General features: G+C 42.1%; 2 protein-coding genes across 7 annotated transcripts; one reads left to right on the forward strand and one right to left on the reverse strand.

The window, feature by feature from the left end:
• Positions 1-6542: 6542 nt before the first annotated feature.
• LOC109889966 (transcription factor COE3-like) lies at positions 6543-80301 on the forward strand. Of its 6 annotated transcripts, none has more exons than XM_031823578.1 (16): positions 6543-7226; positions 7482-7638; positions 7914-7977; positions 8244-8299; positions 9963-10036; positions 11705-11773; positions 50489-50570; positions 52456-52597; positions 57409-57542; positions 57745-57871; positions 71367-71455; positions 76287-76352; positions 76463-76634; positions 76761-76946; positions 77191-77358; positions 78735-80301. In XM_031823578.1, exons 1-16 carry the CDS (start codon positions 7096-7098, stop codon positions 78764-78766), a joined length of 1749 nt encoding a protein of 582 aa, XP_031679438.1. In that variant the 5' UTR covers positions 6543-7095; the 3' UTR covers positions 78767-80301. The 6 variants fall into 6 exon arrangements, with proteins under 6 accessions (XP_031679438.1, XP_031679439.1, XP_020337423.1 ...); XM_031823579.1 differs by having other exon boundaries at positions 77191-77280; XM_020481834.2 differs by having other exon boundaries at positions 52456-52573; positions 57412-57542.
• Positions 80302-97432: 17131 nt separating this feature from the next.
• LOC109889967 (methylated-DNA--protein-cysteine methyltransferase) lies at positions 97433-117473 on the reverse strand. The gene is made up of 5 exons (XM_020481837.2): positions 116834-117473; positions 115081-115220; positions 107309-107475; positions 102015-102154; positions 97433-99692 (listed from the first exon to the last, which is right to left on the reverse strand). Exons 1-5 carry the CDS (start codon positions 116840-116842, stop codon positions 99564-99566), a joined length of 585 nt encoding a protein of 194 aa, XP_020337426.1. The 5' UTR covers positions 116843-117473; the 3' UTR covers positions 97433-99563.
• Between the last annotated feature and the right edge of the window lie 26706 nt (positions 117474-144179).

Genomic DNA, 144179 nt, shown 5'->3' on the forward strand with positions numbered 1-144179 from the left:
CCCATCTGTGAGTTAGTGCATTATCATTGGGTACGTATAATAAGCCGAGTCAATAGCCCATTTGCAGCCATAGGTGGTAATATCTCTCTAGGAGCTGATTCATTATCAGTATTGTGGAGTATTTATAATGTTAAGGTGAGATTTGAATGGAGGAAGCTGATCTTGAGAGCAGCGCTGCTTTTCTTTCATCTTATCAGCATCAACATGACCCTGGGCCTTGTTTCTCACAGCCATCGTAACGTTAAGATCATCACTCGAACAATTGTAAGATGTATCTTTAGTATCCGATCTGTTTCCCAGAGCCTTAGTTAGTAACGTTGCTCTTAAAAACATTTGAACATTTATGAGTGATCCAGGGTCTCGTTTCCCAATTGCAATTTAACTTAAGCATTTTGATCATGTACCAGTTATATCTTTATTTATGTGCTAACTTTTTAAGAGTGTTTCCCAAACAAGCATGAATAGCATCCTGGACTCAGGGGTAGAGGTAACATAGTGAATGTAAATCCGGGACACTCCAATTAGTATATGTTACGCTTTGTATGGTATGTATTAATTTGTGGCTTCCATCATCCATTTCGTATGATATGTTACGAATTGCAATTCGTACAAAATATGTTACAAATATGTTATGAATTCCAATGTGTTGCGGCTAGCCTTAGCTAGGTGGCTAATGCGAACGTTATCTAGGTGGCTAACGTTAGCTAGGCTAGAGGTTAAGGTTAGGAGTTAGGTTAAAGGGGTTAAGTAACCTACTTTATGTGACATATACTAATTTGAGTGTCCGAGATTTACTTTAAAATACTATCTTAAGTCTAGTCTATAGGGTATGCTTCCCCAAAAGCATCTTAAGGCTAAATGAATCGTTAAAACCTTCATAGGAGCATCTTTAAATCTCTGAGCTGTTCCCCAAAACCTTTGAATTTAGCGTTGGTCTTGAAAACGCTCCTAACGCCTGCCTCATACCACTTGTAGAACAGCCAAGGGCGTTGTTAGACACTTTTTACCCTCCCGCGTCACTTTATACACAGAAACAAATGGTTTATCCATCTCAATGTGACTGCTGATAACTTCAGAACAAAGTTGACTACAAATATACAAAGTTGCCAATGTCTTTGCAATTAAAACAAACAAGCGACTGGTAAAAATAAAAACCGAGATGGCTGCATTAAAATATAAACAGCAGGCCTAGGCTATTGGCCAATTTCAATCATATTGGCCAATTTCAATTTCATGTTCAATCAATGGAGTTCTATTTTGCTTCTTGTAGGCTACTGTCTGTAATTTGTCTCAATATACTTAATGATGTGTGGCCTAACGTGCTCAATGATGTGCCAAATCGGTGATTTAGTGCATTCATTGGGTAAGCGTTATAATAAGCCGCCTGAATATTTCCAGCCATATGTGGTAATATCTCTCTATGAGCTGATCCATCGTCATTGTTGTGAAATAATTAGGATGATATTAAGGTAAAATTTGAGTAGAGGCTGATCCGAGAGCAGCGTTGCTTTTCTTTCGATCCTATCAGTATTGGTACATGGTCTAACAACGCAGATAGCGAACGTTTGGGAAACACTTAAAAAGTTGTCTCGTAAATAACGATGCAACTAGTACAATCATCGTAATGTTTAAGTTACATCGCAACTAGGAAAGGAGGCCCTGGTCTTGTGATAAACAGAGTACCCGAATAGACTCCTATTATGAGCGTTCATAGAGTGCCGTAAGAATCTTCCCTGAAAACTCTCAATTCCTTCCTAAAATCCTTGACAATTTCGCAGACTCCTGTAGGTGGGGCAATATCACCGTCGAACAACTAGTCAATCAAGTGGCTCAATGAGCGAAACAAAGATCTCTAGATTCAGAGGGAACATGGCAGCATATCTTTGGCGTGAGGACTGTAAATTATTTGCTGGCATGCATTTATTTCCATGTTCTCGATTGGCAATGGCAGTTACTATTGCCATGTAAAATGGTTAAGTCTGAGTTTTTCATTGTTTATTGCAGATTATTAAAAATGGATTTGAGGTAGGCTGGTACCTATATCATATTCATTACTCTTTATAAAGAAATCGAAATAACTGAAAGGACAACTTTGTTGTGTGACAATTTCAGATGTAGGGTCTAGGCATATACTTCTAGTGATGGGAATTTTACAATGGATTTTAGAATGGTGTAAATGGGGAATGGTCATGCTGTTTTTTTTTGCCTCAATTTCCAGGGGATATTTTAGATGTTAATAGCCCTGAAGTGGTCTCGGTTTCTTATTTAATTTATCTTGCCGTTTTAAAATGTGAATTGCCCGCAGTCTGCGCCGCGAGGCTCTAACCGCGCAGCAACTCTCATCATTTCCAGCAGAATGGAAATGCAAATTGTGTGCGCGGCCAATGCCCTTGACAGAACTCACCTTTGCATACAATTAACAAGACAACTCTCACTCAAGTTGGTGACGAAAATGTGAACTCGTGGTATCACTGTAAAATGCTATATAATAGTAATAATAATAATAATACTTTTTACACTTAAATCGTCTCAATAAATTGCTCAGATTTGAGATTAAATCAAACTCGCAGTGCACATTTTACGCTCATAAAGCCCATTTTTTCACGTTGTAAAATAAAATTGTCAAATATTTTGGTGTGTTGAAATAATAAACATGTACGGGCAATAGTTTGTAGGCTACTCAAAGAAAGACTATTAGGCCTGTAATCGAATCCATCTTCTTTTGCATACAATTGCCCGGGACCCTTGGTTCAAACTCTTCTCATTCTGTTGGCGTGAAAAAAATAATATTCGATTAATTTCATCACTGAGGAGAACAGATGCCCCCAATCGACAGAATGTCTCTATTTTAACCAACGAGGGGCGCTGTCTATCAACTCCTTTTGCTTCTCCACATGTGACTTCAGATACACTGAGTGTACAAAACATTAGGAACATGACAATGACTGACCAAGTGAATCCAGGTGAAAGCTATGATCATTTATTGAGGTCACTTGTTAAATCCACTTCACTCGGTGTATATGAAGCAGAGGAAACAGATTAAATACGTTTTTTAAGCCATCAGACAATTGAGACATTGATTGTGTGTGCCATGCAGAGGGCCAATGAGCAAGACAAAATATTGAAGTGCCTTTAAAAGGGGTATGGTAGTAGGATTTGATTTGATTTGATTCAGAGGTTTCAGGCGCACTGATTTGAGTGTGTCAAGAACTGCAACGCTGCTGGGTTTTTCAGGCTCAACAGTTTCCCGTGTGTATCAACAATAGTCCAGCACCCAAAGGACATCCAGCAAACTTGAGAAAACTGTGCGAAGCATTGGAGTCAACATGGGCCAGCATCCATGTGGAACCTTGTAGAGTCCATGCCCCGACGAATTGAGGCTGTTCTGAGGGCAACATTGGGTGCAACTCAATATTAGGAAGATGTTCCTAATTTGTTGTACACTCAGTCTATGTTCCTCTAATTTCTCTGTAAAATGCTGCATAGCCAATACTTGTTGTTTTTATGCTAAACTAAGTATTTAAAACATTTGGGGAAACGGCTCAGAATGTGGTTTTCAAATGTCTGAAATGTATGCCTAGAGATGTAAACCCAATGCGTTTTTCGTTATGCCATTCAGTGTATTTTTTATGAATACATTTTTCCTTGTCTATCATAATATTGTACTTATGTTTTTATTATGATATCTGCCTATGTTACTCATTTGTGTCATATCAGATTGACTTTTAAACAGAGGCTACATGAAGTCTACACAATCTAAGGCAAATAATTATGTTACAAGTGACATTTCTATAAGGAGTTTGATTCGTGTGAACTCCTTGCAACTCTGAAACGAATTTTCTATTTCACATTCAGAAACCAGTTGACAAAGACACACATTTGTCGTAAAATAAATGCGTATTATGCATAGACTATATTTCTCTTTCATATCAAATTCATACCTGGGTTGTTTACTATATTTGACACTAGGCTTTTTGATCACAAAATAGTGAATTGTGCATGGCTTTTGTAAATGTGCATTAGGCCTACATTCATTTTTTATAATAAAAACGCTGAAAGTTCACAAAAGTGGCTTATCCGTGAATCAATCAAGTTAAAACATGATGGCTAATCAGTGAATGTGATTATAATAGTTTTCCTAACGTCCATAGTCTTCAGGACAGCTGGGCAGCGGGCGTCTGATTGACTTTGCCTTGACATCTGGGAGGCCCTCTGGCCTGTGGCATGCGCATCGGCTGATGTCGCCATTTACATGCAAATTTACGGAGATCATGAGGGCCTGGCCCCGTATATTCGTACAAAAAAGAAGACGTCACCATCAACTGTGGAGACTCGTTCCTTCGAGACGGGAGGTCTTAGTCACAAGGCACAAAAGAGCCACGCGCCAATGATCTGAAGACATTCAGCCTCATCACCATGTTAGCTTTTTGGTAATCTAATAATATATATTTTTTAATGAGAATTGCAATATGATCAAAAATATAGGCCCTAATGAATATGCTTGGGAGCAAACAACTGATGCACTTCCAGGAATCTTGTTTTCACTTACGTTCAATGTGGTAGGCCCATATATGCTACAATTAACTTTTTTCGATGCAGAAATAGTTGTGGCCTATGTGGCAAGTTGATTAAGACCAATTGATTGATATAAATAATAGATCAATAATAGATATCAGATTCTTCATCCGTAAACGTGTAGTGTTATCAAATGGGAGATCAACAAACAACATAATTTTATTTGGAACGTGTGATTGTAATATTCTCCTAATGATGGCGAGCGCATTTTCCACGCTGTATGCCCACCATGCAGATGATCCCGGAGAATGAGCCGAGACGGATTCAGGCTCCTCGCCTGTGTGTGGAGCAGCTGACTGCCTCTCGCCACGTCCAGATGGCTTCTGAACACAGATTTGCATTCATTTTCCTCTAATATCTTCTGAAATAGCGGGGCAGCTGCATTTGTTGTCAAATACGGTTTAAAGCCTCCTTTCAGGACAGCATCGTTACCTACGTGACGGGTGTGGAGATCCATTTTCCCTCTCAAGTCAACAGTATCAGATCTAAGAGGATTTGTCTCAACGTCTCCTAATTTGATAATCAGATTTAAATCGAATTGGTGCGTGTAATTAGGGGTTAAGTTCTAATAAACGACTGAAGCCATGTAAAAAAAAAAAAACAGTATGGCTAGGCCAAAGTTCTGTAAAGAAAGATAGGTTGGCAATCTCAAATGAACAGACAAATTTGCTCCGTTCTGCTCCCCAGACTGTTTTATATTTGTGTTCATAGAAGAATGACAGTACAAAATTAAAAAATGAACTGGTAAATGGGCATTTACTTGCTTGTCTGATCAAAATATGTACTGTCCATACATTTTAAAACATTTAATTTTAACGCATGTATAAGGATATATATCTTATTATGCGGAGTGGCAATAAGGCAATAGATCTTGAAAGAGGTGAAAGCAACAGCTTATTATTCACTTATCTTTGGCAGCAGCTATTAACCCTCAACACCAGATAGATTGCTGAGGATACATCTCTTCCTCTCTCCTCCCCCCATTCCCTCCACCTCCTTCACATATTCACCCTCAATAAGGTGAAGGGTTTTCTGAAGCTATGGCTCGGACATTGGCTCTCCTCCAATTCATCAAAACATTATATTACTTATGATGCCTACTGTCACGAGATGAAAATAAGACACGATACCTTATTGTCCCCGATAATGTTTAATACAAGGCGATCCGGATCTTGTTTACATTAGAGGTCAGGGAATATAAATGGAATGAAATTGCACTCATTATGTTTTCCTGATTCATAATATAATTTGGAACATACCCTAAACTCATTATCCACTTTCATTATTCTTATCATTTTGTTTGATAAAAACTTTTAATATCTGCGTCGCTGTAGATTAATTAAAACACAGTCAGTTTACCTACTCGGCTTTATTCGAGATTCTTAGTCGATGTCGTTTTCGATTAAATATAGGCTACATTTGAGATTAAACAAAGATATGACACGAATTTCAATATTTAATCTAAAACATGATATATGTAGGCCTAACATATGGGCCTATTAAATATTTTCGTTAGCTTAGCACACATTAGTGAATTCTCTGCCGGCCATGTCAATCGTATGTGTCATAATACTCCCAATTAAATAACCTAATTAAAACATGAAAATGCTTAATTACAAATCTTCAGAAAAATATAATGTACCATAATTTAAGCAAGCGTTCACAATAGACAAATGACCATTACAGGAATAGCTTTTTAATATAGTGAATGGATGTTGTGTGACGGTCACACCTCGTTGGATTCATATCATTGAAAAAAAATCAACTCACCACATTGCAAGAGGAAAGTAGAGCGAGTGTTCTCAGGTTGCTTCTAGGCTATACTCGTATAGTATAGCGCCAAAGCATGACAGGAACAGTCAGAGCTCCATATATGGTAAAAGCTACGCCCCATGAGCGTCATATTCTGACAGAGCCTCTCCCGTGGGTTTAGAGTTTTGGCTCCCGGGAAAGATTTCAGTCCTCGGGGAAAGAGGGCTTAGTTTTGCATGTTCCCATCCATCCTGCACGACGCGAAAGGCCCCTTATCCACCTCTCCTGCGTACCGGGAACACCTCCACGGTGATCAGCTACTGCGTGTGTTTGTCTTTTGGTGAAGCAGCACCTTTCCATTTCAGGAGTGGTTTATTCAACAGTGTCCTGAAGGTTTTGGATGTGGTGCTTCAAGGATGTCGCTACTTTGAGAGCATCATCCACACACAAACAACAACCATCGATTTTTTTTGTCAATAAGCATAACAAAAAGAAGGAACAATAGCCTAAAAAAATCATAGTCTGTTGAACAAGTCACTTTTCCGGTCTGTGGATACCACACCAACTAAGTAGAGTACTTTGAGAATTGTTCACATCGCTGCAACCCAGGACGCACTGAAGAGGGAGGCGAGACCTGAGGACCGGGTTTTTTTCACCTTGCAAGGCTGATACCGCACTTACGACATCCCGTAAACCCTCAAGGATAACACTTTTGGACGTTTATTTACCCAATTTCACAGGAGGCTCATTGCACGTAAATTGTTCTAAATGTTCGGGATTCAGGAAACTATATCACGGGGTGGGACAACGATGAAGGAGGAACCGCTGGGTGGGCTGAATTCAGTCCGCTCATGGATGCACACAGCTGGGGTGGTTGATGCGAACACAGCCGCCCAAAGGTACGCATGCCAAATCATCTGATTTTCTCACGCATTTTTCATATCGACCCTCACTACCCTGTATCAATTACGGTCTCCCAATGCACCTCTTCGACTCTCCTCTCTTTCATTACATCATAGTACCCCTATTGTAACAAATCAAGAAATCTCTCGTACTCTAACGTGCTTCCACGTCTTCACTGTTTTCATCAGCTCCACCATCTATCCCCCGTGTCTGATACTTAACCGATATGGTCTCTTGTTTTCTCCCCGCAGCGGTGTTGGCTTGGCGCGGGCACACTATGAAAAGCAGCCGCCTTCCAACCTCAGAAAATCAAATTTTTTCCATTTCGTCCTGGCACTGTACGACAGACAGGGTCAACCCGTTGAGATTGAAAGGACAGCTTATGTGGACTTTGTGGAGAAAGATAAAGTAAGCGCTGCATGAGAATATAATTTATTGAATTTCATAATCTGTACTTTGAAATTAACTTGATGTATTTAGAGATGTGTGTGGGTCAGTAAGGCAGGTCACGTGCAATATCGACGTTTTTAACCCCATTCGTCGATGACAGGAGAGTGGTTGTCAGAGCTAAATCTTATTTTTGACAAATTATACATTTTAAATGATGAAATATCAGACAGTTAGATATATAGATATATGCTTTATTTTCAACTCACCATCATCTCATTGTTGATTGTTTTCAGGAACCAAACGGTGAAAAAACGAACAATGGGATCATTTACAAAGTACAGTTGTTGTACAGCAATGGTGAGTGAAACAATTATTTTCATCAATTCAGTATAACCCAAAAGATAAAGGCTATAAATAATAATAAGGATAATAATAATTTACAATTAATTTATTTGCTAAATAAGTATTTATATTTACAGGTAAAATTATGTATTGTGTGTTATTATAGTTTTAGAAATTGTCTCGGTTAAAAACAAACAAATATTTTTGGGGGTCATCAAATGTACATCTCATAGCCTTTACAGCCCTACCTCTGTTTTAACTTGGCATATTTGTTCCCCCAGGCGTCAGAACAGAACAGGATATTTTCATACGGTTAATCGATTCCATGACGAAGCAGGTATAAGCTACTGTTACTCATATATTCATACAGCTTGCTTACGCTAGAGACATTGCTTCTAAACTTCACCTGCATTCTTCACGCATGCATACTATAGGCTAGGCCTCTTCACGAGAGCGTTTTCTTTATGCAATCATGCATTGACTGAAATTGCATTATAGACAGCATGTAGACATATAGCATGTTTTTACGCAACTCTTAAGTAAGAATTAATCAAGCACTAAGTTACCATAAGCTTAGCCTGTAATTGTGTGCCTATTCAATATAAATTGATGGTTTGTAATGCTGGTGCTTTCTGCCGATACGGATAAAGTGTTTCAATAGAATAATACATAAACGTTTTTTGTTTACATATGAGATATCATAGGCTATTGTGTAATAAAGTAGGCTATTTTATTGTTTTGGAGTTACAAGTAGGCCCAAATCATGTTTACTTGTTGAGTCCCTTATTCTAATCTGTGACTTTTAGGCATGTTGCTAGGCTTGACCCATATTAGGCTAAACATAACTAGGCCTAATGTTTGGAAAGAGATTCTGAAATAGCTCCTATAGTTAAAGCATTTCCATTCTTATAAGAATTCTCGAAATTACACCCCTAATCTCCTTACATTAAGGTAACTACACATCTGTAAGAGGCCTTATCTGATATTTTTCAACCATGGTGGTTGTTATTACTACTAATTTACCGAGGGTTACAGCAGATCATCTGAATAGAGCCGTTAAAGCTTCCACCACTCAGAGGGAAAATTCCTCTGCGAATGATCCGAATCAATGACGCAGAACAAGCAGTTTATGGATTTCTCTGTTTCTGCAGCTGCAAATAGCGACATAAATCAAATCAATATAGATAATCGCACAGTGCTCAACAAATAAAAACAGAGCCATCAAAAAAGTAAAGTGGGGTTCAATCCCAGTAAGAATATGACGTCAACATTTCAGAGTGTAATTGTGTATTTTTTCCTCCTAATCATATAGGCCCCACTTTTAATTCAAAATGTCTTAATTTAATAAGTAAGTGCTATACTGAAAATATGGCAAGTTACAGTGCCGTATAATATGCCAGGTAGCCTAGTTCACTAAAGGGGAGCAAAGTGCCTCTCTTCAAAATAGAGGGAGGGAGGAACCGAGGGAGCGAGAGCGGCACAACTGATAGCTGCACACCATCTGTTTCAGCCAATGCTTAAAAATTACTCAACCGTACTGCCAGACACCGCTTTTTATCCACGGAAAGATCATTGTTAGCAGCTCAAAATAAACAACAGATTGCCCATTAACACTTTCCCCCAAATATCCACAGATTATAACCATATTGATGACACTTCATTGAAACTTCCCATATAAAGCTTATTCACATAGGCAATGTGTTATTACAAAAATATATTATAATACAATAATAATACATATTATTATCTGCTATTATCATTTGACAGACATTGTAAAATGTTATCATTTTCGTGCCTTTGCAACATTACACTTGTTGTTTTTTTCCACCAATAACAATATAGCCTATTGGTTTTTTGGACTCAAGTGTTTTTGATTATTCGGTTTTATTAAACATAATGCCCTTTATATTTAGGCTACTATAAAGTTGATTATATACAGTGGCTCATGTATTCAGATATTTAATGTAGACTACACATTTGTGTCTTTATTTTTTCCAAAGGCGATTATATATGAGGGTCAAGACAAAAACCCTGAAATGTGCAGATGTCTTCTTACACACGAAATTATGTGCAGGTAAGTGTTGCTTTTTTCACTCCACGAACTCAAAGCTGTTGAAGAAGTATACAGTTATACATTTTCTCCCCATACTTGTTTATTGTATTGGCATATGACACGGAGTAGGCCTACAAGGAGTGGAGTACAAACAGACTGGTACCCGGCTAGTTGTAGCCTACAGGGCCTCTTAGTGAATCTATTAGTCTGATGCCAGCGAGTCTGCGCCTCAAAACATGGAGTCAAGTCTTGGTTGATCCCACATATCATCAGTGACCAGCGTGCTTTTTAAGCGTCATTTAACCACGCAAATCTCAAGGTCTCATGTGTCATGTCCCTCTGCTATTCAACGGTGTCATTGATACTAAAAGGAAACACGTATTTTGTTGTTATTGTTGAGCTCAGCGTGAGCTTTGTGAGCAGTTACTGAATTCGGATACTCTCGGTTAACCTTTCCTTTGTTGCACCGGCGCATTGTTAAAGTTTTTGAGAGCAAGTGCACCGACCGAGAACTGAGAATGATTAGCCTTAAAACATTTTTTTTTAAACTCGTAACTTATACAACATGTTATACATGCATCTATCACTTATTTGTGAGGCGTGGAATTTGGTGCGCTCTAGATATAATCTTACTGTCAGTGTCAAAGAGAAAGTGTATTCTGTAGTGGGAGGCAGGTGGCCTATAGCAAAAACCTAAAGGTCTCTGGTTCCTATCTCAGAGACGACCAGGTGAAACGTCTGTGGATGTGCCCTTGAGCAAGGCACTTAACTCTAATTGCTCCTGAAATTCGCTCTGCATAAGTGTGTCTGTAAAATGTAATCAGACTTACTGAAGGCTAACATCATTAAAGAGGCCATGAGGTTAGAAGTAGCCTATAGGCCTGCTCCATGAGAGTATTCTTCTGATCTTTTTTGCTCTGGTAAAACATTAAGTACATTGTTGCACTAATATGCAGTATTAGAGTAAAATACACTCAACCTATCCCTGTCTATATGTTGTGGAAAATACACATCATGTCATTTGAATGATAGAATGGACTCACAGTAGCTTTTAAAATGCATTATCTTTCTTCCCTTGCCATATGGCTTTAATCAATCTCATTTGGACCTGTGGCCATTATACAAGTATACATTTTCAATTCAAATGGTAAGCAGCAGTATATTTGTGTTTGATTTCAGGTTTAATTAAATCTCCAATCAAAGAACTGGAGGTATACTATAGGTTTAGAGAAAAGATGGTGGAAACATGTGGTGGAGGATAGATTAGTGCTTTTGAGTCCATAATTGATAAATGCCCCGCAGAAATATTGGTTGAGGGTGGCATCTTGCATCTCCCCCAGAAATAGCAGCTTGGCAATTAGAGGTAAACAAAAGCTGAAGCTGTGAAAAGTGACTCCCCTGCCTCCTGGCCCAATCCCCCTTCTACTTTCCTTCCCCTCTTTTCCAGCGCTAAGGCAAACACTGTACCGCAAAATGTGTTTTTTTGCCATTTTAATTATCCATCAGAATCCATGACAGGATAGATTTAGTGTACTCTATTTCTCTATTCTTTTTTGTGTTTGAATGTAACACAATGACGTGTTGCCTTAGAAGGCAGCATACATTTTGAAGGATCTAATATTTACTCTATGGTCTTATAAACAGTAACAGCCACTGTGGTGATCTCAAACACACTCTTTCTTCCCCTAGCCGGTGTTGTGATAAGAAGAGCTGTGGCAACAGGAACGAGACTCCGTCAGACCCTGTGATCATCGACAGGTAGGCCCTGCTCCATGTCTCCTTCATACTGCTGTGATTGTGATCTGTGTTAGATTCAGCTCTGTTGGGAAGTTAGTGAGCACTCCCCAGTGTTTTGGTGCCCAGGTGGGTTGACTCCAACCTTCTGGTCAACTCTACGGGAACTGTGGCTGATTGCTCTGTGAGCAGGTGAGGGAGGTCTTTACTTTGCGCTCAGAGGGGCGGTCACCACCTGGAGAGGGGCGTTCAATCACAGGTGCATCACGCGGGGTATTCTTCTAATTAGCGAGGGGTTTATCATGATTTTTGTATCTCATCAATTTTGTTGTCTATTTAAGTAGTCATTATCCAGTGCTACGGTTGTGAGTAAAGGTGGTTAGGGCTCTGTTGTGATATAATAGGAGTTTGTGGCAGTGATTTTTATCGTAACCTTTAGGTTTACAGTATGTAAAAATATATTACAGTTTTTGGGTTATTCAGATAACACATTCAGTGAACATAAACTGCATTTTGGCTACTTCCATTCCTTCCATTAAGTATTTCTGTTATTCAGACTCCTCTATCTCACGGCTGAAAAAGGAATATGTGTGCGTATGTGTGTGCCCCCGTGTCTGTAGGAGGGACTGTCCTCAGCATTGAGCCCATGTAACTCTCACCATGGAGTACGGAGAGACAGCAATGCTAATGTTTGACTAGCCGGAATCACTGTTTGTTTAGCGGAGAATGCCTGGTATCTGACAGAGGGGACAACTCTCTTATTAGTAATCAAATAGGGCTGAGCAGTTGTTGCCACCACTCCAGAAGCTTCTCATGTATCAGGAAGTAGGAGCTGCCCAGGATGCCTGCCTGGCTGGATTACCACAGCTACTGCTTCTCTAGACACCTCTCTCTCTCTCTCTACTAGGAGAGCTGGTGTTCCTCCATTATGTAGGACTGGATGTAACATTACGTTCCGGCCATTATGTATGTGATTTATATTGAGCAGCTCAAGGCAACACTTATAATTCAAATAAATATATAAAGGGCTCTCATCATGTCCTTTATGAAGCTGATTGTCCAATCTATTAGTATTTATTGGATGAAATGTTCACACAAAAACCTAAAGTATGACAGATAAACATCTCACTTATTTCCACTTCTTTAAAGTTTGCTTTGTAGTACTGCCTTGTCGTCAGGGTTGGGGAGTAACTGATTAGATGAAACCAGTTACATGTAGTCTGATTTTTTAAAAATGTAACTGTAATCAGTTACGTTACCATCAAAAAAAAATTGTAATCAGATTACAGGTACTTTTGAAAAACTAGATTATTACTTCTAGGATTCATTTTAAATTCAGAAAGGATGTTTGCAGAACAAAATACATAAAAACAACTTTTTGTTTTTTTAACGACATTCAATTTAGCGTTGAAACAAGGTACAAGTTTAAGTTTGTTCTACCTGATTGAGTCTGACCACAAGTCAGAGACCACTATGATGACACACCAAATGCGTCTGATGGATCCTTTTTGTCTTCTTCTAATGCCTCTTAAGGAGAATGTAATCCAAAAGTAACTTAAAGTAATCAGATTACGTTACTGAGTTTGGCTTAATCCAAAAGTTATGTTACTCATAAAAAATTTGGACAAGTAACTAGTACCTGTAACAGATTACATTTAGAAAGAAACCCTTCCCAACCCTGCTCGCCACTTTCATTGCGTTGAGTTTCACACTCTATTATTCTTAATTCTGTGCACTAAAACATGTAACATAAGTACAATAGCCAAAATGAAAGCATGGAGAATTACCGTCAAAGAGGAAAAAAGGAGAAGCGGATGGATATTGTAAACTCAACCGGCTCAGAAAAAAGGCTCAGATTTTCATTGTGACAGGAGTGAATGGGAGTAGAGTATCCTTTTCCTCACACAATGAGCCGGTCTGTTGAATCACAAAAGCATATGTTCCTCATTAGACCCTCCCATTGTCTCCATTCCATAACTATGAGCAGATCAGTTCACCCTCCCGGACCCACACTACTTCCCATTGACTTCACACTGACTAAAGGGGGGTGTTCTGGAGTTTTAGGGTTTACACAAAATCACTGAAGTGTACTGTACTGCATGCACATGTCACCCAGTTTACCATCCTGATATAGTAATTTTCAGTGAACATATAAGTGAGATTTTATGACGCCTCATTGTGTTAAACTCTCTTGCTACATCTCTCAGTTTCTCATGCAAATTGTGAGTAGCACCTGTGCTGCAGTTGCTTCTGGCTAAAAGTGATTACTTTCAATTGAAGAGACCTGAGAGTTTAGTATGTGAAAAACAGGAGAGAGGTCTAATTTTAAATCAGTAATGTCTTAGGTATCTGCCTACATTACAGTATAAAACATCTAGTTCAGCTCTGCCACATTTCCTAGAGAAACAGTAGCATTGCCCAACTGTTAAGAAACAGATTTGGAGTGAATCATGGACGGTGTTGCCTCGCTGTTACATTTTCCCAGATGGTAAGAGGGGAAAGCGCACACAGCTAGCTGGCATGTAGCAAGATATTAACTGGCGTTCCCATGGATCTGGCATATCCGACTGAGTTTGGGAAACTTATCATTCCAAATGTGTCCTATTTTCCTGTGGTCAAGCCAGACATCTGTTTACCCCATTTTCTCTCCCAGTTCGATGCAGATTTTCAGTAATTTTTTTGAAAGGAAAGAATTCTTTAAAAAAGTTTGTTAGATTTAAGCCTAACAGCTGTCACAGAGTATTAATGCTGGTGGATCTTTAAAGCTGCAATATGTAACTTTTTGGGCGACCTGACCAAATTCACATAGAAATGTGTGATATAGATCTGTCATTTTCATTGAAAGCAAGTCTAAGGAGCAGTAGATCGGTTCTATGTGCGCTATTTCAATGCTTTCCACTTTTTTGTTTTCAGTTTTGTACACCAGCTTCAAACAGCTGAAAATACAATATTTTTGTTTTTGGAAAATATATTTCACAGCGGTTTAGATGGTACAATGATACTCTACACTATACTTGCTTGTTTTGTCACATAAACTGAAATTAGGCAAACTTTTGGATTTTTTGCAACCAGGAAATGGCAGAGCGAATTCTGCATATTGCATCTTTAAATATTTCATATGACTTTTGATGTCATTACATTATTCATATTTGTTTTATAGGGAAAGAAAGTAACTATTGTGTGTGTTAAGGGAAACTATAAACTGCTGGGTAAAGGCTGGTTGTTTTCTGCATTGACTGTACATTTAAAGTCTATTGTGTTCTGTGTGTCTTTGGCATAATCGTTCCTCTTCTAATCAGGAAATGAGAATGTTGGAAACTATGTTGGCCCTTGCAGAAACAAAAAGACGCCTACTGAATTTGGTCAATAATTGTATCACTATTGCGATGACTACAGTACTTCGCAGTTGGTTATAATCATATCTTCCCGTTAGGAAGTCAGTGGTGCAACGGATGTCACATCTATAAGCTAGTGGCGCCTTAAAGTGAGTGAGGGCGTGGGCTCATCCAGGCAGTAATTTGAGTATCGAGAGTTATAGTGATGAGGTGCCCAATATCTGATTAGCTGGTTTCCCCATTTAAAGTATGTGTAGAGCTGCGTGTGCCAAACATAACTCAATTTGTGATGACTCTCCTGCACTGGTATCGGTCTTCACTCTCCTGCATATTGACTTTGTCTTCTCCTGTGTGAAAGATTATATACATGGTCCAGGCTTACGCATGGATTTTGTAATAAGAAAGAGGAACATGCTGTTGGAAAAAAAGAGAGAAAATGACTCATTCTCTCTGTCAAAGTTCAAAGGTTGTGTATATCTCAGAGGAGATGCAGCAGATTAGGTGAGGATAGCAGAGGAGGGAGTGTGTTTTCAGAGCTCTGGCTGCCCATACATGAATTTTGAATTGAATGTATGTTCACACAGCTTAACATCCGTGTCAATTTACGCTCCCATCCAGAAAGGAGGACTGTGGACCAGACCAAATCATGTCAGCTCCGCTTATTCCAGCTTCAACCGCACTCCCTTTCACTTCCTGTCACAAAGGTCAAAGTGCGCTGACCTCTGGAGGCCGCTCAGCCACTGAATAATTCATGACATTGACTTATTATTTTTTATTCTTTCAGTCATCAGCACACATGGTTGTGCTGTGGAAGGATTTTATTCATTTAGCTCATTTATAAAGGCCTCCACACCTGTTCACATGTTAATGCAATTACTTTTTTGGCCTAATGCAAATTTTGCACTATGTCGCTCATTAGTGCGCTGTATTTTCTAAATTACTGTGCGTTATTGTTTATTTGTGGAACAGCGACGAGGTCATATCCCAGAGTGCAGTGCACTTGTTGTTGAGTTGTTTGTCAGCAACAAAAGACTCCAGGGTTGGACCATCTCATATGTGGTTTCTCTTCTCTCTACCAACAAATTTGAAAATTGGTGTGGTGGTGTGTTCCCATCTGGGTTTTGCAAAACCGTGATTAACTCCCAAGCTGAACAAATGCCAGTATTTATAAGGTCAGCTTTTTGCGTTGGAAATGCTATGTAAATGAGAATCAGCGAAAGGGGACATTAAGCAAAATTAAATTCATTGTCTCCTTTAATGTCATTTACATTTTTGGCTAAGCCCTGGACTGTCAAAGAGGATTTCAGAGACCATTTTAATTACACATGAAAAAATGGGGGGTGTTCTCATGAGAGGCAGTGTTTTGATAACCTGTAAAGAGAGGTCTGTTTATGATTGATTGATGAACCACCTACAGTAAATTTCATGTTTCCACTGCATCTTCCATTGCACCATAAACTGTATGTAGTGTTAATTCACCATCCATCCACAAGTGAGAATTATGCAATGCAGAGGTGCAGAGCAATGCACAGGTTGTGTTGTTGTGTTCAATACTGGAGGTGTTTCTCATGGACTCTTTGTATCATTCAGTAGAGGATTTGGACTTGGTTCGGGGATGGTGAACATACAGTTTAGACGTACTAAACAGTGCAGTCGATTAAAGTAGCTGCCTTTGGGGAAAAACACACACACACACACACACACACACACACACACACACACACACACACACACACACACACACACACACACACACACACACACACACACACACACACACACACACACACACACTCTCAAACTTTTCATGTTCATGCCTCAACAATATTTCCATCTCCGTGTTTTATTTACGTCTGTTTTCAGTGTAACCTATTTGACAGACGTGAGTTTTTTGACACCCTGTGAGAAAGGAGAGAAGAAACTGGCCACTGCACTGGACTGGAGTGATGTTTGAGTGAAAGTGTCTCCTTTTGAGCCAGATTAGGAATAGCAGGAAGTGTTGAGAGTGAAACCTGTACTTGGCAGCTCTCTGTTGGCTTGCACTTGCCGAAAAATGAAACCCAGACCCTCTTTGCAACCTTGGAGCCAGAAACTCCTTCCCACTGTTCCAACATTCAGGATTGGGTAATACTGTTCACTAAGCAAAACATGACCTCAAATTATTCTGTTCTGTTTTTTATTCCCTCCTCCCTCATGTCGGTTTTATCACAGTTTGTAAATGTCAAGACATGTACAAAGACGCACAGTATAAATTATATTTTCCAAATGACGCTCTCATGTTTGGGTTCACATGAGTGGCGTCTGAAGGTAACATGGTGCCTGGTGTACACGGGGGAGACCCACCTCACTTGTGTAGGATTCCCCATGGGCATCAGCTAATGGCAAGACTTGACAACAGCACAGAAGATGGGGGTGTTGTGTTTTACTAGTGCTGAGCAGGGGTGATGACTTTAACATGTGTGCAGAGAGAGCAGGAGATGTGTGTGTTTATTAAAGAGAGAGAGAGAGAGAGGTGTGCTGTACAAGAAATAAGTCTGGACCAACAAAGTGAGGGATTCGGCTCCAGCTTGACTGCACTGAAAGACGAAACATGGTTCCACATGCGTTGAGAAAGAGCAGTCCATCTGTCCATGGAGACAACCCCTCTCCCCCTCTCCTTCTCTCCCCCTCTCCTTCTCTCCCCCTCTCTTCCCCCATTTTACTCCCTTGGTTCACTGCATTGACAGAAAAAGGCCTGAGCTGGGGCGATGGGATGAAGGCATGGGCAAAGAGCAACACTGGACCTCACTCACACACACACACATGCATGTGTACATATGCACCCCTGTGCACACACACACACACACACACACACACATATTTTTGATTTATAAAACGAGTGATATTTCTTTGTTATAATTTTGATAGTTTATATTTTCCAGCTTCGGTTTCACTGTCTCCTATTACATCCAATAACTCTGTGGAGTACCATGGTAACACTGTACATTAAGTTGCTCTAAAAGACGATTACAATCAAGCATAATATTTGGAAATTACTATATATTGTGATGCTGTAGAAATATAATTTATAATAATACAGTACACAATGAAAATTGTACTTGAAAATGAAATCAAACCTAAATAAAATGTCGCTCCAATGCTTAACAGCCGTCCTTTATAATTAGACTCTGTAGCTGTTTAGTCTTCGTTTGGTTTCTTAATGCGTTAATGGTACAAATGCTTTTTCAAACATCCTCGGCTCCTATGAATGAAATTTAGGTCACCCGTCGTACTGTTTTCACATGCTTTTATTCATTTGAAAAAATATTTCCTTTCTTTCTTTTGGCATGTTCTCACTCCCATTAAATCCTTATTAGGTTCCCCCTAATTGTCAAACTAACTGTTGGGTCAACCTCAGTCGTATCTGGCCGTAAAACAGCACATTAGGCCCTGGTGAGGGATATATGTGGTATTTCATCGGAGATGGAGTAATGCTGGGGTTTTATGGTTAAGTACCAGTTCACGCCCACGCCATTTGTTTCGCATTAGGCTGGAGGTTTTGTAAATCAGATCAATATGTTTGCCGTGATGTGATTCCTTGCCGGGATCTCCCGAGTCGTTCTTTCCTCCACTACTTTTCTTATGGGACCGGTTGTCGATGCACACTCACTCCACCCACCCCTCCCATCCATCCATCTCTCTCTCTCTATCTCTATCCCTCCCTCCATCTCCACCTCAATCTATTTCCATTTTCTGAATGTAGCAATTTGTAGTGTGACATGGCTGAGATTAGGATGGGATGCAGTCGGAGGCGGATTGCATTGGACATGGTCCTGCTCCCATGGCGTGGGGTCACATGACAAAGATGGGGAATTGTGGGATGGGGTCATCAGTTACCTCGAGGAAACGAGCGGGTCTTCTGGTCGCTCCGATGGCCCCCAGGGGTGCCTGGGATAGATCCGAGGGAAAGCCCCAGAGAAAGTCCTGAACCAGTGTCATTTATTAAAAGTGACAAGTTATTTCTAAGTATAGCTCCTTTTTCTTTTTTGCCCTCTGTCCACAAATCACGCAGATATGATAACTGTAAGGATGACCCCCTCTTTTTTACATATACACATCTTCCATTCAGTCTGGGAACATTTGTGTTCTGTTTAAGGACCTAGTTATTATTGTTTGAAATCAGGAATTATTAACAGCTCTGAAAATATTTCAATATGCGTTCAAAAGTTAGTTGTAAAACGTTTGTCTTTGTAAATGAAAACCATCTTGTTGCATTTAAAACAATCCACTTCAACATCTATTTTGGTGGCGTAGTCAGATTCTCATAATTCTTATATTACTGTAAAGCGTAATATTAGATTTTCTTAAATGATATTATTGTATTCTACAATGAGCCTCCTTTCCCCTGTGGAGTGGTGTGGTCCTTTTGACCTCCTCCCCCTCCCCCTTTACAGCCGGCCCCAACTGCGTTAATGATATATGACAGAAATTTCCTTGTGCTGGTTCAGTGGCAAGAAAGGTCCTGGCTAGTCTATATCAATCCATCTGTCTTATGTCCCCATGTCTTGAATTACCGCTTGATGGAAACCTGCTGCTGGCTCCTCTTGCCAATTGAAATCAGATCTCCTCTACAGCCCGGTGTAATATTGATCCATATTCAACACCCAAGCTGCCAATCAATCACTATTGATTTACAATAAAAAACACTCCTATGCTTGTTCAGCACCACATTCGATGTGGTGGAAGAAAAAACAGCATTGTGCCTTTACCATGCAGGGACCAGAGCAATATGAATATGTGAGGAAAGGAAAATTTATTCTTGGTTTGAAACCATGACAACATGGTTAGTGTACACCATCAAGTGCTACAACAGAAACAATGTTCCACTCCAGTCATGTGAAACGACGATCCATTCCTGTCATGTGAAACGACAATCCACTCTAGTCATGTGAAACAAACCAATAACAATTGTTTAACGGGACAACATTTCTATTAGGAGTCATGTATTGAAGAAGTCCTGCCCTGTTTCTGAATTAGCATACATCTCTATTGCAGTGGGGAAGTATAACTGTCATGTCAAATCTGTCTGAAATTTAAATGGAAGGCTTTAGGCTTTAAATGTGGGTTCAGCCATGTGCACTTCAGATTGATTTCTACATGTTAATACAATGACAAGACTTCCTGTGGCTTGATATGAATTGGCCTCTCGTTATCCCACACTCATACACAGACATGCTCTCTCCCTCCCACACCCTCACTATTAGAGCCCAGTGTTGAGTATAGAGCAGCCTTAGTAGCTCCTGATCATGTCTTAGTCCTCCCCCCTGACCCTCTGTCAAATAACTGTTCCCATCCAGCCGGTCCGAGTCCCGGCGCAGGCCCATGGACATCTGAAATATATTATCCCCAATCTCTGACATCCAGGAGTTTACAGTTTTATAATGATGGGGAAAACCACATGTCCCTGGAGGGAGCGGACATTTTTGGGATACCTCCCCATCTGTTTGGTTCTAAACTCAGGCTGGACCAACAGGACAGCACGGCACATTTTACCAGCCCTGGTCCAGCCAGTCTGGAACTCATTACATTGTGTGATAAAGCAAATTCAATAGAGTTCCCTCCTTGGTGACTGTGGCACCGTCTCTCGCCTGGTTGTCCCTGTGTATGTACTGGTTGTTTGTTTGTCCTGGAGAGGCTGACTGAGGGTTAATGCAGGGACCGGGCCAGCCAGGTTGGAGGCGACGCTAAACCTGAGCTGCCTGGCATTGCTCTGCTCCCTCACGGCTGGCCTTGTTTGGACTGCAGCTCCGGTTTGCTTTCTTAGAGGGAAGCTGAGCCCTCATAATCACTGGCCCTTCCTTTGGATGGGGAGCGTTGCACAGACAGGAGGGAGTGATGACATAGTCCGAGAGGCCTTGCCAGTCCACCGTCGTGCTCTTAGCATATTTATTTTCTCTGCTCATTGTATGGTTTAAGTCACATCGTATTATGTTCGACCCTTATGCACGTGCAGATCACTCTGATGGGATGAGGTATATGCTATTGACCTGTGGGCTTTGTCTTCACAAATCATTGTGGGGTTTACTGACTGGCTGACCTGAGTGTAATCTTTATCAGTCTAAATGACCATATCCTCTGCTTTTGGCGGCTTCATACGTGAACTTATAGACCCTTGACAGATAGAGGAAACCTGACCATTTTCAGAGGATACTTGTAAGATCTAAACCGTTTCAATATAAGAACAAGTGTTCTTGAGACCTCCCTATTGTTTTAGACTACCGAACGGGGCCGCCGGAAAACGTGTGGCGAGACGGCATTTGCCACAGCACTTTTCAATCAGGTGTGGCAGCGCCACACCACTTTTGATTTAGTTTAATAACATATATCGACACAAAATAAAATATATCGAGACAAAGCATTAAAAAGAGGGGCAAAGTGCTGTTTTTTAGACCAATTTGCCTCATGATTTGTCAAATCACACACACTTTCTCTATGCTTCACATTGGAGTGCTGCTGCAGGCTCTTTGCATGTCTTGACCAATCAGATTAACGGAAATCACAGATCATGCAGGCCGGGCCCCCGCTCTCCACTTACCTCCAGTATTTATTTAGCAAGCGGAATAACACATCACTCCCAACAGACACAAGCAAAAACTCTTCCATAAATGTAGCAGCCTATACATCTAGACATTAGAGATCTGACATGCTGTATTGCATGGAAATGAGACTATTTTTCATTCTGATCAACTGTAGGCTACTATCAACAGCAGCTGCATAGCCTATACATCTAAACATTAGAGATCTGACATGCTGTATTGCATGGAAATGAGACTATTTTTCATTCTGATCAACTGTAGGCTACTATCAACAGCAGCTGCATAGCCTATACATCTAAACATTAGAGATCTGACATGCTGTATTGCATGGAAATGAGACTATTTTTCATTCTGATCAACTGTAGGCTACTATCAACAGCAGCTGCATAGTCTAGCCTACTACATACAGTATGTGCCCTGTCCCTCTGGCCAGGGTAAATGAAGTGGCAACATTGTGTCTTTATAGCCCATTTGTTTGTGAGAATTTGGTTTATATTCAAACTTGGGCTGACTAGGCAACCTAGACTTTTTCAATCCCAAATGATTAACTGGAATTAATCAATAAACACAATAGCTGACAGACTGTGAGGAAATGTTTTATTAGGCCTACAGTTGCATAGGGAAGGACAACACAATGTAAACCTGGATAAAGCAAGCTCAGCCCAGTGAGTTTTATTGTCCAATCATGTTGCTTTCTCTGTGTCTGTGTATAGGAAACCCCCTAATCCTTCTTTATTCAAATATAATTCATATGAATAAGTACAAGGTTGCTGCAGTTTGACAGGTTTTTCATCCTCCCCAAGTTCACAAGTTTTTCCAATATATTTTTTCAAAGGATGTGACCATGATTACAAAAACTCTGGTCCCATCACAGCCCATGTTATAACTTTTTTACAACAGATGAATCACGTAATACTGTATTAGCTACAAAGTTTTACCTGGTTAGGTTACCAGATCAGGAAAAACTACTGTTCTCCGAATTGTTTTCCCGCCACACCACTCTGAGACCTGTTGTGCCACGTCTGCTACCGATAAAGTTTTATTCAAATGCCACTGTGGTGTTTTGTTATTGAAATGGCTTGTCGATTCGAATAGGGTCAACCTGGCCTGACAATACAATCTCATTGTAACCAGTGGAGAGTGAAAGACATAGCAGTAGTGTAGCTTCACCAGAACACACAGTGAGATTGAAGGAGGGGGGCAGAGTGAGTGGCTCCTCCAGATGGAGATCCAGGATAACAACCCTTTTCCAGAGATTCCATAATAGGAATCTACCCAGGCTCGCCTATTAAGTTGTGCAAACAACGAGGAATGAGCAGAGAGAGAGAGAGAGAGAGAGAGAGAGAGAGAGAGAGAGAGAGAGAGAGAGAGAGATAGGGGTAGAGGAGATTATGTGGAGTGAAATGGACAACCCACATGGCTTCACCTCTCTTGTGCAAGTGCCAAATAGACACTGTCAGGAAAGTCTCAGGTCATGTGGTCTACAATAGTCAAAGAACAGCCTTGCAAAAAGGGCTCTTTTTTCAGTCACAGAGGTGCATGACAAGATTTGTTTTTGTTTTCTGTTGGGAAAGGTGAAAGTATGACATGCAGTTCAGGAAGGTCAGTGTTGGGGTTAAGAGGTCGCAACCTCTTTGGTACCTGAGCAACCTCATATGGTTTAGCCTTTTCTCAGGCTCCTCTAAAACGGGGTTGAAAGATATGTGTGTGTGTGTGTGTGTGTTTGTGTGTGTGTTTGGTTGAATGGTAGGTTCCCTAGTGATCTATCATCAGCAGCAGAAACACAGATAGGCTGGCAGCTACTGCAGCTAATCAGCGTAAGACAGATTGGCAGGACTTTCTCAGTTAAGATGCATAACACCAGGAACAGAAGGAGTCAGAAAGACTGAGTACAGTGGTTGTTGAAAGTTGACCTCGCATACAAATAAAGAGTATGTAGAACAACTGTATAATCATCCAATGAAAATGCTTTTTCCTAACCAAAGTGTTTTCTTCTTGTCATACATAACAATTGGCTATTATTTTTCTCGTGTCAGTTCTACCAAACATAACGTAGTCCCCCAATGTCTCTAAAGCTGCATTTTTCTCAAAGATAGTCTATTTGTGTACAGATTGGCCTGTCACTTTGTGAAACAACATTCCTGATGTTTTATTGTTGCTCTGCCATCACCCTCTCTTCCTGTTTACAAAGTGGTTTTTTGTCGTTTGAGGGAAGTAAACTTCATCAGGTCGACACTGAGGTGTGCTTCTCATGTCACTCAGTGGAGCTTTCCCCTAATGAAATGCTGCATACAGATTTTTGCCTGCGGGCTCAGGGGGATAAGACCGTGGAAACAGAATGAAAAGAGCCCCTTTCCACATTCGCACGCACACACACACACACACACACACACACACACACACACACACACACACACACACACACACACTTGCTTGAGTGCATCCATGTGAAGAGATCCAAATCTGCAATTTATTCAAATATTGATATTTCTACTTGTCAGGAGAAAGGTGCCTTGAAATTTCCTCTGAGTACTCCTGTCATAAAAATGGCAAAAAATATGTCAGATCATTCATAAATGGAGTTCAGCACTCTGAAGTCAGTAGGGAACAGCAAAAAATATATATATATGCTTGTCAATGAAGAATAGGAGCAATATTAAAGAGACTAACACTTCCTCTTCCATCATGTCAAGGAATCAGCCATTGCAGGCCCATAGTGTAAACTTGTGTAGCAGTTTGTGTGTGTGTGTGTGTGTGTATGTGCATAATATATTTGAATGTGTACATATGTATGTATATTTATCTTCATGTGAATGAGTGTGTGTGCAGGCCATGTTGTGACTCCTGCTTAGATCTGTTTGTTGTCTCCTCTATTGAGACACACCATTTCCCATCCTGCTTCAGCCAATGGGAGCGTGGCCCCCCTGCAGAGGTCCGTAACCGGACGCTGCCCTCCATGTGGTTTGAATTAGGGCCCCTGAAGCTGTGAAGGACGCCTCGAATGACGTGAGGCACTCACACACAAATTCCAATCTGCTGAACGGTGGTGGAAAATAGTTTTTTCGGGAAACCTCCACAATTTTTTGGGCTCGGGCCCGGAGCGATTAAAACAGGGTGGAAACCAATAACTCAATGAATCATGACCATTTGTCCTATGAAGTCTGCCTCACTCAGTCACACCCACATGCACGTCCGAATCAGCTCTCTCAGATTAGAGCTTTTCAAACTAAACCAGAGAAAAATCTTGTTCAGTATTCCCTTGGCTGAATGGAAGTCTCAACACTGGGAGCAGATGAGGCAGACAAGGTTCAGATAATGCATGGGGCAGCGAGGCTCCATTGTGCGAAGGCGATACAGAAAAGGACCCAGTATCTCTCTCCGTTGGTCATGTGACACTATAGTTCATAGCTGTTGACGAGGAGCGGTTTGGCACAGCTTGGGACCCATCTGGGTGGTGCAGATACCCAGACAGAGGAGCTATTTTACAGCTATGCATCTGTGTGGCTGAAGAGATATTTAGCATATGCTGCTATACCAGAGAATATGCTTCCACATTGCCAGTCATAGATTAGTGCTTATTTCCTAAAGCCCCATGGAAACTCTGATAGATGCAGTACAATCCAAAGTTGGCTATGTGAATAATAATTTTTGTATCTTTGTTGCTTTGGTAGAAAACACATCCTATTCGACTTTGTAATGACTCCATTGATTTAAAAAATATATATATAAAAAAATAAATGAAACTATATCATTTTCATTATTTATTTCACTGTACCCTGCAATCACTTCTGCAACCCTGTACATGTGACTAATCAACACTGAATCTGAATGGCTAATGTTAAGGCTAGGACCGTGGCTGGCAGGTTGAGACAATGCCTGTCAATCTACCTGCATGACACCTTTCATACAGTGTGTCCACAGTGTGGGGGGGGGCATGCTCAGTCGTCTGGGCTGCAACACGGACCAGTGCTCTGCTGACAGGGAGAGGGAAAACGTTTACCGCCTCAGTCCTCCATTAACTCCGTGAAGACACTTGAAAATAATGATATGGATTGGGTTGGTTTTGGCAATGGCTTCCACAAAGGAAGGATTACTTGTTGATACAGTAGTAATATAGTTAGGTGTTATCGGAGTATGTGTGCATTTCCGAGTAGTCAAACTAGTCTGTATAGAAGAACTCTATCTGTTCATATATGTGTATGTGAAATGTGTGTGTCTCATAAGATTACACACCTCTTCCCACAATCAAACAGCGACATCTTCCTCAAACTATTCAAATGAAGGCATACAAAACTGGGAGTAACAACATTGTCTGATAACGACGGCCTTATAGATCCTTTTGTCTTCCATATCTCTTTCTCTCCCTTTCCTCTCTCCACAAGGCTGTCACACATTCACCCCCTAACAGAGTGCTCTTCCACAGAGATCAGGAGCTCCGTTCCTGTCAGCGGTGCTTTGTCACGTAGCAGAGTAGCGTGGAACTCACCCAGAGCTGTTGAACAAACATCAGTCCAGCCTGTCAATAGCACCTCCGCAAACTAATTGCCTGTTAAATTAACCATCCCCGAAGCTGCCCACACACTTTGACTCTAAGCGCACCTTGTTAGAGGACAAGAGATACTCTTCTGTTTGACACCTTGTTTTTATTCCTACAATTTTTGTAGCTGTGCACAGTCCAGTGACCGTGAGATGGCTTTTTTGTAATTCATAAAGAAAACCTAGGGTACAATTAGGTGGGTGTGATTTTACTTCACAAAGCAAGGGTTACAGTATGTATCATTTTATTTTTCTTGTTTCACTCATTGCATGGTCATAGACAGTTCACCTTGGACCATCTGTTATTGTTGTGTTTTTTCCCGTAGTCATTAGACGGTAGTAGTGTAGTAGCCCGTTGGTTTTTCTGTAAGCCTGTATTAACAGTGCTGTGGGATTGACACAGCTGGGGAGAGCAGCTTGAGGCTCTACGCTCAGGTATACACAGCGGGGTTCAAAGCTCCTTCCTGAATCCTGATCAGAGCGCTACCTTGGCCAACCGATGGCCTATTAAATATACATGGGCAGGGGTCAGATCTGCAGGTCCCCGCTTCCTCCCAGTCATGTGCACTTAAGCGGAAGGGCTGGGCAACAATAAAAATCTCCTCTCGCTCCAGTGAGCTCTCCCCTGACACCTCCACCTCCAGTGTGTACGTCAAGGACAGCGCTCACCTAGCGCTGCATTACAACCCTGCCTTTGTGAATAGGCCAAATGGTGGATTTTCTTTACACTTGTCATGATATATTTATATTCAATAACACCCAAGACCACTCTGCCTCTCCATCCTCTAGACGTTGATACAAAGAGAATGAGTTTTAACTGTAGTTTTACTGTGGTGTAATGGTTGGACGTGTGATAAGGTAGGCTAGGAGGCAGAAACAGCGAGGAATGCTGCGGTGGCCCTTCATGCCCAGGCGTGAGTAATATATTCAGAGTGACAGTCACTCTGTGTTGTTCGTTAAGCCTGCTCTGTCGGCCTAATGAAGTGGAGCAGCAGTTTATCAATTCACCCAGAGGTGAGCCACTTGTGTCGGGGGGGAACCCTTTTACCAGGTGTCACAGTGGTCGGGTTGGTGCCCCTTTCACCTCCGGCGAGTGTCCAACGAGACAGCGGCTTTGACAGCGACAGCGGGACACACAAGCTTTCAGCGGGAGATCCACTAAACAGGATCGGTGGGCATTGTTGTCATCCTATAAAAGAAGCAGACAGAGAAGAAGCAGATAGATAGACGAGAAAGGGTGTTGACTGAATCGGAAAGAGGATCGCGAAAGGAGATGTAAAAAACTGCCTATGTGGTTGTTCATCTACAGAATCAGCACACAGCACAGTGTACATCCATGACACACAACTCAGGGGTTTCTCCATCAACAATCCCCACCCGCAACTACGTCCCATCCTCCCCCACTATTCCTTCCTCCATTCCACATTGCTTGTGTTCATTTAGACAGCAGTGACCTGCCTTGTACACACATCAGCCCTTTCTCTCATGAGTAATTGCGATGGTCTCCTGGAGGATAATGTGGTTTAAACTCCACGTCGCCTGTCTATTAGGAGAGACATGATGGCAACCACAAATAATAAAATACATATTTATTCCTCTATATGTGACGCTAACTAGGCAACATATCAAGCGGGTGCTGCTGCTAATGGTCTCTCTCTGTCTGATATGGTACCCTCTATTCCATTTCCCAAGGGCCTCGCCTCCACATATCTTCTGCTTCATTTTCCACGGGAGCCCGGTCATAAATGCACATACACCTCATATATATTTGATAGTTAATATTTATCCTCGCCAGGGAAGTGCACTTTACATGTGGTAACATACGATTACCTGCGATTCGTATGGCAAAGAAACAAAAAAATCGATGTGGATATATAATTCATGACAGAGGGGCTATCAGTTTTTATGGCTCTCTATCCAGGCTCATTAAATTTTTATCATAATTGACTGGAAGCAGGAGTTTTTAAAGCATGTTTCATTCCCTCACTTTCTACCTTTAATAATTAAGTCAAGTTTAATTGGTTGTATTTTGAAGCACCTAGATGATAGCACTTTCCATATTCAGAATCATTAATTATAGATGATGATATGTTATGCATTAGTGTGTGAATTTATTTATTCAGTAAGGCAGAGAAGGTATGTCATTGCCTAAAAATCATAAGAAAAAAACAACTATTATCTCACCCGCTTCAAACACCCCTTTTGGCTGTTTAATGCCATGATATGGCGCTGTCTCTCAAAACTCCCTCAAGAACTATGAACCCTGAATCGACTCCACTGATTGGTGGTCAAGTTGCTCTCTTGACGGCAGATTGACAGAAGAAAAATTGCTCTTTCAAATTTCACCCTTCATTCGCTGCAGTTGTTCTTCCACACATCAACTCTCTCCTCCGTGTCTGAGACAGACAGAGGCTTTATCCATTAGACGGTAGCAGGGCGGACGACTGGACAGATTGAGGTGGGATGGAGGACACAGGGCTGGAAGACAATCCTACATTTGAGCACTCTGAAGGAAAATCAATCATGTCATCATAAGTGAGAAGTATGGATGAATTTCATCAGCTGGTTTCTGTCCCGTTCATGCCACTGGCTCCCTGACTGGTCTGTCCTGCTGACTGGCTGCCTCAGTGACCCCTGGATTTAAGAAGGGGAGGATTCTGAGATCTGTTGTAATAAGAGAGATAGTTCGGTAGTCTCAGTGTAGTTCTCTAGTAGTGTGTTAAGTGCACAACTGCTGGGAACCTCTGATGGTTTCCCATGACAATGTGGTAATGGTTTAACCATCTGATTTTAAACGAAACATATTGAATGATTTCGTAAGAGGATGTTTCGCAACAATCTCCCAATATGAGGAAGTGTTTTAAAGGGCACCAGGACTTTGTCTCTTGACATCTTTACCCCATTGTTTCATGAGGTCACATATGAGCACTAAAAGCACTGTGGGTATAGGGTGTGAAACGATCCAAAATGGATGAAAGTGATGACATGGAAAGCAGCGAGGTGAAATCGACAGCTAGTTTACAGCCTTGTTGTTGATTCAAGCGACAGAGAGAGAGAGAGAGAGTGATCGAGAGAGTGAGAGAGAGAGTGGGAGAGAGAGCGAGAGAGAGCGAGAGGAAGAGCGAGAGAGAGTGTGCGCGTGAGAGACAGAGAGAGAGAGAGAGAAGGGTTTGGTTAAAGTGGTGATAAATTTAATGGAAAAATCAAATACAAAACAAATTCATTCCTCTCCACTTGATGCTTGAGTCGTTCCTTTCTTGGCCTGTCTTAAGCCTTTAAAATAAACTGTCACTCCTTATTGATTGAATCTGAATTGTTACTGAGATTTCTGAAAAGTAGTCTTGACACACACCGTGCAAATGGTAATCTTGGGAGATGAGAACATGCAGACTGAACAGCTAACACTTCAGACTTCAAATAAAAGGGCTTTTCTTCTCGCCTTTCAAATCTAACTTAATGCACTTTGTAGGATTGCACATTTCATTGATTAATGTGTTGTACTACAGGATATACATATAGAGTATATCAACAGCATTGCTAATAAGGTGTCAAGTTTAACCCTTGCTTGCTGTTAGACAGAAGGAAGCCATGCCCTTCATCATTGGAATTGTTCATACACAACAACAATAACAACAACAACAACAGAACATCAAATGGTTGTGTCACAGTGTGTTTACCATTTGCGTCATATCAGTGATGGAGATGCCATGATCAATTTCAACTGATATCATATTAAATGTTCAACGACCAGATAAATGAACATTGTAAGTGACAGATAGTGAAATCAGCATGCCATGGTATGATTCATTTTACAGTATGTGTCGAGTACGGTGTGTTAATTGAAGATAGAGAGGTTTGTGTTCAGCAGTGTAGCTGTGTGCCAGGCAGAACTGGGAGAGACAGAGCTCTGCTTGTATCAACTCATCCACTAGCTGACAGGCCTGCAGCAGGAGAAAAGGATTTCTCCAGATTGAGTGCCATTTTCTCTTCTTTAACAAGGAACTTAGTGTGTAAAGGAGATCTGTCAGGATGAAGTGCAGCTTGACTGCTGCCACCCTCCCTCTCTGTCTCTCTTCCACCCCTCCTCCACTCTGTCTCGCTCCCTCTCTCCGCCCGTACCTCTCTCCCACTCCCTCACTATCTCTCTCTTTCGTGCTCTCTCGCTCTCTCTCTCCACTCAATGGTTCCCTCAGGGGATCTTCCTTGAGCATTAGCAGAACACATCCAATGTCCCAGCTACATGATTCCATGATATGATTTGTACCGGGGATTGACAATAATCCCCAAATAAAGTTGAAAGTGAAAGACTCTCAATAAGAGACACAGACAAGCAAAACCAAACCTTTTACAGATTTTCGTTGTCTTCCAGAGCATGGAAAAGGAATTGGCTTTGCATTAGATAATGGCATTTTAGCAACAAATCCAGCATGATGTTTTGTCTTTTATGCTCATAATTAATTCCTACACAGGAACCTCTTTGATATACATAATGCATCACACGCTCATTTAAATGTTCAGTTCCTCTGTTTTTGTAGTAGTTTATCATTACTCTTTACCTCTGCGTGTTTGGAAGAGTATGTTACTCACTTGTAGACAAAGATATCTGCTGGAGTTGCAGGATGTCATAAATTGACAATGCCATTATAGTTACTTCTAAATCCTTTTGGCTCAGCATTTAGTAAGAGCTAACTTTTTACCTCAAGTGGACAGGGATGAGATTCACCTGCATGTTTGAATCAGTCTGCTAGCTTCAGAAGTTTGGGTTAAAGAAGAAAAACACATCCAGGGCTAATTTAAAATGTACTCTTGCATCCGTGATTGAAAACAGCCTCACAGGTGAGCAAGAGAAAGACAATTAGTGCATTTCCGCCAGAGAAGGAGCTGCATACTAAAACACACTGAGTACTATTTCTCCATCTGGCCCCTAGTGTGCAGGGAGCAGCAGCTGAGGTCTGGTTTCAGCCGTCAATCACTGCAGCCTCGCTGTGGGGTGTGGATCCTGGTGAGATAGCCTAGCGCCAGTCATTAGCCAGCGCTGCCAAACTGTACTGGGAACTGCCCTGCCCCACTCTTCACGGCGGTTTAAATATCCCCAGCACTGTGACAGGATCAGTTTAGCGATGTGTTGGATTGATCTCCTCTTTAAAGTTTGGCCTGAGGCGACTCTAATTGGGAACGAGGCTGACTCCCACTTCCCTCTCTCCCTCAACTGTCAGTCAGTGCTTTGTTTACTGAGGACATGCCCAGACCTATTTACTGAATAAAGAGGAGACGTGGTGAGGATGCTGCTGATCACACCGAGGCCCACAGCGGGATCTCACCACTCTGGGGAGGGAACTCCGTTTTGGACTTTTTCGGCTACTGACAGTTAGCTTCCACAGTAACCATCACATGGAAGAGAGGTTTGTTTTTTCTCTGTTTATCCTATGTACCCTACAAGGCATGGAGTACAGACAAGGTGCTTGTATACCTCAGGGGAATTATTCTGACACCTTCCAACAGTATGCAACATATGAGAGGATGTTTACAAGGAAAAACAGAGGAGGAAATGTGTTTCACTTCCACCATCTTACATATGCTGCTTGTGGAAAATGAAAACCCAATTTGACAATCCTCCTGAGATAGCTGGAGATTTCCTGATACACAGCAGCTTATTGTATTTGTTCAGCTTGCTGTAGGGCAGAAACCCTGAAATCTATAATCCCCTAAAACCTTATAACCAAACCATCTGCAGGTGTCTTGGCTACTGCCTTCCAGTGGACCGTTCTGGAGGAGAGTGCTTTCGCCCAATAGACCACTTCCTAGTTCCTTTGAATGAATGCCTCCTCAGATTAACATTCTCGTTTAGGATGTTTTCAGTGGCGGTGAATGACAGAGCCTTTGGTTGCGCTGAAGAGGCAGGTCCATTGATGCCCATAGGGATTTCTGAATGATGAAGTGCAGGGCCAGCCACTATCAGAGGAACACAACACTGCTCTTAATAGAAAACCATTTAACAGGGAGAGGGGGGGGGGGGGGGGGGGGGGGGCTTTCTGACACTCTACTGATAAGAGGCAGCTCTTCAGAGGTGATGGCGGTTACAATGAAAGACGATGGGGTGATGGGAATACAATGACACACATGTTGCGTCTGACAGCCGGTGATTTAGACGTGGGGGAATAGCTGGGCTGGGAACACAGTTTCTCTACGAGCCCCCATTTAACGCCCTAGCATAGCATCGCCATAGTATCAACTAAGATACGTGTATATGTAGATTCTACAGATATATATTTGGCCACTAAACTCTGGGCTCAAAACAAAAAAATGCTTGTCATATGTACCTACTGTGCTGTACATTGTAGTATGAGCAAGATGAGGAGGAGACGAAGAGGGATAGAGAGGAGTGAGAGCAGTGTCTCAGAGAGAGAGAGAGAGAGTAAGAGAGAGCGAGAGAGAGCTGTCAGTTTGAGGAATGAGTAGGATAAGAGGAAGGGAACGACTTGGCAGATGGGCAGAAGAAACCGGCAGCGCACTTATCAATTAAACATGTAAACAGCGAAAGCAGGCAGGGACAGAGACAGTTAAATAAACATTACACCACACTGGAATTACGGTACACTCTGAAAACGCCACCATTTTAAACCACCATTTCCTCTCCCTCCTTAGTTCCCCATCCTTAACCCAGTCTTAGTTCTCCATCCTTAACCCAGCCTTAGTTCCCCATCCTTAACCCAGCCTTAGTTCTCCATCCTTAACCCAGCCTTAGTTCCCCATCCTTAACCTAGCCTTAGTTCCCCATCCTTAACCCAGCCTTAGTTCCCCATCCTTAACCTAGCCTTAGTTCCCCATCCTTAACCCAGCCTTAGTTCTCCATCCTTAACCCAGCCTTAGTTCTCCATCCTTAACCCAGCCTTAGTTCTCCATCCTTAACCCAGCCATAGTTCTCCATCCTTAACCCAGCCTTAGTTCCTCATCCTTAACCCAGCCATAGTTCTCCATCCTTAACCCAGCCTTAGTTCCCCATCCTTAACCCAGCCTTAGTTCCCCATCCTTAACCCAGCCTTAGTTCCCCATCCTTAACCCAGCCTTAGTTCTCCATCCTTAACCCAGCCTTAGTTCCCCATCCTTAACCCAGCCTTAGTTCTCCATCCTTAACCCAGCCTTAGTTTCCCATCCTTAACCCAGCCTTAGTTCCCCATCCTTAACCCAGCCTTAGTTCCCCATCCTTAACCTAGCCTTAGTTCCCCATCCTTAACCCAGCCTTAGTTCTCCATCCTTAACCCAGCCTTAGTTCCCCATCCTTAACCCAGCCTTAGTTCCCCATCCTTAAGGTAATGAAACAGATTATTGTTTCAGGGCAGAACTAACAGTCTCCTACTGGAACAGACCTCCCTCGATGAAAAACTTTAAATCATGAATGAGAACCCCAATCCTGTTGACATTGTCCTCTTTTTGTTGTTGTTGTTAGGTCTTTGAAACATGACTGGTTAATTATGGACTCCTACTGTGGCAGGTTTGATGCACGCAGAGTTGGAGCTCACCAGGAGATCTGAGATGTATCTGTAGGAGAAGAAATGAGTAAAGGGAAATTGAATTAACATTCTGTCTCTTTTTCTTTCTGTCTTATCTCTCTCTACGTTGAGTGCATTTGTGGTCAAATGGGGGGTGAATATCCCCACTTTGACATTCAGCGCAGATGCTATCACGTAGCCTTAGTATTTAAGAACACAGAGAAGGCAGACAGACATCTGTCAGTTGTTGTGTTTGAAGTGAATGTGAGTCGGCCGCTGAAAAACACACTGGACACCAGCCCATTCAGACCACAACGTCTCAGGTGTTTACAAACGGAAGAGAGAGTGACAGCAGAAACCAGAGATGAATGGATGACTGGGGTTGATCTCCAGTCCTCATCCTGTGTGTTAAGTTATTCCTTAGCTGCTGCCCCAGTGGGGTGCAGGGGATCAGGAAGTGCTATCCAGGCAGCAGACAGCCCCTGATAGACTCCATATGAACACTATAGTATGCACAGAGATTTTGGGCTTGTCCTTGCCTGTACATAACTTCTGACTGTATGTAGCAGAGTAAAGTAATATCATGCAAATGAGTGGATGGCAACATTAAAAGTGATTGCCAGTAATTATGATTCTCTGCAGTTGTTTAGTAGTATAGCAACGGCAGCAATAGTACGGATAAGAGGTACACAGTAGCGGTGGTTGTATAACAGTGTATTTTGATATCATTGTCAGAGGAGTGGCCATAGTCGTGTATCCTCTGTCAGCGCTCCTCAGACCTGTATCTCTTTCAGACCTGTATCTATTTCAGACCTGTATCTCATTCAGACCTGTATCTCTTTCAGACCTGTATCTGTTTCAGACCTGTATCTCTTTCAGACCTGTATCTCTTTCAGACCTGTATCTATTTCAGACCTGTATCTCTTTCAGACCTGTATCTATTTCAGACCTGTATCTCTTTCAGACCTGTATCTATTTCATACCTGTATCTCTTTCAGACCTGTATCTCTTTCAGACCTGTATCTATTTCATACCTGTATCTCTTTCAGACCTGTATCTATTTCATACCTGTATCTCTTTCAGACCTGTATCTCTTTCAGACCTGTATCTATTTCAGATTTGTATCTATTTCAGACGGGTATCTATTTCAGATCTGTATCTATTTCAGATCTGTATCTATTTCAGACCTGTATCTATTTCAGACCTGTATCTATTTCAGGTGGCGTGTCAAGTGAGAGCAGCTATATCTGGCTGGCAATTAAGCAGGCCCTGCCTCCCCTTGATGCTTGATTAGTCCGATTGATGGAGGAGGCCATATGTGGTAGAGTCAAAACTTGGCAGCCAGGCTCCATCCTCCCAAATGAGAGGCTGGCAATAAAGAGGCAGGCTGCCCAGGGACGCTGCATGTATGTGGGCCGGCAGCGCCGTGATGTGGGCCCCCTCTCTTAGGCCTTTCTCTGGAGGCCTAATGGCTGCTGTACTGTCCGGCCAAGTTCCAGTAAGGGCCAGAGGTGGAAACTGGCTGGGGGTGTCACTGTCACTGGACGACCCCTCTGGGGTGCGAGCTGCAGGCTAGAGGGGGGAGTGGGGTTGGTGGTGGAGAAGTGGAGAGAGCCGAAAGCCATGGCCTCCTTCCCAGTCTGGCTCGGAGACAACAAAAAGAGAATGCTTGAGAAGGGGGAAGCAGCGGGAGGAGAGCACAAAGACAAAGGCGCAGGCAAGGTCAGCCCAGCTAATGGGCCTGAGCTGTAGGCTGCCTGGGGCGAGGCACACTTCTGTTCTCTCTCCCACACCACATCAGGCCTTCAAACACCCCCAAGTCTATTTCTCCTCTCCTCTCCTCTCCTCTCCTCTCCTCTCCTCTCCTCTCCTCTCCTCTCCTCTCCTCTCCTCTCCTCTCCTCTCCTCTCCTCTCCTCTCCTCTCCTCTCCTCTCCTCTCCTCTCCTCTCCTCTCCTCTCCTCTCCTCTCTCTCCACATCCTCAGGTGATGCACCCCCCAAAGATCCAATGTTGGTTCCTTTAACACACACCTATTTTAAAATACACACAAACACCTACATGGTATTGCCACGATGATGTGTGGGGGTATTGACGATCACTACTCTCCTTTCCACAACCCCCAACCCCCATAGCATATCCTAGTCTCCCCCCCCCCCACCCCCCCATATAATTCTGTCAATCACTAAGGAGCTGAACTCTTCAGCTTGGTCTGCTATCCCCTATAGGGCATATTCTCAGTGAGCACAGGCAGGCAGAGAGGCAGGCAGGCTGGCAGGGGGTGGACTTGTTCAAGGAGGCACAGTGTTGTCAGGTTGGCTGCCGCTGCTTGGCTCCCCTCACAGACTACTTTAATGTGCAGCGGAGTAGAATAAGTGAGTGGTTGTGGGCACCAGCTGAGCTCAGCCTCCTCTCTGCCTGGTCGCAGTGGGGCGAACTGCTGCCACCTGACACTGGGCACCCCGCTCAGGGCTCCTCTTGGCAACGTGGCACAGCACACATGTCCCCTCATTTGGATGAAGATTCAGACGCACAGCACACAAAAGCTTTGCTCCATCCCCCCCGTTGCCCCCTGCACCCCTCACTCCCTGTCTCCCTCAGTTTCTTTTTCTCTTTCAGTTTTGACAGCATCATAATAATCTGGGTATCTTCTTGATCATGCCCGGTATTTTCTATTCTTTTATCCCCCATCTTCTTGGAGACGAGTTGGAAATTGCCTGCGTCAGGACTTTGCTAATTAAAGTCATACTTTCAAAAATGCCATAATAACTGTTAATTAGCTTGATGCTATTTTCAGCATAATTTGCTAATTAGTGGAAAACCTGTACAGCGTTTCTCTCTAATTACAGTATGGCTCCGCACGGCGCATCTGTGCCTTGACTCCAAATGATACCATTACAAAGTCCCATATTACGCATTCTCTCAAAACAGATAATTGCCTCCACAGATACTGAGAAACTTCAGTCAGCTGATTTGATGGTAATAAATGGACAGACACAGACACAAGCCTCCTCTAGTTCATGTTTACTCAATATGGAAAGGAAAACATCTTCTGGAAGAGATGCAGTGATTTGGGAATATAATCTATCTAACTGGTAGAGTGATTTGGGTTGGGTGGGTAAAGCACATTTGACAGGAAACTGCCAAAATCAGATAATAGTTTCAACATGAAAACAATAGTGAAACAAATTCCCTACCGATCAACCACCTGCCTCGTACAATCTAGCAAGTAGAGAATCACATAGAATCTCTACATGACCGAAGGATGACCCTAGAACATGTATACCAGAGACAAATTAGGACTTGTTACATGTGGGGACTAGCATGATTGGCGTGACCTTTGACCCCTCTCAGCTGTGTCCATCCTCCTCCATGCCCTGTGCCTGACAGCCTCCAGCAGCCTGACAGTGGTAGCATCGGCGTCAGCTAATTAATGCACCACTCCAGAGCCCCTTTCATTTATGGATTCTGAAAGGCATTATTAAATTAATTAAAGTACCAAGAGTTAGTCATTATGAAATCAGGAGGTTTACATGGATGACAGCGTTTTTGAATGAAACATCCCAAAGTTCCTCACAGGAGATACCCGGGGATGAGTGTGGGTACCTAGTGCGACAGATGTTTGCCCCCCCCCCCAAGCTAACCTGTATCACAAGCAATTTAGGTCTCGTTTGGGGGTTTCAAAACTGAGAAGGGGAGAAGGGAAGGTTCAGGGTAGCTAATGAGCAGAGAAAGAGAGGGGAAAAGGAGGTCACAGGCTCTGTTCATCTGTAGATTGTACAGATGGTACTTTTTCATACAATGCAACAATGAAATATATTAATTCTAAATATATTTTCAACACTGACACAAACAACAGTGGTTTCTTGAACCTGATCTTTTGAAAGAGCTACAGCTAGATTGTTGTTAGATCATTATGGCCATGTGATCTTAAAGCTACAAACGCTTTGAGAAATAAGGTCCTTAAACTCTGGCTTAGTTGAAGTGCACAGAGCAGAGTTGAGTGGCTCACTCAAGAGCTTGGACGATACACTTCTTTTCATCTGTCGACTGGAATTCACAGAGAATCTCAAGAGGCTCTCTATCTCTGTCCTCTCTCTCTCCCTTTCTCTTCCCTCCCTCTCTCACCCCTCTATCTCTGTCCTCTCTCTCTCCCTTTCTCTTCCCTCCCTCTCTCACCCCTCTATCTCTGTCCTCTCTCTCTCCCTTTCTCTTCCCTCCCTCTCTCACCCCTCTATCTCTGTCCTCTCTCTCTCCCTTTCTCTTCCCTCCCTCTCTCACCCCTCTATCTCTGTCGTCTCTCTCTCCTTTTCTCTTCCCTCTCTCTCTCACCCCTCTATTCAGGAAGTTTGCCAGCAAGTGTCTTTGTTTACAATGCCAAGGGAAAATGTCAAAGATGTTGAAAAAATATTCTTAGACTCTTTTCTTTTTTCCTTTTTCATCTTCCTAATCTAACAGTTTACTGAATTTGATAAGTGTCCTGTCAACATGCTAATCAAATTACTTCGGAACCAAAATTGACAGTTTTCATTAATTATACAAGATTATTCTAATTGCAATTCAAATTTATTCATTCCGAACAGAAGGTATTCAGTAATATTTTACAAAATTTGCATATTAAATGGAGGGAGTAGTGCATTATGTATGGTAATGTATGCACAGTTTCTTATTTTTAACTTCACGGCCATATGTGGTGTCGTTGTAGGAGCAGGTGAAAAGTCTAAGTGTGTTTAATTTGCTTGACAAACATTGGGCTGGAGCTTGTCAAGGGGATTATTGTGAATGCCAATCTTTATTCCCTCTTTATTGATTACCCCAAACTCTAAACATCTGGATGTAAATGGCACTGAGAGAGATTAATTGAATCTTGGGATTAGTCAACGGCTGTATCACTATAAATTCATCTAATAGCATAATTGAAGTGTGCTGTATAAATAAATAATCTTACCTGGTTTCATCTGGGTTTATTGGCACATTTAAAATGGTTTGTAGAATTAAAACATGGGGATTATAAGTAATGCAACCTATCATGTAACCTTGATTTAAATAATATACCACTATCTCAAAGTTTCTTCCTTTGTCCATTATTTACAGCTTTAGTTGCAATGCTCAAAGCAGGCATTATGTTTGAAAAAAGAATGGGTTCCTGGTGTAAAACAGCCATCTTTACGCAAAACCTCCCAATTTCCTCCTTGTTTTTATTTCCTAGAGTGGCCACTGAAGTGCAACCAGCTCACTGGGACGCTGCTATATAAGGAGGTGTGTGTGTGTGTGTGTCAGCTCCGCAGGCAGAGACTTGTACTGTAATGTAGGCGTAATAATTATCAAACAGCATCGGGGGCTCAGAGTATGGGCTTAACAGTGGGAAAGCATGTTTGATGTGTAGAGGCAGCCCATTGTGCATCCATACAGGGTGACTAAATCTCACGGTTCAGGGAGCACATTAGTATGGCACTACAGTACATCCACCCGCGTTCTAAAGGTGATTTCCATTTAGACGCACATTTCCTCATGAAGATAAATATGACTGGAATTGTAATTTCCCTGAAGTAAATATAATACAAATACAACATAACACAGAGTCAGATCAAGCATCCTAATAGATTACTGGCATTTTCCATTTGCATGGTAAGTGGTGAACCTTGTGGTGGTCTAGCAAGTAACAAATTGAATGTTTAATCCATCTCAAGGCAGATTGAGGATCTCAACAGACTGGTGCGTAGCTGCTGTGAGTTTTCCAGTGACTGCTGGTACATTAGATATTTGTTGGAAATTTCAGCTCTTTAGGGGCTTCTGGAATGTCTTGGCATAGCTAGAAGTGCCATGTGACAGATAAGTGTAATTTCTTATCGTTTCTAATGGCGTCTGTTATTTCTCAAATAGGCATTTGGACTTGACATCATTTCTAGTCATGCATGACTCTATCTCTAAATGCTACTAAACAGCTTCTAAATACACATTTAGTTGTTTAGTCAATACTTGCCCGGGCACTCAGTGTAAGCAAGATTAACTCAAACCCTCTCAACATCTCTTCTAAAGTGTGACAAATGTATATTTCTATATGGCTTAATCTGTTAACTATGATGTTTATATGATACATTATTACAAACTAATTAAAGAAATCACTTCGATATAATTAGTCAGGTTTCAGGAAGCTCATTAGTAGTAATTTGCATGAGAAATAAGCCCTGTATTGGTGCTTCTAGACGGAGGCCAGAACAGTGTTTCAGTTCCACATCAACCCCCATTGTTGGTTGTCTCGGCTGTCTGAAGCGCCCTGAGATGTTTTCAGTCATTGCCCCTAGAAGCAGCAGGGTGTCTTTCAACCGATTCCTCCCCTTAAGCAAGTCAACCTGTATAGGGAAGAAGACTAGTACACAAGCCAGGAAGAGTGAGAGGCAAAACGTGATCTGTTTATCTGTCAGTGTTCCTGACAAAGAACTGAGCTGACAAGTCAGGGTTTCCCTCTGTGGAGAAGGTGGGAGGGGGGCTTCTGCACACTTACATGCCCACTCTATGCCCAGCTTCATGTTATTTGCAAATCACACTCTTTTGAAACTCACACAAACGGGTTAGACATGGAATGCTAGGAGTTTGTCAGCTGCCTTCACAACAGCTAGTGATCGCTAACCGTGTGCGGTTCAGTAGGAAGCAGCTTTCTCTTAGCATTTGCCTCGCTGTCACTTTCCCAACACACACGATGCGTCTTGTTCATGCTGGGCTCAGCAAGCCTACTGCTCTGGGAGGCATCTCTCCCCCCTCAGAGACTTCTCATCCCCCCCTTTGGACTGAAGGAATCAGAATCTTACAATGACATAAACTCCCCCAAGAAATCATACTCCAAATGGGAGCTAAATGAATCATGCAGAAACATCCATGAAAGGAATCCACATTTTATGATTATCCCTCTCACCATGCACTGAGGACAGATGGATGTAAAAAATAAATACATGAAAAAGGTTTGTTTATCCTCTATACTATTTTCCCACCACGGACAAAATCCTCTCCTAAACATCCTGACAGAGAAGCACTTGTGTAGCGCTGATGTCGCAGAGCTAGCTGGCCTCTCTCTCACAAAGGTTAAGGTATCATTAGCTTGCTCCATACAATGGCCATTCAAGCAGCTCACTGCACTCCTCAGGACCCCTGAACAATGTTATTATTTGTCTCAGAATTATAAAGACAGGGTTTTGCAGGAAACCCGACAGGCAAAACCCTTTAGAGGTAAATGCTTCGGGCGGCTTGTGGGGTTTAATCTTGTTCCATTAGCATTAGCTTCTTTCTCTTGGACACAAAGACCATAATACATGTTCAAAGGTAAAGACTTTGGTTCAAAGTAAATGCTTTGTGTCTCAGGAGCCATTGACTATGTGAATTAGTGTGGAGGCTAATTATTTTATTTCTTATTCAAGAGTCAATATTTCCCATAGTTGACTCCTCAATATCCAGATTTTATACTATGAAATGTACACTGGGAGATGTGAAAAGAGGACCATCACAAATGCCTAAAGTACTTTTAATGTTGTTCTAAAGAAGCTTCTATTGTGCAGAATGGTAGAAAACGAGCATATTTCAAGCATGACCTGAATAAGACCCTTAAGACCCTTAATATGGAAACCGCAGTAGGGGGAAACAGCGCCACTGGCCGCCCCACCACCGTTGATATTGCTTTTGTTGTTGAGATGATGAGCTGCATGGTAACAAAGTTGCAGTACATATTGTGCTTTTCTATCGCGCGTGCCATGATGTCCGAGGGGAAAATCTGTGTTGGTTGTTTTCAGTGACTGCTTTGTTGTTGTAATATCGCAAACGGACGTGGCTGTTTCACCATTAAAGATTCCAGATTTAACCAAAGAATATTATAAATCACACATGTAAGTAGGAGCAAATATTTTCCCTTGATTATTTTCTGGGTTTATAGTCATATTGTCAACAGTACAACAGCTGTGTGAAGTGTTCCTATGTACTAACTGTGTGTGTGTGTGTGACTCCATGTGTGTGATTCATTCCAGGGCGGTTTTAGTCCTTATAAAATATTCATTTTGGTTGTGCAGGGCCCTGTAATTGCCATCTCTCACCCTGAATTATTTATACCTCGCACAGACTGACAAAGCTTTGCCATACGGCCCCAGATGAATCAGAAAGCAGTCATCTCTGCTGCCAACAGCACTAGGCTTGCACACAAATATGGCAGCTACGTCTCTCAGCCTGGCCCGTCTTAATTTGACATTTTCTTTCCCCCCTGCTTTTTCCCTCGGAGCACAGAAAGGTTACCTGTTAGCTTTAAGCACACCAACCTCTCTCTCTCTTCCTCCATCTCTCTCTCTCTCTTCCTCCACCTCTCTCTCTCTCTTCCTCCATCTCTCTCTCTCTCTCTTCCTCTCTCCTCTCTCTCTCTCCTCTCTCTCTCTCTCTCTCTCTCTCTCTCTCTCTCTCTCTCTCTCTATCACTCTCTCTCTTCCTCCATCTCTCTATCACTCTCTCTCTTCCTCCACCTCTCTCTCTCTCTCTCTCTCTCTCTCTCTCTCTCTTCCTCCATCTCTCTCTCTCTCTCTCTCTCTCTCTCTCTCTCTCTCTCTCTCTCTCTCTCTATCACGCTCTCTCTTCCTCCATCTCTCTATCACTCTCTCTCTTCCTCCACCTCTCTCTCTCTCTCTCTCTCTCTCTCTCTCTCTCTCTTCCTCCATCCCTCTCTCTTTCCTCATCTCTCTCTCTCTCTATCATTCTCTCTCCATCTCTCTCTCTATCACTCGCTCTCTTCCTCCATCTCTCTATCACTCTCTCTCTTCCTCCACCCTCTCTCTCTCTCTCTTCCTCCATCCCTCTCTCTTCCTCATCTCTCTCTCTCTCTCTCTCTCTCTCTCTCTCTTCCTCCATATCTCTCTCTCTCTCTCTCTCTCTTCTCTCTCTCTCTCTCTCTCTCTCTTCCTCCATCTCTCTCTCTCTCTCTCTCCTCTCTCTCTCTCTCTCTCTCTCTCTCTCTCTCTCTCTCTCTCTCTGTGCCTTGCCTACATGACAGTCCACTGTGGCTGTGTTTTGAGACAGACTTAATGTGGCAGCAGTAGCAGAGTGTCTGCCTCATGCTTTATGATGACTGACCAGTCCTGACAGTCACTTTAGATACATGTATTATACATTAGTAATAATACCATGTAGAAGTATACACACACAAATATGCATACGCACAGAACAAAGGCAATGCGTGCACACCACACACACCACACACACACACACACACACACACACACACACACACACACACACACACACACACACACACACACACACACACACACACACACACACACACACACACACACACACACACACACACACACACACACACACATACACACACACACACAATACACAACTCCACAATCACTATGTAGCTCTGTTGTCAGTGAACGGTCAAAGCTGCCCACGCTTGGCTCCTCTGTACAGCTTCTGGGTTCTACTGTGTCTTTCTGCAGCCTGATCACTCCAAGGTGCCTGTGGAGGAGAGGGCAGGGGGAGCCTTCCAGGCCCTTCCAGGCACCCCAACAGTACGTCCAACACCCTAAATACTGCTATTCACTCCAGCATCTGCTTATCTTCCATCTCACCAGTGCAGGGAGGTGTTGACTGGTATTTCCTCAGGCCCCAAGCCCAGAATGCTAAGCAGTAATCAAAGCACAATATTCCCCCTAGAAATACCCCTTTTCACGCTGCTAGACCAGCTGGCTAGCAGTTTACACATTTAGGATAAATATAAACTCTATTGTTGATGTGCGTGATTATTTTATAATGTCAGCACCCTCCTCACCTGTATTGTGGATAAGGTGTAAGTAACAATAATCTAAAATTCCAGTAAGTGTAGAAATAGTACTGGTTTTATCACTGAAACTAGTTGTTGATTCATTTGGAAAGTAAAGCCACACTTGACAGAAATTATTATTTGTACTTAAAACATTGTACAGATTTCGCAGATTCACTGTAAAACAAAGAGTAGCAGACCCACTATACCGTTTCAATAGCTTGTTGTGTGGTGACGGCAAAGAGCTTTGGGCTAATCATGTAGTATGTGCTGAGTTAAAGAATAGCCAGTGATGGATAGTTAGCAGGGCCACTGAATCTCTATCTAACTTGTAGACCCGGACTGGAACCTGAAGGGAATCAGCTGAAGATGGTTAGGGGGTGTGTTTGATATGAACCATTTGTGAGACAAGCATTTCTCTTTGCTCGAACAAGAAACTGACAGAGTTCAGAGAGGGATAGTCAGGGAGGTAGGAAAGGAGAGGGAGAGCGAGAGAAAGAGAAAGAGTTCTCTTCTGTAATGAGTCCTGCAGCCATGAACTAAATGAAGAGGGATTGACAGATCTGGGGATCCTCAAGTAAAATATTGTCAATGCCAGTCTGGCCATTAGAGAACAGGGGGGTGGTGGAGGAAAGGGTATAGATGATAAAGGGATGAATGGGGTGGTTTTATTGTTTGTGTGTCTCAACAGCCCACCTCCCCAGTTATAGGGAATTGTATATGTTGAACAGGAAAACAATGATAGTGAAATGTTTCAGCAATAGCAGTCTCAGAGCAACAGCCCCGAGAGTGGAAAGGGTTAATTTTCGTCAACCCAATAACATTAGATCGTAAGGAACTTGTTCCATGATAAAGAAGTGATAGGATATGTGGTGCTGGTCCCTGGGCACTTATGGTTGTACAGGGGTAGGGCAAATAGTGTTAATGTGGGGAAGGGGAGGAAAAACAGCTGTAGCTGATGAGAGAAGACAGCAAGCAACCAGCGTACGACAGCAATGTACAGATTACTCAAAATCACTCTGGAATTTGAGTCTCTCTCATCAGCATGGTAAATTAAGATGTGTCAGTACAGAACAACCCACAGGTAGACCAACAAACTTTCTCCCTTTTTATACAGGAATATTTAGTATAATAACAAGCCAGTGTAATGGAGCCTGGCCTGTCAGAACAGGGGCTTGAGTGAGTACACTTCATAGTAGAGTGCCTTACATACTGGAGCTGGAAGGGATGCAGAAGGCTTGACATTAAGACCCTGGCGTTTTGGAAAGCCAATACGTTATTGACCTGTGTACTACCATCTCAGTGAGGAGCTGCTGTCAGCAGATCGTTGTCGGGCATTGTGAGACGCTGGTTCCAGGTCTCCTCCATCCTCACCGAGGCCCATCGCTAGGCTCATACTGGGGTCTGATTGGCTGTGGCTGGGTGGTGGTCGATACGCACCGCCCTGCAACGATGACTTCACTGTCATAGCTGCCGGCTGTGGACACTCCTTGGTAGTCATTATTGCTGGGGTGCCAATCAGGATCTACGGACTGTCAATGCCTGACACTCATGGATGTTTCAGTCTATCTGTCAGTGGTGAACTTCTGAAATGGGTGGCGTATCAAACACTATGAAATAAATGCTGTATGATACCCTGTTAGTATTGTAAAAGTCCAGAAATAATACAATGGAGTCAATACTTCCCATTTTTCCCTGAATCAAAGGCAGAGGTGTCAAGGAGTGGGTGACATCTCCCCCCTCCCAATTAGCTTAGCTCCTTAAATCAGGAAGCGTCTCCTCACTTCGTCTGCTTGTTTTCTCCAATTCTCCTCTATTTGATGGTGGGAGAGGGTCGAGCTAGAATTAGGCCGAATTAGGTCTCCCTTTGAGTGTCATCCTAAAATGATCACAGTAGAGATAAATCAGTCAAAGTAACAAAGTCTGCCCTTTTCTCTTCAATTACCAGGCATGTGAAGCACACGGAGTGGAAACCGCCGAGCCCGCTGCATTACTAAAGAGACAATCTATTTCCTCTTTGACCAGAGGGAGAGAAGCCATTATGGCATGATTAGTAGCTAGCCTCGGCAGAATGGAGAGCATGGAGGTACAGGCTACAGAAGAATACTATTAATTGCCCTAGTCTCTGTTAGAAGGGGATTGTTTTAACATTGATTTGTGGGCTTGTAACTCGGGGTGTTGGAAGATTAAAGCTGATGTCAGGTCGTGGTTATTCTGGTAGAATTCCGAAAGGGAGAGGGTTGTGTCAAAATGAGCATTTCTCTCCAGTCTATCTCTTTAGGCTTTCTTCCCACTTAATAGTTTTCTCCTCCCTTCCTCTCTCCTACTCTTTTCTCTCCCTCTCCGACCACCACTGCCTCTCTTTTCTCTCTCACCCTCTCTCTGATGAACTACAGCCCTTTTCTCTCCCTCTCCCTCCTCCACTCTCTCTCTTTTCTCTCTCACCCTCTCTCTGATGAACTACAGCCCTTTTCTCTCCCTCTCCCTCCTCCACTCTCTCTCTTTTCTCTCTCACCCTCTCTCTGATGAACTACAGCCCTTTTTCTCTCCCTCTCCTCCTCCACTCTCTCTCTTTTCTCTCTCACCCTCTCTCTGATGAACTACAGCCCTTTTCTCTCCCTCTCCCTCCTCCACTCTCTCTCTTTTCTCTCTCACCCTCTCTCTGATGAACTACAGCCCTTTTCTCTCCCTCTCCCTCCTCCACTCTCTCTCTTTTCTCTCTCACCCTCTCTCTGATGAACCTACAGCCCTTTCTCTCCCTCTCCCTCCTCCACTCTCTCTCTTTTCTCTCTCACCCTCTCTCTGATGAACTACAGCCCTTTTCTCTCCCTCTCCCTCCTCCACTCTCTCTCTTTTCTCTCTCACCCTCTCCCTGATGAACTATAGCCCTTTTCTCTCCCTCTCCCTCCTCCACTCTCTCTCTTTTCTCTCTCACCCTCTCTCTGATGAACTACAGCCCTTTTCTCTCCCTCTCCCTCCTCCACTCTCTCTCTTTTCTCTCTCACCCTCTCCCTGATGAACTACAGCCCTTTTCTCTCCTTCTCCCTCCACCACTCTCTCTCTCTTTTCTCTCTCACCCTCTCTCTGATGAACTACAGCCCTTTTCTCTCTCACCCTCTCTCTGATGAACTACAGTCCTTTTCTCTCTCACCCTCTCTCTGATGAACTACAGTCCTTTTCTCTCTCACCCTCTCTCTGATGAACTACAGCCCTTTTCTCTCCCTCTCCCTCCTCCACTCTCTCTCTTTTCTCTCTCACCCTCTCCCTGATGAACTATAGCCCTTTTCTCTCCCTCTCCCTCCTCCACTCTCTCTCTTTTCTCTCTCACCCTCTCTCTGATGAACTACAGCCCTTTTCTCTCCCTCTCCCTCCTCCACTCTCTCTCTTTTCTCTCTCACCCTCTCCCTGATGAACTACAGCCCTTTTCTCTCCTTCTCCCTCCACCACTCTCTCTCTCTTTTCTCTCTCACCCTCTCTCTGATGAACTACAGCCCTTTTCTCTCTCACCCTCTCTCTGATGAACTACAGCCCTTTTCTCTCTCACCCTCTCTCTGATGAACTACAGTCCTTTTCTCTCTCACCCTCTCTCTGATGAACTACAGCCCTTTTCTCTCTCACCCTCTCTCTGATGAACTACAGTCCTTTTCTCTCTCACCCTCTCTCTGATGAACTACAGCCCTTTTCTCTCTCTCTCCCTCCTCCAACTGATAGCTGGCTGGGCCGATCATTTCCTCCATGGCGGTCCGCTGAGAGCCTCGCTCGTCTCCCGGCTTTGGAGGAGTTGCTTTAATTAGCCACGTTAATATCCCCTTCATTGGCCTTAATATCACTCTACACCTTCCTCCATCTCCACGGCCACCAGGGTCCTCCTGTCCTGTCTCTAGCTCAGATTATTGAGAAGGATAGCTTTAATCAAACCTAATTGCAGTTCATTCTTTCTCTCGATCCCCCCTTTGCCCTCCGTTGCCAACATCTAATGGCGTCGTCGCCTTGATTTCCCATTAAAAAACAATTAAACAACCTCGTTTTGGTCTCTGAGCGTGCCAAAACACCAGCACAAAGTTCTGTAGATATTTAAGAAGTAAAAGAGAGAGGCTGATCTTAATTGCTTGCCTTTTCACCAAGGACCAATTTACAGTGTGCTCATGTAGAATGTTAACCAACTCTAATGTAATGATGCTTTACTGTTGCCACTAACATGGACTACTGTTAAAATGAAGCTTATCTGTTAGCTGGGAAATTGTGGTTAATCGTCTTCATAACAGTAAACATAAAAGACGTAGTTCACGATAGTACAGCTGACATCTATTCCCAAGTACCCTTTTCTGTTTATTGCTTACTTTTTGTTTTACTGCAGTTTTACAGTTTGTAATTGTACAACAACACAACAGAAGAAAGTACAGGAAAGCCCCATGTTAAAAATAACATGTGGCTTCAATAACGTCTACGTTTTGGCAAGAAAATGTATATTTATATATTTCTTTTTTTCGCACAAAGGTGCTAAACATTTAAAGCACATCAATCTTGGACAAACACACACGCGCGTGCACGCACGCACGCACGCACGCACACACACACACACACACACACACACACACACACACACACACACACACACACACACACACACACACACACACACACACACACACACACACAGGTGCTTACCCACACACACACTCACACACTCACTAGTCTAACCCAATCTATATGAGAGGCGACAGACAAATAAAAGTCGTATTTCAGGTCTGCTTTCCGCAGATGTCTACTGCTCTACATTACGACTCTTTGGGGAAATAAAAACAGGGTCAGGGAATTAGAGTAGATAATGGTCATTTTGATGATTGGCCAACAGATGCAACCAAAAACACACTGAACACAATCAGGCAAAATGCACTAACGACAAGTCAGGTTTTATTATGGTCTCGCCGCACACCAACAGGCAATCAGCATTTTGGCGTGGCTTAAAACATTTTTTTTTTATTGATGTCGGGGCCAAAGCTCCTTGGATGGCGAGTGAAAATATTTTCTCACCTCTCATGTTCTTTTGGGCTGGCAGTGGTGCTGAGGGTTATTGGAGTCTATTGGAGAACGCTTCTAAATGACCAGTGCATGTATTAATGTGGCCAGGGTTAGGGGGTCGTTTCAAGCCACTGATTTATTGCATTGGCCCAGATCCCACTGTGGAGGGAGAAGGAGGAGGCTAAGTGTTGAGAAAGGACCCTCTTAAGCAGCAAGCTTTACACAAAGCATTCAATACATGATAATGAAATCACTGGCAAAAGTGCCAATTTTGCTTTTCAATGGAAACCATGAAATTGTACATAAAACCAATAAATGGTGGTGACATATTAGCATTACTGTTAACATCAAACTTGGCAGGAGCCCAGTAGCAGGAATCTGTATGATTATGTATATACTGTACATGATGAGGAAGTCAATTACGGTGTGTTGCAGTACATTCTGCTGATATAAGCATTGATCCCACTGTCAGGTTTAGAACATGTTGTTGTCATCACTTGCAGTGGTAATAGGGAAGACATTTGTAGTAGGAGACAGTAAACCAAGTCAGGGACCGTTAAGCGTCCTCCACCTGTCTCCTTTGTCATGTTATCTACTGGAACACGGAAAGGTTATGTTTAAAAGGAGAGCTCACGATAGGAGGCTTTTTCAATAAAATCACAGGGACCTGACGTTCATTTGACGTTCACAGGCAAACACTTGGCAGCTGAAGCGCAGCGAGAGCGAGACAGACAGAGAAAGAGAGAGAGAGAGAGACAGAGACTCAAAGACTAAACAACCCTAGATCTCTCTCTCACACATGACATTTGTTCGGAGACAATTAGCCAGGTTGTAATTTGTGGCATAATTGCCTCACCCACCCATGTGTGCATGTGTGTGCATGTGTGTGTGTGCTTGTGTGTGTGGCGTGAAGCGAAGGTCCCAGGAGTGGCCGCCTAATTGTCTGACAGGACTATAAGTTTTGTGGCACGCTCTCACCTTGTTAGGTCCTTTATCCCTGATGCTCATCAAACAAGACCTGGTCACAGGTGGGCCTCATTTGCCTCCCTATTGAACAGCACAACTTTAATTGCACAGGGGGTGTTCTGGGATTAAATAGGTGGGTGGAATATCAAGTGACTTCCTGTATTCTAGTAGCAGATGGGAGTAGGAGCAGGCTGTGAACTCAGGTGAGAGGATGGTATGACAAAGGGTTGCTGCTAAGGGATATTAGAAGCAACAGAAGATATCTACATTATTTTAAACAAATGAGTAATATCTGGGTTTGATACTGGTGTAGTAGATTTGTAGTTAACAGGTTGAATGGCATGGACCCGTATTGGCTTCAAGTATTATTATTTGTTTTACTATTTTGTAAAACACAAAATCACACCTTTCTACCTCCGCTTGTCATTTGTCGTTACATCTCTCCTGCTTCACTTCCTCTAAATCTTCCTTTTTCTTTCCTCCTTTTCTGTCTATGGTGTTGAATGTACTGTACTGACTGACTGACTGACTGACTGACTGACTGACTGACTGTACTGACTACACTGACTGACTGACTGACTGACTACTGACTACACTGACTGACTGTATTGACTGGCTGACTGACTGACTGTATTGACTGACTGCACTGACTGACTGACTGTATTGACTGACTGACTACTGACTGACTGACTGACTGTATTGACTGACTGACTGACTACACTGACTGACTGACTGACTGACTGACTGACTGACTACACTGACTGACTAACTGATGTACTGAGTGGCTGACTGTACTGACTACACTGACTGACTGACTAACTGACTGACTGTAGTGACTGACTGACTGTACTGACTGACTGACTACACTGACTGACTGACTGACTGTACTGACTGACTGATTGTACTGTCCCCCATGCAAGACTAGCAATACTTCTGTTCCGTTCTATTCTATTTAATTCTATTCCGTTCCATTCTAGTACTGTGTACTTAAATTGGATTTTTATTTTGTGCTCTTTTTCAGATTTTTCCTGAAGTTCTTCCTGAAGTGCAATCAGAACTGTCTGAAGAATGCAGGGAATCCAAGAGACATGCGCAGGTTCCAGGTAACTGAAATTTACACAAAATGACACACGCGCACACACACACACACTCACGGGTTGCATGCACACAGGTTTACACTCACACACCCTTGCAGAGGGTGTCAGTGTGCAGCTGAACACATGTAAGGAATATTTATTGGAGAACACCATCTGACACAAATAAGGATATGGGATTTCAGAGGTGCTATCAATTGTGGTCCTGACAGCTTTCTGAACCACAGCACAGAAGGGAGGATGATCCCACCACATGTAACAACACTGTTAACTCAGGGTTAGCCCACACACACACACATGCACACACACACACACACACACACTAGGGTTGTCACGATACCACGATTATTCACTGTGCAGCCAACGAGAACCATCTGAGAGGTGTTTTCCATTACACTGCGGCCAGTATGAGCAATGAAACGTCTATCTGGAGGTCTGGAATACTCCCATGTCTAAGAGGCTACTAAAGCTAAAATACATGCTCTATTAAATGTGGAGGAGTGCCATTGAAGTTGGTGATCGACATATCCACCAACCACAGACCCATATACCTCAGGAAGGAGGTCAGGCCTGAATAAAGTGGAGGTATCCTATCTGCCTTGCCACAAACTCCAGGGGCCATCAGTCACTGCCAATCATGGGCCTTGACAGACACACCAACCTAGCTTCCTCCAGCAACCCCCAGACATGAAACAGACAGGCTGTTTCTGATGTCACCACTAGACCTCCCTGTTCTCCTTTTCCCTCAGGGGGGTAACTGGACATAACAGAGTCAATGTCTTCACAAACAGCTCAGGTGTTCACTCTACCATTGCATTACTCCTAGATTCACAAGAGACTGGGACATACTGCCCCAGCTATGACAGCTACTGAGCTATCTTTAAAAACCATCTCCCCAAGGCATATGTAACAGGAGGTGTATGAGTTAGTGTTGTATAAAACTTTTACCCCATTTGTATCTTTAAACAAATCTAGATTTACTGTATTTATAGGGAATCAACTAGCAATTATTGTTGGAGTATTTTGGGATGGGAGAGGAGTATTGTAGGCCAAGGCTTACACTATTTTGGCTATCTTTTCTGGTCTCCGTTCTGGTGGCCAGAATGCCGTTTTTCCCAGATAGATTTACCAGATGCTCCACTGTAGGTGTTTCTCCAGCCAAGGTTGTGTATTCTGCCTTTCACTCTTATTACCCCCCCCCTCCCAAAACCAGCTTGAGGCCAGAGAGGGCCACATCCATCATGTGCAGCTTGGCCCAGCTCTGAACCTGTGAGCAAGAATGGAGCTCTTTCACCTCCCTACTCTGCCCCCCTACCTCTTTCCCAACTCCCCCTCTTTCCCCCCAAAACGAACCAAAAAAGCACCCCCCAAATTCCACAGCTACACCGAGGTCACTCACCGGCAAAGAGAACCTGAGAGGGGCTCTCTATTTCCTGCTCGGAAACACTTTCTCCATTCATGGCCTGGTCCACTGTTTGGAGATGTGGTCAAGAGAAAGCAGAACGACAAAAACAAGCGCTATGATATATTGAGGCTTGAAGAGCCGCAATGCCTTCAACCCACAATCGGATTGAATCTCAGCCTGAGTTAGACTTTGATCCAGGGGAAATGTTTGTTGAACAAAGAAGAGGTTCGTTCTTGTTGTTTGTGAGTTCGTCTAGTTTGTCCACCATACGGAACTAGATAGATGAGTCGATCAAAGTGTTCTGTGAATCGATGAAGTCAAGACAACAATCGTCAGAGTGGAGTCAACAAAAGTGATTACAGAGAGTGCTAAATGTTCATGTGGAAATCTGAAAATAGCCAAGTGTGATTACACTGATGTTTTGTACGTGATTGTGCCGCTTTCATACAGATTGCTAAATGACACGCTCTACCTTCACTCTTGTTGCAGGTTGTTGTCTCGACGACCGTCAATGTGGATGGCCACGTCTTGGCTGTCTCAGACAACATGTTTGTCCACAACAACTCCAAGCATGGGCGAAGGGCTCGCAGACTCGACCCTTCAGAAGGTACGCCTCCTTATCTGGAGAATGGTAGGCACCTTTTACATCCTGTTCTTTGTCAGTCCTTCCATTTGCCCTCTGTTCATACACTCTTCTAAGTCTGGGCTGTAAGTCGCTATTTGCCTCCCTCATGCATACTATTTGAAGTGGATTGGAAATTGTATACAATAATCATTCTAAGAATGCTAGTAATTCTGGTAATTTGAATGATTATAAAACCATATACTATTTCCAATCTTGTCCAAGTGTTAAATTGCACATAAAGGTTTTTAACCTATGCGAAACAGGGTAAAATTGGCAAATAAGTCACAGTGAGGTCGATTACCTGTTGCTGGGCACTGCAGTTTCAGCTGAGTGGAGAAATGAGGGGATGAAGAAGAGGGCAGGTGGAGGGAGGGGGGGAGGGGGCGGGGGGACTAGGAGAAAAAAGGAACTTACTGTTTTTCTTCCAACTGATTCCATATGATAGACTGATTGCCTGCTCGGCCAAAAGAGAGGCAAGCAGGACCTCCAAACCATGGGAAATTCAAAAAGTAAAATGCACTGAACATAACCTTCTGACCCCTCCTGGCCTCCTCTCGCAGATGAGAGCACACACAGCTCAGAGATTATGGAAAAAACAGAGCAGACCAATTGTGCAAATTGCTTATCTTCAGATTTCAAGAGGCAATTATGGCTAGGCAAACAGTCTATATACACACACCACTGCCTGAAATGGCCTTCTCTCCACTTTAATAACCATTAATGGTCCTATCACCAAAAGCAAATGTAACGTTTAACACAACAACAGTTCTAAAAAAACAACTGACAAGACAATTAATATATCTTATGTAGTCCAGTCCTAGTGGGGGATAAGCTAATCTATTTGTTTTAGTCTTTATTAATGACTCCTCTACTAGAGGACAAAATCAAATAATTAAAGTCCTGCCTCAAGCATCGAAGTCATTATGCTCAGTGACGTTCTGTTGTGTTGGTGTCTGTGTCTCACGTTTATGACACGGTAGGTGTGGATCGCCTAGCAACCTGCGTCTTAATGAGGAGAGCAATTAAAGAGGTTGAGCCCTCTCCTCCATGTTCCCCCCATCCCATGGGATAGTGTGTGTGTGTGTGTGTGTGCGTGTGCGTGTGTGTGAGTGTGTGTCTGTGTCTGTGTGTGTGTGTGTGTGTGTGTGTGTGTGTGTGTGTGTGTGTGTGTGTGTGTGTGTGTGTGTGTGTGTGTGTGTGTGTGTGTGCATGTCTTTGTGTGTGTGTGTGTGTGTGTGTGTGTGAGTGTGTTATGAGGGTTCCACACAGATTTCCCCTGCCCACCCCTTTCCTCTCCTACTCATTCTTCAAAGCGCAAGAGCAGTAGGCTTGCCTCGCATAACCATCTTCTTTCAATAACACAATCTGTCTTAGTATCTTTTGAGTGCCCAAATCACCAGATAACTTTCATTTATGGAGTTTGAGAAAATGTCACTTAACTATAATACAGAAAATTTAACTTTCCAATATATCTCAATCTATTTTTCATCCCAACATAATATACTTGAGTGTAAAAAACAAACACGTGTGTGTATTAGCATGTACCGTAGCTCTCTAGCTAAAATGTTACTTGTTTGCCTCCCCCACCCCCAACACTCATACACGTGACACATGAGAACAGGATACTCGGTCGTAAAACGTAATCGCATCCATGTCTTCCATAGAGTTCTGACACCAGGCAGGCAGACAGACAGCACCCTTTAAATTAGCAACACATTCTTCAATAAGTGTTCACTGGGTGAGAGCCTCAGACATGGCTTGACTGTCTGTCTGTGTCTGAGAAAGCAAGGCATACTCTCAGTTTATTGTCTCAACGATGGGGTGACAGTGTCAGGCTGCTCAACAGGTGCTGCCCCCTATTGGTGCTGAATGGGAATTTATTTTACTGACACAACTGAACCGTGCATGTTTGAACAGTCAAACATGAATATAAAAAAATCCTTCAATAATACATACACACTTGCAGACTCACACACACCCCCTCATACACACTCACTCCACCTGTTCCTTAGCCACGTTCCACCATAGAGACTTGGAGAATATGGAAGACTCAACATAGAGCCTGCAACGCCCCAGTCATTTGCATGCTGTAAGTGGCTGTAATGCTGTTATGGTTTATGCAATAAAGACAAGTGAATCCAGTCTGCTCCATCTGAAAGATTGCGAGGGAGAGAGTGAGTGTGAAAGAGAGAGAGAGAGAGAGAGAGAGAGAGAGAGAGAGAGAGAGGAGGGGGGAGATAGAGAGAGGGAGAGAGAGAGAGAGAGAGAGAGAGAGGGGGGGGGGGGGGGGGGGGGATAGAGAGAGAGGGGTAACAGATGGCCCAGGGAGAGTTAAAAGGTATAATCCCATCAGCTGCACTATCATCCGACCATCTGGACATCCCACAGCACAATTACAACACATTTCAGCAGGCAGAACAAAGGACGCAACATCGACGGACACATCAGACCTGTTTGAGTGCCTCAGTAGGCCTACTAGAGCTTCAGACGGAAGTTGGCTTTTAGCTCAGATCTAAGATCAGTTTTCTGTACTTTAATGCTAACTTGAACCATTAGGAAGTAAAGGAACCAAAATGTATGTTGAATCTGCACTTAGAGCCATTTGACAACAGTAACATTATTTAAGAGAATGCGCACAGATAAACCAATATTGTTTTAAACTACTTAAAGATGCATTATGTAGAAATCGCTCCACCATTTCCTGATTGCTAAAGTTCTAATAGTTTGCCTAATTTCAGTTTATGTGACAAAACAAGAAAGTATAGTGTAGAGAATTATTGTACCACATAAACCGCTGTGAAATATATTTGCCATAACCAAAAATATTATATTTTTAGCTGTTTGAAAATAGTGTAATAAACCGAAAGTAAAATAAGCAAAAATTTGACTTAAGAACGGGAAGTATCGAAAGTATCGAGTGCACATAGAATAGATCTACCGCTATCTATAACACACATTTCTATGTGAATGTGGTCAGGTGACCTAAAAAGTTACATATTGCAGCTTTAAAAGTACAAAGTTTAGTGATGCACAGACAGGCCTTGTTTTAGCCATCCTCATTCCCTCCCTGCAATGTCTATCATCTGCTGCGGGGAATTGTGAGTGTCTATCATCAGATCGCCTGCGCTGCCTGTGTAATCCACTTGGCCACGGTTCCCATTCAGCACATGCTCCCCTCTCTGTCTGTGCATTGAGACATATGCAAATTTTCAGGCAGAAGGGTGGACGGCTTAGGGCCCCGGTCGCTCCCTCTCCATGGGTCCTTTCTGTGTGTGGGAGGGGGGCGTTGGGATTTCCGAGGTGGTGGTGTGTGTGTGTGTGTGTGTGTATGTATGTGTGTGTGTAGGCTTCTGGCTGCAGCTGCCCCCCAACAACCACCATCAACAATCCCCTCTCTCTCTTTCTCTCTCTCTCTCTCTCTCTCTCTCTCTCTCTCTCTCTCTCTCTCTCTCTCTCTCTCTCTCTCTCTCTCTCTCTCTCTCTCTCGCTCCGTCTCTTTCTGTTTCTCTCTCATTCTCTCGCTCTCTCCCTCTCTCCCGGGTCCAAAGTCAATTTGTGTACAGTCATTTTGAAGGGGGAATTATTTGCCGTAATCGGCAGCACTGATGAAGGTCACCTCCTTTGAGGGGACACGGCGATCCCACAGAGAGATGGTCTTCTTTCAGATTCTCTGCTTAGCAATTAAGCAAAGCAAATGTCACTCGTCCAGACCTCAGAGATGAAATTCTGTAAGGGGTGATTAGCATGAAGTCAACAGCGCCTGTTAAAGTCCGATTTCCCGCAGTGTTTGTGTGTGTGTGTGTGTGTGTGTGTGCACGCTTATGCGTGTGTGTGTGTGCGCGCTTGTGCGCTTATGCGTGTGTGCATGTGCGCTTCATGGGGAGAAAGCAAACATAACCTGCACAGCCCCAACAGCAAAGCAAACAAAGGGAGATGTCTTGTCTGTAGTGATCCATATAACAAAGGCAGATGGGGATTTACTTACTGAACTGGAGTGATAATAGGAGTTCAGCCATGTGCTCATATAAATAGTAGAACACGTTAAAAGTGTGCAGTTCACATTGTATTCACAACATATAGATGTAAAAAGATTGCATGTAATATTGCTGTTTTATGGTTAGCTTTCATGCTATGCCTGATGTAAACGTGGTGTCAGGGTGAGCACCATATTAAGGTAATGCATCAAATGACAGGAAGAGTTTGATTAGATTATAATAACTCACAGCCCTCTGATGAACGGCAAAGCTATGTAGCAAAAGTCATTGCAGATGAAAAGCATTGTAATAAACAATGTGAAATGGATTGAATCGATCACAAAAGGCAAAACTGAGCTTGAATAATTCATGAATTTATTCATGTTGTGAAACTGCATTCTAAACAACATGCTAGAACGGAGGGAACAAAGACAGTGGAATGACATGAAACCAACAACATTGCTTTGGCTTGTCATTTACATTCTACAGCTTTATTCTGGACTCATATGAGATGTGTTTAACTTTCAAACTCTACTGTACGTGCAGGGCTACGCCTAATCAATTTTGATAGCTACATTTGCACTGACACATAATTTGCTACACCAAATCATTTCCCCTCACGAGCCCAGCGCTTAGCCTTTGTGAAGCGGACCGTTTGAAGGGTCTGCTTACATCACTCCAACATGCTGATGAATGATTTTTATTCTCGTGCCTAAAAGGACAAATCCATCATTCTTTCTCTCTCCAGGCTTATTTCCATGATATGTCTTTCTACTGGGATAAAGACATCAGGCTATACAGAAGTGTAGGTACTGAATAGGCTCTTCTTTCCTCTGTGTTAAGCAGCCACCCCTTGCATCAAGGCCATCAGCCCCAGTGAGGGATGGACCACAGGAGGGGCCACTGTCATCATCATTGGGGACAACTTCTTTGACGGCCTGCAGGTCGTCTTCGGGACCATGCTTGTCTGGAGTGAGGTACAGTATTTTTAGTCACGCCATTGATTTGATTGAATTTCAGCCTAGGTTTTAAGTATCTTACTGTTTTTACTAAACATATCCTATTAGAAACTGAAGCCTTTACTATAAAAACTAGTAACAATAGCCATTCTTTTGTATGTTTGTACGAGACCTTAGTAGGTATGGTCAGACTCAATGGTTCCTGTGCCCTGTCATCCAGCTCATCACCCCCCACGCCATCCGTGTCCAGACCCCTCCCAGGCACATCCCTGGTGTGGTGGAGGTCACGCTGTCCTACAAGTCCAAGCAGTTCTGCAAAGGGGCTCCTGGAAGATTTGTCTACACCGGTGAGTCATGATGCTTAATGCTTCTTTCAGTCTCTCCTCCCTGGGTTTAGTGCCCTGACTATGCATCCTCTCTGGATGAAACACAAACTCTGTTCAAATTCCTTAAAGTAGTCACTGATCTGATACATTTGGATAAAGAAAACAAGGGTTCGCTGAAACACATAACTTTTACCCATCCAGTCATTTTGCATCTATGGTTAGGCTGGAAGTAAGGATGCATTTTCACAGTATAGGAACAGGGTCCCAGTGTCAAGGCAGTAATGATGGACTAACCAGGCCCCTGCTTTCTGGGTCTGGAATGTTCAATGTGTGAGAACTGCACCGCTAGCTAAAGGTGTTTGGTGGAAGGACTTCTATGAGTGCAACTTGATCTCTCCCTGAACTGCCATTAGAAGTCAGCGCTGCCAAGCTCTGTTAAATTCAATCTGTCAGGATAATTCACTCTGCCAATTATATTTCTCTCCTCACTTGTCAGATATGCATCTACTAATTTGCAGATTTTTTCAATATATTGTAATTATAATGAAAGTAGTGACTGAACTAGAGAGAAATAGAAGTATGCAGTTAAGGATATTCGTGAGCGTGTGTGTGTGTGTGTATGTGTGTATGTGTGTGTGTGTGTGTGAGTCTTGTGTGAGAGTGTCACACCATAAGTATAGGTGGATTATCTTGGCTAACAGAGGGATGTGGTGGTCTTATCTGTCATCATTGGTGAGGAGGCAGAGGTCATGAGGGTCAGGGGCTGTCTGACCTGGAAGCCTCCGTCTGTTCTAACACCGATGGCTAGAATGAGACGAGGCGCGTCAAAGCACTCTCCCTCAAAAAAGTGGAGGAGTGTGGGTGAAGAGGGGGGGTGGACCCCCTTAAACCCCCCCCAGACCCCTTCCATCCTGGGCAGCTGTTTCTCATCAAGCCCCCCCCTCCCCAAGCCACCCGTTCCCTTCCCCTCCAACCGTGCAGTCTGGCCTAGCACTCCTGCGTTTAACCTCCCTAGCAGAAGCAGAGCAGAGGCCAACAAGGCACTGGGATAATGAAACAAGAGTGCAGTGTGCTGAGTGTGTGAGCGTATGTGCATATGTGTGAAGCCTGGGAAGGTGTATAAGTTAAGAGACATTATTGGCTTCTATAGCACCCCGGTAAATGTGCCAGGTCTCTTAAGAACAGACCCCATTAGTCACACGGGCTAAGCGGATTGGGATGATTACCATCAGGTTTTACTGGGGGAACCTGTCCCCTTCTGGATCTATGTTGATTTCGTTCCTTTTTCCTTCTCTGGTTCCTGCTCTGTTCCAGTTAGTCGAAAGATACAATTAACCTGGGAGGCAATGGAAGTACAATTGATTAGTGTGGTGAATTAAAAGGGAGAGCCACCAATAAGACAAGTCTAGCTCCTCAGCCTACTGCTATTCCCAGATTGGATCACCCTGATTGTACCAGGGTCGACATGAAACTGTTAACGAGCTCCGGGAACTTAACGACAGAATTAACATGGACTCCAGATGTACAGTAATTGCGAGTTGATAGGGGGACATTACCTCTCGGACAGTTAAGTACAACGTGGACTGGCAACAAAAAGAGGCCATTCTCTTGTCATTTCAGTGGCCAGGCAACGTGTGGGAATCAAAGGTCCGTTTATCAAAGCTACCCTTCAAGCGTGACTTTGCGTCATGTCGTTGAGAGAATCGCTTTTAGACCTTTTCATGTTGACTCTTCTCGCCCGACAGGCCCTAATTGTGGAGATTTAACTCGCTCAATGTAATAAATTATCACAAATGACCAAGAGTCAACATAGAGTACATTGCAGTCAATTCTAACGGCAAAGAGTGGTGTCTTGTTGAATTAGTATTCTGGACCACCTCCAAAACTAACAATTCAGTCAGAGGATGTGAGCACCCTGTAATGTACATCAATAATCCAGTATGCATTGAGTATGTTCAATCATGGGAACACCAACTACAGAGACACATAATGCTGCAAAACCTGAGAGTATGCTTTATTAAGCTATGTACTGTAGTTAGCAATGTATATTTCACTGTGGCCACAGGCCTATTATCAGTAATACAACAATTGCTTCATAATCCACACATGCTTACTGTATCAATGTTTCCGAATTGTTCTACTTTAGGGAAAGGACACAGTGCATCCCAAAAACTGGTTTAATCAATGTTGTTTCCACATAATTTCAACCCCCAAAAATCTATGTGATGAGGTTGAATCAACGCGGAAAACTGATTGGATTTGCAAAAAGTCATCAACATAATAGCATTTCGTATTTTCTTTTCACCCAACCTTTAACCTAAATCTAATGACATGGTGACAGTTTTTGTTGATTTCACTTTGAATTCACATTAGTTGCCAACTCAACCAAATGTAAATCAAAACCAGACATTGAAGTGACATCTGTTCCCAGTGGGTTGTTGTGTCCTGTATCTGATCCATGTATTGGTTATCAATTGGTCAGGGGGCCTGGAGGATCAAACTAAGCAAGGTTAGCAAATCAAAAAGAGACAGGTCCAGCTGTCCTCTAGTCAATACTTCACACTTTATTAACTACTGCATAGAGGATCTGTGTTTGCTCTTAAAGGGCTTTTACAAAGGGCCGCATGTGACTTCAATTGGGTGAAACGTATGTGATTGCTTTTTACCATAAAGTTACTATAGGCTGACGCCAGTGCAAAAGAGTAAACTATCAGTAAAAACATTGACTTTGAAACCCTAATTGCATGAGAGCTTTTGGTTTCAAGCTAGACTTGATTTCTATAAGAGCTACCCTCCCAGGACCACTCCCTATGGAGACCCTTAGTAATATGAAGTGCTGGCACTGCTGCTAACACACTCAGCTACTATTTATCCTAATCAGTGACATCCCTATACCCGGGAATTGTGTTCAAATGAACCCCTAGCTCGCCCCAGAAATAGCACATTAACCGGGACCCCATTTGTCATGGGTAAATTGAGGGTCAGTAAACGTCGCCTGTATCCTCTATTGGGGATCCAGGACATGCATCATAACGTTAGGAGAGAATGATAGATGAAGGGTAGCTGTCATACATTTGTCAGCGGGAAAGGAACATTATTTGCTAATTTCCCAAGCTGGGGAATGACAGAGTGCTTCGTTTTCAGACCTTTGGTGAGCAGTTTGGTTTCTGTGTTATTAGCACAAGTCAAGTGTTTTTTTTTTCTTCTCCCTATATAAGGCTGACTGTAACGAGTGCCATTTATCTGATCTCACAGAGGGCTGCTATGTAACACACTGGGTCTGGGTGAAGGGTTTTGGATGATGCTGATGATGCCCCATACAGTGAGCATCTCTTGCCAGGTATGAGTTGAGGCTAGACAGCCTTGAAGGCTGATGAATCACAAAGTTTTCTTGTCAAGGTGACAGTATCGACTCCACTGCACCAGAATCTGACAAAATGGCTATACGGCAGTCATTCATCAACATAAGGACAAAGGGGTCATGGGTGATTCACTGAATACTGTTGGAGATCAAGACATGTCAGTCTGGTAGGGGATGGAAAATAAGGTCGTTAATGCTGTTTGTACCTTCAGAAAGTATTCATACCCCTTGATTTTTTCCACATTTTGTTGTGTTACAGCCTGAAGACAAAAATAATAAAAACATATATAATTCTCACCAACTACACATACAGTGGGAAGAATCTGATCTTCGTCGAGGTCACAACAATAGACAAACACAGTCTGCTTACACTAATAACACACAAACAATTATAATTTTTCATGTCTTTATTGAACACACCATGTAAACATTCACAGTGAAGGTTGGAAAAAGTATGTGTACCCTTGTATTTAATAACAAGTTGACCCTCCTTTGGCAGCAATAACCTCAACCAAACGTTTTCTGTAGTTGCGGATCAAACCTGCACAGCGGTCAGGAGGAATTTTGGACCATTCCTCTATACAAAACAGTTTCAGTTCCACAGTATTCTTGGGATGTCTGGTGTGAAACGCTCTCTTGAGGTCATGCCACAGCATCTCAATCCTGTTGAGGTCAGGACTGGCTGGGCCACTCCAGAAGGTGTGTTTTCTTCTGTTCAAGTCATTCTGTTGTTGATTTACTTCTGTCTTTTGGGTTGTTGTCCTGTTGCATCACCTAACTTCTGTTGAGCTTCAATTGGTGGACAGATAGCCTTACATTCTCCTGCAAAATGTATTGATAAACTTGGGAATTCATTTTTCCGTCGATGATAGCACGCTGTCCAGGCCCGGAGGCAACAAAGCAGCCCCAAACCATGATGCTCCCTCCACCATACTTTACAGTTGGGATGAGGTTTTGATGTTGCTGTGCTGTGCTGTGCCTTTTTTTCTCCAAACATAGTGTTGTATGTTCCTTCCAAACAACACAACTTAAGTTTAATCTGTCCACAGAATATTTTGCCAGTAGCGCTGTGGAACATCCAGGTGCTTTTTTAGAGAACTCCAGATGTGCAGCAATGTTTTTTTGGACAGCAGTGGCTTCTTCCACGATGTCCTCCCATGAACACCATTCTTGTTGAGTGTTTTACGTATTGTAGACTCGTCGACAGAGATGTTAGCATCTTTAGCTGACAGAGGTTTCTTCTTAACCTCATTGAGCATTCTGTGCTGTGCTCTTGCAGTCATCTTTGCAGGATGGCCACTCCTAGGGAGAGTAGCAACAGTGCTGAAATTTCTACATTTATAGACAATTTGTCTTAACGTGGACTGACTTTAGAGATACATTTGTAACCCTTTCCAGCTTTATGCAAGGCAACAATTCTTAATCTTAGGTCTTTCTGATATCTCTTTTGTTCAAGACATGGTTCGCATTAGGCAATGCTTCTTGTGAATAGCAAACTCAAATTTTGTGAGTGTTTTTTTATGGGGCAGGGCAGCTCTAACCAAAATCTCCAATCTCGTCTCATTGATTCGACTCCAGGTTAGTTGACTCCTGACTCCAATTAGCTTTGGTGAAGTCATCAGCCTAGGGGTTCACATACTTTTTCCAACCTACATTGTGAATGTTTAAATGATGTATTCAATATAGACAAGAACAATTTGTATGTTATTAGTTTATGCACACTGTGTTTGTTTATTTTTGTGACTTAGGTGAAGGTCAAATCAAATGTTATGTCAAATGTATGCAGAAATCCAGGTAATTCCAAAGGGTTCACATACTTGTTCTTGCCACTCTAATACCCCATCATGACAATGTGAAAACATGTTTTTAGACATTTTTGCTAATTTATTGAAAATCAAATACAGAAATATCTAATTTACATAAGTATTCACACTCCTGAGTCAATACTTTGCAGAAGCACCTTTGGCAGCAATTACGGCTGAGACTTTCTGGGTACGTCTCTAAGAGCTTTCCACGTCTGGATTGTACAATATTTGCCCGTTATTCTTTTCAAAATTCTTCAAGCTCTGTCAAATTGGTTGATTGGTTGATCATTGCAAGACAACTATTTTCAGGTATTGCCATATTTTTCCAAGTACATCTGTAACTCAGCCACTCAGGAACATTCACTGTTTTCTTGGTGACCAACTCCAGTGTAGGGCCTTGTGCTTTAGGTTATTGTCCTGCTGAAAGGTGAATTAATCTCCCAGTGTCTGGTGGAAAGCAGACTGAACCAGGTTTTCCTCTAGAATTTTGCCTGTGCTTAGCTCCATTCCGTTTATTTTTTATCCTGAAAAACTCCCCAGTCCTTAATGATTTCAAGCATATCCATAACATGATGCAGCCACCACTATGCTTGGAAATATGGAGAATGGTACTCAGTAATGTGTTGTATTGGATTTGTCCCAAACATAACACTTTGTATTCAGGACAAATAGTTAATTGCTTTGCCACATTTGTTGCAGTATTACTTTAGTGCCTTGTTGCAGGATGCATGTTTTGGAATATTGTTATTCTGTAAAGGCTTCTTTCTTTTTCACTCTGTCAATTAGGTTTTGTGGAGTAACCACAGTGTTGTTGCTCCATCCTCAGTTTTCTCCTATCACAGCCATTAAACTTTGTAACTGTTTAAAAGTCACCATTGGCTCATGGTGAAATCCCTGAGTTTCCTTCCATTTCGGCAACTGAGTTAGGAAGGACGCCTGTATCGTTGTAGTGACTGGGTGTATTGATACACCATCCAAAGTGTAATTAATAACTCCACTATGCTCAAACGGATATGGTCTTTGTGGTTGAATCTGCATTTACCTTACAGGTAATTGTATGTGTGGGGTACAAAGATGAGGTAGTCATTAAAAAATGATGTTAAACACTATTATTGCGCACAGAGTGAGTCCATGAAACTTATTATGTTACTTGTTAAATAAGTTTTACTCCTGAACTTATTGAGGCCATAAAAATAGGGTTGAATACTTATTGACTCAAGACCTTTCAGCTTATCATGTTTTATTCATTTGTAAACATTTCTAAAACATTATTCCACTTTTACATTATGGGGTGTTGTTTGTAGGCCACTGACCCAAAAAATGTAATCCATGTTAAATCCAATCTGTAACACAACAATATGTGGAAAAAGTCAAGGGGTGTGAGTACTTTCTGAAGGCACTGTATATTGTTAAAAGTAATGCTATCCTACACTGCAAAGCTCACAATTATGAACATTTATGTTGAGTGTTGATATTTACTGTAATGCTTGTCAATCAATCAATCAATCAATCAAATGTATTTATAAAGCCCTTTTTACATCAGCCAATGTCACAAAGTGCTATCCAGAAACCCAGCCTAAAACCCCAAACAGCAAGCAATGCAGATCAAGATGCTATGCATTTTACATGTAATGCAATGAATATTGATGTGTACCTTGACTGACCTCTTTATCCTCACTCAGTTGGACAGAGATCCAAAGTGATATAGTCTTCAAATCTAAAATTAAGCCCTTTGCCGCACTCCAAGCAGAAATGGTTGGCTTTTGACAAAAAAAACTGCAGTTCAGTAAACATGGACTCCTTTATCAAAGCACATCAGTCCGGGCCTTGTGCTGTTCAGTCTGTGTATCGGGTCTAACCTTACAGCTCCCCTCCGCCCTTCAGCCCAGACTCTCTTTGAAGTCCCGGATTTGGAGCAGATCAGATACAGAGCCTCCTCACGGTTTCCTCCCCCGCAGGGCAGGGTTTGGTAGCAGCTAGTCAGGGATGGGGTGTGGCCTAGACACACTGTAAGATACACTGTAATCAAAGGCATTCACAGAGGTATGTAAACAATGTAAACAGATCTGTATAAGAGGGGCTTCCAATGGCATCTCTTTTAACCTAAGAGTGTAGTGTAGTAATATGAGCAATGTATAGATAGCTGATGTTGCCATCACTGTTACTAGGTTCCCCTGTCTGTCTCATTTACAAGCCTGGTATTTAGCTGTAGCTCCTCATGAGTGACTGAGACACTCGTCACCTAGTTACACAGTCTCAGCCAGAGAGCCTTTGTGAACGTGTGCAATGTTTCAGGAGAGGAAGGTCCTTTCGTCCAATTAGAGGGCTGACTTGACACACGCTTTCCCACTCCTTCGTTTTTCAAGCAGTTTGTCAGGTAGACTTTGAGGAGCACACTGTGACATTATTTCACACAGTGGAATCATTAACAGTCCTGGGAAATCCTGCGCTGGAAAATGTATCGAAATAAGTGGCGGCAGATGAGCATGTGTTTTACCGCATTGCATCCCTCTGTAGAATGTATTGCAAGGAGTGGCTTTACAGTTTAAAGGATAGTATCAGTACAGGGGTGTTTCTCTATACGGATGATAGGCCTATTTATTGATTTGGATTTAATTGGCACCTCTATAAATTGTACTGCATTGTTAGATGCAGGGGTGGCAGGTGGACTAGCGATCAGAGAGGCGAGCCAGCAACTGGAGGGTTACTAGTTCCAATCCTGGGTCTGACGGGAAAAAACTGGTGGGAAGTGAGCTGGTATCAAATCCTAGATGCCATTGCGAGCCCTTGAGCAAGGCTCTTTACTCCACAGAACAACTACTCCAGGGGTGCCCAGTGTGACAACCCTCTGCTCCAGCCTATATATGTAGAGGGGGTTGGAATAAAAGCACAAGTCAAATACCAGTTGGACCTTGTGTACAATTGACAAATAAAGTAATCTTAATCTTAGATGATGTCTGTTTGGTAACTGTTCTCCATTTTGATATTCCTCACTAAGGCACAGTATTAGTCCTGTGCAGCAAGATAGATGAGGTTTCTCTCCTCCCTCCCCTCTGTGCCCCATTTTCACTATGTTCCACACCCAACGGGCTTTAAAAGAACTCCATCCCCATCCCCCTATTCCCCATCCCCACACACCCACCTCCACCACTGCCTTTGATTGAAATTCATCTCAAGTTTATTGAGAAATGAATGAGAGATGCTGCACCGTATTGACTTTGAGAGGATAACACAACTCATCTTGAATGAGGGGGAAAACGCAGCGGTAATTTAGCCATCATCGATTTGGCCCCGTCCATGTATTGATCTTCATTTTACAATATTAATTTGCGGCTGCAATCAGCTGTGAAGGGAGGCCATTTGATTTCTGTTGGACGGGAATGTGTGAAAGTCCCCCTCTATGTCCTTTGAGGAGGGTACCACTCACTTTAGATGTCATCGCAGGGGAGAGAACAGGTGTCTCCACTAATTTCCAATACAGAGATTAAGGGAATTTTGAGAGTATGGAATTGTGAACTGATACAGTACATCCCTTCCATTTAACCTGTGTTAATTACATTTGATCTGTTGCAGAAGCAATATCTGGTGGAATTGTAACTGTCGCTTTATCTCGCTGTATGTATCAGCTCAAAGTTCATGAAATTTCAATGAACATTGATTTCTCTCTATTGATCCATCTTACCGGCAGATCTTTGAAATGTTAATTTCCTGCTCAACCTGAGACTCCTGGAGATGGAATAACTCCCAGTTAGCTTGGCTTGGATGGAGAGCATAATGGTCAGTGTTAAATGCACTGGTTTGGTTTGCTTGGGTTTGCCGTGAGTTAAGATTGGTTGGTTTAGTTTGAAGTTGGGTTCTGACTGTATGCTTCTTTTAGATCTCTCTCCACAGTGGAAATCTACAGTATATTACTGAACAGCAAGACCTCTAAATGTCTCATGTTATCCCTGCAGCTGTATCACCTGTTTAAGTCCACCTATTTACCTTCAATAACACCCAGTGATATTGGCCTTTTTCATCCCTGTTTGATCCTATTCATCTCAGTAAAATTATGTAATTTCCTGTTGTGATTGTGATACTATCTGTGACCCATATCTGTGTTGCAGCTTTAAGATGATCTCAGGTGCCCATGAGGCTTCAGGTGGACACTATCACAAGTTACAAACTCACTAAAACTTAGTTCGCCTCGTTCTGTTTATCTGCTCCCCTTCCAACTCCCTCTACACCTCAGTATAATCTGTGGTAGAGGGAAAGAAAATAAAGACGTGTAGGACGAGTGGAGATAGGCTCCAAGCAGTTAAGGATAATTAGTAATAGCTGGCAAATGGCAACAAGGCTAGTATTTATCTCCAGGAAAGATAGAGTTGTCGTAATAACCAATAATGGCTGGCAGGAATGCTAGCGCTCTTTGCAAACTTCCATTCCAAGACCACAGACTTAACAAGGAACCATTTCCCTTAAATGTACTGCTTAGCTCAAACATTTTCCCCTGTTACTGACTGTTACTGCAAGCCAATACAGTACATGACTTCAGTACACTGCCACATACTGAGAGCAGGCAGGCGTATTGCCATATAAGCATTTTCATCTGCCAACGGCGGCCATGTTACATTGCTCCTCTAGAGCGGTTACTCATGTCCTATTTCTAGAGTACATGGAGAAGGAGCAGTAGACCGTGCTCAGATGCATGTTTGGCCATCCACTCTGCATTTTAAGCAAAGACACTGGGCTCGGAGCCTTCTGGAGTGAATGTGTTAGGAGCATGAACGGATGACAGAGTAGATTAAGGGCATTAGATCAAAATAAGATCGGGAAGTACACATGCCAGGGAGAGGAATTCCATTGAAATCCTGCCATAGATTGTGTGTGTGTGTGTGTGTGTGTGTGTGTGTAGTGCTTGAAATTAGATTTGATATGGTCACAGCTGCACACCAACTCATGCATTCCATTTTTTTTTTATTCTGAAACATGACCATTCACTCACTAGAGTGAGGAAATTACTGAAACATTCATGAAGTTTCCACTCAGCTTTTGCATCCAAAGAATGAACTCTGCTGGGCATTTCCATTTTTTATTCATGTGCATCCTATTCAAAAGTGACAGTAATGTTGCTTCTTCAGCTGTAAACTATACATCAAATAAAACGCTATAATGATTGGCATGACTTTATTGTTAAGTGCTAAACATTTTATTATGAACACAAAACAATTATAGCTTCTCATAAGTGATGAGGAAAATACTAAGTTGAGCTAAACAAGGTGTTTCAAGCTGAATTGCAGGTTCAGAAGACGAGAACATTTTATCAGTCTATTTCATTCACTTTTTTTTCACACTCTTTCTTTATTCTCGCTCTTTATAACTGGCAAAGTATTGAAATGCAGCCCTTGCCTTACCTCGCTGTGTCTCTTTCTCTCTAATTATCCGTGAGGTCAGTAGGCAAAATGGGGAAGAAGCCAGGAGATCAATACAAATTATCCCTGAGCAAACCAGTGCTGACAGTTTGAATTGCAGCATATGTTTACCCAAAATCAGGCAATTTATCTTAATATCAGCCGAGTAATGCAGCAGGGGTGAGGGGTCAGACAATCTCTCCACCTCATAATTACCCGCCTCTAAAACAGGAAAGTGGTATTGATTGGCCGCGGGCCGGGAAGCGGTCGTGACTGGAACGTGCAACCCCCCCCCCCACACACACAAACCACCACCACCACCACCACACACTCTCCAGCCAGACTTCCACCCAGAGCAGGATTTATGGGATGTGTGTGGAGGGTTTCATGTTTCCTCACCGTGGCTGAGAACCCTCGCAGGGGGGCCAGCTCCCCTCCCTAGTCTACTCCAGCTCTCCTCTCCTCCTTAGCTTACCTCTCACAACACTGCACTGGGCTGGTAGAATGATGGAGATGAAGCTCATGCTGGTGGTCCAAGGGCATCCTAGAGTACAGAGCTACAATATACTAAAGGGTTAGAAGAAGGTGTTGGGAGGTAGGTAAGTTGGGGGTGTTTGAGAGAGTATAGTGGTGTATGTATCGTAAAACGGAACTCAAGTTTGATTGTTAAGAAATCAACCTAAATTAGATGGAATTTATTCAACTCAAATATGATACATACTATAATACAATGTAATCATAAATTTAATGTACAGAAATAATACAAGTGCTCAGTATATGTCGTCATCAGTCCTTATAGGATTATTGACAGTTTTTGTCTCTGTGTATACATGGTCGACTACAGAACTGTCAACTCATCAACTGACAGCACCGTTTAGCGCTAATGCAAGTCTCCATCAGCTGTCAACGTCATTTGCATGAAATCGATAGCAGATGGAGGTCTGTGTCACCAATTTCATTACGCGGGGTTGTTACAAAGATCATCTCCATGATAGATGAGATTGCGACACGTCGACATGCGCTGCTCATGGCCCAGAGTTGCACCCCAATCACAGAACCTTGAGACATGCTTTAATCCATATCTTAAAGTGCAAGAGATAAGAGACATCTTGTTTACTATCTGTGGTATGTGATGCTCATGTTCTAGTCCCCCTTTCCCCCTAGACGCCATAGTAGTTTAGTGTTTTCAAACAGAAATGATAGAGAATTAAACGTCAACTATGTTTAAATGTGTTTGACATATCAAGATGCTCAAAAGGATGTTTCAAACGACATACTTCAGGATTACTGTAATTGTAAATACTTCCAAAATATGCATACTTCTCCTTTATTACCCTGGTTTTGTGGTGTAGCTAGCTACTGTATCTGTACCCAGCATGCCCGGCTGCAGTGTTGAGTGTAGTGTGTTGTGCAGTGCAGGCCCCAGCTGAGGCAGAGGACAGGAGAGCATGATGCATCACCCAGTGAGAGCCTACTGACAGCCGGGGATGATTGATGGCCTGATTATGGAGTGTTTTTTACAGATACACAATTTACATCACACTGGGCAGCGGGGTCTGGCAGGGCTACAACACACACACACACACACACACACACACACACACACACACACACACACACACACACACACACACACACACACACACACACACACACACACACACACACACACACACACACACACACACACACACACACACACACACCTTGCGGTGTGTACAGAAATAACAAAAGAAAGAGGGCAAAATCCCAGCTAGGGCCTTGTCATGTGAGATCAATACCACGGATCAATCCTTTATCATGGAGAAAATGGCGTTCCCTCACGTTCTAAAGCGGACCTTTGTCGTTCCGGGATGCATGATGAGATGTCAAATCAGATTTCCAGGAGTGTATGTTGTGACGGGTGGTGTGTGGTGCGTTTGGTTGTTGGAAGCTCACTTTATGTGGTCAACAGCCCTGTACCTGTCTAGCAACGATTTGGTAGGTTGTGTGTGCGTGTCTGTGGCTCCCTGGTCTGTGTGTCAGTGGCTCTGGCTGTACGTTTGGCGTTTGCGTTTATGTCCTCTCGTGCTCAGCAGGTTCTGCGAGCCTTATTCCGTTAATGCTGAAATTACATGCTGAGTAATGAGTGATGGGCCAAATTACAGGCTGAACAATGAATAGAGGCAGGCAGCTCTTATTAGTCTCCACAGAAAGCCATTGATTTATGACGCACCGCCGCACTCGTCTGAGTTACTCTGCTGAAAATTATATCTACATTGAGAAGTGATGTTCTCTATTAAGTCGTTCCTTCCCCCGTTCCCCCTCCTCCCCCTTCCCTCTCTCCCTCCTCTCTCCTTCCTCCCCCCTGGCCTACGGGTGTACATGATTGTTTAGAATCAGCGAGTGCTGTAAGGAAGCCTTAAATTACCCATTATGACTGTCAGACATAAAACGCCTTAGTCTTACCAAAGTCTGGCTTATGATTCATTTACTTTGTGCCTCTGATTCATAGCCCAATACGGCTCGCTGCTCCAGATTACTATTTGAGGGGTGGGTGAGATTGATCGCTCTGTGTGATCTGCTGTAGTATTTCAGTAGAGCAGCGGGGTGGTACAGTAGGTGCAGCGTTGGAGTGACAGCAACTCACGCTAGATCAATTTGTGGACAGGCCTTTCACAGATTATTAAAGCTTGGTTTGATTAACACACCCCACTATGTCATTTGCACTCAATATTCTATGGAAGATAAAAAGAAGAGCGCCCTGTGAGAGATATGCGACCTGCTCTAGACTGATGTACTGCATCATGTCATCATGGCTATTTTGCTCAATTAAAATGTACCTGGATGCAGGGGATTTGTGACACTTGTGACAGAGTATTCCTACTAGTTGCTGTGCATTGCAGACATTGGTTTATAGAGTAGTTATTTACTTCTCTACACATTGTCTAACCATTGGATATTTATTTCTATTTTTTTAGCCCTCAATGAGCCAACCATCGACTATGGATTCCAGAGGCTGCAGAAGGTCATCCCCAGGCACCCGGGTGACCCTGAGAGGTTACCAAAGGTCAGTGTTACATCTCATCTTCACAAAAACAGACAAAACAACACCACAGACACAACAAACCACACCATACACACACCAAAGCTGCTAACCCAACAACATCATCAAAGACCAAGAAACAAAACAACATCAAAAGAAGTTCAAACCTTTTAACCAAATAGAAATACAATATACAAACACTCTGGTGCCTCCATCTAGCATTGATTTGGGATTGTATTGGTTTAGTGAGAAGCGAGAGAGGGAGGCATGCGTGTGGTAAAATAGCTCAATCAGACATCTTTCCTCTCCAGTAGTCTGTAGAGATGATAATCTACTGGTCGTCTGGGCCATCATTACCCCACTCATGTTTTCCTTTCATTCTACACAGCTCCATTTGGTTTAATCTGTTGTTTACATGACTACGCTCGTAACCCCCCCCCCCCCACCCTTAGTGTGGCTAATAAGGCCAGGGACACATTATAATGTGTTAGGTCTCACTGCTTTCTTTAGAACTCAGTAAAGGTATTGAAATACTCTTTATTTCCAAATGCTCGTGACACTTTTTGGCATATTTCAACATGAAAACGAAACTACATATTTCAGCCATTCTTTGATTCCTTAGTATTTCGATTTACTCTGATAAAATCTATTACTGGGCTCATCTGATTGCGACCCTGCTAATTCCCATTGGGTATAACTGGCATTCCAGTTGCGTCAAGTGTAATATTATGACTGATTAGTTTGCACAGACTCCCTTGGCATGTAGTAAAGTGGTGACCACCTCAGAGTTTTAATATGACCATAAAGCCTTTTAAGACCTTATCTATTAAAGCCCAGCATGCAACACTGCAATATCATTAACGTCCAACGGACAATTTAATAAAGACCAGGCTGTGTGGTGTAGTATGGACACTGGGCTAAGTCAATGGGAAGATATACGACATCTCTGGTGCACAATATGAAGTGTTTCAATTAGACATTGGTCCCCGTGGAAAAACAACACCTGGACATGAAATGTTACTCTAATTTCAACAGAACATTTTGTAAGACTAAAGGAAAGGTTCACTTAGTTTTTATGGCTGTGAGTTTCTCTCCAAGTCTCCCTGCCCTGGGTATCTGTCTGCACACTCAATTTAGTCAGTACATCTACAAAAAAAGTAAAAATCTACAATTTGAATATGACAAGGAATACAGTGATGCATACTTGTTTTACAGCATCCATTTTTTCTTCTTGGAGAACAAAATGCCTTTTGGCGATAAAACAATCTTTCACTCAGAATCTGAGATGAGTTTCCTCAGTGTGCTTACTTACTTAATATAGCATGGTCTCCCCCCAGCCCTCACATGGCCCAAGCTCAGAGTGAAATGAAACCCTGCACTTCTAATAAACAATATACATATTTGATTTGCTCTCTAATGGACCCAAATATGGGGTTCAGGGGGCCAAGTAAATGATCCTACAGAGTGATTCATCATTGTTAAGCTTGCCATCTGAGGGTTGCCTCTCGGGTTCAACAGCAAATTCTCAATATAAGAGCCTCAGGCTAGCTAGCATGTACATTGTGAACGAGAAGAGATACTGCGTGAAGAGAAGAGACATTATGGGCTGCAGGTGAAGCGAAGAGACTCTATAAAAAGGAGATAAAGCTGGAGGAGGTGAAGTATGCATTAGCTGAAAGGCAAATCGACACCGGCCCCCCTCCCTCAATGACTTCACCCTCCAGTTGATAATATTACGGCGCTATTGATTTCCACCAGCCTTTTCCCCAGGACCAGTAAGACACGTGGTAATTGTGAGGAGACAGAAAGCCAATATGGGCGTGCTCATGGATTGCAAGGGATGCACGCTAATATTGTTGCTACACTGAGAAAAAGGGGGGAAGTGTGCTCTGATTGAAGTTTACCTTGTAATTTTAAGACAACATTGCAGATGACAGACTGACCCTAAGGGACAAGCAGCGATATAAAAATCCAATGCAGAGTCCAGAGTGAATATGAAAGTAACAAGTGTGAACAGTCAAGTGATGCGAAAGGAGATTAGTTTGTGGGCATGGCGTTAAGTGAACAGAGACTTAGGAATTCACCCTCCTTTTTAAGATCTTGTTATAAAACAATTTTAGATTCCTCCCATAAAAAAATACAATTTATAATACCATTTTGTGCCCTGTGGCAGTAATGGACAAATAGACTAGATATCACATTGTAACACACTCAATTTCTCCTTTCTTCTGTAACAAATTAGATTCATTACAAAATTAAAAGCAGAAACTCAATATTGTTTTATTATTACATTGATTGCATTCGCTTCTCTTGTTTTTTCCCCCAAAATGAACACAAACCTATTCTTTTCCCATTCTTTGTGAAATCCACAAGGAGAAAATAAATATTACAAATGTGTTCATGTCAAGCAATTATCCATGTATTTAAATGAATGTCTATTCTTGTGCTCTTTGAAGTACCTACATCTAATGGCCCTATCCTTCTGAATGTATTCATTACCTCAGGCTAGAGCTAACACAGTAATTGCCTTACAGTTTTATAATGGCATTACCACTCCAAGCTACATAACCTGGGCCCCCTTTTATTAACTGTGATAACATAAATACACAATCCTAGCTAATCTACCATGTGGAGAATCACATTTAGAAGGGTTTTAGGCTACCGTGTAAAACATGCAATACCTCAAAATTTCTCAAGCTTTTGTCAGGTAACAACAGTTCATTTGATGGTTTTAATGGTGTCTAGATCTTGCTGACCTGTGATCAGTTGTTGAGCATGTGTAAAACGTGTAGAACAAGGAATACCAGAAAAGCTGTCATGCCTTTGTCACAAAACAAGAGATCATCTACGGCTTTAATTGTTTTCAATTTAACATGGGGTTCTGATATGTCTGTCTCCATGACAAGAAAGCCAATTACATTTTATGCTGAAGCAGTATCCAGATTTACATGGAAATGCCCTCAGAACGCCATTCGGTGCTAATCGTATTCACAGCGTGAGCCGATACGCGTGAAAGTGTCTCGTCGGAAACAAAACAAACTCCTTGGTTGATTGGGTATCACACTTCCCATCATCCTCGGATATGACTAGGCTACCACTTAAGCATAGCCCTGCGAGTGAGCTTGGTTAGTTAAGACGCCACGCGGTAAACGACAGATTAAGGATGAGAGGCAATATCGTTTTCTCTCTTTTTTCCAAGCTGTCCTTATGTTGCTGCTGCAAAGTACCATATGGACAAGGATGGAGAGGAGGTTTTCAGAGAATGAAACATGGCTTGCGAACGTGACAGTCTTAATTGCTTTAATTGTTGTTTGAAATTGAGAGGCATGTAGAAGATCTTCAAATATGATAGAATAGATTATTGGTAATTATTAACTGCAGGAAAAAGGAAAGAAAAAACACTTTGTCTCACTCATCGAGCAAGAGAGGAATCTGTTCTGCCTGATGAGAACACAGCAAGACAGCTGGTCCTCTCATTTAGTCAACCTGCTTCATGACAACCATAATTCTTTATTTGTATGCAAACTAGATGCATGCAACGTTGAGCATACACACCAATTTCAGAGGTAAATGCTCATTTTAAAGAGAGCCACCCATCCGGTAACTTGGTGGATTAAGCACATGCTTATGGCACATGCTAGAAGTGGCTTCTACAGCGTTTCATCTTGATAAATCAAGGATTTTAGGAAGATATGGCTCTTCAGGATGAAAGGAGGCCCATACACACTCCATACACGCTCCATACGCGCTGCCTTAGAAACGCAGGCCAAGTCTTGGAGGCCGCTGTTTGAAGGCGCGATGGCTGTGTTTACATTCATTTACGGCAGCTGCCGTCTTAATCCCAGATTGCTATTGCCAAGTGATGGAACACTTCACACAAATTACTGAGGCCCGTGAAGGAAAACACGCAATGTGGGAAGAAAACAAGCGCCATCTGAGATGTTTCTAGTGACAGATTTGCATCGCTTTTAACCGGGGTTCTGACGGAAAGTCAACATACTGCTGCAATACAGCAGGTGACAGTAAAGAAGCATTCAAATAAAACACCACAGCAATAGCTCAAGCGTGTCTTTGTGAGAATAAATGCTCCTAAGTGGAGGAGATGCTTTTCCTAACATATTGCTTGGAGCATCACACTAAACAAAGCAGTGCTGTGCTCCATGAATGATTTCATTAAGTGCTCAATTCAAAGAGCAGATAAAAGCACACTAACACGCTCTATTCTGAAGTAGAGCAGGGAACAGGATCCAGGGCCAACTCCTTCTCAGTGTTAAGAACCAAAGCAACATGGCTAATCCTTATTGGTGAAGCAGGGACAAGCATGCAGACATGGATAAGAATACATCCCATGCATCCATGTCCCCGAGGCACAAGCACCCAGACTCTCGCTGGATGGGAAGTCATTTGTGAAGTCCTTTACAACAGCCAGTCAAAGAGGTTAATTGAAAAATGTCTTAATGTCATTACGGCAGAACTAGATTAACCCAAGCTAATTCACTTTATTGTTCTGAAGAAAGGAGACTCCAGTGCTGAACTCTTGTGCAAACGCGAGCCCAGAATTAGAGGGTGAGGTGTTGTTTTTAAGGCCTACGCTGGTTTAATTAAGAGATGGGACATTATTCATTGTTCCCAGTGGTTCTAGGAAGAGTTGGTGGCCTAATGCAGTGTTGGTGCCTCTCAATACAGGGTCACTTTTATTTACCCACCTAACAAATACCTCTTATTGTACGTATATGTGTATAAAAAAAAGACTAATTGTTACATTCCATGTCATGGTGTTTGTTGAACAGTATCATTGAACATAGTCTGCCATCAACATTTCAATAATGTCTGTCTTTCCTATTTTTTTTATCAGGAGGTATTGCTGAAGAGAGCAGCTGACCTTGTTGAAGCATTGTATGGGATGCCCCACAATAACCAGGTATGCAGACTGACAGACACACACGTCTTACAGACAAACGGAGCTACCATAATGGATGACTGAGGGAGAGCAGCTCAATAACTCTTAACTTCTCCCTCCATGTTTCACAGGAGATCATTCTGAAGAGGGCAGCGGACATAGCGGAGGCCCTGTACAGCGTTCCCCGTAACCACAACCAGATCCCCTCCCTCGCCAACACAGCTTCCCACGGCATGATGGGAGTCAACTCCTTCAGCAGCCAGCTAGCCGTCAACGTGTCCGAGTCCCAGGGAAACGACCAGGGTAAGTGGAACTTATGCTTAGTGGTCAAGAATCATTCACAGTCAGCTAAGTAAGTCATGAATTAAAGAATAAATGAATCCTATAGACCTTGAACCACCCCATCCTCCTCTTCTTCTTTGTCGGTAGGCTACAGCCGGAACACCAGCAGTGTGTCTCCACGAGGGTATATCACCAGCAGCACCCCACAGCAGTCCAGCTACAACTCCGTCAGTAACAGTATGAATGGCTACGGGAACTCTGGCATGTCCAACCTGGGAGTTTCCAGCTCCCCTGGGTTCCTCAACGGATCTTCTACCAACTCTCCATATGGAAGTGAGTAGAGCTGCCATCTCAGACCTGTTCAGGAGCAAGCAAAGTTACACAATGTTCAGATGGAAATGTATTGTGTTAGACTTGTCTGTCAGGTAGCGAATCAGAATCATGTTAGACTCTATTCTTTACATTTCTATTGGCAATGTTCTGAACGTTGCACCTCACTGAATACAGCCCAGTTTAGTCCGATAGCATGTTCTTACCCCCCCACCCCACACCCTGCCCCCCCATATCTTGTGTGCAGTTAAACAAAAGAGCGCCTTCGCCCCTGTGGTCCGACCCCAGGCCTCCCCACCCCCTTCCTGCACCAGCGCAAATGGCAACGGACTGCAAGGTGAGCCCCCCTCACCCCCTCATCCCTTCCCTTCGGACTACTGGGCAGATACCGCGGCTCATGCCTCTGTCCGGTTTGGTGAGGGACTAATCATTACAAATATGCATTTTAACAGGCTGCAATTTATTATTTACACCTTTGAGGTTACATTCAAATACACAAGCAAGCATGAGGGCACACACATGTACACACACACACACACAAACATAAGCAGACATGCAAACACACCACACACACAACCCATCCAGTATAGCAAATTATATATTCCAAGGTCTAAGGACAACACCTTCCCAGACTTGTTTTAGTAATTATGTTTATTAGGTTTTGTGTGTGTCATGACCAACATGATTGCTTTGAAAACAAGCTTAGCCGTAGTGTGCGCCCCAAGATTAATAACATTGAGCTTAATGAAGTGGGAAATTAAAGTTCATCTTGCTACACGATCATACTTATTAATACATGTTGTGCAGAAATTAATGAGCAATGCCTTGCCATCATCTGTGCTGGCAAACTTAAAAGCATTCCAACCATGACACTACAAATACTCAATGATTTTTCATCCTGGCACTTTACTAGCCACCTAATTGTTCAAAATGTGTGAAATACTGAGTATATTAACTCTCTGTATAAGCTAGAGTTGCTAATGATATCCTAGCAGATGGTCTGGGTAAAAGAATGGAAACTACCTTTGATCTCTGTCTAAGCTTGTGGATAATGATTTTGAAATTGGAGTAGTGTAGTGACTGTGGAAATAAGAGTGTAATGCAGTGGCTCCATCTTCAGTATGGAGAATGGTTGAGTCTGAGGGGAGTCAGATCAGTCTGAGGGGAGTCAGATCAGTCTGAGGGGAGTCAGATCAGTCTGAGGGGAGTCAGCTGAGTCTGAGGGGAGTCAGCTGAGTCTGAGGGGAGTCAGCTGAGTCTTAGGGGAGTCAGCTGAATTTGAGGGGTCAGCTGAGTCTGAGGGGAGTCAGCTGAGTCTGATCAGCCTGAGGGGAGTCAGCTGAGTCTGATGGGAGTGAGATCAGCCTGAGGGGAGTCAGTTGAGTCCTTAAGTGACGAAAAGCACAGCATTGTGGGTAGTGGCGTGTTGTTGTTCCATGGTCGGCAGGGCCGTCTCTCCTAGGAGTCACTGTTTGCCATTACCTCAACACCAGGAGGAATATCACACGTAGCCACGCTGGCCTGCTGGGGCCTTAAATGTCAGAGCAAGAGGGAGGCTTTTAAAACTATCCTGTTAGAGAGGTTTGCACTCAGACATGCACAGACACACCACACATACACACATCACACAGGCGCACATACAAACATACACACAGTCTCACATACAACAACATAACTTAACATCTGTTTTAAAGTTCCAAAATGTAAATAGCTAAATGTTTTGCTTATCCAATTCAATACATTGGAAAGGGTGAATTTGCTGAATACAATTTCTCTCTCTCTCTTTTCCAGCTATGTCCGGTCTGGTTGTACCTCCAATGTAAATGCACTTTCATCCTCTCAAGCACCAATCTTCTCACCATGATACAGGACACCCCTTTATCACACAGCAAAGACACTGGCGTAATCTAAAATACTGAGGATATAGTCAACATCTTATTCTGTTTTTAATGAAGATTCAAAACATAATTTTCTTTTAAAAGACTATTTCAAGAGTTAAGATTTGGACATTTGGACTAAACATTTCATTAGGAACTCAACAATTGTAGCTTTTTTCCCTCATTTTTTTCTCTCCATTTGATCAACCTGGAAGAAGACAAAGGACGATGGAGTGTACGTTTTGCATACCTATCGGGTTGAACTTGGGCTTTGTCCAGTGAACCATATACTGGAAGAAACTCTGTGGACTCATCATTTGGTTTTAATGTAAACACTGATGTACATTTACCTATGAACTTGTTTGCCTCAGAAAACGTTTTTTGTTTTAACTCTCTTTCAATAGATTCACAATTGTGTGTCTTTATAATGTGACTTTTTTGTATTTTTATGTGTGAGAAAATACAGTGGGGCCAAGAAGGTTTAAGATTTTCAACTGGAAAATATATGAGATATATAATGTAGAAATCAATCATAAAATACAGCAAATGCAAGTAAATGGGTGGGGCTGGGTGGGTGGGTAAGATTGTGTCATGTTTCATTCATACATCTTAAATTAAATGAGTAATTTATTGTAGCTAGAAATTCATCTTCGAAAGTGAAAATGATCTTGGATTCAATAAGTACACTGGCGTACATAGAACGCCTGGCTAGAGCTTCCTTTTAAGCAAGTGTGTTTTGCCACGTTTATTTGGACTTTTTTGCTAGCACTGTATATTACTGCATTCCTAGGCTACTGTGAAGTCTGTTTCTTGTTGAAGAGGGCCATCCTCTTCCTTCTAGCTCCAAATCCCCTTATGTGTTTTATATGTGGTTATAAACTTGTAGAATATTGTGAGATTGCCAAAATTGTGCTAAATATTTATGCATCTGTCTTTTTTCCCATGTTATTTTAGATCAACAACATTTAAAGCAAAATTAACTCCATCTAAAATGGAAAGTAGTTCATTGTCATATTTCCGTTCCAATACACACTTGCGCTCACTTGAGGGAAATTTTGTAACATATCAACTATAAATATTGTATTTATCTCTGATATTTTGTATATTGCTTTTCATTATGTATGTATTAATTGTCATCCCCTTAATAGTGATGCAGCACAGAATTTCAGCCAAGAACTGTTGCCTTCATGTTTTTTTTGTATTTGATAAAATGCAATGTCCATATATTTCACATGTATCTTCAAAGTTTGTTACTCTGTCAAGACTCTCTGTCCATTTTTTAAAAGGGAAGTCAAACTTCATTGTTTATTTTTATATTGATTTTAAATTATCTATACAGACCATTTTTGGAGAAAACTTTGTTGGTTGTATTGTCAAATAAATAGTTTGTGACCCATATGATAGTTGTTAAGATACAATAGAAACAATGTGCATGAGGGACAACCTTGGAGGAAGGGACTCCATTTGTGGTAGTATTTTCTTTCTGTTTTGTAGAATGTATACAAGTCACTTTTACTCACCACTTATGACTCTGCCACATAGCTTAAATGTGTTTACAGGGAACAAAAATTCAAAATGTCAAAATTTGGAATGGAAACAGAAATGAACAAGTCATGTTTTATTAAAATTTTCAGTAAAAAAAACTACAAAAAAAACTTGCTACTGCCTGTGGATTTCTTCAGTTGTTATCTTTACCTGAAATACGACAGCAAAAGACAATGATAAAATACAGAGAACACTTTTGTACATGAAACCTTGGATTGCCCCTGTAAGAACCAGGGATGTCCACTCTCTCCATGGTAGTTTCTAGCCTTTTAGATTCAGAAACAGGTTGCAACAGGAAGCTGGGCCAATAGAACAGAACCGAACACAGATTTGTTTTGACAATTTTTGGGCGAAGATTAGAAATACGTTTTAAAAGAAACTTCAAACGTATTTCTAATCTTCCCGAAATAGTCAACAACAAATCTCTGTGCGGTTCTGTTTTACTCTATTGACACAGCAATTTGACTTTGAGGCACATTCCTATTGATCTTTATATCGGCATTGCTCTCTACTGCCATGCTTTAAAATAGCCTGTTAAATGCATTGTAGCCTTTCATAAATGGCGTGAGCTTTTTATTCAAAGCACCCTAAAGAGGCTCCATTAAAATCCCTCATTTCATTGCATTAGGCCGCCTAGTTAATAAAGAATCAATACATTGAAAGAGCAAGGTTATCCTTTGTCTATAAGGGGTTGGTATTGTTTTGAAACTCATAGTTTGAACTCTGAAAGGGGGCCCTGTGAAATCTATACTCATCAAGTGGGTCAAACAGAGATAGAGAAGCGACAGGGAAGAATAGCGCCTCTCCTGTAAAACAACTAAACATCTTATCTGGCTTTCTGAGTGGTCCTGGACACCAGGTCACAAAATGTCAATTTCTCATCAAGGCAACAGTGTCCATGACCATCTCACCCTATAATCACGTTTAAGTGAATGCAAGTTGAGCAGGAATCAGCAAATCCCAGCTTATTATGCCAGCGGAATGCATAGATGTCATGGCACATAAGATAATGCAGGTGATGCTGATAGTGTGAGGTCAGATACACCAGAGAATGATACAATTTTCAACTGTGATCGATGTGTGCGTCAAAAGATTCCCTCGTTAATCTGACGTGTCTGATAACAATAGTCACATACCTGCTTCTGGCCTTTTCTCTCTTCAAAAATGTAAAAACCTAGTTAAAAGGCAAAACTTCATCCATCTATTCCATATAAACATTTGTTATAATTTCTAGTCCTAGCATACATTAAGTGTTATATTTACAGTATGTCTGGGATGGGCAACTTTGATGGGGGTGGGGCCTCAAAAAAATCATCATAGGGGCCGCAGTGGCTCATGGGTCGAAATTGCACTTTAATCTAACTCTCAACAGTAAGTTGAGACCCCGAATGGCCTACAAAAGGGGGGTCGCAGGCTGCCAGTTGCCCATCCCTTATCTATGTCTATCAATGAACAATGATTTAATGTGCATCTGAGACCTTTAATAGTAGGATAACAAACATTTTGGTGCATGCCCAGTAATGCCAGACAGGAATATACTAATGCTTGGAAATCAAACCAGGCTCTCTCTGTACCAAAAGCCAGTCCATAGCCACAACACTCAATCATAGTGAGAGCCTCTTTATTGGAGAACTCTAATGGCCTGGCCGTCCTCCACCATGCTCTTAATGTGTGCATTCAATATTTATAAATCCTGAGTCAATAACGCCCTATAACCAGGGCCTGTCAGACACCCACACTCTCCAACACAGGCTGGGGTCAAGAGGTCATGCAATCAAAGGAGGCCAAGGCTCACCACATCCATACAGTATGTTGCTACTCTTATCTAGACTTTCCTCAGTAGTGGTTATCTGTCAAAGGAGAGAAATCTTAACAGCTCACATATTGTTACATTTTAAAATACCCCCTCTTCATTACACAAATAAGAAGGTAACGTTGAATGTATCTATTCAATGTTTATGAACTGACTATTTAATTTGCTACTACTGACACAGCACCTGTTGTTCTAGATATTTTGTCTCTACCATTGCTTTATTCCTGTCAGATGTTATACCTGGCCATATCACTGCAATGTTCCTATAGTGTTCAGGTGAAAGATTGCACTCCAGTGATAGTGCCACACAAAAGCCTGCCTGGACAATGAGCCAGTCAATGGAGAGATCCAGTTGAAAGAGTCACAATGGCTGTGCATGCTGGGAATTGGGCTGGACGATATAAAGGAATGAAACCTTCATTGAGGCCATAGAGGACAAGCATTCAGAAAAGGGGTTTTGTTCAGTCTTTATCAATCCACAGTTTCCCATGAGGAAAAACAATTCAAACTGACCTTAAAAGAGAATATTACCTTACACATATTCAGGTGCTTATATGTTCACGTTCAGGGGTACTGATGTAATGGCTTTGTAGCCTCATGTGTACAATATCAAGATGTTCATTTATACAGTAATTATTATTCAACCTGGGATTTGAACTCCCAACCTCTTGGTTCACAGAATTCCATCATTCTTCCTGCTACGCCACCGTACAGTGGGGCAAAAAAGTATTTAGTCAGCCACCAATTGTGCAAGTTCTCCTACTTAAAAAGATGAGAGGCCTGTAATTTTCATCATAGGTACACTTGAACTATGACAGACAAAATGAGAAATAAACATCCAGAAAATCACTTTGTAGGATTTTTAATGAATTTATTTGCAAATTATGGTGGAAAATAAGTATTTGGTCACCTACAAACAAGCAAGATTTCTGGCTCTCACAGACCTGTAACTTCTTCTTTAAGAGGCTCCTCTGTCCTCCACTCGTTATCTGTATTAATGGCACCTGTTTGAACTTGTTATCAGTATAAAATACATCTGTCCACAACCTCAAACAGTCACACTCCAAACTCCACTATGGCCAAGACCAAAGAGCTGTCAAAGGACACCAGAAACAAAATTGTAGACCTGCACCAACTGGGAAGACTGAATCTGCAATAGGTAAGCAGCTTGGTTTGAAGAAATCAACTGTGGGAGCAATTATTAGGAAATGGAAGACATACAAGACCACTGATAATCTCCCTCGATCTGGGGCTCCACGCAAGATCTGAGCAAAAATCCCAGAACCACACGGGGGGACCTAGTGAATGACCTGCTGGGACCAAAGTAACCAAGCCTACCATCAGTAACATACGCCGCCAGGGACTCAAATCCTGCAGTGCCAGACGTGTCCCCCTGCTTAAGCCAGTACATGTCCAGGCCTGTCTGAAGTTTGCTAGAGAGCATTTGGATGATCCAGAAGATTGGGAGAATGTCATATGGTCAGATGAAACCAAAATATAACTTTTTGGTAAAAACTCAACTCGTCGTGTTTGGAGGACAAAGAATGCTGAGTTGCATCCAAAGAACACCATACCTACTGTGAAGCATGGGGGTGGAAACATAATGCTTTGGGGCTGTTTTTCTGCAAAGGGACCAGGACGACTGATCCGTGTAAAGGAAAGAATGAATGGTGCCATGTATTGTGAGATTTTGATTGAAAACCTCCTTCCATCAGCAAGGGCATTGAAGATGAAACGTGGCTGGGTCTTTCAGCATGACAATGATCCCAAACACACCGCCCGGGCAATGAAGGAGTGGCTTCGTAAGAAGCATTTCAAGGTCCTGGAGTGGCCTAGCCAGTCTCCAGATCTCAACACCATAGAAAATCTTTGGAGGGAGTTGAAAGTCTGTGTTTCCCAGCAACAGCCCCAAAACATCACTGCTCTAGAGGAGATCTGCATGGAGGAATGGGCCAAAATACCAGCAACAGTGTGTGAAAACCTTGTGAAGACTTACAGAAAACATTTGACCTCTGTCAGTGCCAACAAAGGGTATATAACAAAGTATTGAGATAAACTTTTGTTATTGACCAAATACTTGTTTTACACCATAATTTGCAAATAAATTCATTAGAAATCCTACAATGTGATTTTCTGGAATTTTTTTTCTCATTTTGTCTGTCATAGTTGAAGTGTACCTATGTTGAAAATTACAGGCCTCTCTCATCTTTTTAAGTGGGAGAACTTGCACAATTGGTGGCTGACTAAATACTTTTTTGCCCCACTGTATATGTAAATGACTGATTTCACCTGTATTCCTACACTTTGACTTCAAAATAAATCTCAGTTTTGTAAAAAATACATTCAAGAAAAACTAGTATTTATCATTGTGATTCAGAAGTAACATTAAAAGGTCTAATGCAGCTGTTTTTTTCTTATTGTGATTGTTTTCAATTAATATGGTCAAAAATAAACAAAAACCGCTTCTTAGCAAAGATACATTTCTCAAGCAAGAATTTTCCTGGGAGTGGTTGGAGTTGGGCGGGGAAAACTTATTGGTCTATTCATTAATTTACCACCTGGTGATGTCACCATTATCATAATTTTCACAAGTTCACAGTGTTATTCTATCAATCCATCAATTAAATTGTATTTGTCACATGCTTTATGAACAACAGGTGTAGACTAACAGTGAAATGCTTACTTACATGCTATTCCCAAAAACGCAGAGAGAAAAATTTAAACATGATTGAAAAATAATAACATGAGGAATAAACACACAATGAGTAACGGTACCATGGCTATATACACAGGGTAGCAGTGTCGAGTCAATGTGCAGGGGTACTAGGTCATTTAGGTAGATATGTACATTTAGGTTGGAGTAAAGTGACTAGGCAACATGATAGATAATAAACAGCAGCAGTGTATGGAATGAGCAAAAAGGGTCAATGCAGATAGTCTGGGTAGCTATTTGGTTAACTATTTATCAGTCTTATGGCTTGGGGGTAGAAGCTGGTAAAGGTCCTGTTGGTTCCAGACTTGGTGCATCGGTACTGCTTGCCAATCAACAGCAGAGAGAACAGTCTATGACTTGGGTGGCTGGTGTCTTTAGACAATTTTTTATTTTACACCGCCTGGTATAGAGGTCTTGGATGGCAGGGAGCTTGGCCCCAGTGATGTACTGGGCCATATGGAGTAAAACAAACATACAGTCAATAATACAGTAGAAACAAGTCTATATACGATGTGAGCAAATGAGGTGAGATAAGGGAGGTAAAGGCAAAAAAAAGGTCATGGTGGCAAAGTAAATACAATATAGCAAGTAAAACACTGGAATGGTAGATTTGCAGTGGAAGAATGTGCAAAGTAGAGATAGAAATAATGGGGTGCAAAGGAGCAAAATAAATAAATAAATACAGTAGGGAAAGAGGTAGTCGTTTGGGCTAAATTATAGATGGGCTATGTACAGGTGCAGTAATCTGTGAGCTGCTCTGACAGCTGGTGCTTAAAGCTACTGAGGGAGATAAGTGTTTCCAGTTTCAGAGATTTTTGTAGTTTGTTCCAGTCATTGGCAGCAGAGAACTGGAAGGAGAGGCGGCCAAAGAAATAATTTGTTTTGGGGGTGACCAGAGATATACCTGCTGGAGCGCGTGCTACAGGTGGGTGATGCTATGGTGACCAGCGAGCTGAGATAAGGGGGGACTTAACCTAGCAGGGTCTTGTAGATGACCTGGAGCCAGTGGGTTTGGCGAGGGCCAGCCAACGAGAGTGCACAGGTCGCAATGGTGGGTAGTATATGGGGCTTTGGTGACAAAACGGATGGCACTGTGATAGACTGCATCCAATTTGTTGAGTAGGGTATTGGAGGCTATTTTGTAAATGACATCGCCGAAGTCGAGGTATGGTAGGATGGTCAGTTTTACAAGGGTATGTTTGGCAGCATGAGTGAAGGATGCTTTGTTGCGAAATAGGAAGCCAATTCTAGATTTAACTTTGGATTGGAGATGTTTGATATGGGTCTGGAAGGAGAGTTTACAGTCTAACCAGACACCTAGGTATTTGTAGTTGTCCACGTATTCTAACCATTGATGCAGTCAGTCAAGATGCTCTCAATGGTGCAGCCAAATATTTTCAGCCTCCTAAGGCATTGTCGTACCTTTTTCACGACTGTGTTGGTGTGTGGGGACTGGTACTCTATACCCTATGTCAGTGATATTCAAAGGAGCTGATCGTGGACTACAGGAAACAGAGGGTCGAGCACGCCTCCCATCCACATCAATCGGGCCACAGCGGAGCGGATTGAGAGCTTCAAGTTCCTCGGTGTCCACATCACTAACGATTTAACATGGTCCACACATACAGTTGTGAAGAGGGCACATTAGTGCCTCTTCCCCCTCAGGAGGCTGAAAAGATTTGGCATTGGCCCTCAGAGCCTCGAAAAGTTGTACAGCTGCACCATTGAGAGCATATTGACTGGTTGCATCAACACTTGGTACAGCAACTGCAAGGCACTTGACTGCAAGGTGTTATAGAGAGTGGTGAGTACGGCCCAGTACTTCACTGGGGCCAAGCTCCCTGCCATCCAGGACCTCTACACCAGGCGGTGTCAGATGATATTGTCAAAGACTTTACCTTTTTTTGTCTCGTACACTGACCCTGCGGACACACATGCAGTACTTCCACTGACATCCCAACACACACCTACGCACACACCACATATGCCACATAGGCTGCTGCTACTGTCTATTATAGATTCTGTTGCCTAGTCACTGTTGGAAGACCTGCTATAACAGTGCCTCAGCGACCTGGAGAACGGCAAGGAGACCAGAGAGGGGGATAAAACGGCAAGATTTGGAAAATCTGTCCACAACAACCATAACAGTGGTGAAACCATCAGACAGGGGAAAATCAGTAACAAAATCTATGGACAGATTGGACCAAGGCCGCTGAGGCACGGAAAGGAGTTTCTGTGCCGGGGAGATTTGGATTGGAAACATATGGAGCATGAGTTGACATAGTGGGTGACGTCCTGCGCCAAGGTGGGCCACCAGTACTTCTTGGAGAGGGATTGGATGGTGCAGGTGATACCTGGGTGTCCAGCAGCAAGGGATGTATGTGCCCAGGTCAACAGCCGATCTCTCACCCCCGTGGGGACGTAGATGCGTTCTGGAGGGCAGGTGGCAGGAGCGGGTTCCCATCTATGTCCCATGATGGGCTGGTGGGCACTTACAGGACTCTAAACCGGCGTGGAACCACAGGGTATGGGGAAGCAGGTCCTCCGACAGCCCGGTTCCAGGCGGTGATTTTCATGCTCGACCATGATATGGTGGGGTTGTGATGCTGGAGCCACAGAAGTTGGAGGATTACCTTGTGTACAGGTGAGGTGGTGATGAAGGGGAGGTTTCCTGGTGTATGGGTCCCACAGTGAGGGTGAGTGGTGCGGTGATGCGCGTAATTGTGCCAGATGCTAATGGTTGCGTATCTAGGGCATGGACAGGAAAAGGAGAGAAGAGCGGGGTATGAGGTTAAGTTAAGGGAGGAGGCGAGGGCCTGATCGATTAAGCTCCCAACAGCACCAGAGTCCACTAGAGCTGTAGAGACAACACTTGAGGGACAGCCAGCCAGTGAAATAGGAACCAGAAAGGGTTTGGCGGAAAACGATGATAACGTCTACCCTGGGAGATGTAAGGTCACGGGGCCACCCCTCTGCTCTAGTGAACCCTGGGTTAGGGCCCCGGACCCCGCTGAAGCTGGTTTTCCTCCTGGCCGCAATAGAGACAGAGCCCCAGCGGTCTCTGGCGACGCTGCTCTGTCGCGGAGAGGTGTGTGGCCCCTACCTCCATGGGTTCAGGCTCTGCCTCAGGACAGCCAAAGGAGGGAGGCAAGTGGCGAGGTGGACACTGGTGCTCCCGAAGAAAGTTATCCAGATGGATGGTCGAGATGAGAGCGTTCAAGGATACGTTGTCATCCCGACATGCCAACTCCATCTGGACCTCCTCGTGCACACCACTGTGGAGTGCAGAGCGCCGGCTCAATCCACCCACCTCAGGCTGCCACAGTGTGAAAGGTGAGGGCGCACTGAGCAGCAGTTTGGCCATCCTGCCGGAGCTGGAAGAGTAGCTCACCTCCCTTTCTACCCTCTGGAGGATGATCGAAGACCGTCCTGAACAATGCCAGGAACCTCTCATACAAACCCAGCTCCTCTTCTCTTCTCTCCCAGGTGGTTGTAGCCCGCTCCAATGCCCATCCGGGCAGCAGGGAAATGACCGTGGCAACCTTGGAGCTCTTGGTGAAGTTTGCCAGGTATGCGTAATGATGGGTTGCCAGGACCGATGGTTAGTAGACCGGCAACGTCGAGCTCCGCAGAGGGGGAGTGGGAGTAGATGTGACAGGTCCCTGCTGAAAAAGTTTGAATCCCACTGCTCATCAAGTCTCCTTGAGCACTGTTAGTTTTACGTTGATGTTACGATGGTGGTGATAATTGGACAATTATTTACTTGATTCTAGGCAGCTTTCAGCGTAGTGCAGAAATGCATTCTTGCCAATAACTCTGTGGCCATGTATTCTTGCCAATAACTCTGTGGCCATGTCTGTTTTACAATCTGATACTGTAGCAGGAAATTTCAGGTTGACAAGAGGTTGTGAGTTCAAATCCCAGGTAAGGCTGAGTCCCAAGTGTGGTCACAGTGCAACATTTTAGGAGATTGTACAGCATTGAAATCAGAATACAGCAGCATACTGTCATTTTATAAAAATAACACCTTGAAGTTGTCATATATATTTACTTTATTTTTACTGTAGCTTTCGGCAAAGTGCAGAAACATATTCTTGGCAATAAATGTACAGACATGGTGGCGCAGGAGGAACTTCAGGTAGCTAACAACCAAAAGATTGTGAGTTAAAATCCTAAGTGAGGTTGAGTCGCGACTAATCAACATACATCAGCATACTGTCCTTTAATATTAACACCTTAATTTAGGTGTTAAAACACAGTAACAGGTTGTAGATTTATCATATTTTCACCACAACTAGACACAAACCTCCAGTGTACCATCATACAACATTCTGAGAAATGAAATGTTGCATCCCCATGTTGTTTTTACATGTTGCTTCACATGTTGTCATGCTATCACATTAACTTTACATAAAATCACGTGTTCACATGGGTGACCACTGGTCTGTCTATCTGCAATCTGGTCTGCTTGAAAAAATAGATAAAGATAGGTCAGCAGAAATATATCTACTTTATTCACTGTGGAATAGCAAAGTATTCTAGTGTATTTCAGACCCACATATGCAGGATTTACTATATTTTTCTTCCATAAAGCACACTCAACCAAGAACAGTCATAGTACAGAAACCCAGGTCAGAAAGTGAGAGACGACAGTGATAAAATAATATCACTTCAACTGCATTTTTATGCCATACTCTGACACATAGAACTCCCTTCATAGTACCCCTCAGTAGTGCTTTGTCCACTAGTTCTGGATATGATATCATCTATTAATAATGTATTGGCAATGGATTACATAAAAAGAGACCAGAAATAACATCCAATATTCATGCCCCCTGAGCTTGACTGTGTCCATTTCTTTTGGCCCATAAAACCTTACCCCATTTCCATATCCGCTGAGGGTCGCGACAGGTTTGCCGCACAAAGACTCACAGAACAGCTCAACTCAGGAAAAGGGCTGTAAAAATTGGGTGGATTTCTGAACCCTTATGAAACAGTACTCCTAGAAAGAAAGAAACAAAAAATCACATTTCAGCGCCTGTGAAAAAGCTGGTACTGTATTTCTCCCTTTAATTGTGCCACTTCAGAAATTGACGGGCCTCTGAAACATTGCATGAATCACACAGTTATTGTAGTCCCCTTGTCTGGGAATGTTGTTACAACATCTGCATATTATAGAAAGTAATGGAAGTAGCAGAGGTGGCAGCTGCAAAGCAACAGGAAGCGTGACATTTTCAGTCAGAACCGCTGTACAAACCACTAACTGTCTACCAGCCATGGTCTTACGGTCGACACTGAGTGGGAGACACTATGACAAACAGGCAGGGTCTGAGAGCTGTGTGTCCTAGGGGGGTGACAGCACCAGTTTGACTGTCAATGAGGATCATTAACCGTGTGTTTTAAAGAAACCTGAACAGTGATTAGGAAGCTTGAGACAGGGTCCTCGATCAACTGACACAAAATTGTTCAAACACTCTTACCCCATATCCCTGAACTCCCCAGAGTATGTGCCTGGACCCTTACCTGTATCTTACTGTTCAGCCTTAAAACCTTTCTCAGCACCCAGCATGTAATTCCCCCCCATTCACTCAAAAAAACTAGGGCACTATAAAAAACATTATAATTTACATCCTCTAAAAGAACATGTCTCATAAATTGTCTACACGCTACAGAAAATACTATCCTTCATGGCCTTATGAAGACGTCTCCACCTAACAGAGCGATGGCCAACAAAAGCCTGCGTGTAAGGGCCTTTCCTGAAGAGTCCTTGTCACACGCAGGTTAGCGTTTTTCATCATGCATCTTGTTCTGGAGGCTTTCGTGGTCACCAGCTAGCACGTCGTAAAATCTGATTTTAAACCTAACCTGAAAAAAGCAACAACAGAAAATCCATACATTTTTACACTATAGCCAATTTTCCCTTTGCAGCTGGCCTATCTAAGGATAAATTCCTCAGTACTGCCTCCAGGACAAGATTCATAACAATAAACATCAACACCGCGCCAAACCTCTGTGATTATCGTTGCTTTTTAGCAGAGTGTCCAGGCCTGCCAATACTGCTGTTCCATAAATGAATTTGGCCCTTCGTCAACAAATTACCTAACACGCAGAACTGTGTATGTGTCAGATTCAATTCCAACCCACAGGCTTTTGTAGTGCCATGGCAGGTTGACTTAATTATAAATCATCAATCATAATAAAATAATCACATCTATATTATTTTAAATAAAATACCTCAAACATTTTAAAGATACTGAGTTGTTACATATTGTCATGTTTGATTGGGCCAGGTGTATTTGTTATAAATGGATAATAATTCATCATGACTAGTCAGAGAAAGCTTTCCTGCTCCACCAATCAAACACATATAACTGATCAACAATTATCTCTGGATGAGTCCAGAGCTTGACACATACAGTAGACCTGCATGAGTATTTGTATTAACATGGAATCCAATTTGTAACACACTTTACAACACAGTATAAATACTGTATACACTAATGTTATTGACTATTACTACATTCAGACAGACTTGTATATTACATCCAGATGCCATAGATACCCCCACTTCAATTTAAAATATAATTAAACTGATAGAATTACAGAAAAACAAGACACTAGACATTGGTCAATATCTACAGTGCATCTTCTCGAGTCATACAGAACTTCTAATAGGTAAAGTGTATTTCTCACAAGGCTGCAGACAGTATTTGGCACCAAGGCTCTTATTTTCCCTCTCCCTGATCCAGTCCACTCCTGTCCCAGACTCGTCATATAGATCGCAGTCTGCGGGGGCCAGAGGTGCTGACGGAGCCCAGATGCTCCCAGTCTGTCTGGGGGACTGGGGAGACTGGTGCCAGGGGGTCCTGGAGCCTCTGAAGTGCCGCCCCTTCGTCAAAAGAACAAGGCTAGACCTGCACTTTCTGAGACACTCTGGTTCCCACTCTCTAAAAACTAGGCTGTAGTCATAGGTTAATAATACGTGAAGGAATACACACACTCAGTCACACTCAGCCCATGTCTCTCCCTGCAGTGCATACAGCACCACACACGTTCACACGGACACTCCCACACAAACACAAGTCTGAGTGTTCTGGACTATATGCTACCTTTTGGAGATTCCCTTATGGAAAAAATCTTGTGATCTTATGTGAAGTTAATGATAACATGAAACTACACATGTGAAAACATTTGAGCCCATGTGAAAACATGATCTCCTGTGAAGAAATAAATGTGACAACATGAAGATGCAACATTTCAACATGTGATACACTATATATACAAAGGTTTGTGGACACCCCTTCAAATGAGTGGATTTGGCAATTTTAGTCACACCCGTTGCTGACAGCACACAGCCATGTAATCTCCATAGACATACATTGGCAATAGAAAAGCCTTATTTGAAGAAGTCAGTGATTTTCAACGTGGCACCGTCATTGGATGCCACCTTTTCAACAACTCAGTTCGTAAAATTTCTGACCTGCTAGAGCTGACCCGGTCAACTGTAAGTGCTGTTATTGTGAAGTGGAAACATCTAGCAGCAACAACGGCTCAGCCGCGAAGTAGTAGGCCACGCAAGCTCACAGAACGGAACAACCGAGTGCTGAAGCACGTAGCGAGTAAAAATTGTCTGTCCTCAGTCGCAACACTCACTACCGAGTTCCAAGAACTGTTTGTCGGGAGCTTCATGAAATGGGTTTCCATGGCCGAGATCAGTGTGGAAGAACTTGACTGGCCTGCACAGAGCCCTGACCTCAACCCCATCGAACACCTTTGGGATGAATTGTAACTAGGTCTGTTAAGTATTACCGCCACACTGGTGGTCACGAGTCATGAAGGAAGTCAAATTCCACGTGACCGTTTAGTCACATAACTATGCTTCTTCAAGCTCTGATGTTGCTGATGGTCTTTAGTAGCCTACCAAACTTGCTAACTGCCTGGTACTCAGCACTCTATTGTCCCGCTAATCACTCTGACATCAATGCAAATGTAGTCGGAAATCTAATCAAACATTTCATGAGTGCCCATGAGCTCATGTTGCGCAACATTTCTATAGGCTATGCAATTGCGCAAGAAAACAGAGTGATGGTCTCTACTAAAAGGAGGATCCCATCAGCTTTCTATAGACTAGGCCTACTTTCTTAACTTTCATAATATGAAGTACATTGTTTATCTTTACAACAGGAGTGTAGCATACCTGGCTGGCATGACAGGAAGTGTCCTCCATTTGTTACTTAAGTGCATAGATGACATATTTTTTCCACTGCCCCTGTATCGAGACAGATGCATGATTATGGTCCATTCTAAATCAAAACAAATGTCACACATATATGATTTAGTATATGTAAAGACAAGATTAAATCAAGAATAGTCTGATGGGTGACAATATTAGCCTATCACTTGTGAATTACATATCACTTGTGAATAATGTCCAGCTTAAGAAACTGCTTTTTTTCCCTTCGACTTCTTCGAATCATAGTGGCACACCTCATGTAGTCTAGCCCATAGGCCTATAGGTTTTGATAAGGTTTGTATGACAACTAAAGTGGCCAAATAACTTCTTAAAATGAAGGACATGAATCCACTTTATAACGGGTGTAGAGCCTAACTGGCATTACATAAGCAGCATGTGAGGTTCAAGTTTGGGGAAGATCATTTTCACAATAAAATGCACCTTTATAATAAAAGCATTGCATGAGTAATAGCATTTGCGGTCACTTTTGATAATGGTGTTTTCCCACTAATGCAACATTGCGGTTATAGCCTTCTGCCGTGTGTGCATTGCTGCGCTTATAATGTGAAGAAATAGCCTAATAGTTTATCAACATTCTAAGCTAAATGTTCAGATCTGTTGTCAATCACATTGTGTTTTTTGATGCTAGTGGCTGTATTTATTTGGGATCTATTGCATCCCACAACTGTCCCAGACTATGTTTGGAATATTTATTTACTGCAGAGAATAAAATAGGTAGACTTTTGTACTATTGTGATAATAGATTTACATAGTCTAGTGCTTTTGCTGTTCGTTAGGCCAACTCATCTTGTTGGCTGACAAAAAGTAAAGGTGGACAGTTCTTCCAATATCTTTGATATGCACCTTGAAATTGGATAAGGACGCGTGCATTTGTGTCCCTGATGTGTCTGTCTTCACTTGTAGCCTGTGAGAAAGACCCGATCATGTGATGGAGAGCCATGTGAGTGAGAGGCGCTTCGGGCCGCAAAAGGCATACTTTTTTTTTATGGTGCATTATGGACACAAATGGGATGCTGCTGTGAAATTCGAGCAATTATCAAGAGCTTGTCAAATTGTGAATGAGAGACTATTGAAATGTATACAGCCTGCACAAAAAAAACAAAGCAGAGCTCATGCCTTTTAAGAAACTTTAAAAAAATCATCATCAGAGTCTCATCATGCAGCCTTACAATGTATTTAAAATAAAAAAATATAGTCCAAAGTTTGTAGAACAACTAAAGTCACTTAATAACTATAAATGAAGTATATAGGGGTACCTATTTCTTTGTTAACCGCTCAACACAGAATAGCCACATGTGCGCACTCCCTCAAATCGTTTGGAGAAAATGTTTAGATTTTATTCAGCTTTGTTCAATTGTATTCTTCATTCTATAAATTCTTCATTCTATACTTTTATTTACAAAGCCATTTTGGGTTTACTACCTTTTTATTTGGGCATTTTTATTGTTCAGAAATGTGGTGGGTACTCTCTTTGTTCGTTGGACTTTATCCTGCTAACTGTTCCAAATGTCCGAACTTTGTCCGAACTTTGGTAAAAGGGCTTTTATGTACTCTGCGCCATCGTCTTGGAACGCCTTAGAAAATACTTTTAATGTAACGATTCTCCTCTTCGTCTGAGGAAGAGTAGTCAAGATTGGACCAACATGCAGCGTGGTAAGTGTCCATGTTAATATTTTGGATATAATATTACATGGATATATTAGACTTTTAAAAATGTAGATGTTACAAAGGTCTGCATCAGTGGCTTGTAGGCTGTGGAAGCCAGGACATGCTAAATGTGTTTATGTTAATTAAAGGTAAAATACCGTGAGACCGACAGTTATCTGCTTCACAATCACCGGCTGACGACATTTCGTGACCGCCACAGCCCTAATTGTACACCGACTGCGAGCTAGGCCTAATCGCCCAACCTCACTAATGCTCTTGTGGCTGAAAGGAAGCATGTCCCCACAGCAATGTTCCGACATCTAGTGAAAAGCCTTCCCAGAAGAGTGGAGGCAGTTATAGCAGCAAAGGGGGGACCAACTCCATATTAATATCCATGATTTTGGAATGAGATGTTTGACGAGCAGGTGTCCATATACTACACGTGACAACATTTGAGTGTTTTCACGTGAAAAGGCAATTCCACGTGAGTTAGGTTTACACATGTGAAAATGAAAGTTTTTCACATGTAAATCTGCAATTCACATGAGGTAAAAATGTTTTATCCTACTCACATGTGAAAAGGTGGTGAGCTCAACATTTTATACATGTAAACATATGGTTTCACATGAGAACAACTGACATCACGTGTTTTGTTTTCACATGAACATTTCAGCTCAACATGTGAAAACAGCTATTTCACATAATATGTCAAAATGTGAAAATCACATTTTCACATGTGAAATAGCTGTTTTCACAAACAAGAGACACATTTGAGGTCAGTTGTTCTCATGAAACTTTTGTAAGGGAAGTAATTAAATGGTATGGGTGCTTTAAGGTAAGTGGTACACTGTTAAGATAAATTCGTGTACATTTCTTTATTCAACATGATCACTTAGTGCTGACTTTTCAATATGATCCAACCTGGGACTTGAACTCACAACCGTCTGGATTTAGAGTATGCTGATCTTTCTACTGCGCCACAAAGTATGTAGCACTCACTGAAGTCCCCTACAGATTCAATACCTATAATACATATCAGCCCTTAGCAACAGAGTGCCATCTGCACTGCAATTTTAGTTATCAGCTAATCTCACTATTCTCTCATCATTGCTTTATTTGACTTATTTCAGCAATTTGAGGGTTTTCTGTATAGTTGTCTAATGTTGTTGGGGCATATTGTTTTGTTTTAATGTTACTCCTGAATCACTATGACAAATATAACAGTTTTTCTTGTGTAATTTTTTAACAAAGCTGAGGTTTACTTTAAAGTCCAAAGAGTAGGAATACAGGTTAAATCAGTTATTGACACAGACATGGTGGCGTAGCAGGAAGATCGGGATACTATGAACCACAAGGTTCTGAGTTCAAATCCCAGATAAGGACATGTTGAATAATAATCACTGTTTAAATAATAAAAACTGTGTGAATTAACATGCAAAACATGTTGAATGCAACTGCATGACATCTTAACAACTTATTTTGGTTTGCAGATGGCATCACCTGTGAAATCTCATGAAATATCATCACATGATGTCAAATGTGAAGCAAAACATGGACATTTTCACATGTGAAATCATGCGTTTTTTCCGTAAGGGTTAACATTATGTGTGACATTGCAGATGATACAATGTGTCCACTGCCAAACTCAGACCACATCTGCATGGCCTTGCCCCTGCCTAGCTACATCCGCAGTGTATTAGATAGCCGGAGCAGCAGCTGTGGAAGCTGGTCTGGCTGCATGGTGCCTTGGTGTCAGGGCCTCGGAGAGGCATCATGACAGAGGGGGAGGGAATATGATAGGGCAGTGGAGCCCAGTATAATATCGGTCTGTTGGTCAATGCTTATCTGCATGTGTAATACTCTGGAATCTCAAAGGCATTATACTGCCTCTTGCTGGGTGCTGTGTTCTAGTTCTACTAACATGTTGAGGTACTAGAATACACAACCAAACGGTATGTGTAAGCCTACCGTGTAAAATGAGGCTGCTGGACTGATGTACATATTGCATGATAGGTAAGCAGAGAAGGACTTTTATAGAAATTGCCGATGTGAGTTGTGACTACACTGGTATCTGATGGATTAGTATAGGGAGTAACTATGGTCGACTGTGTGAGGTTGGAGCACAGAGTGTCTGTATCTGATGTGGGGGCAGACAATTACTGTGTTATGAGGAGGGATGGCAGGATATGAGATGGGAAGTAGGGAGTTACATTAGAGACAGCATATAACTTATGAAATGGAATGGTGTGAAATATTGTTACAGAAGCCAAAATACATCTTAACAGTATCAGCAATGATTAATTCAGCCTGACTTGGTCACATCCTTGTAATAACGATGTGAATGCCACCGACCCTTTCCTCGGGCCTCCAGAAGCTCTTTTGAGTGTGTGTGTGTGTGCACATGTGTGTGTGTGAGGGCGTTAATAAATGTTGAATCAAACGCTGCACGAGACACCCACACTCCTTAAGGGTTGCCCATTAGCGGTGTGTGGGTGTATGGGGAGTTTATCAGTGTCTGGGTGATTTATGAAGTCAGACTCAATATCATCCACTTTACCCCCACACACATGCCTGCACACACACAGACACACAGACACACACACACGCACACAGAAGCAAATATTAGGACAAAATTCGAGGTTTCACAGAGATTAACAGAGCGGATAATAAAGTAGTAGTCTCAACCGCTTTTAATGGTGTCCATAATTCCATTATAATTCCATTGAATCACATGGCCAGGATGATACTGAAACAGAGTACTTGCACATGCATGATACTAATAAGTTATCAAAGTGCATAACGCATTTTTCTCTGATCCCTGAACTGTATCGGCCAAACTACTCACACATCTGCTAATCTGTCAGCCTGTCTCTCTGACTAAATACATAGAATGTATCGTTTACCTTTTACTCCCTCTGTTGTGTGGTGTAGCCTATTACATAGACTTGACTTAGCCACAAGCAAAGAGGGCGCTTACAGTGCACTTCAGAGTGTGCTCCTTTTAAATATGATCCCCTGGTGGCTCTGTCACAGCAGCCTTGGTTACGGGCTGACTGTAGCCTGTAGCCACCACAGGCATCATTAGTCCTGTGTGAAACCACACACTGAAATGCATTCTTCATCTGACGGTCTACAGCCTTCTGCCTGCCTGCTTCAACATCGAGGCTGGAATTGTGCTCTGATGGCACAGTGCTGTAAGTGAGTCCAACAGTACAGCAGAGATGCATTCAAAGATGCTTCAAAATGTACTACAGTTCAGTAGACATTGATTAATCAGTAAAAGTCAGTGAGATACTGGTTTGCAAAAATAGAATAGCAGAAATTATATAATGCATAGATTAAAATGACTGTCAATCTAATCCTCACAGAAAAATGTCAATGCACTCTTTACAAGGCTGCTTACATATACCTCGCTGTCAGGAAAAATATTTAATTTATCTCAATGGCATCAAATTGGAAATTGATCCCATTGTTCAACTGAAGAATTGAAAGCTGAATGTGTATGCCTGTTTCCCGTTCTACACTGCCCTCTAATGGAAATCATCATTTTTACAAGAAAGAAGCTCTAATATTATTCTCTGAATGGTGCTTCAAATTTCAGCCATATTTGAGATGGCTAACTGAACACAATAACATCTATTGCAAACTATATCTCCAGTTTGTTCCGGTATAACTACAACATTTAAAATAATTAAGTGAGTGGTTATGCAAGATGAAGCTTTTGAAACTTTAAATGTATTTATGAAAAATAAAAATACATTTCAACACTGTCGTTGTAGGTGAATCTTAAATGAAGAAAAACTAATGACTCACAAACAATTTCAAGCCTTTTTCCTGGATGTTGAACAAAGAATTCACTTGGCAGGAAATACAACAACCAATGAAAGGTACAAAGAGTGATTTAGCATAGGGAGGAAAACGATTCAAGTGACATATTTTTGGGGAAATAATTATTTAGAGAAACCATTCCAACAATAACTGGCAACCCAAACTGGCACCCATGGGAACATATGTTTGTAATTCCTAATGTTCAATGTTAAAGTTATTTTAGTGCCTTCTAATTTCAGACCAACATTAACTATACAGTATGATTAGTAGAACATAAGACCAGTAGTATTGGCATACACATAGTTGTTCTTTATGGGTGTGATTGTCCTGTCTTGTCCCGCTGCAGTATAGTTAGAATCCATTTCACTGTGCTGCCGGAATGCAGAAAGCGTTGTTACTGCCGTTCTAAAACTGAGGGTCAACTAGGGGGGTAGACTGAGGCCTCTACACTAACCCCCCTAACGCCACCACTCCCTTAAACCTCCACTTTATTATTTCACATGAATTCAATTAGAACACAGACTGGACAGTCGGACAAAGCAGAACAGAAGCAGATATAAAAGCAAAACATGAAAGCTCTCCCTTGGGTTATAGACAGCATTTAAAATAAGGCACAGCTGATACACATTTCAACTGTGAAGCCGCCCCATGTGCACATGTCACGCAACTATGTACAGGTTTCCTCAGCTGTGGTTCATTGTTGACATCGCATCTTGCTTACTGTTGTATTTCACAAAGCAGGATAAAGGAGTTAGCTTGCTTACTGTGATAAACAGTCAAAAATAATAGTTGGTGTTCACTCATATAACACAAAGAAAGCTCTTAACTGCTTCAGGAAGTACAGTGGTTTCAGAATGGTTATAGAAGTTGTCTGGATAACACATCAACCCTGCTTTGTAAAATATAATCCCACACTGGTCTTACTATATCACGTCATTGTGCTTCAGTCTTCCTCTTTGACCTTCTCGTGGGTGAGCAGCCATTGTTTGAGATGGTTACCTTTGCCGCCCATGTAGATCCCACTCTGACCACTGCTGGAGATGACGCGGTGGCAGGGGATGAGAAGAGGCACCTGAGGTGAAGAGATTAATAAAATACCATATTTTGGCAATATTGGGGGTACAATTGGTTGAACAAGCCTCTCCTTATGTTTCACACCACTAGTTATGAAGATAATACGTCCATGTCATAACAACATTTAGTCAAGTGACGTGACAATTCAGGGACTGCATTCTCATGTTGACACAGACAGACACTGTGAATGTAGCATAATTGTTGATGCTTTGATAACACAGAACCACTGAGGCATCCCTGATTTGCTATATATGAAAACATGAATCTACAACATTTTCCCTTCATTTGATCATGTAAAAAAGCCACGTCAAAAGTGTCTTTGTTTGATCCTGAACGGATCCACATTGAACGTGAACTCTCAGTCTTTGGTTATAAATGATTTTTGACTCTTTAATAGTATAAAGCAAAGCAGCAATCAAAAATTAATGGGCAAAAACACCAGCAGGATGAATATTCAATGGAGAGGGTGTCAACATTAAGATCTGATAACCCTGTGATCATTAAAAAGAGGAAGTCGATGGTGCGTTTACTCTTGTTGCAGATGACTGCCAGGGGGTCTGGAGTTCTTTGTAAACTAAATGAGTGGTGAAGGATAAAACAAGTGAGAGTACACAAGTTCATTCATTGTGGAATCCCAACAAGAAAAGTGGCAATAGGGCGGGCACTTCATAACAGTTGTTTGCATTTTCAAACGTTAGCCTAGCTTACATCGAGTTGCCCTTTTGCCGCCTCTATATTGCCTGCATATTACCTGGATTTTGCTGTCATGATCAAATATTAAAAACATGTTATTAGTAATTACATATGAGCTGGCATAGCCCTGTAATTTAACTAGATTTCACTAGTTCAGGGTTGGTTGTCACAGTTTGATGGCTGTACCTTCAGCCCTTCTCTTACTGTAGGAAATCCTGTGTGTTTTAAATCGATCATTAAAACCACTCTCATGTCAACAGCAATAAAACCTTCAGACCCCAGATTAACCTTACTGACAGAGGGAAGCTTCAACGCTATGTGGATCGATACTGGGTTCCCCGGGTTTGAAGAGCAGTCTAGGTAGGGTACTCTCAAGGCCTTTGGATCGGCCTCTTCACTCGGGGAAAGAACACTAAAGCTTATCAATACTCAAATCCTGGTAAAGAAGTGCCACAGAGAGGCAAAAATCAATACTTTCCAGAGCTTTTCACAGCTGAAGCCCAAGTGTATCAGCAGTACTGACAAGTAATTGACATTGAGAGGATCTGATTCTAGATCATGAGCCAAAAGGCTAGACTCTTTATTGTTTAACTGGAAGGTAGTACTCTAGAATGTAATTGTGAGTAAGGGTACTTTTAGTGCATATTACAGAGTAACATAACACATAATATTGTACTTATTTTTCCATACATTTAGACTTTAAAACATACATTGATTACTTTGTAAAAACACAATGTGTGTGTCTTCACAAAACTACTATTACTACTACTGCTGTGCAGTGCCTCCAACACATGCCCACAGCTAGCCGATTAAACTCAACTTCCTGATTTACGATGGAGTTGACTGGCGACTAGTGTGGGCCGACTGGAGCTCCGATGTCACATAAAATGAATGACATTGTTCTGTGATATTGCGGCTATTTTTTGGGTGCTGAAATCAGTAGTTTTTTATTTAAAAAAGTAATCTTATGTGAAGTCGGAGCTCCAGTCGGCCTACACTAGTCTCTGCCCAACTCCATCGCAAATCGTGGAGTTTAGTTTAGTCGACTAGCCCACAGCACTACATGGGCAGAGCTAAACGGGCTTTGATCAAAGGTTCTGATCAAAAGCAGACACAGCGTTTTCCCTCTAGCTTTTCATTTTGTACAGACTGAATAAAATCACCAGTAAAAAAAGATAGAGGATATGACTGGTTTCCTACAAGAGCCATACATTTGAACATAGCCTTTACAATAATGCAGATACTCATAATAAAATTCATGATTGAGTTCAATTCTTATTTTGAATAAATCATCATTTTTAAAAAATGCAACCTTTATTTAACTAGGCATGTCAGTTAAGGACAAAAATAACAAATTCTTATTTACAATGACGGCCTACACCGGCCAAACAACACTGGGCCAATTGTGAGCCACCCCATGGGACTCCCGAACACGGCGGGATGCTAAAGCTGTCTGTGCCTTACTGAAGCTGTAACAGGTATGTACTTGTACTTCGTATCCATGTACTTGATACCCACTACTAAAAGAGGTATACCTTTGGTAAAACTAAAGCCAACTGTGGTGTCCTGACTACTTATGGCTAATCTCAGAGGAGTGTACGTGTCAATCAAAGAGAGCCCTACTGACCGGGTTCCTCCTCATGGCCCCTCCCACAGCTCTCACGGCCCTGGGGTTTCCTGCCATCTCAGCCAGCCGCTTATACGACACCGTCTCTCCCACCTTCACGTCCCGCACAAGAGTCTGCAGAACCCGGCTGGTGAAGGAATCTGCAAGATAAAAGAGAAAGAGTAAAATAGAGGGAGTGAGTCGGAGGTATAAAGGTAGAGACTGACGCATAATTAGTCACAGTGCAGTAAAAAGTGATTTTCCTGTATTTTATATACATAATATTTCACACTGATGTTGGAATAATATAGTGAAATTGTGAAAATTATGATAATGCCCTTTTAGCTGTTTGAAAAGACCGCCTGAAATTTCAGCCTGTTTTGGTGACATCACCAGGCAGTAAATGAGTTAAAACTGGAATATGGTAGTACGTACGGCCCAGTCCATCACTGGGGCCAAACTTCCAGCCATCCTGGACATCTATACCAGGCGGTGTCTGAGGAAGGCCCTAAAATATGTCAAAAAGACTCCAGCCACCCTAGTCATAGACTGTTCTCTCTGCTACCGCACGGCAAGCGGTACCGGAGCGCCAAGTCTATGTCCAAAAGACTTCTTAACAGCTTCTATCCACAAGACATGAGACTCCTGAACAGCTAATCAAATGGCTACCCAGACTATTTGCATTGCCCCTCCCTTCTACGCTGCTGGTACTCTGTTTATTAACTATGCATAGTCACTTTACCTCTTCCTACATGTACATATTACCTTAATTCCCTCGACTAACCTGTGGCCACGCACACTGACTCTGTTCCGATATCCCCTGTATATAGCCTCACTACTGTTATTTTATTGTTGCTCTTTAATTATTTGTTATGTTTCTACTTTATTTCTTTCTTTTTTTACTTCAGTTCATTTTTGTAAATACTTTCATAACACTTATTTTTCTTAAAACTGCATTGTTGGTTAAGGGCTTGTAGTAAGCATTTCACTGTAAGGTCTACGCATGTTGTATTCCACACGTGACAAATAAAATGTGATTTTATGTAACTTTTTGGGTGACCTGATCAAATTCAAACAGAAATGTGATTTATAGATCTGTCACTCATTGAAAACACGTGTAAGTGGTAGATCTGTTCCATGTGCTCAATTTCTATGCTTCCTGTGCTTAAGTTTTGTTTTTGCGTCTTTTACTTTCAGTTTTGTACACCAGCTTCAAACAGCTAAAATTACTTTATTTTGGGGTATGGGTTAAAAATGCTTCACAGAGCTTTAGATGGTACAATGATTCTCTACACTAATTCTTGCTTGTTTTGTAAAATAAACTGAATTAGGCAAACTAATAGATTTTAGCAACCAAGAAATGGCAGAGAGATTTCTGAATAGTGCATCTTTAATAGACAACTAAGAAAGAGCTTTCCAAACCTTTCTGCCAATAACAGCTACAAAAGAGAAAGAGTTTTACATGAAGGAAATTATTTCTGAAGAAGGACAATCTAGGTTATATTAGATAAGGTCACAGCTACAATTATAAGGTCGCTCTTTCATTTAAAAGGATTAAGAGAGGCCAAATAGACACCAAATCTGTTCTAATTTTTTGAATAAAAATAATTTGAATGTTGCACACCATTTGTGGCAGTGGGATGACTTCGAGGTTAATAAGACTAATGTGTCCTTTTAATTGCTTTCTATTGAGAGTAGATTCATTATATCAGGCTCTCTTAAATAGTGGAATTCAGAAATGATTTGCAGTTTAAGAAGCCACATTAACAGCTTTGATTTCATTAACACTTGAGCGGTAGCATTATCTTCAGCTGTACTACCAGACTACTCTGATTACTTACAGTAGAAATGCAATATATTCAAAACGGATCTATTTTTACTCTGAACATTGACCATCTGTGTACAATTGAACCGTACCTTTGTAAAGTGAAATAGTGAACAGCTTAAGCTTGTTGGTCCTTTAATTCATGCATCCTACACAGTCAATTAGCCATCTACCATGCCATCTCATTCTGGTCTAAGAGAGCACATGACAAGTGATCTACAGTAGGTGAAATCACTCTAAATTGGCATTGTGTGAAAACATGTAACCCCCCCAGTATCTCTTCTACAGAGCGAACATCCTTCACTCCCTAGGCTCTCACCTTATAGTCACTCTCCGCTACACAAAGCCACGCCAACAAGGCAATTTGCCTAAACTGGGGGGAATAAGTGTAACACCTGAAGGGGATATATTTGATTGATGCGTACCCATGTGAGTTCTTTGTCTTCAACGAGGCCCGTAGGTACTGTTTAATAATTTTTCAGGTAATAATCACGCTGTCAACGAGCTGATGGGTTCTTACGAAGGCAGACTTCATGTAAAGAGGAGAGAGGAAGCTTTATCCTCAATTTTTAAATAGATTATTCTTGCTTGTAAATTATGGATTTGCGTGCATGGCGTGTGTGTTACATATTGATACCGCTGTGACTCTGGTGGCTAAACAGCACCACTTCCTGACTACAGATACAAATCAGTGTTTATGTACACATTATCGACAAACAACTAGTCAATGTCAAATTGACAGACTCTACATCATGACCGAGTCTATGTTAACTTGCACTATATGTCTTAAGTGAGTACACCCCCAGTTTCTTGGTCAAACAAGAAAAAGGTTTATACTGGTTCCACAGACATAAACCTACACATCTAGAGGTTAAACAACTCCGTCCTCAACAGTGTTGGAGAGAGTTTCACGAGGGTCACCTCAGGTGACCAGCAATGATTTGAGAGCGGTCCCTTAGCCCCATACTTCATAAAGGGCTTAATATGGTGTGTCTGGGGTCAAGACCCTGTTTAGATAGGGTCACACCGATGTCAATTGTTTAAATAAAAGTTGAGGGGCACCACTTACACCTTTACAGACATCCCATAATGATGTCACAGGTCATTACCTACCATAAGCGCAGGTGACAGGGACATTGGAGAGGCCAGATTGGCTGGGACTAAAATCGATGGGTAGGAATGGATTATATGATTTTAAATCTATTGATGTAATTGTTCTTTTTAAATGTAATACTGTACATAAAATAATAAATCCAGTCGTTTATTAGCCGTTCATAATGTTGTGTAGGTGACTGTGTGGAACATTTGCAGACACTACATGAGCCTAGCTAACTAACAATGAGATTTGGAGAGATCATTTTCCAGTTGCTACCCAACCCTCTGTAGTTGTGAGCATAAAGTATAATAGTGGAAATGCAGCTCCCTCATTATCCTTTGTGTCTAATGGCAGGGAGGAGAGAATTTGGCTCCTAGTCAAAGTGTCTCCTGAGTCTTAGGGGATCCATACTTTTGAAGGCTGACGGGGTGTTCATGATTCTCTGATTATTCGATATTCTGAAAACGTTCATTTCCCTAATTCCTCTCCACATCACAGGGGCGGGTCCTGGAGAGTCTCATCTCGCACTGCGCTGTGCACAGAGGGAGGTTCAGACTCCTGCAGGAACCCAGTCATATGGGCTTTGAAGAGCGCCCTTCCCCCCTCCCCACACGTTCCCCGTGCCGCTTACCCAGACTAAGATCCTCTCGTCTTTTACATATGGATGTATAATTAATGAAAGAATATGCATCATTCTGAGAACCTGTGGTGTCTGTGTTTGAGGAGACACACACTCACTTTCTCCATCTCTTCTCGACCAACCAAAGTTTGTGTGTGATGTGGTGCATGACAGCGAGTGAAGGAAAACAAGTTTCACATTTTGTTTCATGTCACCTCAACCGGGTTGCTACTCAACCGGGTTGCTACGCAAAGAAGCTTAATATTAAAAGTGGTTCCATTTTATATGAACAGAGCAAATGAACGTGACAACATTGAAAAAGTAGAGGCAATGATTCCTGTGAGAAGCTGTAAGTAATGTGACATTCAGCTTTTCTCACCCCAAAAAAACAAAGCCTTTATGTTGGACATGAGTCGTTCTAATTACTCTATGCATTTCACGAATCTCCTGAGGGCACTTAACAACAGGTTAGTATAACTAGCAATTCATTCAAACTGTAAACACATCCGTACCCTGCTCATAACCAGAAGAAAATGTAAAAATTCTGATGATCATCAAAAATATAGAAAGTGCATTTTCTTCCCTCAATAGACAAATACTCATGCTGCCTGCATTTAACATGTCTTCACTGACAACCGTTACAGCTATTGGACCACTGAGAGCAATTCACTCCTAGGCTACCATCTATTTACCCAACCTCAGAACAACAGAGATGTGTGTGTGTGTGTGGGTGGGGGGGGGGGGGGGGGGGGGGGGGTTAACAGAGCACAATCATTTATTCAGATCAGGTACTAATGAAGAATTCCATCTATCCAGAAATTTAATTAAAACCCCAAAGACTTCAGATGAGATGCGATTTGAAAGAGCCCGGGGCGGGTACACAAGCACTTGGTGGTGGAGGGAATCACGCTGGAAGTTGATATCGTAATTGCTCCTGATGTATTTCTGCATTGCCTTTGCGGGAGCGTGGGACTCGTTGCAGTATACAGAGTCTCAATGGAGTACCTACTCATTGAAAATGCCATCACTCAAGCACTGTGTGGATCTGCATGAAATTAGACTGCAACTAAAACCTAATAGCAGGGGAAGAGTAGCACGGTTGTTGAGTACATGCAATGGAGTGGATTTGAGTGCTGTCATATTTTTTGGGGTGTAGGTGCGCTTTATTTCCTCCTAAATTAAACCGCTTCGGAAAATGATCAGCTTCAATACAATAAGCATTCAGATTTAAAAGTCTAACTGACTGATTTGTAATTTTCTTGGAAATGATTTATGGTGTCTTATGGCATTATGATACTCATTTATTCTTGCAGAAAATGCTCTAATAATTGCCTACCTATGTACTGCTGCCTATAAACTATAAAATCACAGCTATTTCTTGAAAGCACACTAACTGTCCATTGTGAAGGCTCTCTTGTCCCCTGCTGTGGGTGACTGGTCAAGCCAACAATGCCCTCATTGAAACTTTACTAACATTCACATGTTCTCATTAAAAAAAAAGCTTCCTGTCTGAACATGTCAAGAGTGGAATTTGATCAGTTTTCAAGAATGTGCCAAGAATCATGGGAACAGCGGCCAAGACTAACACGCATGGTAAGGGCTGCCACAGATTACTGAACCAAGTTACAGCTCCGGGTTCTGTTCTCTCTCTCTGCCATAAAATACTTCATTATAACACAGTGAGCCAGAGAGTGTAAGTGAGGTAACTGACAATTAAGAGTGAAAGCCTGATTCCAGTCATGGCTCTGAAAAAGTATTTATCCATGGCGACAGACCTCCATGCAGGGTGGGGTGATGAAAGACTGGGAGTGGGAGCCTCCCCACGGTCCACGGCTCGCTGAAGTAGGCCCGAAGCCATTCCACGCAGTGCTGCAACTCTGGGCCCATTTCCTCTTGGCCATTGCTAACAGTGACCACACAGCTTAGGGAGGTGTCGCCACTCCTGTGAGAGATATGAGAAGCACCCCCCCCCCCCCCCCACAAAAGAAGTAGATTACTAAGAGACCATTCTCGGTTAGACAGTATCATAGCATGGCATGTGTGTAATAAAAGTCCTGAATGAAAGGGCATGAATGATAGAGTAATGACAAAAGTGTTTCATTCTATGCAAACGGACAGAGGTTGTTGATGTGAATGAAACAGCTGAATAGTTTGGCATGACATCAAAAGCTAAGTATTTCATGCAAAAGTGTTATTGCATGTCAGTTGTCAAAAATAACAGGATTTACAATTATTCTTATGGCAGCAAGGCTCTAAAACTAGTTTAGTTTAGTCCCAGTAAACAAAGGCAGCATATCAATATAAAGGGGTGCCTACAAGCAACAAACAAATCTTGGACTTGCACCTGGGAAAGCACTTTGCCTATGGTTGAGCTAGCATCACTTAACGAAGATGAGGTTGCTCTGTGATGCTGACCAGCCTCTAGGTCCGCAAGTGGACTGACCCATATTGGACATGTAAAGACCCTACTGGGATAGCCATTTCTGAACATGTGCATTTCAGTAAAGTAGACCCCAAGCTGTGTTGCAGCTCAACACCGCCAATTCCATTAACTGGTGTATGGACGTGTAAATAAATAATGACACCATTTAAGTGCCTTTTTGGAAGATTGGTTTATCCTGTATAGTATTAATAATACACATTTAGTTTGTTAAACACAAAGAGCACATTTTTTTGAACCCACAATACGTAAGTCAACATGGTGTACTTTTTAACACTGCTGCAGGAAACAGTTTGTGCAAAGAAAAAACACAAAAAAACATGAATTCAACATCCTTGGCTGAGGTTTACTAGCTAGTGTGTTATGGTGCAGTTCAGTTTTCAGAAAGCAGCAAAGCCTAGGTGTTTGTGGTTGTAATGAAACTCTCAGGGGTGCTATTTTACAGTAGGTGTGAACACTGTAAAAGGTGTAAATACTCATATCAAAATACACCAAACCACAGTTGAGTTTATAGTCAAGTGCTGACAACTCAGACACCTAGCCCTGGTCCAAGCCGAGACCCAGTCAAACAATGGCTCTGGCTCATAGCAATCTCTTTCGGCATGGGTGAGCGCCCAGCCAGCCCCTACTTTTCATTGTCTCTCCCTCACCCCCTTCTCCCCCTCCCCAATCGCCGCTCCCCCCTTCTCTCCTCATTTCTCCCTTCTCTGAATTTCTCTATTCCCTCTCCAGACCCCCCCCCCCCCATCCCCATCCCTATCCCTCTCTTTCTCTCAGTGAGGATGTTCCAGCCACTGCACACTGACAGCTCAGGGATATTGTTTGTGGAAATGTTCCTGTTGGACCCGCAGGCCTTACAATCTACTGGACAGAGGCTAGAGCACCTTTGCTTAAGGCATAGGACCTTTAACCTCCACTCACACTTTAGACCTGTCACTATGGCTGTTATCCCACAGGCCTCTGCTATAGACCCTCACAATGAGGGTGTATGAGTGATCCTACATTGAATTTTACATTTAGTACAAGTCAATATAATACAGTCAGCAAACATACATGTTATTGTGTAATTGTTACAAAGTTAGTTTAGCTGAAGACATATTGGGAGAGGCTGGGCGTTTGTACTCTTTATCGTCATATGCAATTTGTAAACTCAGATTAAGTACGAGAGCATCTCTTTCAACAGAAAAAGCAAATAATATTTATTTTTTTACTTTATGGGAGGAAGATTAGAAACCATGACCTTGAAATGTGAGATCAGAGATATCCAATCAATGTCTTCAATGTTCTTCCAATTACAATAACACTCTCCCAGGAGAAATACTTGTGTCTTGAGATAAACAAAAAGAAAGCCAAATCACATACAGCTTTTGTATACCAACCAACCCACAAATGAAGTGTTCAATTCCTGAAGGCCCTTTTAAAATCGCACAATTTTAATGTTACTTTTCCATAGTTTAGAACGGAATATTTTTAACATCCTGTGACCTGTTTTTTCCATCGGTTATTCGTTTCCACAGGCAAGGGTTTGCGTCAGAGGACAACATATTTCCCTTGATAGTGGATTGTGAGTTGAAAGAATTTCTAATATTGTGCTCCTGTCACAATCGATTTGCAATTACCATAAATCATTGCTGTGCAGTGTGAGAGTCGTTTAGCACTCTACCTATTTTATTTGAGCTAATGCAAATAATGAATTGAGCATGTATATAGTTATTAGGATGGCTATTTCATTTACCCTAGGATGAACAGGAAAAAATTCATCAGGGAGCGATACCGCATCAACAAAAATATTGTTGCCATGTTTTGTCAAAACTTATAGGTCTTCTACAGTATGACTTATGCTATCTACTGCACAGTGTGTATCAGGGACATACTTTGGTGGGAGTATCTACTGTCATTAAAAGGAATTGCTTTCATCTAATTGTCGACATTGTTGTCAGAGTATTTTAGAAGGAGGAAAAACCTTCAGCTTTCATGCCTCCATCCTGTGAAGTGTGATGTTGCTTATCCTGTCTCGATTGGCAGCCACGTTTGGCACCACTTACCAGAGTTCTCCTTCACCAATCATGGCTAACATGGCGGGTCAGAGGATGAAACAGAAAAGGGCAAGACCGGTCCATATTTTCCTTAGCCTTACAGTAGCAGATACTTAACGCTGAGATGTTAGAACTCGAGAGAGCATGAAAACAGCCTGAAATGACTATCTAAAAAAAGGAAGGCTTCAAGGCAAAGGGTGTGTTACAATTGTATGCCACTTGCTCAATGAAGCTCACTCAAGCAGTTGAAATTCCGCTGGTAGCCCACTACAGTATCTAGCTACAATAGCCACAGAGGTGAGTGAGTACAGTGAGGTACTTCAAGCTGGCTGTAGCACACGGCTTAGTAACCATGGACTCTAAGTAGACACACATTACCAGTGGCTTATTTCTTACTCTATCATCCATATACAACCCACTCAGCAATATGTATCTACATGGGACTAGTGAGCAGTTTTAAATAGTGTTTTCAGCCTCTAGTCTCCAGTGTCTTCCAAGGAGATTCTAATTACCAGAGTGGTACAGTAACAAGGCAGTGAGGGAGTAAATGTATTAAGGGTCCCCTGGAATGAGGACCTCTGGAGCCACAACTGTCTATCCTGGGCTGAGAGAGAGGGACAGTGACCCTGCATGGATAGCCTCTGTCGAAATTTGACCATGTCAAGCACAAAGGCATTATGGGAATCCAGTGTCACCAAGTCCTAATTGCTGTCTGTGTTCGGAGCAAATGACTGCCTTGTTCCTCTGATTAGTGAGGAGGGTAATCTTCACCTGTGTATGCCAGCCCTGCTGAGGGCCCTTGAGTGTTAGCGCTTCGTCTTCTGTAATTTATTTTTAAATCAGTGCCCGTTCCCAGGAGTTTTGAGTGTTTTGTTGTGAACCGCTTACCATGATCCCCACCACCGCCCCCCTCACCCCTAAATCCTTGACTAAATCCTTGTTTGGTGCCGCAGGAAGATAAGCAAGAACAACACTTGGCCATAATTGACTCATACTTCTCTTCAAGATGTCAGAACACAACCATCTTCCTGCCTCAGTACACCATACACTGTACAGTGTTGAATAGCACAAATGTAGAATACGTTCAGTCTCAAAAACAAGCCACATGGCATCATGCTACCATCAAATGTTTTCAGATAATGATAGAACATTCTGATCTAGAACGGCTTAAAAAAAAATACAGCTTCCCTGGTTGAAATAAATCCAACATGAATCCAAACCGGCATAACTTGAGATCTGTGCTACCATTTTCACACAGATCTCAAGTTAGGATTCAGCTCTGGGTGAATCTACATTCACAAATGAATGGCTGTGTTGGGTTGTTTACAGGTAGTGTGTCAACACAGGTGTTGGTTTCCACAGGAAATGACACAGGCAGCCTGATTGGGGAAAGAGTCCCAGGAGACAGAGCTATAGGCACAGAGCACAGATGGGTCCAAGGGCCACGGGGAACTGCACCTTAATGAACCTGCAGCTGAGCACTAGGCCAGAAAAACAAAATACATCTACAGTACCTAAGGCCATTATAAAATCTAAATGCAAAATGATGACATAGTTTAACCAGCGTTTCCCAAACTCGGTCCTCGGGACCCCAAGGGGTGGAAGTTTTGTTTTTTGCCCTAACACTACACAGCTGATTCAAAAGCTTGATGATTAGTTGTCATTTAAAATCAGCTGTGTAGTGTTAGGGCAAAAACCAAAACATGCACTCCTTGAAGTCCCGAGGACAGAGTCTGGGAACTAGTGTTAGTAGTATTAGTAGTGTGTTAAAACTGCTGTGACAGCTGGGGTATTAGACAGAATATAGCAGGCATGCTTAGACAGTTTGACAGTGAACATTTTGAGGGAGAACAGTTACAAATCAAACACTCGGCCTCATGTGGTCTATGACAATGGAGAGTGTAAGGTTATACTAGCTGGGGCTAAATAGACTAAAACACTGACAATATCCATTCCTCTTGTGTGTAACAGTCTTTCTCTCTTATGCTTTACTATAACAAGTATGGTGAGCACATTCGTACAAAATACTAATTACTCGTGTACTGTAAGGGTTTTCTTGTCTCTTTCTCCTCTCAATGGGTGTTTCTTTTACAAGCAGGCCTGATGCTGAACAAAAGCATTTAAAAATCAGTGATTGCTTTCATCCATTTTAATTACATTCAGAAATGGCATTTCTGCCACATAATACACCCCTATTGTTTCAGAATTATCTGGCTCGGAAAAGAAAATCTACAATTTTTGATGATATTCCCGAGTTAAATCGCCTCTTGAAATTGAAATATGCTGTTGAAATATAAAATGAAGACAGCCTTTCCTGCTGATATACCACAAGCTCCTTGGTTTTGTGCAGGGTGCTGCTATTATTATGCATATCCAGGTAGAAAGTTAATTAACCCAAAGCTTAAGCTAATTATGGTAGCAGAATGCTATCAACCAAATGCTTTCAGTCAGACAGCTGTCCAGAATTTCATTTGCTAATCATTTGTCTTTTGGAAGAGCATATGGTAGATTTCCCTGCTATCAGAGGCAAAACAAACAGATGAAAACAATTAACTAAAAACAATGTGCACTGTTGAAAAATCAGACACAGATTTATACAGCTTTGTGAGAGAGGAAAAAAGCTGGATTTATGGCATAGGGAAGTATAATGACAATTTTGGTTTGAACCACTTAGGATTTCCGGCGCATCACATGATCCATGTGTGATGGGAATTCGGATGCACAAATATATTGTTTATATCTATATGCAAATGAGACAGAGTGTTCATTGTTTATCCGTGTAGTATTAATGAGAATATCTATGGAACGAACCATACGCGGGCCGGCCGATAGTATTTCTAACAGTTTCTGTTAGAGCACCACATTTTCTGTTTGTCATACTGTATGTTTTTTTTTTGTTAAAGCAGGAATATATATCACTTTAATACTTTACCTTTGAATTAAATCAATTATTGTATGCATTATTTTTGTTACAAAATTGCAGCATACTGGTAGCTGTTAAAGAATGATTGATATCAGTATCGCCTTGCAACATTATCAGGCAATAAAGACTACTCAAGAACTAATGCAACATGTCACACACAGGCATCTGCACTACATTTCTATTGAGGACCTCACAAGCTAAATTGCTTTTTCCAGCTCTCCCACATCTCAGTAAGGTTGACAGAAAAATTGATCAAAGCATTGTAAAATAATATGCCCACAAAATGTCTTGGGGCCAAAAGTCCAGCCCTTTTCCATTTTTCACCCTAACAAAAAAAGTAGTCTGTGTTTTTCCTCTGTATAACATGTCTCTGTTTTGGGGTGAGAAGCATCATATTTCAGATAATAGTAATCTCCTGTAAACAAAATGTGTATCATTTTTCAGTGAACAATGTTATGGCCATGTTAAAAAGGGAATGCTGGTTAACAGTGTGTTGGGTGGCTTAGTCCCCAACAGGGGTTGTTGAGATATAATGAATTTGTTCATCTGACGCTGCCTTCAGGGCTGTCGTTAGACTGGTGGAGGTTTATTTCAGCAAATGTTGCCTAGCCATATCAGTTAGGAAGCAAAAGGGGCTTGAGACGTTTCTATTAGAAAAGCTGACGGTCATGGTGTGTAAGCAATGCTTCAAGTGCATTTGTGTGACTATAATGTCATTTATCAATCACACTTTTTCAATATGGCAAATGCTTTGTTACCACTGCTGTTGTTTTGCACTGAACAATGCTAACCCTCGGCTTCAACCAAGCACACATCTTTGGTTGCCAACTCTTCTAGTGCAAAACACTCCTGGACCAAAACCCAAAAATTACACACTTTTTGGAGAATTATAAATCTTGAGGAAGACTGGCTTAGGCAATTGGATTCTTTTTGTTTTGTTATGGCATTTTGATGCTAATTGTATAGGCTTCTTTACAATTAAGTTGTTGCTGACATACTCAAATAATTTACCAATGCCAGTATCTAACTGATCGTGATAGCATTCAAACATTATCCAAATTAAATCCTTACTTGTTCTTACATTTGGGAAGATACATTGCAGCCTAATAGAAACTACTCTGATGACCGACATAGCAAATTATATTAAACGCAGCATCTACTGATGCAAATCATTAAATTCATTTGCATATTCTCACTGAACCTGAACACACAAATTAAACCACATCCAGAACGAGGGGCAGAAAAGGTGCTTGTGCATGGTTACAGGACATATTCGATAATCACATTCCATATTATTAATTTCTACACTTCTGCTGATTAACAAGTATAATGTTTTTACTGCTTGATGAATTTTAGGGGATGGGAGACAGCTAGGTAGCAGACATATTGATTTAAAATATACAAGGGCATTAATATGTTTCCATAAATTACAGTTTTCCATACATTACTAAAAGGGTGACTTCCTTTTTGGTGAATGTGAAAAAGCTTTAATTTCCCAAACCAATCAAGTTGATCAAATTTGAATCTGTGATACAGGGATATTTAATTTCCATCTAATCAAAACCAATTTGAAATGTAGGGCAAGGACCTGAAATTTGGAATTTGTTGAAAATTAAAGACTACATACTTATTTATGCAGATTTTAATCAGTTCCAATCATTCAAGATTGCAAATAGTCAATATTATTGAGCAATGATTGCTCTGAAATCCCACTGTACCTGTTTGAGGAGTTTAAAAGGGGTTTTCTAGAACTGATAAATATCAGTTCTAACTAGGAAGCAAAATACATACCGGTATACAGTACAGAAAAGGCCATGTTCCCTATGCCCTTAGCTGGCCCTAGCCTTCCACTCTAATAGTCACCCCTGTTGGTAATAAACAGTTAGATTTCAGAAGATCTCAAATATACTGCAGGAATAATGTGCCATCAGAAATCAAATTTCAAGCGCAAATGTATTCTAGTGCCCCTCATATTTCTAGTGTCTCCTATATTTTGCCCAACTTTCCTTGGGATATTTCTTAGGGGATCAACAAAAATGCCCCTGCTTCCAATGAGGAATTGGGAGCACTCGATCACACGGGTGGATGCTGTCTGCCTGTAAATTGCACACCTTTGTTTAGAATGTCGGTGGCTGTACAGTACAGTACCTTTCTGCAGGTGGAACATCCATTAAGATCTGGATGGTGTGCACACCATTTTCACATCCGCTGACTTGGATCTTTCCCAGGGGACTTTGCAACGAGATGGTCCTCTGTCTGCACTGACTCGGACTCTTCATGTCATTGCCCTGGTAGGGAAACATATGCAATGTTGTATTCATGTAGGTGGCTAAATTTCAGATTTTTTTTTACTCATTCTATATTGAAGGAATTGTTGTAAAGCAAGCAAGCCACGTAAGAGTCAAATGTTAATGATTTGTACACCTACCCTTGAAACAATGTCATGATGTGACATGATCCTTGCATTAAAATCCTGTATTTCTTTGTTTTATGGAGAAAGAAAAAAACTATCTGCCCATCTAACCAATAAATCGCTCGTTTTTTCCCCGCATTTCTTTTCTATATATCATATAAATGAGAAAAACAATGCAGTATGTTCCCTTGTCTGGTGAGGGATTCCCTAGATAGCTCAACATTATTTTCAATCCATCATTTTTGGTTGATGGCCGGGATGTTTTCCTAGCATTAAATTTGTTCCTTAGGGTGCAACTCCAAGGGGATTCCGGTTTCCAGCCCTTAACAACAGTGAAAACGTGCAGCTTTTCTGACGACTGAGATGGATTTTGGCAATAACCAGACAGCACTTTATTTTTTATTTTTACTTTGAGGGAAGGAGAGATGATTGACTATGTTATATTGCGACTTTTTGAGGTATGGGGGTTATAATACATAAAGGTCACATTGATTCCAAGAAATCTCTATTTTCTATACAGGCCTGCACATCAGTTATAAAGTCTAGAAATAACAATGGGTTTACATTTCCCCATTATCATCATGCACTTGTTAAAGTAAACAGGAGGTACAGACAAAAACATAACCATGGTACAATAATTTGTTGCTGTCATAATAATTTAAGTGATTTAGATCGGTTTAACTGGACCTATAGCTCAATTCCCTTCCTCTCTATCTACAGTACCCACATAATAGCTTCCAGGAAAAAGGAGAGCACGTAAACTCCTCCCTAACTATTCCAGCAACTCCCAGGTTGGGGGAGGGGAGAGGGGGGGGCTATGAACTAAGACAATCAAGCTGCAATGTTGCAGAGCAGCACCCACAATAGCAAACCAAGCAATGAAACAGCTTTGACACTGGGGTACTTTACACATATGACACACGTACAATATTTTAATCCTAAACAAACTAAGGGTATCGTAACCAAAAATGTAAAATGATAAGGAGGAATATAGTTCAGCTGTTTGATGTGCTGATTAGGCCTAATATACATTTTATAAATTTGGTGCAAATAACTGTGTATGCATTTCAGTATAGCTTACAGTATACTGTTTATTTGTACACATAATGAACAGACAAATCCATACAACTAGTCTAACACTGTGTCAGTGGTCAGCGAGACGAGATTTGGATGGCCTCGCGAGACTAAATAATGTGCTAACTACTCTGGAATTCGCGCGCATACTGTCCCTACCCTGAACATGACCCTAACCATTTCAAATCTCAACTTCAACTACATAGGGGAGTCACAAGGACGATGCAGATATTAGCGAGGAAATGAGGCGCGCACCACACGTTGATATCTTCGAACAACAAAAACATTTGCAAACATGTAAGGCATGTGTACGTGTAGTAATATTGACAGTAGCCTAATATATTGTCAGGAAAATAACAAACAAGAACGTAGCCTACAACTTTATATAATGCCCAAATGCTTCCAAATACTTGCCTGCTCCATGTAACAATGTGTAGTTGTTTCTCTTCCTGGTTTCTCCCACAACGTGTAGGAGGCAGCCAATCAAAAGAGTCAAACGGCTGCATCTACTTGATCTTTACTCCGTATTTGGACAGACATGATTCCCCCTATGCCCCACAGCAAATAATGCAGCTATACTACTAAAATCACACATGCACTATAGTATTCAGTTAATATACAATTTGTCATCCTTATGAAGGCTGTATGCCTAATCAAACTTTTAAAAGCAGGTAGGAAAATAATATAGTTAAACAAATCTCACCCACTAGAATACTTAAATTAAAATATTTGTGACACCCACAACTTTCCTGGTGCTTCTTTGATCCACTCATAACTCATGTATCTTCATGAGCTTGCAGCTAGGTAGCCTACTCTCTACACTTTCTCTGTTCTATATTTCCATGCAAGTTTCCAATTGAGCTTCTGTGGGTGGCAAGCCAGGCAAGGCCCACACCCCACTCAGTGGTAAGGGTGGGAGCGGGGAGAAAACGCCACCCCTGCAGAGAACATTTTCAAATCTTTGAGGATTTCCGTGCCATCTGGACCCTCTGCCAGTCTGCCCCAGATAGCAAGGGTTGGCAGCGCTACCCGACGGTGCAATATGGCTCTCTCTAATGAACTACTAACTGTCCCCCGTTTTAATTGATGTGACATTTGAGCCATTTATCTCTGACATTTCAATGAAAGATGATTCTCAGCCTTGCCATTTACTTTTTTGTGCAATTTCTAAGTCATTTGCATTTTGCTGCTCTAAACCTGCTTTTTGTCTCTCGTTAGCTAATTAGAGGAACATGCACAATTAGACCTAATAAAAATGAACATAACCTGGTTTGATATGAGCTTGCATGAGTGATAATATAAATTACACTTTTCTTAATTCTGCATGTGATTCTGATGTAGGCTATAAGTAAGTGAGTTAGGGATTATTAGAGGCATTGCGACCTTTATTCACATAACTTCATGTAGGACAGCTTATGTTCACAGCATGGTGAGAATCAAGCTCAATTAATCACCATATGATTGCAGTAAGCAGCCCCCTCTGCTGGAAATGCTGGGCCATGATGCCATGACTTCTGGTTTAATGATTATGTGCCAACAAAAATATAGGCCTACCTTGCTCTTACAACCGTTTACATTGGAGATGTCCAATTTTAGCAAACAAAGATGTTGTAGTAACTAAAATGAGCTTTAAGAAGTTTTGTTTTTTATCTGTTATATTTACTCCTGCTTTTGCCCTCACCCAATGTATTGGCTCAATGCTGTATTGAAACATCCAAGTCACATACATTATGTATTGGTTTAAGCATCACCGCAGCAGTATTCATTCAAATCAAATGAGTGGAAATATTTAACAAAACAGGAAAAACTCTGAGGTCAAATGAATAATGTGTGTGTGTGTGTGCGCATGTGCGTGCGTGTGTGTGTGTGTGTGTGTGTGTGTGAGTGAGAGAATGGCCTGTACAGTAAAGCTTCCAGTCCCAATTGTTTTCTATCAGTGGCACACAATTTAATCTTTTTAAGATATCCTTTAAAAACACAGTTCCACTGGTGACGGCTGTTCCTTTGATTGTGAGCAGGATCAGTGTAAAGGTGTGGTGCCCTGTCTGTGTTGGCAGCCAGGCTGATCTCTTTTGTTTGAAACTCAAAGAGCTCCTTTTCCTGTTCAGTTTCCCTCACTATATTTGTTTGTGTGAGGTGTTGATGGACTTAGTACAGCTTCCTCTTAGTGTAGCTTCCTCTTAGTGTAGCCTATGGTACCAGATGTTTGTGAGAATAACAGGACCTTCTTCATGAACACAGAGATTGTTTATGAGCAATTTCTTCCATCCACTCCTGTACGCATGATTGTCATGGCTCTGTCCTATACTGTCTGTCTCTGTCTCGCCCTTTTCCTTTGTTCGCAGACTTCTCCTGATATTGACGTGGGAGGAGCTGCCGTTTATAATACCCAGCATGCTTGAGGAGTAGAGGAAAGTCCTGGGAGATATGAACACCATCATTCTTTCACAGGTATGTGAGTGAATTTTCATCAGGAAGAAATGCTTCCCGGGCCTCACATTGGAGTTCCTGGGCTCTGTATTGTTCGTAATGTACGTGTGAAGTTGTATTAAACACATTATAGTTGAAGTACTGCATGAGAGACATATATTTTTTTGTTAGTTGTATGCTTATTTCTCATTTATTGTTTACATCCTTCTACCAAATAAGCTTGACAACTGCATTACACCCAACCCCCCCACACACACAATTCTTCATACGCACTGGTGTACACTCATTCAGTGCCTCTGTACTGCTATCTCCCTTTTTCTGGAATGTTGTGGATTTTCCTATTTTACTGTTGACAGTGTTAACAATGTCTGAGCACTTTGCAAATGAAGAGGCTTGAACTCCTGACAGGCTCTGTCGCCGGCACTGTGATACACTGGCCCGCACATGCTGCGCGGCATAATGATGACATTAGGATCCAGTGATAATATCAGGACACTCTTCAGATAAATGACTGATAAACCAGGGGTTGTACCTCTCGTATTACACGCTTGACAGAGCAGCTAATCATTGTCCAAGTGACTGCTATTACATAAATCATGAGCTCGACTTTGATGCATATTCCATCAGTGTTCCCTATTCATCACGTCATCTGCAGAAGACTGACTGGCTACACAGGGGGACAGACATTTTAAGAGAATGTTATGCTTTCATTAGAATGTGATATGATCTATTTTACTGTCGAATTGATAAGATTTTCTGTGTCAGTCCATTTGATATGAAATTAAAAGGATCTTTTCCAAAATGTTCAACTTCATATTCATCATCTCCAGCACCACCGTCAACATCAACATATGTGAAAATGGTGCGTTTCTATGTTTTGTAGTAAAAAATATATAGGAAGATGTGTTTCCAATGACATCATCAAACACTTAGTAGACCATTATTAGGCAATACCTACTCATAATTAGTTAAAATCACACGATGCACATCGATGATATCAATGGAAACACTTATCTTCCTATCTTTTTTGCTATAAAACATAGAAACACAATGTTCACATATATTGATGTTGCGTTTGGGCTGGAGATTATGAAGATTTTAGAAATGTCCCTTTAAATAGTACTGCTACATTATGTCAAGTTTGTGGCAGTGGGTGTCCTTTACCACTAAACTACAGTACCTATATGAAAGATGTGTGTTGATTTTACAACATTATGAGGGGTACATAATGAAAGGTTATATCAACTGTTTCATGGTGTTTTTTGCAGTAAAGCTTCAAAGGTGTCTGAAGATGACATATCCAAATATGTCAGATAGGGAAATAATGCATGTTCTAGAATGCCCTTCAATCAGAAACAAGTATTCACAATGCCATGTAATAAGTTGGTTATATTATACAATATTGTTTTGTATCATTCAATTTAGTATCATTCAATAAGAATTTGTTCTTAACTGACTTGCCTAGTTAAATAAAAAAATCTATTACAACACGTAGAAAACAAAACAAAACCCCATCTTTTTAGAAGACCAAGTCCATAAAATGAGGTCTGAAGCATGAAGTAGTCTTTGATTCAGTCATGGTGTATGTTTTATTCTGCACTATTGGGGTCACAAGATGTGGGGGTGTTAATTTAATCCCCATTCTTACCCAGAGCATGGCCACACTCTCTAAGGAGCTTTATATCTGACAACTGTGTCAAATTAGAGAGACCACGACTCTCTTATAAAGAATATATCTGTCAGAGCACATTGTTCCTGGCTCTTAAAATTGTATATGAGGCTAGAAACAAAAACAATCAGTAACACCATAGTTGGACTTCAACATGATACAATCATTTTAGGCCATGCAGGCCTGTCACAGAGACAAACCACTAATCCAACAAATGTTATACATTTTTGTAGGATTGGCTACTCTGAGGATCCAATGCATCATTTTTTTTGTTAACCACATGTGACAGTATAATATGTTGCAGCAATGCAGTTCCAATTCACTTCAATTTATAACTATCATTTTCCAATGGATGTGGTGTCTAAACCAGATTAGTCCAGTATGATAAGTACCCATCATGTATCTCTCTGGTATCATTGCTGTCCTTCAGTCAAACATGTTAAACAACTCTTAATGTTCTCTCCAGTCCCCTATAGGTGTCTCCTATTGTCATTGTTGGTCCTATTCTAATGGGACTTCCTCTAGAGACAACATTCCCACCGACCTCTGAACAAAACAATATTTTCCATTCAAATGGTTTGACTAGTGAATATTTACAAGCATGTTTAATGTATAATAGATCTCATCTATGGATATCAGGGGCCATTTTCTGCTCAGTCAGCCTTAGCCTGATGCCCTGAGGTAATGGGTGACCCGAGCCTCATTTAGACCAAATAGCATGCACACGTATTTTAACAGTCCTTAGGGTATAGGCTACATGTTCATAACAAGTAAAGCTGCCTGTCTCTCAAATGTAAACATCTTAGCACTGTAATATGATTATATCGCTAAAGTCCCAGAAGGTGAAAGATTTAATAAAGGGGGTGGATTATATTAGAGAAAATAAAGTAATAATTTGAAATTGTTAAGAGACCCTTTGTGTCAATGGGTATATAGAGACTAGGGGACAATTTCAGTCCCTTAGGCCCGTGTTAAAAAGCAATAGCTTTTCTTTCCGTACATGCACAGCATTTTGAAATCAACATGCATTGCTACCACCAAAGGCCATAATCGTGATTAGTAATACATAACACATCTGATGCCATTATCATGTTAAGGAGAATGCATTAAGGTTGTGGAAATAATACATTTCATGTATTGAAAACAGAACTGCAGTTTGAATATATGCGTATTACGGAAAAAGTCATGGTTTGCAACTCTGGTGCTTATACAACCACAAGGGTTTTTAATCTCTTTTCTTGCCGATGAAAGTCCCAGTAATTGCTATATTTCCCTTTTTTGTTTCAAGGACCTTTGCCGATCCCTTGGCTTGCATCAGGGGGCAAAGTCATTAGTGGCGAAATGAGCTCAAGTGAAGAGAACGAGATTGCTGGGCTCCCAGCGTGGTTTGAAACTTTACCACACAGTGCATTCTAATTTGAATTTAATTCCCAATGTACAGTATGTGTGTGTAATAAAGACAATTATAAAAACATACATTTCAGCCTATACAATGCTATTTTTATTGTCTTTATTATCCTTGCCAGTAATATTGAACTCTTGACAGCCCTGTTCTCCATGAATTTGTGTTGCAGTTGCTGTGACCAATTTTAATTGTATCCCTGCGATTACAATGTCGGCCTGATTGTGCTATCACCCCAATTTCTTGTTTACTTATTGTCATGAATATTGTTCTAAAGCCTATTCAGTTGTCAGTTTTGATTCTCATTTTGATTTTATATCTAACTTTGACTATATGTTTCTTTGATTAGTAGCTATAATAATAGTTTGGAAGAAAACTACAGCTGCATCTGTTTTCTTTAAGCATCTTAGGTTCATTAAGACATAATGCTGTTCAATCACGTAAAAATATGCACACTTTTCTTGTGAATGTGTTATAGGGATTCTGTGACATATCATTGATATTACAATTAAAAGATAGCCCTGTTGAATAGTTGTACATGCACTGTATTGCTCTGAGTCGATAGCCTAGCATGTGTTGCTCTCTTCGTAGTCGCTCTCTTGTGTGGAGTCACTGTCCCCTGAGTCCCACCACCGGTCCCCTGGGTGCACTGCATATAATTACCCACAATCCACCCTGAAACAGCTCTCATTTACAGTAATCAACAGTCTGCACCTCAAAGGATCCATGTGGCATCCGACACAGCGAGTCAGCGTGTGTTATAACAAATTATTATTATAGATTCACAATTACCTTTGTGCTGAGGGTGAACACTTTGTTTAATATGTAGACTATGAAATCTCTGCATGGATATTATCCAATATGAGGCTAATGATTGTACACTGTATGGTGCTAACAACTTCAAAAGACCAACATAGGTTCAGTATTCTAGGTTTGAATAGTGATAACATAGAAATCTAGATAACATCACAACCACATGGCTAAAAATTAAGTCACATAGTCGCAAGTAAGAAATGCATGGTAATTTGGCAGATAGGGTAGTCACTGTGATAATGGTCATTAACATAAAACTTTGCAATCATTACGGTTGATTTCAGATAATGGTCAGCATAGAAACCCTTTTAAATAATTGTACCCCTTTCCCCATTAAAGACGTATTAAGAAAATTACCACATTCTGAAATGGGAATCACTATGGTGCAGTGCCTGATAGGTAATGTGGTTATAATGTCAGGTGATTTCACCAGACTGAAAACACTCTGTTCGCATTCACAATGCTTATGTTTATTATATTGCATTCATTTTGTAATAGAGCGTTCTCTTTACATTAAGCTAGTATTGTACAGGTATACCATGCTTTGATAATGGTTCACTTTTAATTCATCTTCCATTCACCCCTAATAGTGGCAAAATATCTTCTACATCCAAAGAGACCATCTTCACACAATGCATAGTCTGTATCCCAGTGTGTGCTGTGTAGTGTCCTCCGCTGAAGCTGCCTTTGACCCTCTGGCACTGCTGGGTCTCATCATTGCCGGTCCATTAGGGATGCTAGAGTAGGTCTCCAAACGGGCATGCTTCTGCTGCACCACATTACTCCTCCCCATCACTGTTGGCCTGCATGGTCCCCTAGTGGCCAGGTCATGTCATGGCATGGATGCCCTGTGAGTGAGCTTGTACCGGGGCTGCCCTTGACATGCCCCCCCCCCCCCTCCCCCCCTCGGCAGAAAGGAGAGAGCAGACCGTCCGGATAGGGCATCAGGGGTACCAGCTGGTGCCAGCTGCGTGGGGAGGTTTCCAAGGTGGCAGACACCTGTCTTAACTCGCGCCCCCCAGCTCCCAGAATGCATCAGCTGCTGCCCGGTAGACCCATCGTGGGGAAATGAGGCGCTAACCTTGAGGAGAAATGTTCCCAGCGTCACATTAAGAGAGAGCCTAATTGCCCAGTGCTACCACTGCCAAACGACATTAGGAAGTGCTGTCGTTTACTTTAACATAATGGCTCAGTGTGTTCTTTGGCCGAAGCTACTTTGCCTCTCTTAGAAGCATCAACGTGACATCCATTTTGTCCCATCCTGACCAATTGACATGGAACATGAGGACAATATTACAACTGCAGTTTTATTTTAGGAGTACATTTAAAGGAACCAGTGGGACTAATGTCAGTATAAGAGAACATGCCACAGTAAAAAATAACTTCCAGTAACAGCATAGGTCTATGGGACTGCCATTCTTAAACTACTAACATCATTCATATGCACATCCGATTTAGTAATTGTATTATTTATTTCCCTTTATCAGACCACATGGCGATACGACTAGGTCGGTAAATGACACATTAATACAGAATGCACTCAGTGTGATTAAATTAAACAAGCACACTCATTACATTATGCATACAGTAATAAGAATAGTCCTGACCGCTCTGCAGAGGTACAGTAGGCTCCGCCGAGACTGATCACATGTCTCGCTGCTGCATCAGATTTTGGGGCGCCCATTAGCAGAACAAAAATCACCTTTGATTTAATGAAAGGTCCTCATTTGCTTACCGGCTCCCCTCACTTATGGGCACATGGCTGAATTAAGCCCTCCCCCATCGTATAAGGGGGTGGAGACCTTCAGCGTCCTCACTCCTTCAGTATAATGTTGTGATAATTCTATGATCTGGTGTTTCAAGTCTGCAGGAGTGTCAGGAATCCACTGCAAGGTGCTTCTAATTGCAGATACACCTCAGCACTTGAAAGTAATGAATGTGAGCACGGTGAAACCTCTAAGGATCCAACGCTAGTAATATATCATCAGTTCTGAAAAGGGTAATTCGTTTCCCTTCGCCAAGCAAAATATTAGAAGTTCACATAGGGGGTTTATTATTAATTTATTCCTTCCCTCAATGCATGATTTTGTAATTGAAGTGCTATGAATAAAGTGACCCATATATCTTAGTGAGCTCCTTGCCTTGACTAGACGTGGGATTTGAGCGTGTAAATATTGGTTGTAATGAGGAGCAACAAGGATGCTTGTTCTTCAAACAGACAGATGAAATGTTTGATTTGGAATGAAATATCTCCTAAGACATTTACAAACCATTTACAACTGTGTCTCAACTTCAAATCAGAGTTCTATCCTGAAGGTGCATGTGGAAACCATAAAATATTAAGTAAAAAAATGATTAAGTAAAAAAGATTGTTATGATAACAATCTTCATGTACAATATGTTTCAAATCCAAGTTTACATGCACCATTCATTGGGCTCTTTACAGTATGTGTACTTTGGCTATATCTATGCATATAATCTAAGTTATTCCTAAATCCCACTACACCAGATACCTCCTCAATACTTCACCTCCAGCCCCTAGGAGGTAATCGTGCCATAGGGACTTTGTGAAAACAGTCCAGCAGTTCACTTGAAGACCGCCTCTTACAGCAGGTCGACCTTTGCAGCCACCGAGCTGTTGACCCCAGCAACGTCGGGGTAACAAGTTCAAAGCCCAGCTGTCTGTCCGTGATCTCCCCCGTATATGCCATGGTCGTTCACCATGGGGCTACTTCCCCGCTGCTTGAGACTGAAGTAAAAAAAAAAAAAAGGGATATGCCATGCTCTCCAAATGGTGCTTTAAATTGCTGGAGTGCAGTTGAGTGAAGAGTGTGTTTGTGTGTTCACTAGATGTAATTTACAGCCTTGTGTTGAATGCTATAACTTCCAACCTTGCGCTGAGTGTGGCGACTGCACATGTCTTATGTGCTCTAACCTCCGCTGTAGAGTGAGCTTAACAATGTGCCTTTCACGGGCCAGATGATATCCTACTGTGAAGAAGAGCTGGGACAGGAAGGTTAAGAGAAGGGCAAAAGAGAGGTATTTTAGATAGCCTTTTACGAGGTTCAAATAAAACAGAAATAGTTCAACCATCAAGTCAAAAGAAGTAGGAGAGATTCATAAAATGGTAATTGTTAAAAACACATATGGAAACATAACATTTTTGTCATACTTCTACTTTTTGATCTAATTAAATAATCATACAGTAGCTCTATTTCTTACATCCACTCCTCTCTCATGTAATTTACAAAGAGAGCAGTGAGATGGGCGGCCGTTGAACCAGGGCCTCGGCAACCTGTCATCTGCACCGACCGGTGAGGAGGTGAGTTCCTTCTGGGGGAGTGATAGGGGGATGGAGGGGTCCGAGGGGCTGATAAATGAGTCTCTCCCTAACTCCATATGGTATGTGTTTTAAACTGTCTCCCCCTTGGCCGCTCCTCGTAGCGAGCCATCCTTCATGGAGGAGTTGAGGGGAATTCTGCTTTACGTGGGGCCCCCTTTGTTGCCAGACCAGGCCCCCTGCATAGGCTCCATATGGATCTGTGTGTGTGCAGGTTGGCTGCTTTTCATAGATCGTTATGGCAGTCTTAGTTTTGGCTTCACGACAGGCAATATCAGGGGTTACACTGTGGCAATTTACCATTGGTGCATTATTATGGTATTTATGTGTATGTGCTGTCAGCCCTACATTGTAAACAAGTCACTCTGGTCAACCTTCTGTTCCAGGAGGACAAAAAATACATAGTTATACACACCCCCGTGCTTAAATCCATTTTCAGAAACACATTCCAATAAATTCCACTCCTTTACCAAACAACCTCTCACGAAATCTCCTTTCTGTAGGAGTCAGTGCAGTAAGATGTCATATAATCACGCAATACATTGAAGCAAATACATGCAGAGCATCACACCTGCAATGCTAGTAAACTTCCTAGTGACAATACAGAGATGTGACCTTTGACACAAGGAGGAGCATCTATAGCTCATTCTTCCATCTTATAGCCCATAATGCCATGGTGGGTGCTCAGCTCACCAAGCTACTAAGCACTCTTTAACCATCCAGCCGGACACATATGACCTGCGGTTATTCCACTGGACCCTCACCTCCTCCTTATAATAGCCCACCCCAAGCCTCTCACTCTTTCCAATGTATTCTACTCATTGTTTACAGTACATGTGGGTCTAGAGTAATAATAAATAAGGAACGTGTGTGCCGTGCCAACATGATTGATTACGACAGGGAGGCAAGGTCAGGATGGAGGAACAGGCTAGGGCTGTCCGACTCATTGAGTTAACACTGTATCTGTGTTGTATGAATGTCACCAGCGATCCAGTGATTTATTACTACAACCACTGCTCAATTCTCTTTATATCCCCAGTTTTATTTTTTGGGGTGTCTGACCAAGATACATGATTTTAGTAAAAAATTAAGACAATAGAAAATAGACGTAATACATTTGTATACATTCATATTCTGTAGATTTGCTATAAAATGTGAAAGAGATTTATTACTACAACCACTGCTCAATTCTCTTTATATCCCCAGTATATGAAGAATGGAGGAGCAAAGTAAATTGTTTCACCCATTTTCTTCATGGTAACATATTACATTTGATGTGAAGTAAAGTATACACTCTAAGTATTCATTCATTTGACTTATTTAACCAGGTTTGTACTCTTAGTAACAGGAATAACAGACAGGCGTAGGATCCAGAAAAAATCTGCAAACAATGGCATTACAAAGTTTAAAAAATATAATTGATTTGAATATCCAATAAATCCTATTATCAACTTCAACAGCAGTCCTTCAATAAAAAATATCTCTTATATTCCTATTTATGCATTTTCATAGGATATAACCTTAAGTCTGTGTCTGGAAAAACAATGGCCCTTAGGACCTCTGGACTGCTCACTGTTTAGTGCATGTCAAGATGCCACCAGTCTGGACTGTTTCCTCTGGGAAGAGTGTAAGCAAGCTCCACGCTCTGTCAGTCATCCTAAAATGTTTCAGGCTGAAGATGGATGGTGACGACGTGTCACTGTTGCCTAACCGGACTATCACTGCCGTGCCCATGTCCTGTTCCTATCAACCCAGCAACTGAAACGCTAGGCATTGTCCATTTCAGGTTCCACAGCAGAATGACACAATAGAATTGTTTTACTGGAGTAGCTCGTACTTGTTACAACACTGATCCATAGCGCCATTATTGGTTCTCCAAATACTTACATTTATTTCATATTATGGATGAATATGGTAGCTAAAAGGCTGCATCATTTGGAAATGCTAAATATCAAGAAGCACATGTAAATTCAAATAGCCTAAGGATGACTCAAAGGGCCTGACTCAAGAGGACCTTGACATGTAAAGTCTTAGGGACTGACCTTTCTGTCTGACCTCCTCCAATATGTTTCCACAGGCAATTCCGTAATTCTCCAGCCAACATTTAAAGGCTTCCTGTTTAACAGGAAGTTCCCCATCACTCTGTGGGACCAGGAGCAGCGCTCAACAGCGCGAAACGAATGGCAGTATGCAGGAACCTGGTATAATTTATACCACGTCTCATCACCTCATCTCTCACATACCATGTGGATACACTCACGAAAATGTCCACATGTGCGTACAAATGTGCTCACAAATACATACACATGTATGAACGCACAAATAAAATGAACTTCTATTTGTCATATGCGCAAAATACAACAGGTGTAGACTTTACCATGAAATGCTTACTTACGAGCACTTTCCCCACAATGCAGAGCTAAAAAGTTAGTCAAATTAGCTAAATATAAAAAATAAATAGTAACACAATAAAAATGCTATTTAACTAGGCAAGTCAGTTATAAACAAATTCTTATTTACAATGACAGCCTAGAAACAGTGGGTTTACCTGCCTTGTTCAGGGACAGAATGACAGATTTTTTACCTTTTCAGCTCAGGGATTTGATCTGGCAACCTTTCGGTTACAGGCCCAATGCTCTAACCACTAGACTACTTGCCACCCTGTATGCACTACAAGGAGTAACGGTACCGTTTCAATGTGCAGTGGTATAATAAACTCAGCACAAAATAAACGTCCTCTCACTGTCAACTGCGTTTATTTTCAGCAAACTTAACATGTGTAAATATTTGTATGAACATAACAAGATTCAACAACTGACAAGTTCCACAGATATGTGACTAACAGAAATTGAAATTGAATAATGTGTCCCTGAACAAAGGTGGGGTCAAAATCAAAAGTAATAGTCAGTATCTGGTGTGGCCACCAGATGCATTAAGTACTGCAGTGCATCTCCTCCTCATGGATTGCACCAGATTGGCCAGTTCTTGCTGTGAGATGTTACCCCACTCTTCCACCAAGGCTCCTGCAAGTTCCCGGACATTTCTGGGGGAATGGCCCTAGCCCTCCCCCTCCAAAACAAACAGGTCCCAGATGTGCTCAATGGGATTGAGATCCGGGCTCTTCGCTGGCCATTGCAGAACACTGACATTCCTGCCTTGCAGGAAATCACGCACGAGCAGTATGGCTGGTGGCATTGTCATGCTAGAGGGTCATGTCAGGATGAGCCTGCAGGAAGGGTACCACATGAGGGAGGAGGATGTCTTCCCTGTAACGCACAACGTTGAGGTTGCCTGCAATGACAACAAGCTCAGTCTGATGTTGCTCTGACACACCACCCTAGACCATGACGGATCCTCCACCTCCAAATCTATCCCGCTCTAGAGTACAGGCCTCGGTGTAATGCTCATTCCTTCGACGATAAACGTGAATCCGACCATCACCCCCGGTGAACCGCGACTCATCAGTGAAGACCACTTTTTGCCAGTCCTGTCTGGTCCAGCGACGGTGGGTTTGTGCCCATAGGCGACGTTGTTGCCGGTGATGTCTGGTGAGGATCTGCCTTACAACAGGCCTACAAGCCCTCAGTCCAGCCTCTCTCAGCCTATTGCGCACAGTCTGATCACTGATGGAGTGATTGTGCGTTCCTGGTGTAACTCAGGCAGTTGTTGTTGCCATCCTGTACCTGTCCCGTAGGTGTGATGTCAGATGTACCGATCCTGTGCAGGTGTTGTTACACGTGGTCTGCCACTGTGAGGACGATCAGCTGTCCGTCCTGTCTCCCTGTAGGCGTCTCACAGTACAAACATTGCAATTTATTGCTCTGGTCACATCTGCAGTCCTCATGCCTCCTTGCAGCATGCCCATGGCACATTCACACAGATGAGAAGGGACCCTGGGCATCTTTCTTTTGGTGTTCTTCAGAGTCAGTAGAAATGTCTCTTTAGTGTCATAAGTTTTCATAACTGTGACCTTAATTGCCTACCGTCTGTAAGCTGTTAGTGTCTTAACGACCATTCCACAGGTGCATGTTCATTAATTGTTTATGGTCCATTGAACAAGCATGGGAAACAGTGTTAAACCATTTACAATGAAGATCTGTGAAGTTATTTGGAAAGACAGGGTCCTGAAAAAGGGACGTTTCTTTTTCTGCTGAGTTTATGTACATGTAGGTAGGGGTAAAAGGTGTATCTCACTGATCATCCCTAAAGCCAACACCTCATTTGACCGCCTTTCGTTCCAGTTCTCTGCTGCCTGTGACTGGAACGAATTGCAAAAATTGCTGAAGTTGGAGACTTTTATCTCCCTCACCAACTTCAAACATCTGCTATCTGAACAGCTAACCAATCGCTGCAGCTGTACATAGTCTATTGGTAAATAGCTCACCCAATTTGACCTACCTCATCCCCATACTGTTTATATTTATTTACTTTTCTGCTCTTTTGCACACCAGTATCTCTACCTGTACATGACCATCTGATCGTTTATCACTCCAGTGTTAATCTGCAAAATTGTAATTATTCGCCTACCTCCTCATGCCTTTTGCACACAATGTATATAGACTCTCTTTTTTTCTACTGTGTTATTGACTTGTTAATTGTTTACTCCATGTGTAACTCTGTGGTCTGTTCACACTGCTATGCTTTATCTTGGCCAGGTCGCAGTTGTAAATGAGAACTTGTTCTCAACTAGCCTACCTGGTTAAATAAATGTGAAATAAAATTTAAATAAATAAAAAAGTGACTAAGCAATCAGGATACACAATAAACATGGTAGCTGTGTGTGTGTGTGTGTGTGTGTGTGTGCGTGTCAGTGGCGGCTCCTCGGAAGAGGAAGAGGAGGACCATCCTCCTCAGTGAATTTCATAAAAATAAAAATAGTGAAACATTAAAGTTATCCATTTGATATAAAACGATAGTAAATATATTCACATCACCAAATCATTTATTTAAATCCACTGTTTTGCAATGAAGGTCTACAGTACCCTCAACAGCAATCTGTAGGGTAGCACTTTCACTTACTTAGCTAGCAAATGCAGCTAGCTAGTTTAGTCTACTCAAACACCCGGCTCAAACAGAGAGTGATGCTATGTAAGCTAGCTGGCTATGGCTATCCAACACTGGATTTCTTTCAAGTCAACGTAGGCTTTTGGTTTTATTAAATTGTTGCCTCCGGGCACGCCGGTGTAACTGCTAAACTGCTTGCTGACTGTACACTGTACTGCATGATTGTAGCAGGTTTACTAATGTGTTCGTTCTAGTAGTTATGTTGACTATGATGTTAGCTAATATGGTGACAACGATGTAGGCTGAATTTAGCGGTTATGATAGGTTTGGCTTGGAAAGTTTTTTTGGCTTGGACACAGACAGCTGATGTGTTGTGCACTGAAGTCCAAAAGGGAAGGGAAAAGGTGAGAGGAGGAGAGCGTGTAGATGAGAGAAGGAATTATACAACGATCAAAGGGATCATGCTGTTTGTATGTGGCTGGTATGAAAGTGAACTGTGTTTGTGTGTAATCAGGGGTGTTTTCATTCCACCGATTCTGTTGAAAAAAGTTTCTTAAAGGGAAGCAAACAGAATGAAATTGGGATAATTTCCTTTGCAACTGTTGGACTAATGATTACACACTAGATCAGCTAGATGCAGGCAAGAGCGTGCAAGGCGGTATTGAATGTGTCAATGTTACAATGTTACATTGAGCTGGGTGAATGGAATATGATTGACAGTCATCCAATTTGGTGTAATAAAGAATCGTCCTCCCTCATCTTAAATGGCACCGACCACCACGTGTGTGTGTGTTTGTGTTGAAGTGTCAGTGTAGTATGTGTGAGTCCAGTGAGTGTGCATAGAGCCAGTGCAAGAGAGTCGGTGCAAGGAAAAAAAAGGGGGTCAATGCAAAGTCTGGGTAGCCATTTGATTAACTGTTCAGCAGTTGCGGTAGCAGAGAGAACAGTCTATGACTTGGGTGCTGGAGTCTTTGTCAATGTTTAGGGCCTTACTTCTGACATCGCCTGGGATATAGGTCCTCGTTGGCATGGAGCTCGGCCCCAGGAATGTACTACTGTCTTGCCTGTTGCCATACCACGCATTGCCGATCCCTCTTCACAATTTTGTTGGTGTGTTTGGACAATGATAGTTATTTAGTGATGTGGACACCTAGAAACTTGAAGCTCTTGACCCACTCCACTACAGCCCCATCGATGTGAATGGGGGTGTGCTTGGCATTCTGTTTCATGTAGTCTACAATCAGCTCCTTTGTCTTTCTGACATTGAGGGAGAGGTTGTTCTCCTGGCACCTGACCTCCTTCATCATCGGTGGTCAGGCCTACCACCGTGGTGTTGTCAGCAATCTTAATAATGGTGTTGGAGTCGTGCATGGCCACGTAGTCATGGGTGAACAGTGAGTACAGCAGGGAACTATGCACGCACCCCTAAAGAAACCCCATGTTGAGGGTCAGCGGGGCGGACGGGTTGTTGCCTACAATCACCACCTGGGGGCGTTCTGTCAGGAAGTCCAGGATCCAGTTGCAGAGGAAGGTGTTCAGTCCCAGGGTCCTTAACTTAGTGACGACCTTGGAGGGCACTATGGTGTTGAACTCTTAGCTCTGGTCAATGAACAGCATTCTCACAAATGTAGGTGTTCCTTTTGTACAGGTGGGAAAGGGCAGTGTGGAGTTCAATTGAGATTGCGTCATCTGTGGATCCGTTGGAGCGGTATGCAAGTTGGAGTGGGTCCAGGGTGTCTAGGATGATGGTTTTGATGTGAGCCATGACCAGCCTTTCAAAGCATTTCATTGCTACAGATGTGAGTGCTACCGGGTGATAGAGATTTAGACAGGTTACCTTGGCGTTCTTGGGCACACGGACTATGGCGGTCTGCTTGAAATATGTAGGTATTACAGACTGGGTCAGGGAGAGGTTGAAAATGTCAGTGAAACCACTTGCCAGATGGTCAGTGCATGCTCTGAGTTCGCGCCCTGGTAATCCGTCTGGCCCTGTGGCCTTGTGAATGTTAACCTGCTTAAAGATCTTACTCAACCTCATTTGAAACAACTGGTGCTCTCATGCATGGTTCAGTGTTGCTTGCCTCGAAGCAAGCATTTAAGGCATTTAGCTCCTCTGCTAGGCTCGCTTCACTGGGCAGTTTGCAACTGGGATTCCTTTTTGTTATCCGTTATAGTATGCAAGCCCTGCCACATCCTACGAGCATCAGAACCAGTGTAGTAGGATTCGATCTTGGTCCTGTATTGATGCTTTGTCTGTTTGATGGTTCGTCGGAGGGCATACCACAATATTTTATAAGTGTTATAAGTGTTTTATTAGTGTCCCATTCCTTGAAAGCGGCTGCTCTAGCCTTTCGCTCAGTGCAGATGTTGCCTGTAATCCATGGTTTTTGGTTGGGATACAGTATGTACTGTGGGGACGACGTCTTTGGCGCACTTATTAATGAACCCGTGACTGATGTGGTAAACTCTTCAATGCCATCTGATGAATCCCGGAACATATTCCAGTCTGTGCTAACAAAACAGTCCTGTAGCTGAACATTATTCAGACCACTTCCGAATTGAGCGCGTCACTGGTACTTTCTTTTTGAGTTTTTGCTTGTAAGCAGGAATCAGGAGATTAGAGTTATGGCCAGATTTACCAAATGGAGGACGAGGAAGAGCTTTGTATGTATCTCTGTGTGGATTAAAGGTGATCTAGAGTTTTTTCATCTCTAGTTGCACAGGTAACATGTTTTTAGAAAGGAAGTAGAATGGATTTTCCTGCATTAAAATCACCGGCCACAAACATCTGCATCTACGCACCGACCCCACAGTCTCTCAATGACCGATAACTGCCATCTAGTTATATAGTGGCCATAGACCACTCATTAAAATAAAGCCTCTATGACAATGTTTTTCTTTCACACTTCTTTTCTCTCTCCTTTTCTCACTCACTCACTCACTCACTCACTCACTCACTCACTCACTCACTCACTCACTCACTCAATCACTCAGTCACTCACTCACTCACTCACTCACTCACTCACTCACTCACTCACTCACTCACTCAGTCACTCACTCACTCACTCAGTCACTCACTCACTCACTCACTCACTCACTCACTCACTCACTCACTCAGTCACTCACTCACTCACTCACTCAGTCACTCACTCACTCACTCACTCACTCACTCACTCACTCACTCACTCACTCACTCACTCACTATTTCACTGTGTTGTTATTGGAATGTGTGTGTGTGCTGGTGCGGACTGTGACACTGATGAATGACCAGCCGTGGCAGATTCATAGTCCGGATCCTGGTGCAGCTGGAGAGGAAACTAATGGCAAGCTGGGACTGTGGAGGTCTCAGAGCTAATACCTGTCTCTTCCATCAGGAGACCTGGGGGCATTTCTTCTCTCACCCAGCCAAATAAGAGCCACCCCCCATGCCGCCCCTACTTTTAACACCATTCTCCCGTCCAATACAACCCCCACCACACAATGCATGTACACACACGTACGAATGCACGCACGCACACACACACGAACGAACGCACACACATGCATGCATGCTGTGGGCTGCTGGTGGCAGACTTTCAGACTGGTGTGGGTACTGTAGCATCTGCTGTTTGTGGGTGTCAATGTGTGGGACAAGGATGGCAACTATACTTAGGGTTGCAAAATTCCTGGAATGTTCAATAAATTCCCTGGTTTCCCTGAAATCCCGGTTGGACAGTTCCCGGAATTAGCAGGAATTCCGGAATCCTCCAACCATGATTTCTGGAAAACCAGGGAATTTATTGAAAGTTCCAGGAATCTTTCAACCCTAACTGCCCCACATTTTGGATTTAGCCCCTCGCTGCTCCACCTCAATGCTACAGCAGCTTCTCTCTCTGTCTGTACTCCAAAGATGTAGTTAGAGATCTGCCTAATGTATTAGTAAATATATTACAGTAGTAACTTCCTATACATTCATCTCATTAGATTAACATACTCATCCAGAGAGATGAGCTACAGGAAGTCATTAGTCAGTTTGGAGTGTGCATATGCTCCATTGACCTACACTATGTAAATTCCTGCATGCGATGCTGGGCCTGCATATGGCCAGAGTCCCCCACTGCACTGGAAGCCTGTCCGGCATGGTGCCTCATTATACACCAGACTTCCCAGAGTCCTCTCTGTTCATTAGAGCATTTCGTGTGCCATGTGACTTCAGTGGTCTGACGACCTGCGGTCAGGGTAAGGACGTAAAGATCTGGCGGTGTGTCCGTTTGTCTGTCCGTTCGCTCGTTCACCCATCTGTCTATTTATCTGTTTGTCTGGCTACTGTATTGGACTCGATCCATCTGATTGTTATTTATCTGTCTGGCAAATCATGGCTGCGGACAATGTATATTTTTGTGAATGTATAATCACTAGGAACAAGTTTTTTTTTAAATGGCAGAATGAAGGATACAGTCAATGAGTTCACCTCCATGGCAACAACACAGTACTGTCAGCTCGCCACCATTCTCTGGTTTAATTGTTATTAATCTAGAGGAATTAAAATGTGTTTCACTGTCAGTTTTGCTTTCATGCTTTGACAAGCATGGATATTGTTTACATGCAAAGAGAAACTGTTGAAGAACATTTCCAAGCAATGTCAATGCCTATGCATCGCTCTAAGCAATTCCGGAGCACATCGCGATAAAGCCCATATTTGAATAGGAGTGTCATATCAAACACATTCATTAGGTTACAAGCTTCACTTGATTAATTATATCTGAAGAAAATTGTGGGCATTTCGGATCTTAGTCTGATAGTATCGCCATGTGCCACGGATCCCTAATTTCCAAAAGAAAAGGGGGGGCTAGGGTATTTTTTTCTCCCAGACTATCCAGGACAGCCTGCCCCTCTCCCAAAGGAAATGAACGTATTCAAATGTATCTCCATCAATGAGCACAGTAATTATGAATTCAGCACTAATTAGTAGATACACTACTTTCCTTGCATATTTGATTTCCACTGTGAGATGGTAATAAGGGAAGTGCCCATTTTTGTCCTATCTCGTAAAATTCCAGAATGTTGGAGAGGGGGAGGAGGAGGAGGAGAAGAAGGAGGGGAGGGGGCAGATGGCGAGGGGGGAACAGGGGATGCATTAAGTATGCATGGAAGTCGAAAAAATAAGTTTACAGATAATTGGTGTGGTTACTGCTGGGGCTAAAACAACACTGCTTACCTTAGTTAACATTCTGCTGGCTAAACATGCCTTTTAAAAGACACACATTGTATCACTATAGCAGTTCTCTTTGGGCCCCATTTTTCTCCTTGTTCAATAGAAATACATATTTTTCCCCAGAAAAGGCACATCAAATTACTAATGTGATTCTTTCTTCATGGTGCATGTACATGATTAATAATCTATATTATTGAACATTTGAACTTTTCTCTCCTTTCGCATGTTGTGAAAGAATATCTGTAAATGCAATGCTTTCTTACAGTGCCGAGTGGTATGTGTTTTCCTGCAAGGGAAAGTGATATACAGACATTGATATACATACTGTATATCAAAAGTTTGGACACACCTACTCATTCATGGGTTTTTCTTAAATGTACTATTTTCTACATTGTAGAATAATAGTGAAGACCTCAAACCTATGGAATAAAAATTAAAAAGTGTTTAACATATCAAAATGTATTTAATATTTAAGATTCTTCAAAGTAGCCATCCTTTGCCTTGATGACAACTTTGCACACTCTTGGCATTCTCTCAACCAGCTTCACCTGGAATGCTTTTTCAACAGTCTTGAAGGAGTTCCCACATATGCTGAGCACTTGTTGGCTGCTTTTCCTTCACTCTGCTGTCCAACTCATCTCAAACCATCTCAATTGGGTTGAGGTCAGGTGATTGTGGAGGCCATGTCATTTGATGCAGCACTCTATCACTCTCCTTCTTGGTCAAATAGCCTTTACACAGCGTGGAGGTGTGTTGGGTCACTGTCCTGTTGAAATACAAATGATAGTCCCACTAAGCGCAAACCAGATAACATGGCATATTGCTGCAGAATGCTGTGGTAGCCATGCTGGTTAAGTGTGCCTTGAATTCTAAATAAATCACAGAGATTGTCACCAGCAAAACACCCCCACAACATCATTACCTCCTCCATGCTTCACGGTGAGAACCACGCATGCGGAGATCATCCGTTCACCTACTCTGCATCTCACAAAGACATGGCGGTTGCAACCAAAAATGTCAAATTTGTACTCATCAGACCAAAGGACAGATTTCCACCAGTCTAATGTCCATTGCTCGTATTTATTGTCCCAAGAAAGTCTCTTCTTCTTATTGGTGTCCTTTAGTAGTGGTTTCTTTGCAGTGATTCGACCATGAAGGCCTGATTCACGCAGTCTCCTCTGAACAGTTGATGTTGAGATGTGTTTATTACCTGAACTCTGTGAAGCATTTATTTGGGCTGCAATCTGAGGTGCAGTTAACTCTAATGAACTTATCCTCTGCAGCAGAGGTAACTCTGGGTCTTCCTTTCCTGTGGTGGTCCTCTTGAGAGCCAGTTTCATTTTAGCGCTTGAGGGTTTTTGCAACTGCACTTGAAGAAATGTTCAAAGTTCTTGAAATGTTCCATTTGACTGACCTCCATGTCTTAAAGTAATGATGGACTGTCATTTCTCTTTGCTTATTTGAGCTGTTCTTGCCATAATATGGACTTGGTCTTACACAATAGGGCTGTCTTCTGTATACTATCAATACCTTGTCACAACACAACTGATTGGCTCAAATGCATTAAAAAGGAAAGAAATTCCACAAATGATCTTTTAACAAGGCACACCTGTTAATTGAAATACATTCCAGGTGACTACCTCATGAAGCTGGTTGAGAGAATGCCAAGAGTGTGCAAAGCTGTCATCAAGGCAAAGGGAGGCTACTTTGATCAATCTCAAATATAACATATATTTGTATTTGTTTAACACTTTTTTGGTTATTCCATGTGTTATTTCATAGTTTTGATGTCTTCACTATTATTCTACAATGTATAAAATAGTTTAAAAAATTTAAAAAACTTGAATGAGTAGGTGTGTTCAAACTTTTGACTGGTACTGTATATATACATATATATATATATTTATTTATTTCAAGTCAGATATTGATCTATAAAGAAATATGTTTAGGTCAACGATTTGGTTTATTTCTCTAGGAGACGTTATCGCTTTGACAGCTGGCTGTTTTTTATCTTCTCAGTCATGAACGAAAACGACAGCAACTAAATAAATGAAAACATTGATGAAGACAATACTGTAACATACAGTAACATACTGTAAAGGGGATGTGTAATACATTCAGAGTATTTATGTTGGGGATGTACAAGACAGGGAAGGGAGGGGTAAAAGTATGTAGGCTGTCCTTTTTTCTTTTCATGAGTTTGGATGTCTAATATTATGTCTGTAGGCTGTTCTTTTTTCTTCTTCATGAGTTTGGATGTCTAATATTATGTCTGTAGGCTGTTCTTTTTTCTTCTTCATGAGTTTGGATGTCTAATATTATGTCTGTAGGCTGTTCTTTTTTCTTCTTCATGAGTTTGGATGTCTAATATTATGTCTGTAGGCTGTTCTTTTTTCTTCTTCATGAGTATGGATGACCAATGTTATGTCTATACCATGTCATTGTTTTGGTTGTGGATTTCTTTTGACGCAGTGCATTTTCTGTACGTGTCTCACATTTCTGGGACCAACAGACAATGAAGTCTAAATATTTCCAAACAATTTTGATGTCAGAAGTGAAAGACGTCATATTGCCATCCCTCTCTGATTATGGCCCAGATAGTCATCCTTTTATCAGGGTCACTGTGTGGAAGGTTGTACCTTTACCAATACCACTGGCATATTTCTTGAGCACACAGAATTACAGTGGATTTATATAATGTATCTAATCATCTCTCTGGAATGGAGAATTTATGCCTATTTGATCTCCTCCTTCTTGACAGGATTGGGCTTTTTGGTGCCAGCCTGCCAACCTAAGAGGCTGGTCCCCTTCTCAAGGACCTGCTATCGCCATGTGGCGTGTGCGCCAACCTCTCCCTGTACCAGGGAGATAGCGAGCTCACACAAAAAAAGCATTCACGCAGGCACACACTCACACGCACCCACCCACACGCACATACAGGATGGGGTATAGACAAACATCGGGTGTCACTCCGGGTCTTACTCTATGTAAAGATCCCTGCTGCAGTAATGAAAGAAGAGGCTACTGAGGAGAGTGGCTTAATGACTCTTCTCTTTCTCTCTTACACACACACACACACACACACACACACACACACACACACACACACACACACACACACACACACACACACACACACACACACACACACACACACACACACACACACACACACACACACAGCCCCCTCACACACAAAGGCGGCCCCCTCACACTCTTATTTGACTTTGTGTGCTTCGCCGGGTTTATTATGACAGGCTGAGCGGCGGGGAGGGAATTAAACTGTTAAGCAGACATCACAGGCTGTCTAATGTTTAATGCAGGAGCCGGGGCGTGTGCTGACTGATAATGAATACAAACAGGGCAACGTCTTATTTGTTGTGCTTTTCATTGGGAACGACTGGAGTGCTTGACATCCTCAGCTAATGTACTGTATGGTCTATTGTCGCACCCCCTCAGCTTTTCCCCTCGCTTTCTATTCTTTCACTTGTCTTTTTTCATTGTGCGGATTCTCAGGGATATGCTGGCTTTTATCGTCAGACACATGCTCACATGAGTTGAATGCGTCTCACACTAATGTTGTAATTCTTAGGAATCACGGCCCTATAATGATAATGTGTGGATAGGATGTGGTAATGGTTGTTAAAAGGTTGCCCTGTTGAGCTGTAATTGGTTCTTTCACACCTCCCTACGTTTACCAGGACGGAGGCATGACCTCAAGGGCAGTCGCAGTAAATATGCCATCTTGAGAGGTGTAATTACACAAGCCAAAAAATCTTGACTCTATTTCTCACAGATTAAGGTACTACTGGTGACAATATTGACAATTCCCATTGTAATGACATTGTCATAGTAGTGTTATAGCATGTATCAACACTGTTCTGAATGTTGAAATATTTCAGTAAAATATTTAAACAAATTTCTTTGTGTTTTAAGATGGTGTTATATGGCTTGTCATCTGCGGTTATGAAAACCACTCTTCTGTGCTGACTTCCACCATAATACCAACACTCGTGTTATCAAAAAAGGCAAAGGAGCATGCAAGAAAGCACTCGAGTGGAGAGTAATGGAGAGAGTTCTTTCTTGTTGTCACTGCCTTCTCCTTGGACAGGTACTGTACGTTTCAGGGCAGGCAGGCCCACACCACCTCCCTGCCGTATTGTACGTCCCACTGTACTGTTCTTCTTGTATCTCACTAAGTCGTCCATAACGCTTGGGTTTGGGTGGGGGGAAGCTGAGTTTAGCAGTCCTCTGACAGTAATATCGGCAGATATCTTTCCCTAGTACAGAAACTCATTGAGATACATATCAAAGGAGTCAGTGGGGCTTTATGAAGTGCATTCATTTGGCCATTTGCCATGTTTCCTCACTAGAGGATGGTTGTGATGAATGAAGCAGATTTCCTCTCCCACCTCTCAGCTCTCCCGTGATTAGTAATCCAGAACCTAACCTCCCACACTAGATAGGAATAGCGGGCTTGTACCACACACATGTCTAGGATCATCTTCAGGTACCCTGTTTCATTAACCTGGGGCTACACTTTCTGACTTGCTCGATACATTGTTATCACGTGAGTACTTTTGTTGTCGAGGGCAACATTTCTATCAAATGTATCAAAACTTTTGCATGATATGTTTCCTTCCTGCCCCTGCTATTCATCTTAGAGACATTTATGATTGTTGTTCAATTTCACAAAGTTGATGCTTTGTTTCACCTCTCAATGGAGCGATGGAGGCGTCCAGGCTAGGTCTCACGCTGTAACTAACCAAAGGTCACTACTCCCCAACCATGTATCTAAACTACTCACCATGGCTCGTGCTTTAAGAACACTTAAACGTTCAGATATGTTATTTACTGTATATATAAATGTACAGTTCCAACTATAAATGCTACCCTTAGGTCAGGGGGATGAAGTCAATATATTCTAAATGCTGAATCTAGTGAATTAAAGTGGGCTGTTTCAGTGTTGGGGGATATACTGCTGTGGAGGGGCGGACCAGGGAAATGTATGTGGGAGAAAAATGTACATGCTCAGCAGAACAGGTCCAAACCAAACATATTATCTTTCCTAAAGCCCTCCTCTTCATAGCTCTGATGAGTTGTTCACAGGGTGTAATTTGCTGGCATGTTCACACATACTGGAGACTTCGAGGTGAAGCTTCTAACAAAACACATTGCTTTATGAAAGAAAAATGGTTTTTGACCAATACTTAACATCACATCTTTGTCCAGTCCAAGTTCATATATTTTAAATCAAGTGAAATTTTAAAACACAAGTAAAGTGAAATTACCTCTTATTTTATGTTTTTGGCCAGACATGAGCAGTTTTAGGGTAGCCTGTAATTCTAGACCTACAGTATATAGAGCATGGGGAAAGCAGCTATGTTTACTGGCCAAATAATGACATTAACAACCCATTAATTGAAATTGGGCATGAAAACGAGGAGACACTGGAGTCCTTGAGGATCACAGAGGTACACTCCTGCCCCATCCTCTGCCCAGGTCTCAGTGACAATACTTTGGGAGGATGGGTCAGATGAAAGACCGGAGAGGGGGAGCAGGATCAAAAGCCACGTGCGTTCCTGGATGCCTGCTTGTTCTAAGGGCCATACATAGTGCATTGGATTCATATCTCAAGGTCTTTGTACAGGCAGAGACCGCCAACTAGCAGTGGCCTTATTATTCTTTACTTCAATAACAAACCCACGTCTGTCCTCCGTTCCATCAAAGGCACAGAGCTCTCCAGAAGTGAAAATACACCTCTTCCATGAAATGTAAATAACTTCTTTGAACATCGTCTTTGGTAGCATACTGCCCGGTATATGTCAGCATGTTTAAAGACATAGCAGCCCTCCCCTTCACTTCTTTTCATTTTAAACATGGTATAAGAAATGTGGTTTTCTTTATCACATTGAGAGAAACTACAGCACATAACTTCTCATGGCGCTCACGCCAACTCCATTGCCAGCCAGTAAACACGTCCGCTCCCGCGCTCTGAGTGACAATGACTAAGTTGGCCACATCCATCCAGAGCAGTTATCCGAGCGTAACCTATAAAACAGAAATAACGCGGAGGTTTACTCACAGTGAGGGGTGATCCGCAGACCGGACCTGGGCAGCCATTTGTAGTGACAGGACCGCCCATCATGCTACTCTAACGGGGTCAGGAGGCTGCATGGGGACTTGATCCAGAGCGAGGCCAAGGGGAGAGGGACCACAGAGAGGATGGATGGAGCCGGGAAAGGAGAGAAGGACAGGCTGATTACATCATTTTTCAGCACCTCCAAAAGCCCTGTAATGACCACTGGGCGACTGGATTGACAGCTGGCCTCTCTGCTAATATATTTTGGAGTGATTTGTCAAAAATGAGGAAATTGTGCTTGCTGACCCATCTCACTGAGGCACAAGTGACTCAATTGGCCAGTCTTGACAACAAGAGCAACATATAGCTTCTGTAGCTCATGTTGAATGGGTGATACGAAAGTCATAACGAAACAATCACGAACATACCAGGAAATGCTTAAAAAAAATAGTAGGTCTGTAGATATGGTTAATATATCAAGTGAAATCTGACAGTGTGGCACAGATTAAATAACTTGCATAATGTAATGTTGTGCTGTATCATTTGTTTTGTTGGAGGGAAATGTTTTGTTTTTGTGCATTTCCTGAGTACCTACAAATATTCCCTCCAGGCACGCTGTGGTACTACCTGTTTTCAAAGGAAACTCAATCCCTAGGGCCCCTCAACAAATCGTCTTCTCTGTCTCTCCTGCAGGGTAAGAGACACAATCACTCTAGGGTTTTGGGTGTCACATCAGGCTGAAAGATGCTATGTTCAACTCTTTCATTTTTCCAACAGGTAAAGGAAAAACCTCCCTAGGCTATAATGGAAAACTAAGCAATTATCAAATTAGTCAAAGGATCTGAAATCTAAAGGAGGATTCTTCCTCTTGTCATTAATCCACCTGTTTATTGAATTGGTTATTATCCGTTTCTTGCCTCCAGTAATAAAGATTAAATCCTGTAAATTCATTTTTGCTCCCTGCCGTCATTACTCTGTTCAAAACAGAACATTTGCTTCAGTGCAGTCAGATTAATTTTGTCTCATTGTTTCAGAATTGAAGGCGTAATGACTGACCTGGATTCATACTCCAGTTTTCAATCCCCACCTCTCTCTCCAAGGTTACTGGCCAAAATCCAAAGGTTGTTCTGGCATTCTACTTCACCAGCCGAGGAGGCAGAACATCGTGCAGAGTAAATAATAATCTGGTCTGCGGTTTACACAACGCAGAGGCCTTAGAGGTTGTTGTTGTAGACCCAGATCTGTCTCTGAGTCCCGCTATGACAGACGAGCACGAGAAAGATGGCACCCAAGTTAATAGAGGAGACTTGCTAGGTGTTGAACTCAGATCCAGCCACTTGATTTGTCTGCTGGTGTTGCCAAGGTGAATCATTTCCACCATAGCCGTGACTAAAGTTTCTCATCTTTATGTTTAAACCTTCAGACTATTAAAAAAATTATAATCTTTAGAACATTCACCATTAATTGTATGTGTTCTGTGGCGTGAGAGAGAGGGAGGATAGCTTGGAGGGGGTGGTGCCATGTCAAACATATGTTCTTTCTATTAGCTGGTAAAAGCAGAGGATGCACTGCGAGCAATAACCTTCGCTGTAACACACTGCAACATTTATTGCCAGACTTCTCATCTCAAGGGCAAAGCAACATCATGTCTCATGTCATGACAGTCTAGAATACTTACACTGTGATAACTGTGATTAGAAAGCACAGCGAAAGCTTGGGTTTATCTAGCAAACAAACATGGTTAAAAATTGAAAGCTGAAGTTTCCTAACCTCAACCCTTTTCCTTAGAAAACAAAATCAGAGGAAACAAAGTTGACTTATTTACT

This window comes from Oncorhynchus kisutch, linkage group LG4 (assembly GCF_002021735.2).
Source record: "Oncorhynchus kisutch isolate 150728-3 linkage group LG4, Okis_V2, whole genome shotgun sequence".
NCBI lineage: Eukaryota > Metazoa > Chordata > Actinopteri > Salmoniformes > Salmonidae > Oncorhynchus > Oncorhynchus kisutch.

What these genes read in the sequence shown, in the direction of transcription:
- LOC109889966 (XM_031823578.1), top strand. Translation starts at nt 7,096, where the DNA reads ATGTTCGGGATTCAGGAAACTATATCACGGGGTGGGACAACGATGAAG. An exon ending in GAGACATGCGCAGGTTCCAG is followed by an intron (nt 50,571 to 52,455) that starts GTAACTGAAATT and finishes CTCTTGTTGCAG; the next exon opens with GTTGTTGTCTCGACGACCGT. An exon ending in ACCCTGAGAGGTTACCAAAG is followed by an intron (nt 71,456 to 76,286) that starts GTCAGTGTTACA and finishes TTTTTTTATCAG; the next exon opens with GAGGTATTGCTGAAGAGAGC.
- LOC109889967 (XM_020481837.2), bottom strand. An exon ending in TCACCCCACCCTGCATGGAG is followed by an intron (nt 102,155 to 107,308) that starts GTCTGTCGCCAT and finishes TTTATCTTGCAG; the next exon opens with ATTCCTTCACCAGCCGGGTT. An exon ending in GGGCCATGAGGAGGAACCCG is followed by an intron (nt 99,693 to 102,014) that starts GTCAGTAGGGCT and finishes TCTTCACCTCAG; the next exon opens with GTGCCTCTTCTCATCCCCTG.